General features: G+C 36.0%; 2 protein-coding genes, 1 long non-coding RNA gene and 2 pseudogenes across 19 annotated transcripts; 3 read left to right on the plus strand and 2 right to left on the minus strand.

Annotated features, from left to right (window-relative positions):
• The first annotated feature begins 22,840 nt into the window (after positions 1-22,840).
• On the plus strand, positions 22,841-25,404 carry LOC105061412 (bidirectional sugar transporter SWEET13). The gene is made up of 6 exons (XM_010945452.2): positions 22,841-23,030; positions 23,979-24,015; positions 24,121-24,331; positions 24,427-24,588; positions 24,692-24,811; positions 24,926-25,404. The coding sequence occupies exons 1-6, from the start codon at positions 22,982-22,984 to the stop codon at positions 25,190-25,192; spliced, it is 846 nt and encodes a 281-aa protein (XP_010943754.1). The 5' UTR covers positions 22,841-22,981; the 3' UTR covers positions 25,193-25,404.
• A 1,731-nt stretch (positions 25,405-27,135) lies between these two features.
• LOC140851223 (uncharacterized) lies at positions 27,136-41,611 on the plus strand (annotated as a pseudogene).
• A 14,074-nt stretch (positions 41,612-55,685) lies between these two features.
• Positions 55,686-57,407, minus strand: LOC140851224 (uncharacterized; annotated as a pseudogene).
• Positions 57,408-77,236: 19,829 nt separating this feature from the next.
• On the plus strand, positions 77,237-98,566 carry LOC105061413 (uncharacterized). 2 transcript variants are annotated; one of them, XM_010945455.4, is made up of 8 exons: positions 77,237-77,543; positions 79,172-79,291; positions 83,220-83,467; positions 91,024-91,143; positions 91,265-91,403; positions 94,705-94,814; positions 94,938-94,973; positions 97,450-98,566. In XM_010945455.4, exons 2-8 carry the CDS (start codon positions 79,216-79,218, stop codon positions 98,272-98,274), a joined length of 1,554 nt encoding a protein of 517 aa, XP_010943757.2. In that variant the 5' UTR covers positions 77,237-77,543; positions 79,172-79,215; the 3' UTR covers positions 98,275-98,566. The 2 variants fall into 2 exon arrangements, with proteins under 2 accessions (XP_010943757.2, XP_010943756.2); XM_010945454.4 differs by having other exon boundaries at positions 77,238-77,543; positions 94,675-94,814.
• A 6,612-nt stretch (positions 98,567-105,178) lies between these two features.
• Positions 105,179-113,341, minus strand: LOC105061415 (uncharacterized). 16 transcript variants are annotated; one of them, XR_012143430.1, is made up of 8 exons: positions 112,841-113,341; positions 108,660-108,724; positions 108,417-108,580; positions 108,256-108,343; positions 107,305-108,169; positions 106,995-107,157; positions 105,602-106,870; positions 105,179-105,325 (listed from the first exon to the last, which is right to left on the minus strand). It is a non-coding gene; the product is annotated as an uncharacterized lncRNA (long non-coding RNA). The 16 variants fall into 16 exon arrangements; XR_012143429.1 differs by having other exon boundaries at positions 108,417-108,589; XR_012143436.1 differs by lacking the exon at positions 112,841-113,341 and adding an exon at positions 108,821-112,292 and having other exon boundaries at positions 105,602-106,533; positions 106,646-106,870; positions 108,417-108,724.
• Positions 113,342-125,481: the final 12,140 nt, after the last annotated feature.

Raw genomic sequence — 125,481 nt, forward strand, 5'->3', positions numbered from 1 at the left:
TGAGCTTTTAATTTTGGGCTCTTTAATTTCTAAAGGTTGGAAGTTTTATTTTTGACCTTAATGGGCGTCTTCTAAGTTTTTTCCTTTTATACTTCTTCTCTATTCTCTAAGGATTTTTTTTTTCTATTGCAATATTTTTTTCATCTTCCTAGGTGTTGAAAGAGTCTTCATCAATCTTCTCCATAGTTATACTCGCAGGCGGAGGATACCGGTCATATTTTGAGGTGATATTTCTAGATATTTCCTGCATGAGGGATGGAAGTACACCTTAGGATAGTGCTACGCATACTTCTGATTTTTTCAATTTTAGTTTTGCTATCTTCTGTAAGTCAGTCTTTTTTTTAATTTCTTATAAAAAAGAAAATAGTTTTGTTAGCTTTTTTAGACTACATCTGGTGTATTTCATAAAATATGCTCTAACAATCTAAGGCATATTTTTTTGGATTGTGTTTAAGAAGCTAACAGAGTGCTAATCCAATAGTGCATAACTTATTGTGTTAATTTATTTGAATTAAATTTGGATTAGCATTCTTCAAGTCAAAGCTTAATTTATTGGAATACCCTTGTTCTTTTCTTAAAAAATTATTTACTAAATTTTAGATATAATAGTTATCAATTCAATTAATAGTTCATTTTGTTGGATTTAATCCAATAACTTTAAAGGCTCAAACAATTTTAAAGATTATTCAGAATCATGAAAATACTGAGTAGAATTTTTGAATTTTTTTTACAGCTCATTTATTTTAATCTTCTCTTCTCTAATATTCTTTCCTAAATCTCTTAGAATGGATAGTGATGATGCCTCTAGTCTCAAGTCTGAAAAATTTCATGGCTCGGGATTTGCTAGAAGCTTCTGATACTCAATATGTATTCGACAAATCGCTAGGAGAAATTGAGTTCCATTATAGGTTTAGAATTTTTAGCTATCTTTTAGATGAATTGTATAAAACCTACAGAAAATATAAGACTGCTAAAGATGTTTGATATATCTTAGAAGATGCTTACATTATAGATAATAAAAGTGCTCAAAGGTTTACCGTTATAGACTTTAACAATTATAAGATGATAGACAATGTTCCCATCAATGACCAAATCCATCAATCTCAAAACTATATTCATGAGATCCGTAGGGGTAGTTCCATGTTAGATGAAAATTATCAAATATCGTGCCTAATTGATAAATTACTACTTGTTTGGTCTAAGTTTGCCTAAGAACTTAGAAGAATTTAAGGAATACTTAATCTTAAATTAGTCATCCAATCTATTAGAATAGAAGACCAACATCGACTTAGGAAGGCTAAAGAGAATTAGCTGCAAACCAAGGTCAACTTAACTGAGATTGATTCTCAAGATAAGAATCATAATTTTAAGGGTCATCAACCTAGACAATATCAAAACCACAACTTTAAACCTAAAGGAAGGAATTTTAAGCCCAAAGGTAAAAGTCCTAAAGACAAACCTAAACTTAATTAGCCAAAAGAGAATTAGAAGAATAATGATACAAGGTTCTACCATGTTTGTGGTCTGAACAATCATCTGGCTACTGATTGCTATCATAGGAAGAAAGAAAAGGTCATCATTTTCAAGAAGGATCAATTGAACCAACCTAAGTCTCAAATCAACATGATAGAGGCTGGACGTTCAAACACTACCTTTAGGTTAGTAACTTTTGTATCTACTATTAATGTTATCTTTTCAAACTTAGATTGGTGGTTAGATTCTAGTGCCAATATTCATGTCTGTAATGATAGGGCTTGATTTTGTTCCTATTAGAACTCAAGTGGAGGAAGTGTAACCATAGGAGATGGGATGTATGTCTATCAATGTGATACAGATTGAAACTGTCAAGTTAAGGCTGACATCTAGAAAGACACTTATTCTACATGGTGTCTAATATGTTTTCGAGATTCGTAGGAACCTAATAAGTGGATCTTTATTGGTACAATTAGATTATAAAGTTGTGTTAGTGTTAAATAAAGTTGTAATCTCTAAAGAAGAAATATTTATTGAAAAAAGTTTCGTATCTGAGGATCTTTTCAAGATCAATATACTGCCTCTTTCAATTAATGAAAAGTCTTCCTTTGTCTCTACTCAATCTCATATGATGAGTACTAAATCTTATGATGTGTGGCATAGTAGGCTAGATCATATAAATCATAGGTCAATCATAAAGATATTCAATTTAAATTTAATCCCTAAGTTTAAAATCGATCATAGTATTAAACATGAAATCTGACACAATCCAAGCGACTTAGGAAACCTTTCAAATCAATCTTAATTAAGAATATCCAAAAGTTAGAACTTATTCATAGTAATGTATGTAACTCATATAGGGGACTAATCAGAGGAGGAAGTCGATATTTTGTGACTTTCATAGATGACTTGTTCAAATACTGTTACACTTATCTCTTAAAAACCAAAAATGAAGTTCTTAATAAATTTAAGATTTACAAAGCTGAAGCTGAAAACCAACAAGAGAAAAAGGCTAAGATAATAAGGTCTAATAGAGGAGGTGAGTATACTTCAAATGAATTTGCTTTATTCTGTAAAGAGCATGGAATAATTCATGAAGTCACAACTCTATACTCATCTCAATCTAATGGTGTGGTTGAGCAAAAAAATTAAATCCTAATAGAGATGGTCAATGCCATAATTATAAGTTTTGATGTACCTTAAAACTTGTGGGGGGGGAGGCTCGTTTATCAATCTATTATATTCTAAATAGAATTTTACCTAAGGATAATAAAAAAACTCCATATGAACTTTGGAAGGCATACATTCCTAGACTAAGCTACTTCTGAGTATGGGATTGTCTAGCAAAGGTCAGAATTCCTGAACCAAAAAAACAAAAGATTGGAGCTAAAACTGTAGATGTTGCCTTTGTAGGATATTTTCTTGATAGCAACACTTATAGATTTTTAGTAGTCAATTCTGAAATCAATGGAATCTCAAATGATACTATCAATGAATCTAGAAATGCAACTTTCTTTAAAAACCGTTGGAGAGTATCCAAAAAGAAAAACTCAAAATTTTTCTAAGATTTTCTCCAAGCATTTTTAATCTTATTTTTAATTTTATCATTTAAATATTTTAATCTTTTTATTATCATGATTTTAATTTCTGACCGTTGGGCTCCTAATTATCAACGGTCATGTGCATTTAGTTTAGTTTTTATTTTATGATTGTTAGACTCCGTATTAAATATTCTGACTATTGAACTCCTTATTAAAGGCCTTAATGGGTCAATGAAAGCCCCAATGGTCATAAACCATCATAAACAGTTATATTGGTTGGCTATAAAAAGGCTCTCTTGGGACCTAATTCAACAAGCTATCCAAGAGCCTTCTAATCTTCTTTCTCCAACGATTTTTCCTCTTTAGTTACAATATTTTTTCTTCTCTTCATTTTTTTGAGTGCTGAAAGAGTCATCATTAACCTCCTCTATGGTTGTGCTCGCAGAGGGAGGATACCGATCGTATATTTGGATGGTGTTCTCAAGTATTTCTTGCATGAGGGACAGAAATATGCCTTAAGATAGTATCTCGCATGCTTTCAATTTTATCATTTTTCATTTCTTATTATTCTGTAAGTCATATATAATTTTCTTTAACAAAGTTTTCATCTTGGGGCGGTATTTTTGGGTATTTCTTGCACGAGGGATGGAAATATGTTTTAGGACAGTCCCTTGCATGCTTCCAGTTTGATCAATTTTTATTCTTGAATTTTCAGTTTGATCAATTTTTATTCTTGAATTTCTGTAAGTTATTTACCATATTCTTTTACAATCAAATTCTTATTAATTTTCTTATCCATCTAACTCATTGGTATACTCAAATATTTGATTAATGTCTGTTATGTTTAAAGAAATATAGGTATTCCTTGTCTAATTTATAACTATACATGTTTTATCAAATATGGACATTAGTCTTATTCATTTTGTATCTTTATAGATGTATATTTTAGTAGGCTGATTGATACTTATTCACATCCCCTTGATACATGTATAACAATTTCTGACTAATAAATGATTTGCTGTCAGCCATAAACTAGAAGTATTTGCTTTCTAAATTACAAGTTAATGTTGGAGGATTCATCATAATACGTGGACAGTCAGCCTGGTGTGTTTGAAAAATTATACATATTGTACAAATAAGCAATATTAGATCAGTTTCTGTCGCCCTCCATTTTAAGCTGGTCTATAATGCATGTAGAGGAATGTCTTAGAAATAAGACCTCATTATTGCGTGAGTTGAATGCCCATTTGATCACTCACACAGAGTAATCTATGTCCATAGCCTTGTAAAATCTTATTCATCCATAAGGAAGATTGATGCACTCATGAACTGTAATTCTTGTGTAGACCAAGGCACCATGTATGAACACCTTTTAACATTACATGAATATTTTCTTATCAGCAATATTATTTTTTGGTCCAGACCCTCCAAGCTTGCTTGATACCATCCCTCTGGTACCTACATTCTGAGTTCTGATAGTTTTTTTGTTTGATTTCTTATTGATGTTCATATATGCTCTATAAAAAGCTAATCATATTGTTTCATTTTTTAAGTCCAACCATGACCTAGCTACCAATGAAAACAGACTTTCAGCAAAAGAGATGACAATTCTATGATTTGTTTAATTTTTGCATGTTAGATGCTTGACATTCTTGCTTCTAGGAACCCCTCTGCTCCTCATCTGCCTCGTGATTGGGGCATGATTGCAGTAGAACTAGATTCTGGCTGCTAGGTTTTTTGTGTGAATTATAGGACATTGATGAAGAGATAATAGTTTGGAGAAGTAAATTGATTTTGAATCATTTAAATACTTTTTGCTTTGAAAATCTAAAATCAAAGTGTTTTCAATTGTTTATGAAAATTTCATCGACCAGCTCAAAAAGAGGGTTCAGGAAAAAAATAAAAAGTTCAAACAACCATCAAACCTTGTCCCGACTGTTCAGTTTCTTTGAGTTTATCTATCCTTATTCATCAAGAAACCCACTAATTATGGTACCCTCTGCATAAATAGCTAATATAGGGAGAAGGCAAAATTATAAAACACAAAGGAACTACAGCTTTCCTAGAACTTCTACCACAATGTTGTTCGCATTTGTACCGCATTCCTCATCCTATTTTTGGTACTGTTAGAAGGTATTGGGATGGCTTGAAGTTGTTCATAGTAGTAAGCATAAGCCTGAAATAAATAAAATAGACAACTAAGTTAAAAATGTACTGAAAGTTTTTCCATATCTCTTGGTCTGAGTCAACTGTTGCTCATTGGTTAAATCATAGAATTGATCCCTACTTTTCAAAGACCATTCAACCTGACAAACATGCAAACTCATCTTTTCTGCATTACACTACATCTCTTTTGTTATTTTCTATATTTTCTGAACTTTTAATTCCCATATTGTTCTTTACATAATTTATGATTGTGAATGCCAATTCTGTGAGCTTTCAATTCTAAGGGGATTAATAAGATAACAAAAATATGGCAATGTATTCAATAAAACACAAATCTTTTCCATGAATGTATCTGGATAATTACTTGTTCAATTACATTTTTCATGGTTTGTGCATCATAATGCGCACTGAGTCAGAGACCTTAGGTGGAATTTCAGATTAGTTGTTGTTTATTGCATCTGCATGAGCGAATTGATGTTGTTGAGGGTCAGAGAGTCACAAGTTATTAAGTGTCATTAGATATGAAAGAGATATCTATCCAAAAAAAAAGCTCATTCCTGTAATTTACTGGTACCTTCAGTATTGTGTCTATCACACGTAAAATTCATGTGATTATGAATCAGGGACACGTGGATCTAGATAAGTAGGACTTGGCCACATGTAAATGATGTATACTTCGTATTTGATTTCCGTAACTGAACCTGCTTGTGTTCTGAGATTAATGGGAATGAATTATTGCCTCCCTGTTTTGCATCAATGCATCCATTTTTATTAGGCTGAATCAGGATTTCTGCAGCATGATATTTGTTTTGTTAGTGATGTCTGGTAACTGATGCATTACAGGAAGGTTTTTTTTCTTTGATGTCTTTGTATTCTTTTTTGTCTGGAGACTAAAATGAAGTTATTAATGGTCTTTGGCAATACCATAAGTTCTAGTATATTTCAAAAATTGTGGGGGAAGGCTTTTTTATCAGTGTACCTTGCTAAAAAATTAAATAAGATTAAAATTTTAGAGTCATTGAGAGGGATGGGGCTTTGTCTATAATGGATCTTTTAATAGTGGGAACCCAACATCTGTGATAGAAGATCTCTCGAAAAAGGTTCAATGTAATAATAACAAGCTAATTAGTTGGTTAGGAAGTACAAGTGATTTATCTAATATAAGAGTCATAGACTCCATCATATCCCTATAGTGATTAGTGCTCTTATGTAGTGGTTAGGAAGAGTTTATCTCTGAATGAGATTCGAGATGATATTTTTCATGAGATGTGACTCTATACACATCCTTAGAGGGACTTACCTATATGAGAATATCCGTACATGACTGCAAATATGAGATTTGGGCTATTTCTAGCAACTCATGAAAAATCAAGACATGTGCAGAGCCATTAATGTATAGACTAGCGATGAAGAAACTCTGTACTATATATATGGTAGTTGAAGTCTAGATTAAAGAAACATAGTTCAAGATCTGGTTCGCTTCGATTCTGTTAGATGGGAACTACTCAAACTAAGTAAGGTTAAATTACCTTACCCATTATATAGTATAAGTACCCAGAAATTTGTGTTATTTTATTTTATAATTTTTTAAAAAATTTTAAATTTTGTGGGAGATTGTTGAAGAAAATCCAAAAAAAATCTCAAGATTTTTCTAATATTTTTTTCCAAGCATTTTTTATGTTGTTTTTAATTTTATCATTTAAATATTTTAATCTTTTCATTATCATGATTTTAAATTCTGACCGTTAGGCTCCTAATTACCAACGATAATGTGCATTTAATCTAATTTTTATGTTATGACCATTGGATTTTGTATTAAAGATTCTGACTATTGGACTCCTTATTAAAGACCTTAATAGATCAATAAAAATCCCAACGATCATAAACAATCATATTGGTTAGCTATAAAAAGGTCCACTTGGGACCTAATCTAACAAGCTATCCAAAAGCCTTCTAATCTTCTTTCTCCAATGATTTTTTCTCTTTAATTACAATATTTTTTATTCTCTTCATCTTTCTAGATGCTGAAAGAGTTTTCATCAACCTTCTCCATAGTTGTGCTCGTAAGAAAAGAATACTAGTCATATCTTGAGGTGGTGTTTCCGTGTATTTTTTGCATGAGAAATAAAAATATGCCTTAGAACAGTGTCTCGCATGCTTTCGGTTTGATCATTTTTTATTCTTGAATTTCTGTAAGTTATTTATAATATTTTTTTATAATCAAAATTCTTATTAATTTTTTTAAGTTACATCTGAAATTTTAAGTATTGTTCCAACAAAAAACATCTTTCCTTTCAAAACTCAAATTTTTAGTCAAGCATTTGACTATCCATCAATATCTTCAACTTTTGGTTTTTCATCAAATCATCCTTACCTGATCATAACCTTATAAAACCTAACCTTCCACTTGAACTTAGGAGGAGCAAGAGAGCTAGAACTGCAAAGAGTTTCGGTGAAGAATTCATTACCTTCATGATTGAAGAAACATCGATAGTTTATCAAGATGCTATGAGCTCTTCTGAAGCTCTTTTTTAGAAGGCTATAAATAGTGAGATAGAATTAATCATTGAAAATAATATTTGGATTCTTACTGATTTATCTTATAGAAGTAAATCTCTTGGATGTAAGTGGATTTTTAAGAAAAAAATTAGAGTGGATGGATCTATGGAAAGATACAAGGCACAGTTTGTAGCTCAAGAATTTGAGCAAAATGCTGGCTTTGACTTTTTTGATACATATTCAGCTGTTGCTCATATGTTTATTATTTAAGTTTTTCTTGCTTTAGCTTATATCTATAAACTTCTTATTCATCAAATAGATATCAAAACTGCTTTCCTTCATGGTGATCTAAAAGAAGAGATCTATGTGAGGTAATTTGAAAGTTTTTCTGTGTCTAGATAAGAAAATAAAGTGTGTAAGCTAGTTAAGTCCTTATATGTGCTGAACAAGCACCTAAGCACTAGTATGAGAACTTTGATAGTATTATTCTTTCTTATTATTTTCAAATTAATGATTTTGACAATTGTCTATGTTATAAGGGACTTGATAATCGATATTTCTTTTTTTGTCTATATATAAATAATATTCTAATACTAGCACAAGATATTGATTTAATTAATAATATCAAAATTTTATTATCAAATCACTTTAACATGAAAGATTGTGGTCAAGCTGTTGTAATCTTAAGTATGAAGATTATTACATCATTTAATTCCTATTATCTAACTTAATCACACTGTACTCAAATGATCTTAAACAAATTTAGATACTCAGTCGTGTGTCTACACTATATGATCTTCGTGTTCAATTAGTAAACAATACTGGTAACTCTGTGAATCAAGAAAAATATGCTCAAATCATTGGATCACTCTTGCATTTAGCCAATAGAACTAGATGTGATATTACTTATATTGTTTTCAAATTGAGTAGGTATACCAGTAACCGTAGCATGTCTCACTGGATTGCTTTAGAAAGAGTATTCTGATATCTTAAAGGTACCACATCTTATGAGCTTAGACATGTTGGCTATCCTGCTATGCTTGAGGGATATAGTGATGCCAACTGGATGTCTGATCCTTTATATATTTAGTCTACTTCTGGATATATCTTTACTCTTGGTGGTGGTGCTATCTCTTGATAATTTATAAAGCAAACTATAATAGCTAGAAGCACTCTAGCACTATGGAGGTAGAATTAATAGCCTTTGATATCACATCTTTAGAAATTGAGTGGCTAAAAAATTTATGATCATCTATTCCTTTGATACAAACTCTTATTCCTCTTATATCTATTCACTATGATTATAGAGCTACAATTGATTTCTATATAAAGAAACTCGTAAATTCTAAAACTAATAGACATGTAAACTTAAACAAAAGTGTATTAGATGATAATTAAAATATGATATTATATTATTAAATTTTATAAGATCTAACCAAATTCTTGCTGACTATTTTACTAAAAGCTTGACAGGATGAAGAACCTTAAGACATCGAGCGGATGGAAGTTTGTCCGTAATGGATCTTTCAATAGTAGAAACCCAACCTCGGTGATAAGAGATTTCTTGAAGGAAGTTCAACATGATAATAACAACCTAATTGGTTGGTCAAAAAGCATATATTGAACTGATATTATATCCTATCCCTATGATATTTAGTGCTCTTGTGTAGTGATTAAAGAAGAGTTATAGTTCTGAATGAGACCTGAGATGATATTTTTCATGAAATGTGACTCTACACACATTCTTGGAGGGACTCACATATATAAGAGCTCCATACATGGCTGCAGATATGAGATTTGGACTATCTCGATTAATTCTCATGAAAAATTAAGATATATATACAGGGCTACTAATGCACGGATTCGTGATGAAGAACTCTGTACTATGTGTGTGGTAGTTAAAATCTAGGTCAAAGGAGCATAGATCAAGATTTGATTTACTTCGATTCTTTCAGATGGAAACTGTTCATATTAAATAAGGTTAAGTCTTATAAGGCACTTTACCCATTGCATAGTATAAGCATCCAAAAATTTATATTTTATTTTATTTTGTTATTATTTGAAAAATTCTAAGTTTTGTAAGGGATTGTTGGAGGAAAATTTAAATTTGAAAATCCAACATTCTTCAAATAAGTTTTCCTCCAAATGTGCTTTATCTTTTGACTATCTTGATTGAGATCTTTTAGTCCCACGTTGGAAATGAAAAGATTGTTTGAGCCTTTTTTATAAGAAGAAGATTTGCCCAAGCTCTTAGGAGTATTTGAAGAGGTTTGAAGAAAAATCTTTAATACATGCACATGCAAACAAAACAGAATGGAAGATAACCAAATTGGGTGGGGCATGGCTGCAGGCTTGGTTTCCTGCCAATGCGAAACATAATATTTTGAATGTTGGGCTTTTAATTTTGGGCTTTTTAATTTCTGAACGTTAGAAATTTTATTTCTGGCTTTAATGGGCCAGCCCAAATGGTCAGAATATGTTGGTATAAAAAGGTCTCCTTGGGATTTAATCCTATAAGCCATCCAAGAGCCTTTTAAACCTCTTCTCTATTCTTCAATAGTTCTCTTTTCTATTGTAATATTTCTTTTTTCATCTTCATAAATGGTAAAAGAGTCTTTATCAACCTCCTCCACAGTCATGCTCGTGGACGGAAGATACCGGTCATATCTTGGTATGGTATTTTTAGGATGAGAAATAGAAATACATCTTAGAACAATATTGCACATGCTTCCAATTTTTTCAATTTTGATTTTGCTATCTTCTATAAGTGAATCTTTTCTTTAATTTTTTTATAAAGAAGAAAATAATTTTGTCAACCTTCTTAGACTACATCCAATATATTTTATAAAATGTGCTATAACAAGTCATCCTATAAAACTCCATCTGACCATGTTTTCTGCCATCTCTTCCAACTACATTAAAAAAATATATTTTACAACATATATGGTCAATGATATATCACAAATGATACAAGATACTTATGATATATATTATATAATGTGTGATATGTTTCTATGATGCTACAAATCTGAAAAAAATAGAGTAAAGAAAGGAAGGGAGATGCTGAAAACATATACGAGACAAACAAATGACAGATGAAACATATATAGCACACAAATACAAATACAGGTTAAAAGAGATTAAACCACAAATTATTTGATACAAAACCGCAACAAGAGCTGACCTTTTCCAGTCTCATACAAATGCATGAGTGCACATAAGACCTTTTTCTTCTGTAAAGCGTTGCTTCTTTTTTTTTTTTTTTTTTTCTGTTTTTCATAAAGTATTGTAAACTTTGTCACAATGGCATCGCCATCAGCTACATTTTTTTAATATACCACTCAACCAGATCCGGTAACCCAAGTAATTGGGAACTTGAAGCAGTTATTTGTTCCATACTCTTTAATCCAAAATGGATGAAGTTGCGTAATTGAGTTGGTTAGCGTTTCCAAGACCAATCAGATTCTAGAGGGATCATGTTAGGCTTGGACCCTCAGACTCAACAAGTCACTGTAGGTCAAATCATTGAAACCTTGATCTTAGGCTCCTAGAACAATAGAAGCACTATGGTGGACCATTAGCTGGTTAACTCTTGGCTCAACTTATCAGCAAGCTTGTAGAGTCCATACTAGAAGATTGTAATATGCTCCAAGAATATGGAGCGATGGCAGGTTTGTAACTCATCTTGTTTTCTTCTGCACTTTATTTTCTTTTTATTCTCTCCCACTCTATACCATTATTTTGAGAATAAAAAATTTATCAAAAAATTTATATTTTTTTAAATACATATTTTTCAGATACTATTTAGACAAAAAAATAATTTATTCATATTCTTTTATATATTAAAAAATAACTTAAAAATCTGTTATCCATATGCATTTGCATTATTAATTTTTTAAATAAGTTAATAAAATCTATCCATATTTTCTATAATATCTTTTATTTATAATAACATAATATAATATATTATATATATTATAATATATAATCTAATAAAATATAATAAATTATATTATATATAATAAAATAAAATAAATATTATAATATAGTATATAATATTATAATATATTAAAATAATATACTATTATATTATATTTTATTTTATCTAAATAATATAAGATATTAATTAATATATTATAATAATAAAATAATATATTATATTATAATATTATAATAATATATTATATTAAAATAATAAAATATTATTGTTCGATAATAATATCATATTATTATATATAAGATAGTATTATATATTATTGCATTATTATTATAAGTTAAGAATATTAGCAATTAAATAAAAATATTATTTTTTTCGTTCACAAGAAAATGACTTACCTAGCTCCTAGATGGGTAAGACTTCCCCAATTTTATTGATAAGTATTTATTATAAAAAAATAATTTATCTATCTAAGAATATGGATAAGATGGTCAATAAAAAATTTGATCAATTTTTTTATTGATATTTATCCACCAAACAATGGGTCCTTATTTTGACATTTAAGCCTCTCTTGACTTCATTTTTGTTTGTTGCTTTTGAGTTCTCAGCTAACAAATGATGTTCAAATGGTGGTGGTTGGCTACAACCTTACCTTATTATAGGTTTATCTAAATAAATTGACCTGAGACCCATTGCCATTCTCAAATTGAAGACATTTCAAGGTTGCTATCCAAATGATAAAGAGCTGTAAGGGCATGACATTCTCAAGTACATGGCAGTTAGCTCATATAAACCCTTTATTTAAAAACAAGATAGAATAGTTTGAGGGGCTAAATGATCAACCCTTTCTTTATTTTTGTGTTTCTTGTGGGATAATTTATAAGGGGGCATATTGGTTTCAATGCCATCTGGATATTTCAAAATTTATATTTTTTAACGTGTCCGGACACTTGGACAACTAGAGAATTCGTGATGGTCCTCGACACATCAAATCAGTGAACTATAATATCATCATGGTTAAATAGATGTACCATGGAATAAAGACAGAAGAACATGAAAAATAATGCTTGAAATTGAAAAAGGATTACAGAACCCCTTCAACAACCTGAAATTAATTTATATATGGCATGCAAATTTAAAATCTGAGAACAGGAACAGCATCTAGGTTTTGGAAATTCCTATACAACACCCAGCCAAGATCAAAAGTAAGGTAGATTGCCAACCCAACCTGAACTTAACTCTCCTATGCATATTACAAATATGCATACCACATATGCTTAATGGCAAATGAAACCATCAAAATACTAAATTCAACATAACAAGCACCCCAATCAGCTAATACCACATCAGAGCAATAGAAGCCATGATAGTAGAAGTCTTTGATGATAGTGGACCAAGCAAAAAGAGACATTAGAGCAAATAATCATGTGATACTAAATTAACAAGATTATAACATACTTAACACAAAAAATAAAGTTTTTCTCTTTTTTTGCATATAACACCTCCCTTCATTGATTAGCTGCATAAGGGGACACTTCTTTTATATATTTGCATATCAAAATCTTCCTTATCCATGATGCAAGATATATGATACATGATGCACAGTTCAATAGGTATTAAAATTTTAATTTTAATTAAAAAAATTTAAGAGTTTCAATAAAATCTGTAAGTATTTTGATACATAGCACACAATATATGATACATAGTTTCATTAAGAAGCATAAGTGTATCTACATAATTCAAACTAGTCTAATAATGAGTTTGAAAGAAACATATGAATTCTTATCTATGTCGTATGTCGCGTATAACTCTTAGATCCCGATATATGAGGAACAAACTGAGTTGCTGGTGCAGCTCTACCAATATTAGAATATGTCTGCGAGATAAAATAAACAGTATGATATATCTTGTACATAAGAACAATCTGCGTCCGTAATCAAAAAAATATAAAATATGATGAGTGTACAAAATTTGTTCCCTCTTGGAGAACCAATGGTGAATAAGCTTCCTATATTGATGAGGGTCTATATCAAGAGAACAAGTACCAGCAACATCCTCATCTGTCACCCTCTCTCTTGTAGTCTCCCTTCAACTTTGCCTTATACTTTTTTTATTTTCAGTTGAGGGACTTCAGCATCCAATCATGGCTATCTGGAAGGAGCACAAATTTGCTCTGCAACAAAGTAAAGAAGGATAAAAATATAAAATCAAAATACTTAATAATGATGGTTAGCAAATTAATATACTATATAACTTCATTTCTTCACCTATTCTTATCTAGATTGATCTGTATCTTAAGCTGAACCATACAAACATCAACATTGCCTATTTATTTATGGGACTAGTGTTGATGACAATAAAGACTAGAGAAATACTTTGTGCACCATGGGCAGTACAGCACCACGCATACCACCCGCAGTGATTGGCCCACGCACGGGGTTGGAAGAAAAATTTTTTTTTTTTCGGGTGCTGCGCCTAGCCCTAGCCCACATGTGAGTCAATCACCGCGGGCAGTGTGCACTGCATGCACCGCCCGCGGTGCACAAAGCATTTCTCTAAAAACTATTTCCAATTGTCTAATTCATCGTGGATGGCCCACCTGCCAACCCTAGCTTCAATCAAAGGCTTTTTGTAGAGTTTACCGGTCAAGGCCCCAGTCTTGTCCCATTTCAAATATTTGGATAAGCCTTCACTGGGTCCATGGCACAATGCTGCTCTTTCAATCCACCCATCCGGCGCGCGCGCACGTGTCTGTGTGTGTGTGTCTATATATATATATATATATATATATATGTGTGTGTGTGTGTAGTTCCACATTGACAAATAAAAGATGCAGAATATGTGTTTATTAGTCTACGCCGGTCATTCTTCCAACGGTTTATACTTTTAGGCTATGAGTCTGTGACATTGGGCTGACTCAAAATTGGGTTGGTTTGAGAATCAAATGCCCAAACAATTTCAATTCTATGTCAATCAATCCATGAATTGGAATTCACATTAAGTAGAGATTTTTTCATAATGAGGTTGGATTAATTTTATTTATTTTTATTCAATTATAGTAGACCTCATTTGTGTAAAGTTTTGGTACTCAATCCAAATCTAACCACACCAACCATCATTCTGTTGCAATCCCTAACTAAAAATGAATCTCCAAATATGAATGAGCAAGGAAATTAGCTCGATAAGTGATGCAAAATAATATTTTGATTCTTGATTAATAATTAAAACATACAAACCATCCAAGTGCATGTGTGTTTTCATATTTCTTTTTTCCAAGAAGTCTCATCCTATGTATGTGGAGTTAGCATTATAGATGAAAACATATAGCTTAAAATATTCCACACATATAGCTTGAGAAATTTCACATTGCTACACTTAGGGTTCTCAATATAGTGTCGGGCCTGATAAATTAGTTTAACTCTTGCTGATAAACATAGGGGGTATGCAAGAACTTGTCATGAAAAGGAATAAGGAGATGTTGCTGTCACTATGTGAATCACAACTTATTATCCTTGTACCATCCTAGATTGTCAACACGTATTCCTTTTCAATCATGACAAAAATTAGCATTTGTCTCCAGAAATTTCAAAGAACACATTCTAGCAACTAAAAGCGATATACAAATTTGATTCGAGTCATGGAGTGTAGCAATATAATGTTGCTAATTCACAGATCAACATGTACAGTAACTTCTTTTGTTTGCGATGTGATGGTGGGGACGATCTTCTCCTGATGTATAGCGAGGACTCGAGCTTATGGCTATTATGACTTCTCAGTAGGCAGGCAAACCTAAAAGCAAATCTTTTTGTCCGAATTTTTTCTGCAAAGAATCCTCTAACGCTCAAATGGACCGGAATTCAAAGAATAGTAGGAGGAAGAAAGTATAGTAGAGCAATCAAATGACTTATTTGAAAATCTTTTGTTTATCCATATTTATAAAAGCATTCGATAGCTGTGATTGATATGGATGATACGTGTATTAATGATACAGTAACAGTTATAATAGTACTTAATTGTACAATTATAGCTACCCACGTAATCTTGTAGTTATAACTGCTTCAACCATGCAATAGCAAATGAATGAGCATAACTGCTGCCAATACTTTTGAGTTGATGTGATCGGCCTTTCAGTTCATTCGTGTCCAAGATGAATGGGATCGGATATCATCGAGGTGGCCAACTTTGATTGTTACCAAAGTTAGGCAAAATATCCATCACATCAATGATCATCACTTTTTTTTATCAAATAAAAAAAGTAACAAAAAGAAGAAAAAGTCTTGTCCCATCAAAGGAACTCAGGCAATCGCAGTTCTCAAATGCCATACACGAGGACTTACACTATACCTAAACCCTTTTATCCTGCTTATTTCTACCCAAAAATTTAAAGCGCCATTCCTACCTTCTTATTTAGGAAATTATAGTGTCCAACCCCTTAGACGGAGTTGTCTTATCTCGTTCAAGAACTCAATTAGTGGGTGCACGTACTCACAACTCTTAAAGTTGACTTTAGTTTCATGATTATTCATACAAGCAGCAATGGAGAGAGACCACCGTCCACCCGATCCATGCCGAATTTAGAAGGCCATCTCTAGCCTTTCTCCAAAGCATTCTTTCTCCTTTCTAGACTCGATAAAGCTCAATAACAACTGAGTGGCACCTCGATCAACAAGCTACTAAAAACTCTACATGCCACGTCAACAAGCATCCACTTTTGCCCTCATCTTCAAATTACGTATCTTTTTTGATGGGATTCTTCAAATGACCTATCTAACATGGCTTGAGAACTCTACTTTATGAACTAGTTGGGCATCCTCATGTCAACTTGTAAAGCTATGTCTTGTAGGTGAGACATATGAAAAGTAGCACGTTGTGAGACTTGAACTTTGCCACCCTTATTTGGGTCCAGTGAGGAAGCCATCCAAATTCTCATTGGGTGCTCTGCATCTTGACGCCTGAGAAGAAGGACCAAGTGGGTTCCTAAAAGGAGCAGAGAGCAAAACACTTGCCGGATATGCTTTCGTGCCACCCAAACCCCCTTCGCACGTCTCGTGATGCAATTGATAGCCATCACATCTTACCGTTCGGGGAACCGGCACTGTCATCCTGTCGTAGGCCCCACGGCGGCCGTTATCCGACTTCGTAGGATATTTTGCGTTGGGTCTGGCTGGCTCACTTGCGCGGTCATACCCAAAATCCACAGTGGACAAGGGTGAGTGAACGTTATCCGGATAAGGAGAAGCTACTTGGATAATGGAGATCCATATGATATCGTTGACGGTTTTGCTGGGTGCTTCTTTCTGCGATCCATATAAGATTATCCTTCAAAATCTAATGACCATATTGATATTGTACATGGCACCTCCGCAATTAGAAGTGGGATGGGAAAAAGAAATTGGAATGAATTGCAATCGGAATCGATACGGTCAAATCTTTTTCAAAGTATTTGATTTGTTAAAATTTGAATCGAAAATAATATAGATTGAGTTTTAGAAAATTGTAATCTGAATGAAACTCTTTCGAATCAAATAATTAGAATGGGAGTCATCTTTTATCATTCTAGTTTTAAACTTCAACTTCTCCTAATCAAACACTCCCTATATATCTCGCACCATTCAGAGATCATAATTTATCATCTTCAGATGGTTGGTTAATTGGTGACAACATCCAATGGTTAATTCGGCCAACTCTTATCTTGGTCTCACAATTTGCTTCGCCTATTGGTGGTTGATGGAAAAGGAGTCATTGTTCTCTCTCCCATTATGAGCGAGTGCTAAGGGCAAAAGCTGATGAGAGCTATCCCTTATCTCGAGGGAGCCTAGGATAAGAAGAGAGAGAGGAGGAAGCAGTAAATCATGGATATCCAGAGGAAGACGAGCATCAGAACCATCCAGATTTTGTAGAAAATAATAATAATAAAAAAAAACAACTACCTAAAGGTAAATTTTTCTGTACACCTATTAATAAGGAACATTTCGGACGAGTCTGCATCCTCTGACAAAAAAGTATAAAAAGGCACCATAGCAAAACTTTATTATTGATCAAAGTTATTTGAAAAAGAGAAATGTCATTGGCATCATGTGGAAAGATAACCAATGGCAAAAGTAGAATTAGTTGCCAAAGGAATCTTGTTAGGCCCCGGAGGACCACAGAGTAACAAATCCCCCCTTTTTCCACTGGAGATGGAAAAGGGAATGGAGCAAAAACATAAGCCTCCGGACACCGGTAACGCTCCCTTGAGGCATCCCTCCCTAATCCAATGATTGGAAAGATGAAATGAACAGACTTAATACTCTATTAAGAGCATCCAAACTCTAAGATAGATCTATATATATATATATATATATATATCCTTTAAGGTCTCTATCGTACTAATTTGAGATTATTGATGGAGATTTCATATGGAGGATGCACACCATTGATTATGATTTACATCACAAAAATTAAAAACCATGATTGTCTATTGAAAATCATTTGCCTATGCATCAAGTTGGACAAAAATAAAGCGTTTTGCTAGCTCAATATGTTGCTTTGCATGATTTATGGTTTGGGAACACACAAAATTATTTTTTTTTTAATTTTTTGATAATTTTCATAATATAAACGACAATGGTGTCAATTCTCAATTTAGAATGTCCATTATTGCTTTTGAGTTAGTAGAACTGAGATCTCAATCCTTCCGGAAGTGTATATACGCATACATGTATCCATACATACATATGTACTAGCATTTAACAATTATATGAAAAAACACAAAGTTTTAGCCTTATGCAATGGTGATAGTCACTTGTTAAGCTCATAGGTTCATACTTAGTTGTTTGCTAATCTGGTTATGATCTCTGGAAAAGCATCTGTAAAAAACCAGCCAGAAAATTAGTTATAGTTCAGTGAATTTGTTGCAATCCTATCTAGAAATCTATTAAAAGCATCTCCCTTTTTTTTTTTTTTTTTGTTACTGTTGAGTAATTAAATAAGGTTATCCTAGTCTTATTAGTAAACTTACTAAAAGTCCATTTCATCACCTATTGCAGCTAACATTCAAACTCCAAGCCATTCTGACGTGAAATAGTCTACTTTATCAAATATTCACAAACTATTATGCTCTAGGGACAATCTCAAAAACCAAAATGTGGCATCGATATAAAAGGTCAGTCCTAATTACTCGAAAAATTTAAAAGGTCAATTCTAACCAATATAAGCGACCATGAAACAAGAGATTATATTGCAAGTTGCAGTACTTGATGAAATCAAAAGACCTAAGAAATTTCCAGAGATCCCACTAGAATGTTAAGTCTGAGCTGGATGGTGGAAAAGGCCATAGGCACTAGGCATGGTTGGGAGCCAATGGACCAAGACCAAGAAGGACATTTATTCTTATGAGTGGGCGAAGTAAAACTGGCAAGGCCAGTGAGACTTGCACTCAGACCTTTCTATTAACCAATGCTCCATTGTTCTCCAGAGATAAGGGCCTTTTGTTCTTGTCAAAAAAGAAGAAGAAGAAGATGATGAAGAAGAAGAAGAAGGGCCTCGTGCCTTCCATCCATATTCCACTATGCCAAGTGGCTAGGATATTCTTGACTCATCCAGCTTCCACAGCCAAAAAATAGCAATAGATTAGAAGTACAACAACATATGGTTATGATATTCTTTAGCAGTAGAAAAGTCGAGTGGTAGATAGCAAGTTGTTTTTTTGCATGATATGTTTCTATTGAAATCTAGGATGGCTTCCATCAAAAAAAAAAAAAAGATATAATCTTGGATATATGATTGCTCCACAATACAATCCCTCACTAAGAGAAATGCCCAATCACCAGTCCTAACTTCTTACTTGTTTTTGCTTCAGTATCAAATTAATGAAACCATGGTATTGCAGTCTCCATGATATGATTTAATATGTCAAGGCATGTCCGTTGATGCTTGGTAAAACTTATGTCGTATGTCCATAATATATGTTAGCTATAGGAATCCTACTTAAATAGTGGTTGTATCCAAGGCAAAGTTTTCTGAAACAAAAATCATTGGCTCATCTATAATCATGAAATATGACCAAATGACTATGCAAGGCAAGTCCATTTAAACCTTATATCCTACTTCACCATTGCAACTCCTCAGTAGGTTCCAATGAAGGGGCATAAAAGCCAATCATAGTAATAACTTAAGTATAATTCGTACAATTATAATTTAGTCAATGTATATGAGATCATGGGCTGGTAGGATTCATATAGGGTTGGAGCTGATACATTCAAGTGTACATTATTTATGGATAAGAATGGAAAAATTAGTAATTTTCCTAAATGAGTTGGGAGTATTCCCACCAATGATTTCATGCTAGAAATAGTGTTAAAGTTGCATAAATGAATGTAGAACTTCATTGAGCCAGTGATGGTTGATTGCGTAATCTGTTCTCTTTATGCTTATTGGAAACCTTTACTTCAAAATTCAGGAGTGACAAAGCATGCATGAACTTTATGAGATTCCTCTTAACTGTTTGTCAAATCTAGATGGTCATCCAACATTAAAGTCAGATTTCCTCTTCAAGAACCCATGACCGGAGCCCGACACGCGCCGATTGGCTCACAGTGCCTTACTTCATCATTATCTTTGCGATGATGGAATTCTCTTTAGTTCGCATTCGCATGCTAGCTTTTTGTCTGTAAGCAATGGAAAAGCTGATCTTGATCCTCCTCATGCCAAGCAAGAGTATGGATTACGAGTTGACACAGTGTGGCACTTCCAACAGGGATCAGACATGGAATCTAAATGTCTCTCTTCAATAGGTAATGCTATATCTTCTAGAAAAATTATGAGAAGTGTGAAAGAGATGGGAGGAGCTTATGAGTATCCATATTTATGCTCTTAGTACTATAAGATTCCAGAACTAGTAGCCACATCTTTTATGGGGATATCACGAGGAATCGAAGGAAAGGGAAACAAGGGGGCAAATGTATCATGCATGTTGTTTCCACAATAAAATATAAGGGAAGGCCAGGAATTGGCTGTGAGCGTTAGTCATCAAACTGCAAACACATGAAAAAATATGGCCATTAATTATTATGAGAGGAATCATCATGGAATAGCATAGATGTCATTTCGTAGGACTAGTCACTTGGTTCTGCAATCTGATATAATTTTGATTACAAACTACTGTTAGGTTCAGAAAAAAATGGCTTCGATGAGCTAAGAACTTAGCTCTATCACCTAACACAAATAAGTACACAACTTGATGCATGGATGCAATAAAGACTTTAATCATCTAACATAAGCATGAGGATTTCTTTCTCTCTCCTTTAAAGTTGAGTATTTTAGCATCTTCAATTTCAAAAGAAAATTAATCATCAGTAATAGAATATTTCGCTTATGCTTTTTATTCTTGTAATTTTTCTCATAAAATTATGTATAAAGAGTTCTTGTCATATATGAAGATATGCCCAGAAGTTCTAAAATTGAAGACCCTGGATCAGTAAGTGGTTGACAAGGTTTTAGCTTGATGAGTGAGAACTCCATCTTCTTTCTGAAAACCACTTATGCAAAAATACAAAAACATACAAATAAAGCAATAGCAGATATCTTATCCGATCTCATTATATTCCTTTAATTGGCCTATTTGGAGCATTACCTCAGCAAGCATTCAGGACAACAGCCAAACAATGCAAGAAATAGAAAAGGAATATTATATACATAGCAAGGAAAGGAACAAAAAGAGCCCAAGCCCTTGCTTTTTCTTTATACATCCTTTTTATAATGGCAAGAGCAAGGCTTCAAGCACAAGAAATGCAGGCATAAGGCATAAGAGAATTCACTAAGCACCTGCACTTTTTATAAAAGAAAAAGTATGGTCATATACATAAAGTGTCTCTTTCCAAATAGGTTGTGTGTTTTCCATGTATATATATCTTATAGTCCTGAGAATTGAACTAGTTACCGAGTCGATATGCTGATCTAGCTTTCAATGTCCAGCTTTCCAAAAATTGATATTACAAGCATATGAATTAGTATAAAATTTCACATATGAACCAAGTTCTAAAATAAGAGAGAATCATCCAACTTGACTGATTTTACTTGTTTTTGACCATTTGTTTGGTGCTGAATTTGAGATTGGCACCAAGAAGGGTCTTAATTTGTGCCAAAAAAACCAATCAGTTTGACTCAATTTGTAAAACCACCACAAGTTAATATGTGCAGTTCTTGGAGGACCTTACATGATTAACAAGTTGTGAAGCCAATAAGAAGCATTAATATTGAAACAAACTCAACAAAAACTGCATGATTGCTTACGTTATTATATTCCTTTTCTCTGAAGTCAATATTATCCGTGCATATCATGCATAGGATCAATGAGAGAGGGAAGACTTGCAAGATTGTTTTGGACCTCCTATTGATGGACAATTATGAATTGGCAATGGTTAGTGGGGCTTTCTATGAACTGGTAGGGGTCAAAGCCAAACTCCTTATCCTCCCACATGCAATCCCTTCTCAAGTCATTAATTTTCTTAAATAAGTTCATTATGGATCGCTGCTGACAAACATCTCACTAATTGAAGGAATATTAGATGAATAACAATACATACATGTACCCTAAAGAAACAACATACACATCCTTTCTATATGCTTTAAAGATTTGTTTTTCGGGCAGAATCCGAAGACTGGCTACTTCATCAGTGCTCACATATAGTTTTTATGCACAAAATCTAGACTATTTATATTTATGTTAGAAGAAAATGGAAGCGAATTTTGGAGAAGTAAGGTGGCGGGATTTATGGGAGTGGTTAGAGTTTTTAAGCTATACAACCTAGATGGTCTAAGGTGGAGAAGAAACGGCTAGGAGGGAATGTGTGTATATGTTTGTGAAGCGGGTCACGTGAAAGATCCATTTTTTTATCTGGGCAAAGGAAGCCTTTTTCCATGGCTTGCTCTCCCACACAACGACAGTGTATAACGTATACATGTATTGCGTTACATGACCCGGAATAGTACTATATATATTTTTCTATTGAGCATTTTACTATGGAACGTTTAAAATTTTATAACTTATAATAAAACATAAACCATATTTTGTTTCGTCACTTCTACACCATCCCATGATTTCTATTTTAAGTTTGTTTGCGGATTAATCAGCTAAATCTTCCTCGCTCATCAGATCCTAAGAAGGAAGTGGTCATTCTCCATGCTCCCCTATATAATGGGATGCCCCCCAAGGCCTAAGAACCACAATGGCATCAGTAGAAAGGAGAGGGAAAGGAAGTGAAGTGGGGTTCTTTTTCTTTCTTTGAGAGGGGGAGAGAAGAAAAGCCCCTGCTCTTTCTCCTCTTGAGCTCATCTTCTGCCTTCTTGCTAGTTTTAAGGACTGTTCTTGTTTGGAGGTAGAGAGATGGCAGGCCATCATTCATTGGATTGGGCCTTCATCATTGGAGTCCTAGGTAGTCATTATGAAGAACTTCCTCTTTTTTCCTTTTTCCCTTTTTTTATCCAGGACCAAGCTTCCTCTTTTTGTTTCATTCACTTGTCTATTAGTATTACTTACATCATTGTCGAAGTCTTGTTCCCTTGAAAGAAAAGAAAAGAAAAAAAAAAAAAAACAGTCTCACCTGTTCCTTTCCCACGTTTGTTTCTCACTTTTCTTGAATTTTAATTTAGCTTTTCTTGTCACAAATTCATGTGTCCATTATCTCCAATATTTTTTTCTTCTTCTTTTTCTTTTTAATGCTCCTATATTTTAGGCCCAACAGTTGTTGGAATCTTGTTTTTAATTGTTCTTTTCCATCTTTTGGAAGAGGAATGGAATAAGTTGTCTGGCTTGATTCCTTGAATAAGTTATTCAAAGTTAGAACTCTGTACTAGAATAGGTAGCCACAATAGTGGTTCTAGGAGTGGAAGAAGGACCACTCTTCTAAAAGTAAATATTACAAGTTGTCACACATCAGTGGAGGGGAGAGTTCTTTTACTAAATTGAGAAATGAACTATAGCTAAATTCCACTACTAATTTTCAGAACAGCTTATCTTTGTATGCAATTTTGTCCCATTGAACTTGCAAATTTGTTCCATGGTTTTGTCTATGCTTTTCTTCTCCATTACCATTTGTTCTCAGTAAGTTCAAGTCATTGGACAAATGAATGCACATTAGTTTCTTATTTGAAGGTGGTAACAAGGATATTCAAAACTACAGCCTCAGTAAAAAATCTAAACTTACGTTAGTGTCATGAATTTTCTTAGACACTATTGAGCTATTAATTTCATGATTTCTTCCATTTCACGAAGTTCAACAAGTACATATGTTATATCTTGAAATGCCCTATGATCAGTTTATGTATGACCTTATCTTTCACAATATATTACTGTTACCTACTCATGTATAACTTGTTTGCAGGAAATGTCATCTCCTTCCTGGTCTATCTTGCTCCAGTGTAAGAACCATCTTAGTTTGTCTCTCTTCTATTTTCTTTAATATTCCTTTGCCATTTATATAACCTATTTTCTAGTGACTAAGCTTACTTTGACCGTAACCACAGGCCTACATTCTATAAGGTATATCGAAAGAGATCGACGGGAGGATTCCAATCAGTGCCTTATCTGGTTGCATTGTTCAGTGCCATGCTGTGGATCTTCTATGCATTTGTCAAGACTAATTCCGTCCTACTAGTTACCATTAATTTGATAGGCTGTGCCATTGAGACCATCTACATTGTGATGTACCTTGCCTACGCTCCAAGACCTGCTAGGGTACAACGAATTGTGACTTGAGATTTCTTAAATAATCTGCTGCAAATATTTTTATGAGATTATAATCTAAGTTAGCATGCTTTTGGTGCTTTCAGATCTTCACCGCAAAAATAATCTTGCTCTTGAATGTGGGACTTTTTTCTTTGATCCTTCTCTCCACTCTCCTGCTGCCGAAAGGCTCCAATCGCCTGAAAGTTCTTGGCTGGATCTGCATGTGCTTCTCTGCTTCCGTCTTCGCCGCTCCTTTGAGCATCATTGTGAGAAACTTGTTCTTCTCTTTCTAGCAAATAATTCGATGACATTGAGAACATAAGAATAGAGTTTTTTTTTTTTTTTTTTTTTGTTAAATTTAATCAACAGAGGCAAGTTATTCGCACAAGGAGTGTAGAATACATGCCATTCATGCTGTCATTCTTCCTCACCATAAGTGCAGTGGTATGGTTCTTCTATGGTCTACTTACTAAAGACCCATATGTCATGGTATAATTTCTCATCCATCAACCATTTTTAGCCCACCAAAGCAAGAGAACAAAAGCATCAGCTGTATACATCTTTCTCTAACCTTGACTTGTTGCTCTTTCTTGCAAAAAATAGTTTCCAAACGTTTTGGGATTCACCTTCGGGGTGGTACAGATGGTGCTCTACGTGATCTACAAGTACATGGTCAGGAAGGTGGTGGTAGAGCCCGCGGTGGCCAAGGACGTACTCGTCATCAACTTAGAAAAGGCTGGAGTGGAGCTGCAGGTGACCGCAGAGGAGATCGGTGACGGTGAGAGAGAGTTGAAGGCAAATGAAGGGACCAATGGTGGCAAAAAGGGGAAGATGGGAGAGGAGGAGGGGCTTGAGATAAGCCCGGCGTGATACTTGGTAGTGGCCGGAGCAATGATGGAGTGTGATGGAGTGTGACTCCCTTTGGCAGTGAGGCACTTCACACATGGTTTCACTTCATTGGAGACTTTATAACATCCTTCTATATAGTTTGCTGCGCAGAGAGGGGAAGTGGGGTGGGAGAAGTGGAAGCCAATCTTTCAGTTCTCTCATCACCCCTTGTACACCCCCTCCATCTCTAGTTTATTAGGTTCTAGTCAAGAGTGATGTGCTAAGGTGCATGCTCTTACATATGTGCTTGGGGAAAAAAGGTGTGCTCTTAAGCTATTGCCGTTAAAAGCCAAAAAAAGCTTGAAGCTTTTATATCCATCTCTTTTGGCATTAACCAAGTAATTTTACATCAAAGACTTGTTTTATGCAAAAGCTTCCGTTATGACACTTTTGCGCAGTCTCATAATTCACTTTGTGTGTGTGAGAAAGAGAGAGAGAGAGAGATAAGATACAAGTTTACGAGACTTGGAGAGCAAATATTTTAATATCAACTAATACATTTAATATTAGTGGAGTTGCTTTATAGTCATGGCTTTTCTAGGAAATCTACCCTATGGCTCCAAACAAAAAAAAAAAAAGGGTATTTAATTGCTTATCCTCGATTGATGTCACTCTAACAAAAACTTTTTGTTGATCAAAACTATAACTTTCAATCCCTATTTAGCGTAACCGATTTTTTGGTGGGATTTTATCCATTCCTTTTCTCTTTTTTTTTTTTTTTTTTTTTTTTTTAGAAGCAGAAGCCCATTCTTTGAGGGATTTTCTATCCATCCTCACCCTTCCAAATTCATCAAAACTCAAGCAAAAATATTCTGATGTAGACATTCACTTTTTGAGGAATTTTCTATCCATTCTAGGCTTCTCAAATTGCTTCAGACGCAGATCAGGTTTTGAGGGATTTCCTTCTCATTTTGGCCTTCCTAAATTCCATTGTACTTATGTCATAATATTCTGATACAAACATCAGGTTTTAAGAAATTTCGTTCAGATTTTTCTGAGATTTTTTTTTTATTATTGTCAAGGGATTTAAAGGAGCTCATCCAGTATTTTAAGCGACCTCATCTAGCTTTCTAATAATCATGGATTCTAAGAACATCGAAAATCAAGTTTTCATAGCTATGTGCTCTTATGGTAGCGAAGGCCACATTATTTTAATTTCATAAGACTCTACCCTCGATTATATTGTCAATAAAATAGTGGAGAGATAGAAGCATCTATTTCCTACAATGATAGAAATCAAATTCTATATTTCTAATAATTCAAGAATGCTTGTTAAGCTCATCGTGGATAAGGATGTTAGGAATATGTATGAAATATATTTGAAGTTAAAAGCTGCGATAATTGAGATGGTTGTATCTCATTGTGTATCCTCGACCGAATCTCTTAAAGTGGTAATCAATATGAGGTAATATAGTATTATTAAGGAGAAACTTCAAGATATGTCTTTATATAGACTGATTGATATTGTAAAAGATATTCATCATGAATATGGTATGGAATTGCCATATCATCAAGCATGGCATGAAAAAAAGATTGCTATCAAGGAGATTTATAGTGAGAGGTCAGTATCTTATGAAAGGATATGATGGTATTATAATGCTAGTCTTTAGACCAAACCCGACAGTGTAGCGATGTATGAAACCATTGAAGATCGATTTAGACATCTACACATTTCATTTAAAGCCTCAATCAATGGTTTCATAAAAGGTTGTAGACCTCTGATATTCATGGATGCAACATTTGTTAAGCATAAGGATGGAGGAGTTTTACTTGGTGCTACGGACAAAGATGCGAATGATGATATATTTCCTATTGTATATGCTATTGTTGATATAGAAAATGATGACAATTGAGATTGGTTTCATCGAATATTGCAAGAAGCATTAGAGTCTTGCATTGATTATCATGAGCATCATTTTACCATTATGATAGATAGACATCAAGGATTTATAAAATCAGTATTGAAATACTTTACTGATAACTACCACTTATATTGCATCCGCTGTTGCGGCTTGTCTCTTATGGGATAGTCAGATCATCGCATCTGAGATCAGATGGTAAAAAATTGATGGAGAAGGACCGCTCACCAAAGAGAGAGCATAATCGAGAGGGCCGAGAACGAGAGTGAGGGCTCACGGTGCGCTGAACAGAAGCAAGGTCAACTCGAATCGGATGGAAAGGTCGATTGATGGCATCCGATGGCAGCAGAGAGATCTACAAAAAAAGTTCACACTGGAGATGGCTTCAATGAAAATACTCTGACACTCAAGTTAGTTTTTAGCTCAAGAGATGGAGTGAGTGAGACAGAGTTTCGAGCTCTGAGTATTTGAGCATGCGTATCTCTTGGGGGTCTTCTCTTATCTTCATTTATAGAGAGAGCAGGGTGAAGGATGAAAGGATGTGGATGTATTTTGATAACGTTTTATCATACGGAGCTACATGGGGGCATCTTTAAAATGGCCTCATCAGCGGGCATGCCCTTTGTCCGACACGTCGGTGGTCATGGTAGTGGGCCTTATTATGAGCATATGGCATAATTAATGAGTTTGTGGTGTCCTATCATGGCACAAGCAAAGCTCTGAGGGTGTGACCTCAGGATGATGCAACTTGATGTGACTCGATATGACCACATGGCAGCCTCACTTGATCGCCCGTTGTTTGGCCGATGTCGATATCTATGTTCGTCATTAGTCGGAGCAAGATGAAATTAATTGAAAGCGATTTTGGGTGATTACACCATGTACCAGCAATCCTGGACTTGCTAAGTAGGGTTGGAAATTCAGGTTGGTAGATGATCAAAATAAAGTACCATACGCCGTAGACAGCTGAAAGACTCGATCTCCTGATCAGGGCTATTGCAATAAGCAAGTACATCGATTTCTCGTCGAAGCCACTAGAAAAATAGGTCGGTCATTGACTGATGTAGTCTTCAACTCGGACAATATCGCCATGCCCAGATGATATCGAGGTCGTACTTTTACCGACCTTAGTTTTTAGATGAGGTCGGCCTCCTGGTGAGACCAGCTTTCTGGGGACCACGATCTTCTGATGAAGCCGGCTTTTCTCACGGTAGGCCTCCGATTGAGGTTGGTTGGGTGAGGTCGGTTAAGTGACGAGGACCTACTCCAACACTTGTCTCCCAACTTCTGAGTCTGATTACGTAGTCTTCATCGGGCGAAAAGAGTTAATCAATGTATGGATTTGAGTTGCTTTTTCTGATGACCATCCTCGAAAGTCATGCACAGTGGACTTGTTGTTTCGATACGTGGCTCTTCATTTTGTGGAGCATCTCGTCAAGTTCGAAGTATGGTGGTTGAGATGGAGCATGCTCTATCTCCACTTTATTTTGGATCAACTGATCCTTGGTCAATCGGGGATAAGCTGACTAACCATGATCTTTTTCGTCTGGATCTGTGCTGAAAACTATAGATTATACTTTAGCGGCCCTTCGGCCAGAGCTGGCATGCTAACAGCTGTCGAACTTTACGGCTCCATTAAACGAGGATTAGCCGAAGAACATCAGATTTCGCTTTGGTTTGCACTGTGAACTGTAGCTTATACTCTAGCGGTCCTTCGACCAGAGCTGGCATGCTAACAGTCATCGGACTCTACGACTCCGTTAAATAGGTATTAGCCAAATAACATCAGGTTTCACTTGGGTCTGCACTGTGAACTATAGCTTATACTCCAGTGGTCTTTCGGTTAGAGCTGGCATGCTAACAGTTATCGGACTTCATGGCTCCATTAAATGGGCATTAGCCGAATAACATCTCGTTGGGTACTAAGTCACTGATGTCTGGAGGAGTTTTCGAGTTGGAGGAACATCCTGAGTTGTCTGCCCCCTGTAGTGTCGGTCTCGCCAAAGTCATGATCGATTTGTTTTGGAGGAGATTCTTGATTTCTTAGGAGTTCCTCCTCGGATATTATTGGGATGAACTCGTATCTCATCAGTACTGCTGTGCATCTCGGATTTTATCAAAGTGATCTTATGTCTCATCAACGATCTCGACCGCACTGCACTTCAAAAATCACCAAGGTGACTTGGGGCTTTGACGAGGGTTTTTGTTGTAGGCCATTCCATCGTAGAGGAGCGTCGTCATTTGTTGTGCCTCGAATCTCACTGAGGCAGCCTTGGTCCTTGACCAAGATTTGTCATTGTCGTACCTCAGACTTGGCCGAGGTGATCTCTAATTTAGTCAAGGGTTAAGCCTTTAAGAGTTGAGTTATTTAATATAGAATTGTAGGAAAGAAAAAAATTTATTTACAAGATGTTCCTATTGATAATACATTCGTAGATTCTTGGCATTCCAGGTCCGAGGAATCTCCATGCCATCTACGCTCTCAATCTTGTATGCTCCAGATCGTAGAACCGCTGAAATCTTGTAAGGACCTTCTCAATTGGGGGACAACTTTCCTTGCTCAATCGGTTTGAAGACTTTGACTCTCCTAAGGATAGGTCTCCAGCTTGAAAGATCTTGGGCTTAACTCAGGAGTTGTAGTACTGAGCTATCCTTTGCTGGTAGGAAGCCATCCTCAATTGGATTTATTTTTGGATCTCGTCAAGCAAGTCCAGGTTAGCTCATTGCTTGTTCGAATTAGTTTGTTCGTTGTAATGCTCCACCTTAGTCGAAGGCAGGCCAACTTCAACCCAGATCACAGCTTCTGCCTCGAACATCAATTTGAAGGTCTCTCTAATCGAGATCCGAGAAGTTGTTCAGTAAGACCATAGGATGCTGGAAAGTTTATCAGCCCAACATCCTTTGGCTTGATCGATTCTTGTCTTCAGGTCTTGTAGAATAGTTTTGTTGGTCACCTCGGCTTCTCTGTTAGATTGAAGGTGCCTGATCGAGATGAATCTGTGGATGATGTGGGACTTTACATAGAACTCCTCAAATTTGATATTGTCGAATTATCGATCATTGTCGGTAATGATCACTCTGGATAGACCAAAGCGGTAGATGATGGATTTCCACAGGCAGTCGATAGTCTTTCTCTTCGTTATCTGTGCCAACGGTTCGGCCTCCACCCACTTGGTGAGTCAATGGTCACGATGATGTACTTTCTTTGTCCACTGACAAGTAGGAAAGGATTGAGTATATCGACTCTCCACTGATCAAATGGTTATAGTGCCGAAATAGTTGTGAGTTGACTTGACAGAAGTTTTTGGATATTGGCAAACCTCTGACATTGATCACACTTCTACACCAGATCGGCAGCATCCTCTGCATGGTTGGCCAATAATATCCTTGCTACAGTATCTTGTAGGATAGTGACTTGTCGTCTAAGTGGTTGCTGCAATTATCCTCATGCATCTTTCGAAAAGCGTAGTCGGCTTCGAAGGGCCGAAGGCATTTGAGCAGGGGTAGAGACACCGATCTCTGATAGAGTTGGTCGTTGATGATCACGTACCTGACAGCTAGTCTCCTCATTCGATGCACCTCGATAGGATCAGCCAGCAAAGTTTTGTTGATTAGAAACTCAACGAACAAATCGATCCAGCTCAGTTCATGATCAATCTGAATTTGGTGAACTTTCTCCTCAGATTCGATACTTGGATTTTTGAGATGCTCGATGAAGATCCTCTCCAACTCATCGTAGCTAGATGTGGTGAGTTGGGATAGAAAATTAGCTTGAATATTTTTTGAGCGGGGAATATGGTAGACCTCGAAGTAATCAAAATTTGTTTGCAGAGATCTAAGTTTCTATAGATACCTAGAGAGAATTGGATCTCGGGCCTTATATTTTCTTCGAGATTGTCTGGCTACCAGTTGCGAGTCGGTGAACACCCTTAGATATTTTACACCGAGATCTTTGACGATCTTCAGTCTAGCTATCAGAGCTTCGTATTCAGCCTGATTATTAGAAGTTTTAAAGTCAAATCGAAGGACGTACTCGATCACTATCCCATCAATGTTGGTCAAAATGAAACCCACACCATAGTCTTAGGTGTTTGAGGCTCCATCCACATGTAGAATCGACGTAGGCTCTGAAGTTTCTCCTTGGGGGTAGTCCTCGACTAGGCCGTCATCGGTTAGAGTGTACTCAATAATAAAGTCGGTAAGTATTTGAGCCTTCATCGAGGATCGCAGAATATAAGAGAGATTGAACTCACTGAGTTCGACCACCCATTTGGTCATTCTCCCTGAAGTATCTGGTCATTGAAGTAGAGTCCTCAAGAGGAGGTCGATTAGAATTTTCACTGAGTGGGTCTGAAAATAAGGTCACAGTCATCGAGTCATCGCGATGATTGTGAAGACCACCTTTTCAATCTGAGGATCCCTGACTTCTATCCCATGTAGCATCTGACTTATGTAGTAGATCGGTGTTTGCACCTTGCTTTCTTCTCAGACAAGTACCGAGCTGATGGCTTCAAGAGTCACAGCCAAATACATGAGTAATTCATCATCGGTATTTGGCTTTATCAGAAGTAGAGGAGAACTCAGGTATCACTTCAGGTCATCGAAAGTCTTCTGACATTCTTCCATCCAAGTGAATTTCATTTGCTTGAGGGTTTTGAAAAAAAGGAGACATCATTCTACAGACTTAGAGATGAACCAGCTTAAAGACGCAACGCATCCCACCAGCTTCTGGATATTCCATCGAGAAGTCGGGGGCTTCATATCGAGAACTACCTTGATCTTCTCAAAGTTGGTCTTGATGCCTCACTTCGTCACCATGAAACTAAGAAACTTTTCTGACGTGACGTCGAAGGTGTACTTGGTCAGGTTCAGCTTCATCCAATGTCTCCTTAGAACATTGAAAGCTTCTACCACATCGTTGATATAGAGAGCAGCTTCCTTACTTTTCATGAGCATGTCATCGACGTAGATCTCCATGTTCGATCGATCTGGTTCTTAAAGACTTTGTTGATCAGCCTCTGATATGTTACCCTGACATTTTTAAGATCAAAAGGTATGACTTTGTAGCAGTACAAGCCTTTGTTAGTGACAAATGCCATCTTCTCCTTATCTTTCAACGCCATCCAGATCTGATTGTAGCTGGAGAAGGTATCCATGAAGCTGAGCAGTTGATGGTCCGATGTAGCATCGATCAGTTGATCAATCAAAGATAGTGAAAAGCTGTCCTTCGGACAAGCCTTATTCAGATCGGTGTAGTCAATGAATATTCATCACTTGCCATTAGCTTTCTTGACCATTACAATATTTACATGCTAATCTGGATAGGTCACCTCACGGATGAAGTTGGCTGCTAGCAATCTATCGACCTCCTCGTCGATGATTTTCTGTTGCTTGGGAGTGAAACTTTTTTTTTGTCTCACTGACTTGTGCTTGGCGTCGACCTCCTCATGGCAGTGGGCCTTATTGCGAGCATATGGCATAATTAATGACTTTGCGGTGTCCTATCATGGCACAGAGCAAAGCTCTGAGGGTGTGACCTCAGGATGATGCAACTTGATGTGACTCAACATGACCACATGGCAGCCTCACTTGATCGCCCGTTGTTTGGCCGATGTCGATATCTAGGTTCGTCACTAGTCGGAGCAAGATGAAATTAATTGAAAGCGGTTCTGGATGATTACACCATGTACCAGCAATCTTGGACTTGCTAAGTAGGGTTGGAAATTCAGGTTGGTAGATGATCGAAATAAAGTACCAGACGCCGTAGACAGCTGAAGGACTCGATCTCCTGATCAGGGCTATTGCAATAGGCAAGTACGTCGATTTTTCGTCGAAGCCACTAGAAAAATAGGCCGATCATCGACTGATGTAGTCTTCAACTCGGACAATACCGTCATGCCCAGATGATATCGAGATCATACTTTTACCGATCTTAGTTTTTAGACGAGGTCGGCCTCCTGGTGAGACCAGCTTTCTGGGGATCACGATCTTCTGATGAAGTCGATTTTTCTCACGGTGGGCCTCCGATTAAGGTTGGTTGGGTGAGGTCGGTTAAGTGACGAGGACCTACTCCAACACTTGTCTCCCAACTTCTGAGTCCGATTACGTAGTCTTCATCAAGCGTAAAGAGTTAATCAATGTACGGATTTGAGTTGCTTTTTCTGATGACCATCCTCGAAAGTCATGCACAGTGGACTTGTTGTTTCGATACGTGGCTCTTCATTTTGTGGAGCATCTTGTCAAGTTCGAAGTATGGTGGTTGAGACAGAGCATGGTCTATCTCCACTTTATTTTGGATCAACTGATCCTTGGTCAATCGGGGATAAGCCTACTAACCATGATTTTTTTCGTCTGGATCTGTGCTGAAAACTATAGCTTATACTCTAGCGGTCCTTCGACCAGAGCTGGCATGCTAACAGCTATCGAACTTCACGGCTCCATTAAACGAGGATTAGCCAAAGAACGTCGGATTTTGCTTTGGTCTGTACTGTGAACTGTAGCTTATACTCTAGTGGTCCTTCGATCAGAGCTGGCATGCTAACAGTCATCGGACTCTATGACTCTGTTAAATAGGTATTAGCCAAATAACATCAGGTTTCACTTGGGTCTGCACTGTGAACTATAGCTTATACTCCAGCGATCTTTCGGTTAGAGCTGGCATGCTAACAGTTATCAGACTCCATGGCTCCATTAAACGGGCATTAGCTGAATAACGTCTCATCGGGTACCAAGTCGCTGATGTCTGGAGGAGTTTTCGAGTTGGAGGAACATCCCGAGTTGTCTGCCCCCTGTAGTGTCGGTCTCGCCAAAGTCATGATCGATTTGTTTTGGAAGGGATTCTTGATTTCTTAGGAGTTCCTCCTCGAATATTATTGGGGTGACCTCTATCTCATCAGTACTGCTATGCATCTCGGATTTTATCAAGGTGATCTTATGTCTCATCAACGATCTTGACCGCACTGCACTTCGAAAATCACCAAGGTGACTTGGGGCTTTGATGAGGGTTTTTGTTGTAGGCCATTCTATCGTAGAGGAGCGTCGTCATTTGTTGTGCCTCGAATCTCACTAAGGCAGCCTTGGTCCTTGACCAAGATTTGTCATTATCGTACCTCAGACTTGGCCGAGGTGATCTCTAATTTAGTCAAGGATTAAGCCTCTAAGAGTTGAGTTGTTTAATATAGAATTGTAGGAAAGAAAAAATTTCATTTACAAGATGTTCTTATTGATAATACATCTGTATATTCTTGGCATTCCAGGTCTGAGAAATCTTCATGCCATCTACGCTCTCAATCTTGTATGCTCCAGATCGTAGAACCGCTGAAATCTTGTAAGGACCTTCTCAATTGGGGGACAACTTTTCTTGCTCAGTCGGTTTGAAGACTTCGACTCTCCTAAGGACAGGTCTTCAGCTTGAAAGATCTTGGGCTTAACTCAGGAGTTGTAGTACTGAGCTATCCTTTGCTGGTAGGAAGCTATCCTCAATTGAATTTATTTTTGGATCTCGTTGAGCAAGTCCAGGTCAGCTCATTGCTTGTTCAAATTAGTTTGTTCGTTGTAATGCTCCACCTTAGTCGAAGGCAGGCCAACTTCAACCAAGATCACAGCTTCTGCCTCGAACATCAGTTTGAAGGTCTCTCTAATCGAGATCCGAGAAGTTGTTCAGTAAGACCATAGGATGCTGGAAAGTTTATCAGTCCAACATCCTTTGGCTTGATCGATTCTTGTCTTCAGGTCTTATAGAATAGTTTTGTTGGTCACCTTGGCTTCTCTGTTAGATTGAAGGTGCTTGATCGAGATAAATCTGTGGATGATGTGGTACTTTACATAGAACTCCTCAAATTTGGCATTATCGAATTATCGATTGTTGTCAGTGATGATCACTCTGGATAGACCAAAGCGGCAGATGATGGATTTCCACAGGTAGTCGATAGTCTTCCTCTCCGTTATCTATGCCAACGGTTCGGCCTCCACCCACTTGGTGAGTCGATGGCCACAATGATGTACTTTCTCATAGTGCCGAAATAATTGTGAGTTGACTTGACAGAAGTTTTTGGATATTGGCAAACCTCTGACATTGATCACACTTCTGCACCAGATCGACAGCATCCTCTGCATGGTCGGCCAATAATATCTTTGCTGCAGTACCTTGTAGGACAATGACTTGCCGTCTAAGTGGTTGCTGCAATTGCCCTCGTGCATCTTTCAAAGAGCGTAGTCGGCTTCGGAGGGCCGAAGGCATTTGAGCAGGGGCAGAGACATCGATCTCTGATAGAGTTGGTCGTTGATGATCACATACCTGGCAGCTAGTCTCCTCATTCGGTGCGCCTCGATAGGATCAGCCAGCAAAGTTTTGTTGATCAGAAACTCAACGAACAGATCGATCCAGCTCAGTTCATGATCAATCTGAATTTGGTGAACTTTCTCCTCGGATTCGATACTTGAATTTTTGAGATGCTCGATGAAGATCCTCTCCAACTCGCCGTAGCTAGATGTGGTGAGTTGGGATAGAAAATTAGCTTGGATATTTTTGAGTGGGGAATATGGTAGACCTCGAAGTAATCAAAATTTATTTGCAGAGATCTAAGTTTCTATAGATACCTAGAGAGAATTGGATCTCGGGCCTCATATTTTCTTCGAGATTGTCTGGCTACCAGTTGCGAGTCGGTGAACACCCTTAGACATTTTATATCGAGATCTTTGACGATCTTCAGTCTGACTATTAGAGCTTCGTATTCAGTCTGCTTATTAAAAGTTTTGAAGCCAAACTGAAGGGCGTACTCGATCACTATCCCATCAATGTTGGTCAAAATGAGATCCGCACCACAGTCTTAGGCATTTGAGGCTCCATCCACATGTAGAATCGATGTAGGCTCTGAAGTTTCTCTTTGGGGGTAGTCCTCGACTAGGCCGTCATCGGTCAGAGTGCACTCAATAATAAAGTCGGTAAGTATTTGAGCCTTCATCGAGGATTGCAGAATATAAGAGAGATCGAACTTACTAAGTTCGACCACCCATTTGGTCATTCTCCCTGAAGTGTCTTGTCATTGAAGTAGAGTCCTCAGGAGGAGGTCGATCAGAATCCTCACTGAGTGGGTCTGAAAATAAGGTCACAGTCATCGAGTCATCGCGATGATTGTGAAGACCACTTTTTCAATTTGAGGATCCCTGACTTCTATCCCATGTAGCATCCAACTTATGTAGTAGATCGGTGTTTTGCTTTCTTCTCGGACAAGTATCGAGCTGATGGCTTCGGGAGTCACAGCCAAATACATGAGTAATTCATCATCGGTATTTGGCTTTATCAGAAGTAGAGGAGAACTCAGGTATCACTTCAGATCATCGAAAGTCTTCTGACATTCTTCCATCCAAGTGAATTTCATTTGCTTGAGAGTTTTGAAAAAGAGGAGGCATCATTCTACAGACTTAGAGATGAACCAGCTCAAAGACGCAATGCATCCCACCAGCTTCTGGATATCCTATCGAGAAGTCGGGGGCTTCATATCGAGAACCACCTTGATCTTCTCGAAGTTGGCCTTGATGCCTCACTTCGTCACCATGAAACTAAGAAACTTTTCCGACGTGACGTCGAAGGCACACTTGGTCAGGTTCAGCTTCATCCAATGTCTCCTTACAACATCTAAAGCTTCTGCCAGATCGTTGATATAGAGAGCAGCTTCCTTACTTTTCACGAGCATGTCATCGATGTAGACCTCCATGTTCGATCGATCTGGTTCTTAAAGACTTTGTTGATCAGCCTCTGATATGTTACCCTGACATTTTTAAGACCAAAAGGTATAACTTTGTAGCAGTACAAGCCTTTGTTAGTGACAAATGCCATCTTCTCCTTATCCTTCGATGCCATCCAGATCTGATTGTAGCTGGAGAAGGTATCCATGAAGCTGAGCAGTTGATGGTCCGATGTAGCATCGATCAGTTGATCAATCAAAGATAGTGAAAAGCTATCCTTCGGATAAGCCTTATTAGATCGGTGTAGTCAATGAATATTCATCACTTGCCATTAGCTTTCTTGACCGTTATAATATTCACGTGCTAATCTGGATAGGTCACCTCACGGATGAAGTTGGCTGCTAGCAATCTATCGACCTCCTCGTCGATGATTTTCTGTCGCTCTGGAGCGAAACTTTTTTTTTGTCTCATCAGCTTGTGCTTGGCATCGATATTTAGTCGGTGGACAATCACATCAGGTAGGATGCCTGGTATGTCTAAGGTAGACTAGATGAAGATATCTGATTCTTCCTCAGAAAGTCAATCAGCTCCTCCTTCAGTTCGTCGCTTAAGGAAGATGCAACCTGAATAGTTCTGATCGGATCCTCCTTATTAAGGGGTACCGAGGTGAGTCGCTCTGCGGGTTCTCCTTGACTTTTTTCCTTCCTTTAGTCTAGTCCATCGTCGATAGAAAGAGCTTCAGCCATTTTCTTTTTTTTGACTATGGTCAAGTAGCATTATCGGGTCAGCTACTGATCTCCCTTCATTTCATTGGTTCTTTTTTTCATCGGGAAGTACATGAGCAAGTGATACGTTGAAATGATTGCTCAGAACGTGTTCAGCCTGGGTCGTCCTAGAATAACATTGTAGGTGGAAGGAATCTAGACTACAAAGAAATTGAGCTGCACGATCGATTGTCGAGGTGGTCGTCCGGCAGTAAGAGAAAGTTTTATCTCTCCTTCTATCTTGATCGAGTCGCCAATGAATCTGGTCAAAGGAGCATTGACTGGCTTAAGTCGATCAATAAAAAATTGCATTCGAAAAAAATAATCATAGAAAATTATGTCGGTTGAGTTTCATTATCAATAAGACATCATTTTATATCATAATTAGCTATCGTCATTGATACAGCAATAGCATTATTATGAAGAGTTCGGACTCTTTGCAGATCTTTCTTGGAGAAAATGATGTCATCCATTAATTGCCGATGTTTGGGGGAGCTTTTTGAGTCATCGGATCTCCGAAGTCTTGGTCCTACAAAGAGATTACATTGATCACACCCATCGTAGGTTGAGTGTGAGCTTCCTCTCGGGGTGTGGCAGAGGCTGAGAGTCACCCGACAGCTGTGTAGATCGATCCTGCATGTACTTTCTGAGATATCCCCATCGTATTAGGTTTTTGATCTTGTTCTTCAGCTCAATGCACCTCTCAGTGTCATGGCCATAGTCACGGTGGAACCAATAGTAGCACCTTTGGTTATGGAATGCTACTCTTGTCTTCATTAACTGGGGTCATCGAAGGTAGTCCTCCCTCTCTATCTCCATAAGGATTTGTGCATGAGGAGTAGTTAGAGGGGTATAGGAGTCATACCTGGGGCCAAAATTTTTTGGCCTCGGGCTTTACCGATAAGATGGGGCCTCCCTCTTAGTGTGGGCTTGGTTGGATCCCATGGAGGTCCCTTCTTTCTTGATCTTCTTCTTGGATCCTTGTCCTCAGATCGACGTTGGTCCCTCTCGCCCTCCTTGGCTCAGATGTACTTTTGTGTGTGCTTGAGGAGTTCGATAAACATCTGGAGAAGCATCTTGTCCAGAGAATAAGTAAACTTGGAGCTGCGTAGTCTCCACTTTATGGCCGCAATGGCCGTCGACTTGTCAAGGTCCTGGACCTCTAGGGTGGTAACGTTGAAGCACACCACAAAATCTTGTAAAGACTCTCCGTCTTGCTGTCTGATAGAGAAAAGATTGTCAGATATCTGCGGTGCCTTCCGATTGGTATTGAAGTATGCCAAGAAGAGTTATCTGAGCTGGTCGAACGAATGGATACTCTTCGATTGAAGTCCAAAGTACTATATTCGAGCAATTTTTCTGAGGATGATCAGGAAGCTGATGCAGAGGAGGGCATCAGATACCTCCTGAAGAAGTATGAGAGATTTATAGCTCTCAAGGTGGTCGAGCAGATCGATGGTGCTGTCGTACGATTTCACCCATGGCATTTTGAACCGATCTGAAATCATTTATCGAGAATTCATCGAGAGAAGGACGAACGGGAGCTGACATCGAGCTCACCAGTAGGATCTCGGTTATTCACCTAGAGCCGATTCAAGTGGCGATCAAAGTCCTTCAGCTTGAGGTCGTAATCATCCAACTGCCATTAAGATTCATCAAGATGTTTGGAATATTCGAAGGTAGAACCTTCCCCAGAAGAAGATCTTGATGGAGACCGTGACCTCTTCCTCTTGTGTGAAGCTCATCGAAGGGTCGGAAGGGGACCGGCGATCACTAGAAGTGGCATGCAGAGTGCACTGTGAGTCAGGTTGTGGCGATCGCTGGACGGGCTGAGAAGCCGTCAGATGGGAGCAGCGAGATGGAGAATGGGGCTGGGGAGCCTAGAGGGCATGTCCCACAATGTCGAATCCTTTGTCCGCCATGGCTACTATTGCTGCTGCTCCGTAGTTTGCTGAAGATTGTGGACAACCTCCATCAATGCTCTGATTTGCTGTACCAAGACAGCAAGCTGTTGCTGATCTGCTGTTTCCTCCGATCGTCAGGCACTCGGCTCCTCGAAGGTCATCGAAAGTGTGTCACACCGTGATGAGTGTCTAGCAGAACTAAGAGAAGTATTTTGCACTCTCGTCTTGGCCATTGTAGCTCCTGAAAGGATGTTTCTCCCTCCTACCTGATGTGTCAAGCTGTTACGGCTCATCTCTGATGGGATAGTCAGATCATCATGTCTGAGTGTCGGATGGCAAGGAATTGGTGGAGAAGGACCACTCATCAGAGAGAGGGCACAATTGAGAGAATCGAGAATAAGAGCGAGGGCTCACGGTGTGCTGAATAGAAGCAAGGTCAACTCAAGTCGAACGAAAAGGTCGGTCGACGGCGTCTGGTGGCAATGGAGAGACCGGCAAGAAAAGCCTACATCGAAGATGGCTCCGACAAAGATACTCTGATGCTTAAGTCAGTTTTTAGCTCAAGAGGTGGAGGAGCGAGTGAGGCAAAGTTTCGACATGCTAATGGTCGCGGCGATGGGCCTTATCGCGAGCATGTGACATAATTAATGACTTTATAGTGTCTTATCATGATGCAGAGCAGAGTGCTTAGGGTGTGACCTCAAGATGATGCGACTTGATGTTACTCAACATGACCGTATGGCAGCCTCACTTGACCGTCCGCTGTTTGACTGATGTCGATATCCAGATCAATCACTAGCCGAAGCAAAATGAAATTGATTGGAAGCAGTCTAGGGTGAGTGCACCGCTTGCCAGCAGTCCCGAGCTCGTTAAGTAGGGTTGGAAAGTCAGGTCAGTAGATAACTGATCTGAAGTATCAGACACCGTAGACAGCTGAAAGATCCGATCTTCGGATCAAAATTGTCGCAACAGGCAAGTACATTGATTTCTCACTGAAGCCACTGGAGAAACAAGCTAGTTGTTGGCTGATGTAGTGTTCAACTTAGATAATGTTGCCACATCCAGGTGATGTCGAGGTCATATTTTTATCGACCTCAAATTTTAGATGCGGTCGGCCTCCTAGTGAGATCGACTTCCTAGGGACCACTGTCTTCTGATAAGGTCAGCTTTTTCCATGGTGGCCTCCGATTGAGGTTGGTTGGGTGAGGTCGGTTAAGTGACGAGAACCTATCCCAACATCGGCCATGTCAAAGATAATTATAAAAATTAGGTATGCATCATATTCTTCTAAATTTCTAAGTATATCTTCAAAATATCTAGGTTTATTAAGTCATTGTCATCCTTTTATTGTTGTGCATATAGATGCTTGTCCATTATCATGCAGTTGAAAGGAAGAGATTGATTGATTTATTAATGTTGTTTTATATACTCTAAATTTGAACATTTTTCAAAAACTAATCAGCAAACTTATAGTAGCCGCTCTAAGAACAAGTAACTTTATGATGCATGCAAAGTCGGAGAATTGGGCAAATGTAGTCTTTCCAAATCCATGTTGGGGTATCATGATATCTAATATGATAGAATGTTTCAACAGTTGGATTCTGAAGGCTTGGCATCTTCCTATTCTCCAGATGGTTGATCATATAAGACTCCAAATTATGGAATTCATGCGTGATCAACGAATTTAAGGTTACAGTATGCAAACCCATTTTTGCCCCAATTCGAAAAAGGTGTTGCACAAAAATGTAGAAGAAGGTCGAAAGTTATCTATCTTTACATCGAGCATCATGATTTATAATGTACAAGACATAAAGTACTCATGTAAGGCTGACCTACGAGAATGCACTTGTTCTTATGGAGAATGGCAAATCTTTTGGATGCTATGTAAGCATGCATGTGCATGCATTGGGAAGGCTGGTAGATCTTTGTATTACTTCACTAATAATTATTTCGGGGCTAACATATATAGAGCAGTATATGCAGAATCTATCAATCAATTTCTGATATTGAGTTGAGTCAGAGTATATCAAATGAGATATATATTTACCTTTTATTATGAAGACTCATCTTGGCAGACCTAGAAAGAAGAGAAGAGCTTCACAGATGGATTCATCAAGAAATATAAAATGTGGGTGATGCGGGGAAGAAGGATAGAATAGAAGGACTTATAATGAGGTTATTAGATAACATATCGGATTAGAGTTGTTTTCTAAGGAGTAGAATGGTTGAATATTATGAAAGTGTTATTTATTATGAACTTGTAAAACCTAACAATATGTATCTTTTTTCAGTTATTCAATTGCTTTGGGGTTGAACTCATATGCTTTTTTTTTCTTATTGTAAATTTTATGTTTTTTCTTACTAAATTATGAATCAAACAATGACAGCAGAGAATGCATGCTATTAATAATAGTGCTGTGTACTAGGTCACTCTAATATCTCATGGTAGGGTTTGAGTCTGAACTCTTTTTGGCACACACTAATATACACTCCACAATCTACGATATCATGGTATGTAGTTAACTAAATATGGTATATAGTTAAATTAACATCATACACAGTTAAACTAACATGGTACATAGTTAAATGAACTCTTTACATAGTTAAATTAATATTGTACATAGTTAATTGAATACTGCACATAATTAAATAAACTCTGCATACAGTTAAAGAAATATTGCATACAGTTAAATTTACATGGTATATAATTAACTAAACTTAGCATACACTTAAATTAACATCGTATATAGTTAAATTAATATCATACATGATTAAATAAATCCTGCATATAGTTAAATTAACATCGTACATAGTTAATTCAATACTTAAAATCATGGTGCATAGTATGTTACATAGTTAAGTATGTAGTTAAACTAACATGGTATATAGTTAAATTAATATCATACATAGTTAAACTAACATAGTATATATTTAAATGAATCTTTTACACAGTTAAATTAATATTGTACATAATTAATTGAATACTGCACACAGTTAAATAAACTCTATATACAGTTAAATGAATCCTACACATAGTTAATTGAATATTACATATAGTTAATTGAATCCTGTATAAAGTTAAATTAAGACTGTACATAGTTAAATAAATCTTGTATATAATTAAATTAAGATTGCATACAGTTAAATAAATCCTGTATACAGTTAAATTAATATCATATATAGTTAAGCTAATATGGTACATAATTAAATGAACCCTTTACACAGTTAAATTAACATTATACATAGTTAATTGAATACTACACATAATTAAATGAATCCTATACATAATTAATTAAACATTGTATACAGTTAATTGAACACTGCACACAGTTAAATGAATCCTGCATGCAGTTAAATTGAGACTGTACATAGTTAAATAAATCATGCATATAGTTAAATTAATATCATATATAGTTAATTCAACACTGTACACAATTAAATTCAATACTGGATCATTCTCTTTAAAAAAAGAATGTTGGCATGCTATTTTTGACCCGACATGCCATAAGGGGCAAACCCATGGGATGATGCCTACGCCAGGGGTGACTTATGGATCGACCCCTAGTATGCCATAGGTCCAGCACAGAGGGCCAATTTTTGATGTGTCCATAAGGGGTAGCATAGCTCCAAAAATATCAGTATATATATTTCACAATCTACGGTATCATGGTACATGTTAACTAAACATGATACATAGTTAAATTAGTATGGTACACAATTAAGCTAACATGGTACACAGTTAATTGAACACTATACATAGTTAAATAAATCCTACACACTATTAAATTAAAATTGCATATAGTTAATTGAACATTACACATAATTAAATGAAGCCTATATATAGTTAAATTTATAGGGTACATAGTTAATTTTATATGGTATATAGTTAATTAAACATGATACATGATTAAATTAATATGGTACATAGTTAAATTTATATCATACACAGTTAAATAAATGCATACTTCAAGTATCATAGCACGTAGTTGACATATCACGATACATAGTTGAAGTATCGTGGCATGCAGTTGACGTATCGTGGCACGTAGATGAAGCATCATGGCACACACTTGAAGAATCAAGACATTTGAAGTGTCACGGCACATATATACACACTCACACATGCATACATACATCTGAACTAGAACACATCTATTTGAAACTGATACACATCTGAAACTATATCTGAACCAGCTTATACTACATCTGAAATTGATACACATCCATTTGGCAATGAGCTTGAAACTACCAAACCAGAACATGATACCAATTGCTTATATGAAGATACTAAAATTTCATCTTTAAAAAGATGGAAGCTAAACTCAAATAGTTAGCATGAACTTTAATAGGTAGGACATGATATCAATTGTATACATACACATACACGGAACTTAAATATGTAGAAGCTGAAGTTTCATCTTTAAAGGATGATGCCTCCAGCATTATTGGCACCAGCACACATGGGTAGAGCAGCTTAGCCGGTACATTCTTTTCTTAACCTAGTATACATTGAATGTTACATGGTTAGCAATTATATTGCCACACATACACATTGAAAACAAAATAAACCTGACGCATATTTGAACATGCCATATTGCAGTTAAATTTTTTAGATGATATTAAATAAAAAATATGTATCAAAATAGTATAAAGATGGAATTTACAATTAACATAAATATAATAGAATGTTTACATAACCATCATGTCCTAATCTTTAGTCCTTGGCATCTTCTTCTCATGCCATGATCAAATTTTTTTATATGTAATACAATACCCATAGAACAAAATATATCCTGCAACCCAACTCCTATATAAAGATCTATCCTTAAAATCATCGTGCAGCAGTCTTGAGCTACTTCTTGTAAGGATCTCTACAAATATTGATGCGTGTCATAGTACATCAAAATTAATTCTACTCACTACTATGTAAATAGAATGAGTCAGGATCGTATCCGCAGGGATCTTTGTTGATTGTTTTGAAAATACAAAAAAAAATAATAGATTATAAAAAACTAAAAAAGAAGTATGAAAATTATAATAAAATTATTTTTTATTAATCAAATAAAGAAGCATATATAAAGAAAAAGAAATAAAATTATGATACAGGATAACTAAATCAAGCTAATCTTCTTGCTGCGTCCGATGGTAGATGTGTCTCCTTGAATCCTTCATCTTCCTCCGTGCAGACAGTGGTAAGATGGCTGGAAGGCTTGGTCTAAAAATTTCAAGAAAGAAAGGTAGATGAAAATGGATATGTAGAAGAGAAAGGATAGCGGTACTAAGATTGAGATCTTTCTTAAATTTGATGAGATGTGGAAAAGAGATCTGTAGAGGAATATAGTATCGTGCTAGGGTTAGTACCTCCCCTAAACTTATGGAGAAGAGAAAGAGAGAGAGAAAAAGAGAGAAGCTTGAAAAGAATTTAAGGTTGGCTTGATTGAAGAAGATGGAGGCTTTAGGGTTCTATTTATAGAGTGAGGAGGCTAGAATTTCATGAAAAGAGAGGTGGGAGCATGAATAAGGACCCTTGGATCTTCATGAAGAGTGATCTTTTAATCTGAGCCTTTGAGATTTAAGTCATATTCACACTTGGTTCTATTTATTTTTTAATCTGGATCTTTGATTGGAGAAGCTGCATCTTGAGCCTTGATTTTTAAGTCGTGTTCACACTGGAATGAAAACTAATTGCCTGGTTCACTCAAATCTGATCCGATTTAAGTTCAATTTGAATCGTATGAATGCAAACTCTCTATCACCTACAAAATAGACTAGAGAGCATCAAATTTTAATAAAATAATATCAATTATTATAATATTTAGTACCTCTAACGATTTAAATTAAGTATTCATCATATCTCCCAACTTGAACTTTTACTCGTCCTCGAGTAAAATAGTTATATTACTATTGTACACCAAATTATCTTTGAATTGAAAGTTATCCTAGATATTTCTAACTATAGTGGATATCCGGCTAGATCATTAAAGAGATACTTCATTAGATTATCAATTCGACCCAATTAGTGGTTGAGTATTAGCCATAAATATTTTTAGAGATCTTCTTTCATCAACTCTCTACTCTTCTCTTTAAATCCTCTAACTTAATGTGAGTTTGGTGTAGTATCTTTTTGCAGTTTATTCTCTTTATTCTTTCTCTTTTTTTTTAAAAAAAAATATTTACATGACAGTCGATGCAATATCTTAATCTTTTAAGCTTTCTAATTGACTCTTATAGCGAGCTTTAGACCAATAACTCCCAAACCAGTTGGTTTTAGGGTATTAGGTATAAAACATCTCTCAGATTTATTGATTCGAGTCAAAAAGGCTACGAGTTAAAACTGATTATACAAGAGATTTCTTCACATTGTTATCTTTTGATACGAACAACAATGCTTACTTAGACGAAGGGACCCGATTACTTAGTGAGAAATGCTAAAAACTCTTTTTTTTTCAATCAATGATTAAGATAAACTTTTTGCAAACTTTGACATTTTCACCGATACCTGCATGAAATAGATTCTTCATTGAGGTAGGTGGAAAGAGGGTTCTAGAATCACTCCAAAATTTACACTGATCTAAATTCTATCATTAATTGAGTGTTCTTAATAATTTTTTTCTTGATATTTCTAAAATTATCTAAATCATTAATCACTCATTGATTAGAATGTTTAGTTAACTTCAAATCGAGATAAAATCTAGATACACAAAATTAATTATTTCTAACCATACTCAAGAACTTAATTAAATTAGTTATTCTTTTCTCCAACTTAATTTTTATTATCCCTAATGGAGGAAAAGAAAAAAAAATGTAAAAGGAGGGATACCACCTGATTTGCTGTTGTTTGCAGGTTCTTTCATATTTTTCAAGAGCCCTCGTCAGATGTTGATGATGTTCTCTCCTCAACTTAGCTAGTCATGCTTATTAGATTCTTACAAAATAAAAAAAATCTAAATAACTAAAAAAAATAAATTATTGAGTTGCCTCCTAACAAGCACTAAGTTTAAGATCTTCAGCCAGACCAAGCCAAAGTTCAATTGTAGACTGGATCCTGCAATTCAATTGAGTCAACTTGTTCGCCATTTTTGATTTCATCCACATAATGTTTCAATCGTTGGCCATTTACTTTGAAGGTATTTCTTTATTTAGGATCTTTGATTTCAATTGCTCCATGAGGAAACACCTAAGTTACGACATATGGTCCATCCCAACGTGAACAAAGTTTTTCAGGAAATAGTTGCAACTTTGAATTATAAAGCCACACTTTTTGATTAAGTTCAAACATTTTTCATGAAATATATGTATCATGATAAGCCTTAGTTCGAGCTTTATAAATTCGTGAATTCTCGTATGCTTCATTGCATAGCTCTTCTAATTCGTTCAATTGTAGTCTCCTATTACTACCTATATTTTTCATGTCGAAATTGAATTGCTTTATGGCCCAAAATGTGCGATGTTTTAGTTCTATCGGTAGATGACAGGCTTTTTCAAAAATGAGCTGGTAAGGAGACATTCCTATCGGGGTTCTGTATGCAGTGCGGTAGGCCCATAATGTATCGTCTAATCATCCAGATCAATCTTTTCGATCAGGCCTAACCATCTTCTCGAGAATTCGTTTGATCTCTCTATTGGAGACTTTCATGGTCACTAGTTTGGGGGTGGTATGGTGTGGCAACTTTATGAGTGATTCCGTATTTCTTCATTAAACTTTCAAAGTATCTATTCGTGAAGTGTGCACCTCCGTCACTAATAATGGCTCTTGAGCAACCAAATCGACTTAAGATATTCTATTGGATGAATTTGATTACCACCTTGTGATCATTCGTTCTGGTTGTCATAGCCTCAACCCATTTAGATACGTAATCTACCGCAACCAAAATATATTCGTATCCATAGGATGGAGGAAAGGGGCCCATAAAATCGATTCTTCGGTATCAAAAACTTCCACAACCAAGATGGGAGATAGAGGCATCATATTTTTTTCAGAAATATTCTCCGTCTGCTAACAGCGCAAGCACTCAAGACAAAATTTATATGCATCCTTAAACAATGTCGGCTAGTAAAATCTACTTTGTAACACTTTCGCATTTGTTCTCTTCTCACTGAAATGTCCTCCATATGCATGAGAGTAACAAAAGGTAAGTATAATTTGATACTCACTCTCAGGTATACAGCGTCGAATCATTTGATTAGGACAATATTTGAACATTTCGAGTTTCTTTCAATAATAATGTTTGACCTGTGAGAAGAATCGATCTTTCTCCTATTTTATCCAATAGAGAGGAACTTGCCCTGTGTCAAATAGTTAATGATGTGGGCAAACCATGGGATTTGGTCAGAGAAAGTTGCAAAAAATTATTCGTCAGAGAATTTCTTCTTAACCTCATTTGTACCCATCGTATGATCAACTAAAATTCTAGAAATATGATCAGTGACTACATTTTTGAAACCTTTTTTGTCTCAAATTCTTGAAGCAGAAGGATCTATCTGATCAATCGTGGTTTAGTATCTTTCTTTGAGAGTAGATATTTCAAAGCCGCATGATCAGAATACACTAGAACTTTAGATCTAATAGATATGAATAAAATTTATCAAGAGTGAATACCACCGCTAGTAGCTCTTTTTCTATCATGGTATAGTTCAATTGGGCATCGGATAGATTTGACTAGCGTAATCGATCATATGTAGCTCCTTGTTGATTTTTTGACCTAAGATGGTCTCTATTACGAAATCAGAAGCGTCACACATGATTTCAAATAGGAAGGACCAATCAGGAGGTTTTATTATGGATGCTGCTGTCAGGACTGTTCGTAATGTATGCAAGGCTTGTAGATATTCTTCATTAAAGATAAATGATGTGTTCTTGACTAGCAGATTGCACAAAGATTTTGATATCTTACTAAAATCTTTGATGAAGCATCTGTAAAATCCAGCGTGACCTAAAAAGAATTGTATTTATCGAATCAAAGTGGGGGGTGGTAGTTTTAAAATGATCTCGATTTTAGCTTTGTCTATCTCAATCTCTCTTTCAGAAATAATATGTCCCAATATGATTCCTTTTCGAACCATAAAATAGCTATTTTCCCAACTTAAAACCAAATTTATCTCCGTACAGCATTTGAGGACTTTGGAGAGGTTATGGAGATAATGTTCAAAGGTGGTTTCAAATACGAAAAAATTATCTATGAAAATTTTGAAATATTTATCCATCATATTCGAGAAAATGGCCAAGATACACCGTTGAAATGTAGCGGATGCATTGCAGAGCCTGAACGGCATACATCGAGAAGCGAAAGTGCCATAAGAGCAAGTGAAGATGGTTTTCTCTTGATCATCCGAGAATACAGGTATCTGATTACACCTTGAATAACCATCTAAGAAACAGAAAAAATGTTGACCCACTAGCCATTCTAGAAATTGGTGGATGAAGGGTAATGAAAAATGATCCTTCGTAGTAACAGTATTTAGTTTTCTATGCATACTCGCCAGCTAGATGGTGTGTGAGTAGGGAACAATTCACCTTCTTCATTCTCCGCCACAGTAATATCTAATTTCTTAGGTACTACTTGGGTAGGGCTGATCCATTTACTATCGAATATGGGGTAAATGATTCCAAAATCTAACCATTTTACCACCTCTTTCTTCACTACTTCTCCCACGTTCGGGTTCAGTCTCCTCTACATGTCTCGATGGAATTTGGCATCTGCCTCGCAATGAATGTGGTGCATACAGATGGAGGAGTCAATTTCTTTTAGATCGACAATGGATCAGTCGATAGCCTCTTTATTTTTCTTTAGAACACCAACCAATTGTGCTTCCTGATCCGGGGTCAAGTCTGATGCAATGATCACTGGGAGAGTGTCATTATGTTTTAGGAATGCATACTTGAGTACGGCTAGAAGTGGCTTTAATTCTGGTACAGGTGGTGATTCTAATGACAGGGCTGTGGGTGTATTGGCTAATGGGGGTAATGGCTCATACTTGATTGCCCAAGGAGGAGTAGTTTCAGTATTTGATATATCAATTAGAATATTTATTTCTTCACTATCTCCTTCCATATCATAGTCATCCACTCTAAAGTGCGTCAAGTGGGTGTCTCAAAAATCATGTGCAAAAATTATTGATGTTGCTTCCTATATGATGTCCTTGAATGTATCTATCTCGAAGTAACTATCAGTTGATGGTCCCTGGGATGCACTGAACACATTTAGTCTCAATTTCTTATTCTCAAACGATACGTCTATGACTCCTGTCCTACAATTGATGCACTCATTTGCCATAGCAAGGAAGGGTCTGCCTAAGATAATAAAAATTTATTTTGAATTGTCACTCAGTTCCATGTCAAGGACTAAAAAATCAACTAAAAAATAAAACTCATCTACCTTGACTAAAACATCTTCGATCATCCCACGTGATGTCTTAATTGATCTATCAGCTAACTATAAAGTGATCGACGTGGGTTTCAGTTCTTCGAACCCAAAAAATTCATAAATTAAACTAGGTAAAAGGTTCACACTGGCTACTAGGTCTAGGAGAGTTTGTTCGATGTGAAAGTCTCCTATAATGCAAGAAATAGTAGGGGTACCTGGATCTTTAAGCTTTGGAGGGGTAGCGTGCTGGGATACAGAGCTAGCTTGTTCAGTGAGGCATACTTTTTTCGAGAGTTATGATCGGGATTTATGTTTTTGGGTACGTAATTCTTTCAAAAATTTTACATAAACTGGGACTTGTTTGATTGCATCCAGAAGGGAGAGATTAATTTGGACTTGCTTAAATAATTTTAACATCTCATCGAATCTTCCTCCCTTCTTATTCGCAGGAGTAGGGGCTTTTAGGGCACTCGAAAATGGGGCTTTAGGCACCTTAAGGTGATTCTGGTGCAGTTGGTCCATTCTCTACTTTTGGATCCTCCTTGTTCTTGGGTGATTCGGACTTGGTCAGAGGTCTAAAGTCGGTCTTATTGATTTTACTCGTGTGTTCAATGACCTTGCCACTTTTGAGAGTCATGATTGATTTGGCGTATTCAGAAAAGATTTCTGGAGTATTGAAGCTCTCGATCATGAATTGTCCTCTCGAATTGCTCTCAGATTGGCTAGATAATTTTTCTTCTTCTCTCTTACTGACTGCTGTTGCTAGTTGACCTATTTGGGTCTCTAGCTTAGCAATGGATTGCGTGTGGGAGTTAATGATATGGGTGTTGACTTCTAATCATTCTAGCACTTTCAAAACTTTCTCCTCAAAAGCTGAGCTGTGACCAGTGATAGATGGTTGAGGAGCATTTTGAAACTAGTCGTATGGTCCATGCCTATATATTGGATCCTGATAGTTGGGTTTATCTACAGCAGGGAACCACTAGTTGTGGTCTCTAGAAAAAATTTGGATGGAATTTCTCCAATCGGGGTTACAAGTGTTCGAGTATGGATCATTTTCTGATCTATGAGTTTGTTGGGTTTGAACTTGCTGGACCTGCTCATATACAAATTTAAAAAATTGAGGTGTGGTTGGGCATTTACTAACAAAATAGGTCGGGCTTGCACACAATGCACAAATATCTTGGACTGAGTTAGGTAGAATCGAAGAGTGTCCAGTATTCAGAAGATGATCTAATTTGTGGGATAACTTATCTACCTTATTATGGATATCCATAACGTTTCCAATCTGATAGATTCTACCTTTTTTTTGTTGAGACATGGGTTGTTCTCTAGAGGTGGCAGACATGTGATGCAGGGAGTTCTCACTAAGTGTTTCAAAGAGCTACCAAGCCTCATCCTCACTCTTTACATGAATGTCCCACCACACGATGCATCGATCATTTATCGGTATTTCTCTGATAGATCATTGTAGAAACACTGAACAAGTTGCTACTTAGGAATAGCGTGGTGGGGGCATTTACGAATAACGTCCCTTAGCCTTTTCATATCTCATGAAAAAGTTCACCATCTAATTAGAAAAAACTAGTGATGGCTTTTCTAATTTGATTTATTTTTCTAATTGAGAAGTATTTCTTGAGGAACTCTCTCTGAAGATGGTCTCAAGTTGAAATAGTTATGGAATCTAGGGAGTTTAACCAATGCTTGACTTTGTCCTTAGGTGAAAAAAGAAACAGTTTCAACCTGAGGGCATCATCAGAGAAGTTTTGAATTTTTATTGTGGAGCATATCTCAAAAATTCATCCAAGTATTTGTATGGATCTTTATTCGTCAGTCTATAGAATGATGATAGCATTTGAATAATGTTAGACTTGATTTCATATTGTGCCGCCTCCATAGGAGGAGGCTGAATACATGGCGAGTAAGTGTAAGATGAGGGAGTAAAATACTTCCTCAATTATCATGGTGGGTCAGTCTCTTATTTTGGATCCATGATTTTGATTTGGTTTGTTCAAATTATTCTTTCTAGCTCTAGGTCTAATAGGTATAAATTAGGTTGTAATGATCTGCGTCCTAGTATGCACCCAAAAGATCTCACTGAGTTTTAATTTCAGTAAATTTTTTTAAAAAAAAGAAGATGAGAAAAGGAGGGGGAAAGAAAAGAGTTTTAATGAAGAGAACCTAAGGAGTTCTAAGGCTAAGAAGAGAGAGAAAAATTAATTAGGTTTGATATCTTTAGTTAACAAACACGTGGTTCAATCAATCCGGACTATGAGTTATCCTAGATCTAGACAGCTCCTAACTACCAAGATCACCTTTAAGCACTCCAAGTAGCAGATTAGCTGCTCAACTAGTCAGGTAAGTGTAAGGTTGGTGGGGGTCCCCGCGTTGCTTTTCTTAGACATTAACTATGTTGGTCAGGTAAGAGAATGAAACCAATTAATGAACCATCTTTCTTCGGGACGTAATCTCTGAACCACTTTTCTAGACACCAGTTAAACTGACTAACCTGAATTCGGTCTAATTTTTAGGGTTCTTTGTCCTACTGAGCTTGAGGATCCTTAGGGGTCAACACCTAATCGATTTTAAATTAGAAGTTTAGGTCAATGTAATTGCAAGATGATGGTTTGTAGACCAAGAAAGGGTGATAAAATTTTCACCTTATGTTGATTAAGATTTTGCCCTTAAGATTTTTTATGAAAATATGCAGTACAAAAAAAAAAGGTGTCCAAACATATTAAGTAGCTTTTAAGATTTAATTAGTTTATTTATATTAGTCAAGTGTTATGTAGTGTCTTTGTATTCTTTTTATATTATGTTATCTTTAAGCAAAAAGGAATAAGAGGTAAGTTTTAAATTAGGTTAATTAGGTATGAGAAGATCTAGTGAATCTAACTAAATGAAAAGTAAATAATGTTAAGATTAACAGGTAAGTAGGTAACCTACAAATAAAGTAACAAATTAAATCTACTTTTAGAGTAATAAATTATTCTAAACTATGGAAAGCAGTAAATCACTAGGTTATAGAAAGTAAAAAAATTTTTTATGCTTGCAAATAAAGTAATCTAGCTAGAGAGCAGTAAATCTACTATATATAAAAAGTAATATAAGATAAAAATTTTAAAAAAATAAATAGAAGGTAATTAAGTAATTAAAGTAAATTAATTAATAATAAAAAGTAAATTATCAATTAGCAAAATAAAGTACGAAAAGCAAGAGTGCAAGGGAAGAAAATAATCAACTAAAAATAAAAAGCAGTAAAGTATGTAAGGCAGTCAAACAATCTAAAGTAAGAAATAAAAATCTAAAAAATAATAAAATATTTTTTTATTATTTTATAAATTTTTTTTTGATTTTTTTTAAAACAATCGTGCTAAGATCTCCGACAATGGTACCAAAATTTGATACATATCGTAGTACATCAAAATTAATTTTACTCACTACTATATAGATAGGGTGAGTTGGGATCATATCTGCAGGGATCTTAGTTGATTGTTTTAAAAATATTAAAGAAAAAAATAATAGATTGTAAGAAACTAAGAAAGAAGCATGAAAATTACCATAAAATTACTTTTCATTAATCAAATAAAGAAGCATATATAAAGAAAAAAATAAAATTATGATATAAGATAACTAAACTAAGTTGATCTTCTTGCTGCACCCGATGATGGATGTGTCTCCTTGAATCCTTCATCTTCCTCCGTCCAGACAGCGGCAGGATGGCTGGAAGACTTGGTCTAGGAACTCTAAGAAAAAAAGATAGATGAAAGCGAATATATAGAAGAGAAATGGTAGTGGCACTAGGATTAGGACCTCTCCTAGATTTGATTGGATATGAAAAAGAGATTTATGGAGGAATATGGTGTTATGCTAGGGTTAGTACCTCTCCTAGACTTATGGAGAAGAGGAAGAGGGAGAGAAAAAGAGAAAAGCTTGAAGAGAACTTAGGGTTGGATTGATTGGAGAAGATGGAGGCTTTGAGGTTCTATTTATAGAGTAGGGAGGCTAGGATTTTATAAAAAAAGAGGTGGGAGCGTGAATAAGGACCCTTGGATCTTCATGAAGAGTAATCTTTTAATCTGAGCCTTTGAGATTTAAGTCGTATTCACCCTTGGTTTCATTTATCTTTTAATTGGGCCTTTGATTGGAGAGGCTGCTTCTTGACCCTTGATCTTTAAGTCGCATTTACACTGGAATGAGAACTGATTGTCTGGTTCACTCAAATCTGATCCGATTTAAGTCTAATTTGAATCGTATGAATCCAAACTCTCCATCACCTATAAAATAGACTAGAGAGCATCAAATTTCAATAAAATAACATCAATTATTATAATATTTAGTACCTCTAGTAGCTTAAATTAAATATTTATCAAATATTAGCATATGTACTTTGTAATCTACGGTATCATAGCTCTGCTACGAACAGTCGTGAACATATCGAATTTGAGCTCCAAAATGTTGGAGCCTACTCATTCTGACAATAAAAAATGCACGAATGTTGCCTACACACATAGGGTAAAAAATATACTAAATTACTTATAGATGTTATCACAAATAAAAGTAACAAATAAATATCGAATAATATCACACACATATTTATTAGTATCATCTGATACATTAAAGCTCCATATCGAGTTATAGCAGTCAAAGCATCGCTCCTTCAAATCCAATACTAGGAGGAACCAATGCCAAAATGTGTTCATCAGGATGAACAAATATCTACAGTGCTCAAGATCTGATAATTGGATATCAGCCATCCATTTCTATATATTTGGCTATGCTGAATTTATGATTTGATTAGTAACTTCAGGAGTCACTAAGGTGTCCTTTGAAAGGCATTGAAGCACAACAATCTACACCAAAAAAGAGAAGAAGAAGAAGAATAAGTCATAACATCCTTTAGTTGAAAATAAAATGCATGCTTTTAATAAATTTCATACCTGTATCTTGCAGTGCAAAAATAAAACTGCATTCTCCATGGGCTTCCTATACTCTATGTGGAATAGCTCCATTATATGGAAGTATACATTAACAAGATATACATAATACAAATAAAATCGTTAAGATCAACAAAGAAAACATTAAAGTAAGAAAAATATATGAGTAGTTAATTTTTATACATCACTCTGCAGTGGCCCATCATTAAGGAGCTGATCTAATGCATAACATGTACAAGAAGGTTTAGAAGTATCTTGATCATCTCAGATAGTCTTCCTACATAAAATATGTAGGTATTAACAAAAGAACTCATTATGAACAATGAGATACGGGCAAATATATTTTAATAACTTACTCTGAGTGATCACCATCAACATAGAAATCAATTGATGCTTCAAAAAATGATGGGAGTATACCTCTCCCCTTCCTGTGACAAGTGCGCCTGTGTGCCAATTGTATTGGCTCATCCAGCAGCATCAATGACTCAACATCTATAACTGTAGTAGAATCTCAAATATGCTAAAAGTGACAAAATATAAGAAAGATTTTTAGTAAATATATTGAATGTTTAATATATGTCATACAAGCACACAATACAAAAACAAAAACCATCATAATAATTTAATAATTGATACATAAAAAAATTTCTAAACCTCTCTCGGAGGGGAAGGATCTCCTTGGTCCTTAACTGATTGTCTTAGCTCCATCAGTGCAGTAGTCATAGGCTCCAAAATCGAACACTGATGAGCATCTGCATCACTCTTGCTAGTGGGTAAGGCCATGCTTCCTTCACCTATATTCTCCTCCTGGTGTTTCTTCCTTGCATGTTTGTAGGTCTTAGGAAGGTATTATGTGGCCTTTCCATTTTTTCATAGGCTCTCTCGCAAGCTTCTATTTTTACCCATCTGCATAATAAGGACACATGTTGTGCGACAGCATCTTCTTTTTCACACTCCACTTCAGCCAGCATCTTCTTTCTCACACTCCACTTCAGCCACGAAACTGACCTGAAAAGAAAAAAAATGTTGGTACGTAGTCGGTAAGCATTCATATTAATAGATCTTTAACTACAAATTAATAAAAATTACCTCCATCGTTTCACTATTATTAGGTATAGTAGGGTCCACTTTAGTCGGGTGGGCTTCTTCACGTATAAAAGAATGATTTGCCCTCACCTAATAATAAAGATTAATTAGGTCAGGAATAACTATAGTATCATACTCACCTCAAAAGGATCTGCATTCATGCCTGCAATGTCATCTGCCAACATTAAGCTCTTGTTGTGGAGCATCTTCTCAATACACGAAAGCCTCCTATAGAAGGCAACAATCCGTGCATCCTTCGCTACGGCATCCTCAATGGGTTGAGAGTCTTTTAAGTGAAAATCGTGACTCATCAAGGACCTCTCAACTACTGCGATACATGTCTCTAAACCATTAATTAGATATTGTCTGGGCTGGCTAGACGATAGAATCTAAAAAATCACAAAAATCCTTAAAGATTGTATGCAATAAGTAATGTACAGTGAGGAGCTATATATTTTTCTATATAGTGAAATTTTATGTATGCCATTTAAATATAGTGTGACAAATAATATGCTGGTACATAATAGCTATGTGTCAAACAGAAATAAGTATATGCCACCAACAATGACATACAGTACCAAATTAAAAAGAATATAGCAAAATCTCAATTGTCTACAAATGCATTATAAGTGTGTGCAAGATGGACTTTACTGTGTGCTGGCACATAGCATGTGTGTGCCAAATAAAAAATAATATATAAATCATGTAATTAATATGAAGTACAAAAAATAAAAAAAAATCACATTTTACACAAGCCTGCTCTTGTATCAAAACTGCCCCTTGTAGCTTTCTTTTTTGACAAGAGGTGTAGCTCATTCTCCTTAGGCTCTATCCATATTAACTATATACCATACTAGACTAATTAGGTACCATGTTAAAGTAAGTGATATCATATATATTAGATTGACTATCAAATAATTGAATTGAAAATAAACACAGATAAGCTTACCACTAGCGCCACCATACATCCATCTATATAGCCAGCAGAGCTTCTTTCAGTTGTGTTCCTTATGCACACACTCTCTGCTAGGCTAGGGATATGCTATCGAAGGAAAGAAAAAATCATAAGACGCCAACTATATGATCCTAGATGATCCAAATTGTCAAGATATGGACATAATGCCTTAGAAATATGGTAGCATACAATTGGAAAAAAATAGTTACAGAAAGATAAAGAACCCAACACTTAGTAAAGTCCTCTACATCCTGCAACCCAGACTTTCCAACAAGAGATATCAATTTATTTTTAACTAAATCCATAGTAGTCTTTTTATGGTCACCATTAAAAAATTGGATGATGAGGTCTGACTGAATCTTTCTCTCGCTATACAATTCAACCTCATCATCCGTAGCCCTCAAACCAAGAATGAGAGCAATATCAGTCCCCACAAAAAGAATCATAGTCCTACCTAACTTAAAGTCCTCCTTCTCATCATCCTAGAAGGAAAGCAATGCATCCAATAATGGCCTGCTTTGCTTGATATATGGAGGCCGGAGCAAATAGCTAAATGGAGTCGCAGCCACCTTTGTCTCTGCTCTTCGAACATAGACTCCATAAATATGTCCATAACCTCGATATAGTGACTGAACTAGCATCTTCCATTCAGCATATTCATTAGACCAATACAAAGTTCTTTAGCTCTCCTTAAACTAGCTATCGTAATACTGCATTATAAATCAAATTCAAACAATAGAACCAATTTATAAGGAATAGAATCCCTACTCTAAGTAAAAGAACCATTCATAAGTAAGAGCATTCATGCTGTCATATTGATAAAGAAGAGAACCTTTGCTCTAATAACGCATCGATTGAAATTGCTAAAATCGATGGAGAGAGAATAGATGGGGAAAGAGAGAAGAGAGGGAGAGATAGAACATTATCAGTTATATTTACAGAATCAATTCATAAGTAACAAAAATCCTACTCTAAGTAAGAGAAATATTTATAAGTAAGAGTATTCATACAGTCCCATTCATAAAGAAGAGAACCCCTACTCTAATAACGAGCCGATTGAAATTGCTAGAATCCATGGAGAGGGAAGAGAGAGGGAAAAGAGAGAAGATAGAAGAGAGAAGAGAGGAAAAAGAATATTATAGGCAGGCTTTGCCTCCACCCATGTCCGCCGTCTCAGTTATCATTCCTGTCGAAGAGAAGGCACGAAATAGTATCGCAGCCTTCGCCATCGATAGCGTGAGTAAATCATACAGTAATAGGTCACTCAAGGTAACTGTCGGAAAGAAAAAAAAATGGAGAGATTGAAATTTGGAGAGATTATTGTATTCAATTTGAGGGCATTTTCATCTCATGAGGAACTTCAAGTTAAAATGCTATTTTTAGTGGATCAGGAATTATAAGTTGGGTCAACAGGATTTAAAAATTGAACTCTAATCAACAAATGAATCGGATGTTAATTTTTCTAAAAAAAATCAAAAATTAGAAGAATTGAAGGTTTGGGACAAGTATCAAGAATTATATTTCCATGCACCTACAAATCCATTTTATACACCACTTACCCTCAATTGCCTACGAACCAAGCAATTATCATGACAACATTCTACTTTGTCAAAAATTAAAATTTATTATACTTATTAAAAGTTGTTCACATCAAAAAATATTTTCATTTAAAATATATCATATTTTATATTTTAATAATTATATTTTAAAAATTATCATTTTCCACTTTGTAAAAAAATAAAAATGAATAATTTCATTTAGTTCCTTATGGTATTTTCATAATTATTTTTATTTAAAATATTTAAAATATTAATAATTTCAACAGAATTCTATATTTATATATGATTTTTTCTTATAAGTTTTTTAAATATAGATAATTTTATTTATGTGTAATTGAAATTACTAATGAAATTAGATTTTGGAGAAATGGAGATACCAGTAGGAAGCAGGTTGCATGTTTCACATGCTTGATCGTTGAATTGTGTATGTCTGCTTTAAGATCTGGACATGCTGAGAAATAAAGAGAAGATGAAGGTTATCCATTGGTTTGAACTCGACATCTCCTTTACAATAGAGCCAATCTCTTTTTGCATCCGAGATTTCCGCTCTCCTTTCTCTTCCTCCCTTTCCTCTCCTCCGGCCTTGTGCACTTGACCCCCAAGCCATTCTCTCCTTACATCAACCTTGACCTCGAGCTTTGGCTACTAGAACTTGGCAAGTAGACCCTTTCCTTCCCTCCCAACTTCCCTCATGGTTTCCTTATCTCTTTCCTATATTTTTTTTCCTTTGTTTTCTTAGGCAGATTGCACACCCTTGCATGCTTGCAACAACAAGTTCAAGTTATATCTTTCATGCAAAAGCATGATTGATCTTCTTTTGTGACATTGCCCATTGGATTGTGCTATGCATAAATCTTAAAGCACTCCAAACCTTTCCATTCATCCACTTGTATAACTTGAAGCAACTATTACATGATGCTAGGATAGATTTGCATGAAAGAAGGTGATTCCTACTTTCGTGCAAAAGATACAACCCTGTCCCTGCAACAACTCCATCGAAAGCCCAATTCCATTAGATATAAATTGAATAGCAGTAGGTTTTATCATTTTTTTCACTTTTTTTTTGTATTTTAAACATGCAAGAAAAATCTAGATCAGTTATTCTATTGTTGTCCAAAATCTATAGTATTGCTGGTTTAATTTATAGGCTATTACTTGATACCACATACAACATTATATTCATTATGTTCTAATTATTGTAATCTACTCTCTAATTTGCATTAATTATTTATTTTTCTTTTAGAATTTGTATAATATACACTGAACACACACACACACATATATATATATATGTGTGTGTATGTATGTATGTATGTATGCATGTATGTATAGAGAGAGAGAGAGCCAAATTAGAATCAAATCGACTAGATTTAGACTCAGATCTGGTTAGATCAAAACTCTATAATAAGAATTCTACATTAATGATCTAAGTCATTGAATATAATCTACTATCTCAAAACTGCTTACACATAAAAAATCATATGATTTGGAGACCTCTAGCCTATGCATCAAATAGTCAAAAATTGGATAATCTAAATAAAATTGAATTAAATATATTTTTTTGATCACTTAAGGCATAGATTAAGGATCTTCAAATTATATAATTTTTAGTATATAAATAATTTTCAGATAATAAATCACATCCAACAGTTTGAATTATCGATATAGGACCCCATTATCAGATTTTGACTTGACCGAATTTGAGCTCAAGTTTGATTGATCTTATCTAAGTCTGCCCCTATATATATATGTGTGTGTGTGTAGCAATAGTGGGTCTTTTGAAAATAGCAAAGATATATGGCTAGGATGAGAAGTGGTACTCATGTTACCCATCTTACCAGTTACAAGGAGCCACTTCTAAATATTAGATTATAATGTTGAGTAGAAATTCTTGGAAACATTAATCGATCTAATTTATCTTTAATTATCTATTTCTTTACTTTAATTTTCTTGTGCTTTATTTACCACTAGGATATCACTTTAAAAGTAGTGTTAACTTAAATCTCTCCGATCATAGCTCAGGCTACACTCTATTTCTATCCAAATCTATCTTCTTTGATCAATAGTATAATCATGGAAAAAGTCTTTAAAGATCAAGGCAACTAGAATCATATTACTTTTATTTTTGTATCCTCTCTTTGATCACTTTCTTCTTGATTGCTCAAACATTACTGTGATGCCCGCATATCTATGTTTTGCTTATCAGTAGACTTATCCTGTAACTTTTATAGCAAGCTAGCTAGAAAATAAATTATTTGACACATTCAGAAGGATAGGAAGGATAAATAATACAAAAGCATTAATAAATTTCTTTTAATAATTTTTTTTTTATCCTTGGATCTAATTAAATAGTTTATTTAGCATTTGAATTTTGAGTTCCTTGTCAATAGTTTCAAATTTTATGCTTAAATAGAAGCTATGAAAAGGAACTTTGATGATTTGTTTTTGATTTAGTTTCAGCAATTATAATGCTATCCAATCTTTGAAGGTGTTATTGATTTTCTTTAATATTTAGTTCTCCAACTAAATTGTTATTTCATCTGTCAACTTGTTGTTTTTTTTTTGCAGGATTTAATTATCGACCCCTCCCTTATCATGCTATAATGATAGCTCCCCATTGACCCAGAATAAAACTCTTGATCTCTCCATCTCATAATACCATGACATGTAGTCCCTAGGGTGTGATATATTTTTGAAAAATATCAAAGATATCCTTAAATGTGGCCCCCCTAACCACTTGTTCCCAATTTCACAGTAAACAATACAATTTCGATTCCTATCCTAGTAGACATAGCATAGCATGATTTCTCCCTACGATCAAAAATCATGCATGGTGGAATCTATTTTTTTTATTCCTCCCTTAGGGCTTGGTACATCCTAAACTTCTTCCTATTTAGGTTATCTTCTTGATGTTCAAAATTCTATTCAGTTTAGTTATCTCCTTCACATCCTAAATTTTTTCTTGTTAGGTTATCTTTTTGAATTAGGTTATCTCCTTCATGCCTTAAGCTTCCCGTTATCTCCTCATGCTTGAAATCTCTCTTCCTATTTGGTTATCTTTTTCATGCTCTAAATATTCTCAATTATTTGTATCCTTCGTACCATAATTTTTTCTTACCATTTGGTTACATTCTCTTTTTTTTTTTTTTTAAAAAATCTATAGAATATCTTTTCAGCTTTTTGTTCTTATGGAAGAGAAATGTCTAGAAAAAAATTATTCTTAATTTTTAAACAATCTCATCTAGCATTATAACAATCATGGCTTCAAAGAATATTGGCAATCTGATTTTCATGGCTTTATACTCTTACAGTAGAAAAGTCTATATTATTTTAATTTCACAAGATACAAGTCTCAATCATATTTACAATGAAATAGTGGAGAGGTGGAAGTATCTATCTTCTACAATAATAGATGTAAAATTTCATGATGGTAACAATTCAAGAATGCTTGTTATGCTCATAATCGATAAGATATTAGGTATATACATGAAATATATATCAAAATAAATATTATGATAATTGAAATGGTTGTTAATCATCCTGCATTCTTGATTGAAGCCCCTAATGTGGTATCGCTATGAGATAATACATGAATTCTTTGCAATCTTTTTTTTCAGTATTCTTTATTTCCATAGTCCTTTTGCACATATATATATATAATGATTGCATATATGCATTAGTTATGATCTACATATATGAAATTTATGTTAAGCATAAAATTGGTTATTAATATATTAAAAGAATACTCTTTTTATATTATAGGGATAGCAACACATCCCAAAATATTAACCATATATGCCATTGTAAAAATGCATCAAAGAGTAACTCATCTCATCTTTTCTTGTTTGGCAGCTTAAGTAATTTTAGTTGAGTTATTGAAGAAACACTTTGGATGCTTGGAAGAACTCCATAGAGCATTTAGGTCAAGAGTTTGAGGATGTGGAATGCTTTGTGATACAATCTACAACTTCTGCATCATCAATTGCAGAAATTTTATATTTATAAAGAATGATTGTTGGCATGTGATTAGAGAATATGTATAAAAAGGATATAGATGGCATATTCATCTTCTCAACTTAGAAAACAAAAAAAGTTAGCAATTAAAATAATAAACAACGAACATATATGCAGAAGAGGGTTGCAAGTTTGGTCTCATCTTAAAGTTCGCAGCACTGAATTTCTAATATTATGAATGATAAGCTTCAAGATATGCTATAGTATCGGTCTAGTAATATGATGAGGAATATTCATAAAAAATATGATACAAAATTGATATATCATCAGCTTGACATGGGAAGGAGATTGATATAAAAGAGCTCTATGGTCAACAATCACTATCTTATGAACATATACAATGTTATTGTGATGTCATTCTTCAAATCAACCCTGACAGCATAGTGGAGTATGAAACCTAAGGTCAATTCACATACCTATTTATTTCATTTCATGCTTTAATCAAAGGTTTCATAAAAGATGTAGATCTCTGATATTCATGGTAGAATATTTATTAAGCATAAGAATGGAGGAATACTACTTGGTGCCATTAGCAAAGATGCGAATGATGATATGTTCTCTATAGAATTTGGTATTGTTCATACAGAATTGATAACAATTAGGATTAGTTTTGTCAGATAGTTTTGTCAGATTTTAAAAAGAGTGATAGATACTTGCACCAACTATCATGGACAATAATTTATGATTATGATGGATAGACATTAAAGACTTATCAAAGTAATGCCGAAATAATTTCATGAATGTTAACACTCACATTGCGTCCAATATATAGTGCCAAAATAATTTCATGAAAGTTAACACTGCGTCCAACATATAAAAGACAACTTCAAAGATTAGATATGCAACATCATTTTTCTAAATTTTAAGTTACAATTTTAAAATATCTATGCACATTATGATACTATTGGTCCGATATGTGATTCTTTGATTATTGTGTATGCAGATGCTTGTCCATTATCGCACAACTAAGAGAAAGAGGGTGGTTGATTTATTAAAAAATATTGTTGCATATACTTCACAGTTGAAGGTTTTCTAGAAATTAATTAGCAAACTTACGTACGGTGGATGCCAAAGAACAAGAAACTTTATCATGCTTGTGAAGTTGAAACATTGGGCAAATATAATCTTTTCAAATCCGTATTAGGATATCATGACATCTAATATGATATAGTTTTTCAATAGTTGGATCTTGGAGGCTCGATATCTTTTTGTTCCTCAGATAGTTGATCATATCAGACTTTAAATTATGCAAGTGATGCGTTGTTTACTTGAGGTTACAGTATCGAAAGCCCTCTTAATTTGCTTGGATCCTGAGTAAGTCTTGTAGAGAAACACAAATGAAGATCGGAGATTATCCACATTTATATCAAACATCATGATATATGACGTAAAGGATACAATTTATTCATGCAAGGTTGACCTCCAGAAATGCACCTACTCTTGTGGTGAATGACGAATCTTCCACATGCCATATAAATATGAATGTGCATATATCGAAAAGGCCGACAGATCATTTTATCATGCTACCGATAATTATTTTCAAGCTGAAATATATAGAGTAGCATATATCAAAGCTATTAATCCAATTTTTAATATTGACGAGTCCCAGAGTACCACAAACAAGATACATATTTTATCTCTTAATATGAAGACTCGCCTAGGCAGGCCTAAAAAGAAAAGAAGACCTTCACAGTAGAGTTATCAAGAACTATAGAATATGGACGATTCAAGAAGGATGGGCACAATAAAAGATTTTTCTACAAGACACTTCAATTATTTTTCACTACATGCCTAGTAGCCCTTTTGTGGTTACCATCAAAAAAGCAAGTGATGAGGTTGGATTGAACCCTTCTCTCCTTATGTAGCTCGATCTTATCACCCATCATCCACAAATCAAAGATGAGGGCAAAATCAGTCTCAATAAAAGGCACTGACATTTTACAAAACTAAAAGCCTTCCTCCTTATCATCCTAGAAGGAGAGCAATATATTTAGTATTGGTTTGCTTTGCTTGGGATATGGAAGCGAGAGTATATGGTCAAATGGAGTGCCAATCGCCCTTTTCTTCTACTTCTTAGATGTGAACTCCATAAGGATAACTGCAATATTTACATAATGGGTGAAGTAGCACCTTTCATTGACCATATTCTTGGGACCAAGGGAAGGTGCTTTGCCTCTCATTGAACTTGAAGCATGCTTCACGTTTTCAAATTATAGCTCCTTCTTTTTAGACTTTCCATCATAGTTCTTTGCATTACAAGTCACATTTAAACAATAATTATTAATAACATCATTGTAAGACTAGAAACCGACTAGAAACGTATATTTATCTAAAATATCATGCTTTAATTATTGGTCTTGCTAACTTTGACAAACGATATTAACTAGTATTGTATAGTAATATCATAGTAAGCATGTCTTTTTTTTATTTTGAAAATTCAGGAGGAATGGGTGTTTTCCTCGAGGTTCATTCATTGATATGTTAAAATGTACATAGTTTCATGTGAGATCAGAGATAGTTGACGTTTGAAGCGACTACATAATGAATTAAAATAGGATCCTAGGTAATGTACAGGTGAGTTAATTGGAGGATGTGATGGATATCTGTGGGTTAAAAAAAGGTGTTTGAATAGTGAAGCAAACAACGTAGTTTTTCAGCTTAGTTGAGAAGAGCTCGTAAGTACTATTCTTCTCTTCCGTCGGGATCTTCAAGTTATTTTATGTTTTGCACTGTCATCGACTTTCTGCAATATTTAGATGGAATAGGTAGTTAGAAAGTTTGATGGATAATCGAAGGCCGAAGTGCCCATCTTTTTCTTAGCTCTGTAATCTGGGTGTGCAATCTCTTTAGCACATCTCTCAGATATAATTTCTTTGGTCCTTCTGTTTGCATGGCCAATGACATCCAATCCACAAATACATGAGCTGATTTCTTTGCTATCTCTTGCACTGAGAAGGCCTCGAAGCGAAATATTCTATTTTTGTGTTCTTTCCAAATCATCCAGTGTACTGTTAAGAGGAGAGAAGCGATTGCGATGCCTTATTCTTTATGCTGAAATTTATAGATCCAATCCTTCCAAAGTTGGGTGATGCTCATTAGCAACTATGGGTGGCATATCCCTTGCATTACAGATGACTATAAGGTTGTAAAGAATATGCAGTTCAGCAAGAGGTGGTCCACAGTCTCATCAGCATCATAGCATAGTCTGCATAACTAATTGATCTGTAGTCTCTTTTTGTTTAGGATTTTTTTTGTTAGGATTTTGTTATGGTAGGTTAGCCAACCAAAAACCTTGACTTTTTCAGAAAGTGGTAGAATCCATAATGATTTTTCAATGACTTGGTATGCTCCTCCATCCATAATGAAGAGGTAACAGGTTTTAACACTAAATTTTGCTGTTTTACACTACTTTCATATTCTGATATCTTCATCTGCCGTTAATCTTACATCTGAGAGGTAGTTGATGAGCTTTAGGTAGTCTTCTATGGCTACATAGCTTAGTGGGACATTGAAGATTGATTGCCAATCATTATGGGTAAAGAACCCAGCAACGCTGACTGAAGGATTATTGGCAAAGTATCAATTGAAGGTCGCGTAGAATCTTGCCTAAAGGTATTTTTGTTGCCCAAACATCGTATCAGAAAGACGTGTTTCTTTCATTACCAACTTTTGAAGATGTGAAGTCTTGGAAGAGTTGGGAGAGTTTTAGAGCTCCCCTCCAGAAGGGTGAAGCAGCTCTTATAGTTGATTTGATAGTGGACAGCGGTAAATGAAATCTATAGTATATACTTTGTATTGTCTTTATCCAGGATCTTTTCGGTTGTGTATAAAGATTCCGTCACCATTTTAGAAGTAGGAAACGATTCAGAGTTTTAATGTTCTTGATTTCCAACCCTTTTATATATTTAGGGTGGCAAACCATTGCCCAATTTATAAGGTGCTTAACTATTCCACAGTGCTCTCCTTCTCTCCACAAAAAATTTTTGCAAATAGTATTGATTTTTTGAATAACTGAATCAGATAATAGGAAAACATACATCCAGTAAATCAGGATAGCACTAAGGATGTAGTTTGTGAGTGTTAGACGTTCAGCTAATGATAGAACTCTATGCTTCCAGCCAGTGAGTTTTTTTTTTAATTTTTTTCATAATAAAATTTCATTCATGTACTTTCAGAGGTGCATTGTGTAAAGGTATGCCTAAGAAGTTAATCGGCAAGTGGACAACTGAACATCCCATCATCTTGGTGAAAGTTTCTATTGTCTCCATTGTCAGGCCAAAATCGATGATATTGGATTTGCTGAAATTTATTTTCAACCCACCAAGAAGTTCGAATGTGTACAGAATGATTTTAAGAGTGTTGATATCTCTCTTGTCAGCTCTACAGAATAGGATTGTATCATCAGCGTATGGTAAACAATTAATTTTCTCGTCTGACGAAGAAGGCCCAAGATCATTTATTAGGTTGTTGTCAGCTATCTTGGTTCACATCCGACTTAAAATATTAGCAATAAGGATAAATAATTGTGACGAAAGAGGGTTGCCTTGTTTCAAACCTCTTCTGTTGCTGAATGGTTTTCTCTTTTCACCATTAATGATGATTAAGGATATATCAGTTTGAAGCACTGAGAGTATCCATCTTCACCATTTGTGTCCAAAGCCTCATTTTTTCAGTAGTTGATTGAGGAAGTGCTAGGAAATCCGATCGAATGCTTTTTTGAAATCTACTTTACAGAGAATTTCTTGTTCTTTATTTCTCTTGCAATATGGGATGATCTTGGTAGTTGAAATATAGCTTTTGTTTATCATTCTGTTGTTGATGAATATCAATTGTGTTTCTGATATCAGTGAATCTATGACATATCCAAGCCTTCTGGATAAGACTTTTGAGAGTATCTTAATGATACTATTTTTTAAACTGATTGGGCAGTAGTCTCTAACATTAGTACACTCTTTTTTTTTGAAAATTAGAATGACATTTGTGTGGTTTAATCTTGATAAATCTGATGGGGATCTATATAGAGCTTCAAAAAAAGTTATGATATTTGGTTTAAGCAGTTGTTAGTATTTTTGAAAGAATGAAATTGAAAATCTATCAGGTCTCGAAGCTTTATCTCTTGACAGATTAAATACTGCATCTTTAATTTTTTTTTTTATGAATGAATTCTCGAGTTGACTGAGATCTAACTTATTTTCAGAGTATAATACCTTCCAATTAGCTTTCAGTGTAGGGTCCTCTGTTGAATCCAAGAGCTCAGAATAATAGTCATGAAAAGCCTTGTGGATCTCTAGCTGGTTACGGTATATGTTGCCATCTTTGTGGACTTCGGTGATAAAATTCTTCTTATGCCTATTAGATGCACAAATGTGATAATATTTGGTGTTCATGTCTCCCTTGGCTAGCCACAGTTGTCTAGATCTTTGTTTCTAGTAGATTTTTTCTTGTTGGATTAACATTTCAAGTTGAGATTTATGATGATTCTTTCCCTTCTCTCTTCAATAGTCAGACTTCTGTTCTCTTCTAGGTTATCTAAGGCTTCGATTTTTGATTCTAAATCTAATTTTCAATGATGCAAATTCCCTATGTTTGTCTTACTCTATGTTCTCAAGCAAGAGTGCATGAATCACAATTTCTACATTAGGTTAGAAATTGCTTTTGATGAAGATGGAGCACTTTGCCACCACTATTTAATTAAACTCTCAAAATCTTGCTGGAGATACCAAGCATTTTCAAATCGAAAAGGCTTGAAGCTCTTTGTTTTGCTTGTAATATGAGATGATCTCGACAGCTAAAATATAGCTTTCGTATATCATTCTATTGCTAATGAATGTTGATTGTGTTTCTGATATCAGTGAATCTATGACATGCCCAAGCTTTGTGGATAAGACTTTTGAGAGTATCTTAATGATATTGTTTTCTAAACTAATTGGGTGGTAGTCTCTAACATCGGTGCACTCTTTTTTCTTGAAAATTAGAACGATGTTTGTGTGGTTTAATCTCCATAAATCTGATGGCGATCTATATAGAGCTTCAAAAAAAGCTATGATATCTGGTTTAAGCAACTGTCAGTGCTTTTGAAAGAATAAAATTAAAAATCCATCAGGTCTTGGAGCTTTGTCTCCTAGGAGATTAAATACTGCATCTTTAATTTCTTTTTCTGTGAATGGGTTCTTGAGTTGACTGAGATCTAAGTTATTTTTAGAGTATAATACCTCCTAATTAGCTTCCAGTGTGGGATTCTCTGCCTAACCTAAGAGCTCAGAATAACAATCATGAAAAGCCTTGCGGATCTCTAGCTGGTTATGGTATATGTTGCCATGCTTGTGAACTTCAGTGATAAAATTCTTTCGATACTCATTAGATACACAAATGTAAAAATATTTGGTATTTCTGTCTCCCTCGGCCAGCCACAGTTGTCTAGATCTTTGTCTCCAATCAATTTCTTCTTATTGGATTAACATCTCAAGTTGGGATTGATGATTGATTCTTTCCCTTTTCTCTTCAGTAGTCAGACTTCTATTCTCTTCTAGGTTATCTAAGGCTTCGATTTTTTATTCTAAATCTATTTTTTGATGATGCAAATTTTCTACATTTGTTTTACTCCATGCTCTCAGCAAGAGCATATGAAACACAATTTCTGCACTAGGTTAGAAACTGCTTCTAGTGAAGATGGAGTACTTTGCCACCACTGTTTAATTAGACTCTCAAAATCTTGCTGGAGATACCAAGCATTTTCAAATCAAAAAAGCTTGAAGCTCTTTGTTTCTATCTTATGGTTAGCAGTGAAGGAAAGCAAATAGAGAGTGTGGTCTGAAGCAGATCTTACTAGGGGAGAGAGGGATGTTAGAGGGTACTGGCTGCGCCATTCAAACAAGATGAAGCTTTTGTCAAGCTTTGCCAGACTAGCCTCTTCTCTAAAATTTGTCCAAGTGAACTTCCTATTTGGAGCATTGATTTCAATCAGTCCAAGCTGGTTGATGAGAGCATCAAATTCTTTGGAAGCTGCTCTATTGCTTTGGGCTCCTCTTCTTGCAGAGGTATAGCAGGTTACATTGAAGTCTCCCACTATCACCAGGGGCCATGATGTGTCATCTTGATGTGAAGAAGCTCATCGAAGAAGTGAGAGTGGTGATGATGATGGTGCCATACGTATACATTTGTTAGGGCCCAATGAAAGTCATTTTCATATGATGAAAAGTGGGTCATGATTGAATAATCACTAGTGTGGACTGGAACTCCAAATACTAAGGATGGATCTCACTAGATTAGAAGGCCACTCGATGATCCTAGAGCTTCTTCGCAATGCCAAACTGAGAAGGCTTGTCCGTAGGATGATTTGATATGGTTTATGGACATGTTTTCTAGTTTTGTTTCTTATAGGCATATGATTCTATATTTAGAGCACCAAACGACATTCTTGATGTCTCCTCTCTTTTTTGCCCTATCCATTCCCCTTACATTCCAAAAAAGAATAGTCATTGGTATTGGTTGGGCAACAGATGCTGTCAAAGGCAAGAAGAGACTATATCAGATAAATGAAAATTCATCAGATAGTAGAGGTCTCTATTATTAGATGATTCAAATAGCCGAAGGCAAAATGGATGACAAAAGAGTGGCCTTAAGCATAGATTGCAGGGTTCTTGTGATACCAAGTACATGATAGCCAACATAAGCAAAATGGGATCAGCTATTTTTTTGGGTGTTCTTGGAGGGTAGAGACCTTTGCATCTTTTTCAGAGTCTAGACAACATTTGAGGAGATCTAACGGACATTAAGATCCCTGCATCTGAGAAGTTCTATTTGTTGGAGCTTGAGAATGGTGCCCTCCGATGATACACTAATATTGTTGAGAAAAATACCTCGAATTCGATCCATAAGGAGCCCACAGCGAGTTCCACAGCAATGAAAAGTCCAAGAAGGAAGCCCATATGAAGAATAGCCTATTGGAGGGGTTTGGCCCACAACTGGGTGCGGCCCAACGAACCCGTGCAGATGGGCAAGCCTAGTTGCCCGCGTAGGCCCAGTGCACGTGCGCCAGGGTGCTCAGCCCACAGCATGCGGGAGGCCCAGGCAGGGAGCCGCATACCATAGTCTACCATGCCAGAGAGGTTGGGGCAGTCCATTGGGAGCTACGTGGACCTCGTTTATGGCCATTTCTCTCGCATTTCATGTGGTCCATGTATGAGGCATGGATCGCTTAGAGGTCTACAACATTTTCACGTGGTGCATGATGGAAATTCAGTAGGACGAATGATGTGGCACGTTGAGACTCAGTGTGGTTCACCATAGACACGATCTACAAATGGTACACATGCACAGAGAGCTGGATTTGCATGATCTAATGGCTAAGGATGCGAGCGGCTTGATCTGGGACTTGATTAGATAGTCAGAGAATTCTTTGAGTTTGGACAGAAGTTCGAAGACATGTTGGATGTGGATTGGACTCCATTTGAGGCCTTTAAGAAGGACTGTGGGCAGTAGAGAATGGTGTGGTCGTGAGGTGGTTCGACAGCAACAGCAGACCTTGAAAGGTGCCAGCAAAGAGCAGAAGCAGGAGGCTTCAGGCAGACTGTCAGATAGCGGACAGCGATCATTTCAGGGGATCTCCTAGAGAGAGCTTTGTGAGGGAGTGCTTCTTATTGAGAAAGAGAGATTGGTGTATGAGGGTTGAGGATGAATCTCCTCTTGTAATTTTTTTTTTCTCATAGTGAAGCTTGTATGTCCCATGGAGGCAAGTCTTTGGCTAATCTACGTATTTGATTGTGTCTCTTATTTCTTCTTTCTTTTTGCCGTAATAAGTGTACTAGATCCTCCACAAGTGGTATTAGAGCAATATGGTACCAAGGTATAGGTTGCAGCAGTGTTGATCAAGATTGAAGAAGATAGAGAAGTTAAGCAAAATCAAGATGGAGATCAGTAGGTTTAATGAAAAGTGCAATTTCTTCTTATGACAAATGAGAGTGAAGGATGTACTTATCCAACAGAGGTTGAACGATGCTCTCTTGTGCGAAGAGAAGCCAGCTACTATGGAGGTGAAGGATTGAAGGTGGCTTTAGATATAGACGGTGAGTATGATCTGCTTGTACCTAGCGGATGATGTGGAGATCCATATGTTTGGTGAGATTTTTTTGACAGTAATATGATCAAAGCTCAAGAAGATGTACATGATGAAGTCGCTCACCAATGTTCTCTTCCTCTGAAAGCAATTTTATCAGCTACGGATGATCGAGGGACAGAGCATGCAGGAGCATTTCAGAAACTTTCAGAAGATCTTCACCGACCTCCTCAGCATTAGTGAGAAACTTAAGGTGAAGACTAGGGCATTGATCTTGCTTTCATCACTTCTTCTTTCTTTTGAGTCTTTAGTAACTACTTTTCTAATGGGGAAGAGCACCATCAAGATGGAGGAGGTAACTTCTGTTTTACTCCAGAATGAGATTTTCAGATGGGAGAATCGAGCCTTAAGTTCAGGTGGCGACTCAGCTATGATGGTGTCTAAAGGTAGTGATAGCAGAGGATGAAGTGGTAGAGGATCGCAACATAGGCGGTCCAAGTCCAGAATGAGGGACTCGAGCAAGATTAAGTACTACTAGTGTGACGAGTTGGAAGATCATGTCAGAGATTGCCTACAGCTCAGAGATCGGATGAAGACTATCATAACGATGGCAGATAGTGAGGGCAGGAAGAAAGATTTGAACTTGGATGCAGAAGACAGCGATGATGTTCTTCTAGTCTCAGATGAGGTATCTACTTTCCATAAGTGGATTATAGATTCTGTATGTTCGTATCATGTGTATTGTAGAGAGGAGCTGTTTGATATTTTAAAGAGCAGTGAGAGTACTGTTCACTTATTGGATGGATCGATCTGTGCGATCGAGGACAGTAGGACCATCAGCATGAAGGTACATGATGGAACAGTCAGAAAATTGGATGAGATCCGATATATACCCATTTTCAAAAGGAATCTATTCTCACTGAGGAGATTGGATTCGACCGACTACAAGTGGAGAGCTGATGGAGGAATCCTAAATGTCTTGTATGGTAGTAGGATTGTGATGAGTGCAAGAAAGTATGGAGGACATTATCTCTTGACAGAGAGCTCAGTGTGAGGTGGAGTTTCAGAAGTCAGTGAGAGCCTAGTGCGAGATGAAGCTCCAGAAGTAGGTGGATCGAACATAAGATCCAAGATTCAAGAGGATGATAGGCAACATCATAGGGTGAAGTTTCTATTACTGCAGGAGGCTACCTCGAGTAGATCTCAAGTCAAGAGGAGTACAACATACGATAGAGATGGGATCGAGCAGTCTAGCTCGACTTTCATATTTGTCCATCCATGATTAGCAAATGCATGCCCCAGGATATGGAGATGATATCATTCAGAAACTCTTAGAGTTAGGAGGAGGTCGATTGTCTAATCGAGATGGAGATTATTGAGAAAAATATCTCAAATTTGATCCATAAGGAGCCCACAGCAAGGTCCACAGCAAGAAGGAGCCCAGGAAGGAAGCACATGTGAAGAATAGCCCGATGGAGGGGGCTGGCCCATAGCTGGGCATGGTCCAACGAACCCACACAGACATGCAGGCCCAGCGTATGTGCACGAGCATGCGCAGGGGGCCCAAGCGGGGCACAGTGTATCGTGATCTATCACACTAGAGAGGTTGGCGCGGTTCATGGGGGGCCGTGTGGATTGGGAGTGGTCCACATGCGGTCCATGGCCATTTCTTCTGTATTTCATGCGGTCTACACATGAGAAATGGACTAGTTAAAGGTCTACTACGTTTTCATGCGGTGCATGGTGGGAATTCGGCAGGACGGGCGATGTGGTACCCTGGGACTCGGTGTGGTTCATCATAGATGCGATCTATGGATGGTGCACAGGTGCGAAGAGGTTGATTTGCATGATCTAACAGCCAGGGATGCGAGCGGCTTGATTTGAGACTTGATCTGATGGTCAGGGATTTCTTTGAGTTTGGGCAGAAGTCTGGAGATCTGTTTGGATGCAGATTGAACTCCATTTGAGGCCTTTAAGAAGGCCTGTGGGTAGCAGAGAATAGTGTGGTAGCAAGGTGGTTTGACAGCAGTAGCCAACCTTAAAAGGCACCAGCAGAGACCAAAAATAGGAGGTTTTAGGCAGATTGTCAGGTAGCGGACAACGATCATTTCAAAGAATCTTCTAGAGAGAGCTTTGTGAGGGAGTGCTTCTTGTTGAGAGTGAGAGGGATTGGTGTATAAGAGTTGAGGGTGTGATCTCCTCTTATAAATTTTTTTTCTTATAATGAAGTTTGCATGTCCCGTATAGACGAACCTTTGACTGATCCACATATTTAACTTTGTCTATTGTTTGTTCTTTCTTTCCACCGTAATGAGTAGTACCAAATCCTCCAACAAATACCATACTTCTTAGTGAGTCAAATGATGTTGCTTGATGTGAGTGAGTTGATAAAGAGGACGTCCTAGTTGTTCAGGTTGGAGTCAGCCAAACCTAGAGCTTTGAGTTTTTTGACCCTCAGTCTCGGACTTCTCTTACTATTTGAGGTGTAGGAACTAGGACTAGGGGCACTTTCTGGGCTAGGCTTGTTGAGCACTAACAGCAATGATGAAAAATTTTTGGTTGTGGGGATAGGGTTCAGATGGTTAATGGTGACTGCTGATTTAGGAGCAATGAGATTGGTATTTCCCTCGTTCATGTTGAGTGTGAGGTCAGGTAGGCAAGATTCACTCATAATGAGGTAGGATGTGGTGTAGGCAAGATTGTTCAGGTTTGCCACTTTTGAATTTGAAAACAAGGGCTTCTCAAGACCATTAAGATATCCATTAGAAAAATAAAGCGGGTTAAAAAGCCAGTCTAAGTTTAGCTTAAGGTTCAGGGTGAATAGGGTACAAACCTATAGGACACGATTTAGGATCATCAAGATGTCTAGAGAAGTAGGTGGTACTAGGTTTGCACCAAGGATAGGAGAGAGAGAGAGTTAGGATTATGGTGTCGCTGATGGTCGCCGATGCTAGGAGCTCCTTTCTTAGATGATGCAAAATCAGGTTGTTGGAGGTGGTGCTTCCAGGCGTCCAATGATTGGTTTTTGGCAGGAGACCCAAACCAAAAATTGCATTCACTTTCATCCAAGTCATCAGGATCTTCATCGTTGGAGGCAGAGTCTTTGAATGGAGGGATTTCTAGCTAGGAGAACTTGATGATCAGTCTAACTGTATGAGTGCGAGGACCTATCATGACTTGAATGATCTCTAGAATATCTGCAAGATCTTCATAGTAGAATTGGATGTCGAAACTTGTGATGTCATCCCACCTTATATTGGATCGACTGGCCTAAAACGGCATACCAAAGCTAGAAATAATGGTAGCAATAGCATCTACATTCCAGCACATCAGAGGCAGATCTAAGAGGCTGATCCCAGTAGTTGACAATGAGAGTGAAACCCTTCCCGTGGATGTCTCCTATAGCCATGAGATTTTGGATAACTTCTCTGGAAGAACAAGAGATGAAGAAGTGGTTTGCATCAGCTAGGTGTTTAGTTGATTGAGAATCTTACTTTGGTAATATATGTTTTCATGAAGTATCGTAGGAAAGGGGTAGAATACTTATGATGTTAAAGATCTAAATATTTCATTTAAGTTATTGTAACTTTTTTCTGATTCATGATTTTTAAGTCTATCTAGTGATGGACTGTACATATATTTTTAAATTTTTATTTAGTGCTAACTAGTTAGCAACATATTGAGAAATAATGGTATACTATGTAGAATACTCTTAGTAAAAGAACTTTTAAAACTAGAAATATAGAACAAAAAAAATGATAGATGCACCTTGTTCTTTGTTCCATTTTACGTGTGATAGGTATTTAAATCAAGACCCTCATTGTTCGACAAATTCAATATTCTCAAATAAATCTTGGTACATAGTAGATGATAACAATAATGCAAGTAAAAATTGGGTCTAAAAAAATATAATTAATATAGAATCGATAGATGAGGATAAACCAATCGATTCATTTGGCTAGAGAGATGATGATCGGTCCCACACATGTTGGAGAAAATATCCATGCATGCCAGAGAAAATGTGAGAGAATGAGTGCAGAGGAGAGATGGGTGAGTCATTGCAGGCTAGAAATGAGCAAGTCGAGACCGATGAGATTGAATATGTAGAATGGATAAGAGAATTAGAAGTCAGGAGAGAGGAGAGAAGGATTAGGGTGCACCCACTCATGTTAAAGAGATGGTGAGATAACAAAGAGGAGAGGTAGAGTCGTCACAGGTCAGAAATGAGTGCATCGAGACTGATAAGAATAGATATTTTCAATGGATGAAAAAGTGGGAAAGTCGGAAGTGATGGAGAAAAAGGGATCGGGAATGATAGAAAGCATCTGCATCCTCCGATGATTGAAAATTAAATTTTATTTTATATGTGGATTAGATGTTTTAGAAATAGTCTACAAAGGTTAAAGATTAAGGCTTGATCTATTAATGGACCGACCATTAAATTTTTCTTCTTTTTTTTTGGCCTTTTATAGTCAATTTCAAAATCTTCTAAACCTACATCAATCCAAATTCCAACCAAAATTTTTTAAGAAATATATATGAATCCATGTGATCTCTCTTTATTACATGTTAGGCTCCCTTTGTGAGAAAAAAAATAATTTTTTATAACGGCCATCTTATACCATCCATCAAAGCAATCAGATATTAAAATAAAATTTGCATTTTCATTTATATCGTGAGTTATTCATAATTCTCCAATTATATTGAAATACTATTCCTACTAGAATACTTCTCCTAATCTTAAAATAACTTGACAAAGCCTTTGATTTCCTCTCTTCATGGCATCCACACCTTTTAAAATATCAGATATATTATTTGTTTGAGGACAGATCTTAGTGCAATAGTAAGGTTGTTCCAGTATGATTTTGGTGTGATGGATTTGAACATGCAAAAAAAACTTTTTGTCCATGATGAAGGCTGTGGTTCTTCTCAAATTATACAATGGTAGGAGTCTCATGCACTTAAACGCTCTTAGATGTAATATTCACTCAAGTCACTTTAATCTTTTCCAATCAATGCGAACAATATTTTGTTATAATTTTATCTATTAGATTGAATTTAATCGAGAAAAGAAGACTAGATATGCGAGTTTAGAGAAATCTTAATTGGTATAAGATTCGATAATGTTACGACAATGTAAGAGAATTTTTGGTATTGCCTTATAAACTCAAAAATGTATGACAATAAAAATCAAATTTAAAATCTAAAAATAAGCTCTTGAAAAATCAACAAAAATCAAGTACTAAATGATTATAATTTACAATACATTTAATTATATTCTTAAAAAGCAAATGTATTTTCAGTAGTATTTCAAAAAATCTCATTGCTCTTATAGCAATGGATAAAGATCATCTGTGGTCCGTAAATGATATGATGCTGTATAAACCTTAGATCGAATAACATTACCACTGCTATTATTTAGATCTAGTCAGACATCAATAGAATCTACATTCAAGCATCACCCACTTTTAATGAATGTGTCTAGTAAATAAGCTCTTCCTTATTTGTTTAGAAGTGGAATAACCAAAGAGTGGAATACCTATCCCATACCATATTTCTATTGCAAATTTGCAATATACACTTCATGGGCTGGTGGGCAGAAGGGTATCATCCTCCATATCCACTTCGGGCTTTAAGATATGCAGCCCAGCCCACTAACCCGGGGAATTTTCTTTTCTTTTCTTTTTCCAAATAAACAGAAAAAGTTTTCCCAGCCGAAATTGTGAGTCTTACGTTTTTTTCCCAAGTTCACGAGAGAATCACAGCCTTTCATTCCCCTCTCACACACATCACATGAGTCCAAAATCTAGTTAGAGAACGAAGCAGGGTGTTTGGGGGACAAAGGGGTCATATTTTACCCGTTCATTCGAAACCGTAGGAGCCTCATTAGCTCCGCTCATAGCTTCTCTCAGCCCCACGCGCTCCTCTTCCTTCTTCCAGTGGGTTTGAGATCGAGAGTTAGCGAAGAACACAAATCGCTCTCATCTCATTTCACCGGTTAAGAACTTACGCAAACGCTAAATTTCTCCTCTCCCGCTCCTCGAGCCAACATGAGAAGCCGCCCCCGAGAAGAATGAACGATTCCGTGGGCTTTGGCGATGCTCGCTTTACCGTTCACGGTTCTTTTCGTGTGGCATTCGGACTGGCAGGTTAATTCCCTTAATTTTTTTTTCTTGCCCGAGCATTTTCTTTTCTTCGCTTTTTCTTCCCCGAAGAAATTTTGTTGGTACTCTAAAAACCCTATCTCCGAATTCAGTGGCTTTGTTGTTGATTTTTTTTTTTAATTTTTAATTTTTAATTTTGGGTGGTGGGGGGAGGGTTCGTACATTAGGGAAGAGAAACGGCATATGAAGTCTTTTCGTATGAGATAAAAAATTGATCTTTTCTCTTGGAATTGTTTCTTGAGAATTGTTGTCATCCTTGTCCTATGTTATTGTGCGACAAATCAAGACTGGTTCTTTTTTCTGTTCTTTTCTTTTCTTTTTTTTTTTTCCGAGTTAAAAGGTAGCACAAATTGCTTTATTTGAGATGATGAATTTGATGGTACTGTCGAGAAGTTCAGAGCTATTCTGGTGATGAATGTGTGCCATTTAGGTTCCTTATATTATTCAGATGGCTTCGGGCACTATCTTAGATAAACCTTCTGCTGGCTACTGTGATCATTAATGGTGAAAATTAGCCTGTAAGTCGTGTTTTTTCTTTTTTTTTTTAATAAATATAATTTTTACTTTTTTATTTTGAAAAGCGTATAGGCCAAGTGACTAATAGTTGATTTGAGGGAACTAATTGCCAAAGTTCATGCTTGTGAAGCTTGGTTGATGATAGGTGACATTGCTACCCTAATGTCATCCTTTGATGTAAAACATGCCTCAAGGCTGACTTGGTAGCAAGGTTTACCATACCAGTTGGTACCATATTGTACCAGACATATCGTATTGTACAGATACTGAATTGGTATACAGTCTCGTACCATATTGACCCTCGGTACATTTTGCCGTCTTATACTGTTCCGTGTACTTACACTGTAATAGAATGGTACCGGTATGTGATCCGGTACTGAGATGATGAATCTTGCTTGGAAGACGATATGAAGTAAGGCATATGCATCAGATTTATAAGTTCTTTTACAGGCGTGTCTTTTGCCTTATTTTACATCCTAACAGGCATACACCATATTATATATTTAGTTGAGATAACAAATAGGGATAAATTTCAAAATTTATTCTTGTATGTTGCTGTGGTGGGTGGATTGAACATGCAAACTTCGCTGTGCTAGAATATGTTATGGTACACTTTTAGCCTTGTATAATCATTACACCAAGATGATAAATAACCAAAGAAGGCTACTTTTTAGTAGATCAGCTGAATGATGTATACAAATTTGGAACATGTAATGTCAGAATTTTACTTACTAAAGTCTCGGAAGTCACAAGTTCAAACACCATGCTCATTTTTTTACAAGTAATTATATTCTATGAAGGACACTCTTGAAGCTTTCTCTTGGTATTTTAGGCTCTTATCTTTCCTTCTCATCAGTCCTAACACTTCCCTGCTTGCTGCCTTTTCTAGATACTGTTCTGAAGTGCTACCAGTTAGTTTACGTTCATCTCTAGACTTGTCTTGAAAAGAATATAAATGATAGCCAGGGGATTGGCAGATTTCATATTTTGATATGCCAACAATTTATTGTTTCTTCAATATATCATCTCTTTTTCTTTTACATTCTTCAAGGGCATAACTAATATAAGCTGACCTTTCTTATTTTTCTTCTTTGTAGGGTTTCTATCAGATTAAGTTTGTAGATCTTTAGACTGCAAAAAAATGAGTGGTTCATTTAATGGACAAATTTTGGTGGAGAAGCTTGCCAAGCTTAATAATTCGCAGCAGAGCATAGAAAGTATCCTTTTGTACTATGTCATTATGTAGGGAGCGAATGGATGGTTCTTTTTCTAATAAAATGCATGACAGAGAATGTTAATGGTTTACATTTAATTAGGGCTACTTAATTGGCCACATAATGCTTGCTTATGAAGGATGGAACATGGATGGATGATCAATTACTTTTTTTATCTTTTTTTTTTTTTGAAAATTTTCAAATTAATTGATAGTTTGGTACAGCCAAAATCTTAAAATATGGTAGCTGTTGTTTTACTTGAGTCATCTTTTGATGAACCAATGCAGTACCTTCTTCCTTATGACTAAGTTCTATATCGTTTATTTATTCTCTATCATCTCTGCCCTTGATTTCACTAAGAATCTTCCTTTCCATTAACCCTGCCCCCAAACCCCGGGAGTCCAATGAAAAAAAAAAAAGGGAAAAAGAAAAAAGAGACTATAGACAAGATCTCCTCCACTTGCAATATTTTGCAAGGTCAAATTCACTTCTTGTTACTGTTTATACATTTGAAGACTTTCATATCTATTTTTCATTATAATTCATAGGCCCTAGTAATGAATAGCTTTCAATTATAATTATTCCAACTAAAGTCTGTAAACATTCTTGTATGTTAGTGTTGTTGTTCCAGGCACATATAAAATTATTAATCTCTTCACAAAATTCTTAAAAATTTTGGAGACTCAAAGCTTAAATGCTTTTTATCCTTATGGATTAGAAAAGTTAGTTTATCTTTAAAATTTGTCTTCATTGTTGGATTTTTTTCTAATTTAATTGTTGTATTTAGTGTACTGTCCTGAGTAAATTTACTGGTACATATCCTACTTTGGTAAATATAGTTTTAAAATTGTCATGAAGATTCTTTGAATTATAATAGTCATTCTATGTGTGGTTCTGTTGGTCCAATTTTGTTATTAGGAAAGTGTTGGACATCCACATTGAAGTTCTGTTATCTAGATATCAAGAGCTGTAATGAGACCCAAATTAGGATATGTTTTTTCTTCTTTTTCGCTGCTGCCATTTCTTTTCCTTAGGATTAATCAAAATATATATGTACCATGGTTTATTTGGAATCATCATTTATGTCCTATTTAAATCTCATCTTGACTCTAAGAGCCATCTAACTTGGGTTCTAGCCCTAGACTGAATACTATAGTTCTCTAGAATTTTCTAAAACTTGATTTAGTGTCATTACCAGTAAGCCAATCAAACCCTGATTCGTTTTTTCATGACCCACACCTCTCATACAAACCAAAAATAATTTGTGTGTCTTATTACTTGGTAAAAACGAAAAGGTATTGGCCCTTTTTGTGGACTGAGATTATAAGGTGCATTTTCCCCTTAATTTCTCTTGAGCTTGGGGTCCTCCAATGTGCATGTTAGCTACCAAGTGTTGTTTTTATGACTACACCGTGGACACTTCACATCTTAAGTGCAGTCCAAGTTATCACATCTGTGTATTGACCAACAATTCTATAAGCATACTCTTTTCATTTTAGAAAACAAACTTTAATTTCAGGTCCCTTTGAAATTATTATATCCTTCTTTGGATTTTAATCCCTTATTCTTTGCCAACACAACATTCTTTTGTCTGAAAACTTTTAGCTGATTTTGAAGTGGCCATCTCACTCAGATGATCAGAATGATTCTTTCCTTATCATCATCTTAAGCAAGAGGATTCGAACAATGTCTTCTATTTGGATTTGGCAAAATAAGTAAGCAAGTGATTCAGTTCTAACTCTTCATTATTTATCAAAATTTGCACCAAAAAATTCTCTTCCATAAGAACCTGGCCTAAAAAATTTAATGGTTTATTATGTGCTTACGTGTCCTTTAAACAATAATTTTGCCAACTAATGCTACTTACTAGGGTTCTGGAAACATCCTGTGTTATGTGAGCAAATGGGATACTACATAATGCATGAGGTATGTATGTGCATATGAGGGCACAAATGTGGTTTGCATTTCAGAAGTATTTTTTAAAGCAAAATGCAGAAAGGGGATAAGTGGGTGACACTAAGTTTTGGAACTTGAAAAAAAAAAAATTATAAAAAAAATAAGATGAAAAAGATGAGATGCAAAGGGATAGGTGGGACTGAGAGGAGGAAGTGGGCTAGGGAGTGCAGAGGAAGTGCACTAGGGAGTGCACAGGAGGAAGAGGAGAAAGAGAAGGTGAAGCAGATGAAGAAGATAGAAGGAGAACTAGAACAAGAGGGGTTGTGGGAATAAAGTAGTGGACTAGTGGCTGTTTGGTCTGCGTATAGAATGCTGCCACCTACCATTTTGAACATTTGAGCTACTCCTTGCTAGTCTTGCACAAATTTCTCTAGAATGTTTTGCAAACCTTTCTTGGCTTATTGGCTGGAAGCTTGCAACCATACTTTTCTTTGACAATCTATGACCTTTCAATAACTTCCCTGCATACTCCATTGGTAATGCCTCCTGTATTCTAGTGAGATACTGTTAGCCCAAACCACCATTCGTTTCTTGGGAGCTGTCTACCCTGTTCTCCAACTTCCAGTTTACTGTTTTAGGGAGTTGTCCGGCTTCTGTTTTAGCTCTAACATTTTGCTGTCTTTTGGGCATACTTGTTAGTATTCTTCATTGAAAGTTTTCTATATGGTTATTCAAATGAGTGGTGGGCCTTAACATAGTAAATAAGAGAGTTGCATAATAAACTTGAAAAAGCAGCAAATTGGAATTCCATTGCTAAATTGGAATTCCACTGCTAAGGGATACACTATTGGAGGGATCCATCATCAATACCTCCTGTATTCTTCTGAGATACTGTTAACCCAAACCACCATTCTTTTCTTGGAGCTGTCTACCCTGTTCTCCAACTTCCATTTTACTGTTTTAGGGAGTTGTCCTGCTACTGTTTTAGCTCTAGCATTTTGCTGTCTTCTGGGCATACTAGTTAGTATTCTTCATTGAAAGTTTTCTATATGGTTATTCAAAGTTATGGAAATCAGTGGTGGGCCTTAACATAGTAAATAGGAGAGTTGCATGGTAAACTTGAAAAAGCAGCAAATTGGAATTCCACTACCAAGGGATCCACTACCAAAATACTATTTACTATGTGCTATCATTTATGGTGTGTTAACAAGAAATTATTAGAAATTAAATTTAGCCTCTTATGGCAAGAGGAAAGGTAATCACAACATAAAATTTGAAAAGTAAAAAAAATCTGAAAAATAGGAATTCAGGATTCTCAAACAGACTCCCCATTTCAACCATGCTCACATCTTGATAACTCCCTCTCTTCCTTCATCCCTCTTGGATGTTTGTTTCTTGTTCTCCTTATGTGTATTGCACATTCCTTTTGCTAGTACAGAAATTACTTATTGAACTTGGCTAGGTACTACCTAGTGGGTCTTCAGGTGATGCCAGATACCTAATAAATCCAATCTCCTGAGAATTACTTTTCTATAGCAAGTTCAAGGGGTCACAAGGTACCACCACATATGATGCTTTTATAGTCCCATGTATATTTAGTGTATTGTTAAAAAAACTTGGTACTATCTATCATTTGAGGTGTTTTTCCTTCAATCCTGTTAAATGCTCTGCATGTATGGAATTACTAAAATTATGTAATAGAACTTCATCTTACATTCCTTTCGTAAAAATTTTTAAGATTTTGATGAAATTCCTCATTATTATGATCCTTCTTCTCTTTCAGGGATGGTCATTATTTAAAAGTTAACATAAACAAAACCATTTCTAATCTAAAAGCAAGCATATAAGCACTCTTTGCCTTTCTTTCTGTTTATTTTTGATTTCCACATGGTTTTGGTGAGATTACATTTTTGTATGCCATAAATATTTTGAGTTCCATCAATTAGGAAAGAATGAAAACTTTGGCTATGTGTCATACATTACTAGCATGGTATACATTTACTGATCTTGAAGTGACATACTTAACACAAATAAGCTTTGTCACATTGGTGTATCTTCCATAGAAATAATGCGAGGCAAGTTGTGGAAACATGGGATCGGCAATTTCGTTGTTCTCCAAGGGATCAGCGAGTATCTTTTCTATATCTTGCCAATGATATTTTGCAGAACAGTAGGCGAAGGGGTTTGGAGTTTATTAACGAATTCTGGAGGGTTCTTCCTGGTGCGCTTAATGATGTACTTGAGAATGGGGGAGAGTTTGGAAGAAACACTGTTCTGAGACTGGTATGTGGGTCATGTTGTTGCTCCTGATTATGGCATGGTTAATTCTTCTATCCATACTTGGTTGTAATATGCATTCCTACTTATTGACAAAACTATCAGTCAAGATTATAATAAAATTCACAAAGTAATTGCTTGGTATGACTTTCTTATGTATGCATGTGCATGCTACCTTTCTTAAATGTCTTTTAACCGTGCACGTGTATCAAATGCATATATATGAAATCTAGATGCCTAAACTCATGCACATAGATGTGTAGGATATGCACTACCACGCCGAACACATTTGATAAGACTATGCTGTGCTGGTTTTCTTGAATTTCTTTTAACTGTGCATGTGTGTCAAATGCATATACATGAAATTTAGATGCCTAAACTCATGCACATAGATGTGTAGGATATGCACTACCACCCCGAACACATTTGATAAGACTATGCTGCATTTCTCTTAGTTTTTGACAAAATTTGCCTTAGAAATTTATTTTTATGTGCATATGAATGTGCATGCCAATTTTATTGCTTGTATTTTATTTCATTATGCTTGTGTAGTTTTAGCAAGATTAGCAATAAACCAAACTGTGGAAGAGGAATTTTACACTTCACAACCTTAGGTAGAGGAACCTTACTACTTGAGAGGAATCTCCCTTTTGTTTAGGATTTCTTTCAAGTGAAGGATTTTCAGAGTAACTTGTATTTCACGATCCCTATTCTCCACTCTGAGGATGCATTTGTCAAAATATCAAACTTGTACCCTGACTTCTGAAAATTCGAAGCACAAATATTGTGCTCCTCTGGACAGAATGTTTATCTTGTATGGCATTTCTTTAGTGCTATTGTATTGCTTGAATGTATTTAAGTATGATGGTTATAGCTAGAGGCTGCTATTTGCAGACAAAAGGTTAAGACAGGATATCAGGTGGGTGCTGCATGGAAGTTGGGGTGGAAGAAAAGAGAATTGAGGCTTACTAATGATGTGATGAGGTTAATGAGTGATAAGGTTTATGGAGGATGTGTTGTTTAGTGATACTATTTGACGAGCCATGAAAGAGATAAGAAAAGAAAGCTTATGGCTTTGGTATGGGGGATGTGTTGTTTAATAAATGATGAGGTTTATGGGAGATCTGTTGTTTAATGGTGAGGTTTATGGGGGTGTGTTGTTTAATGGGTGCTCTTTGACGAGCCATAAAAAGATAAGAAAAGAAAACTTTTGGCTTTGGTGTCAAAACTGAAGGGATGAGTTTTCAAAGTTTCCTTGAAAAAGCAATACAAGAAGCTTAATAAGACGAGAACAAAATCACAAGGGAAGGTAACATCTACAAGGAATATCTGCATTCTGCTTTCGTGGAGCTAATCTTGAAAGGTACACTTTATGCAGCTTTCCTGTTATGTTATTAGATGCCTTTATAAGCTTAAAATTGCCATACCAGTATTTTGCACGTGCAATGTAGCATCAATGGTTGATATTCCCTAGGAGAGCAGTGGATGCAGCAATGTTGTCTGTGCCCACCAGGGTTTTACTTATTAAATGCAATAAGAAAAGAGGGTCCAACATGCAAGCATTTCGCATTATAACGCAAAATAATAAGGCACCTAGAACTAAACATCAGCACAGATAGTAGATACTACAAGTAATAACAATCCTGTGGTATTTTTCCTTCTATAGGCTGTATTTTTCATGTAGCTCTATTACAGTTGGCCATAATAACTTTAAGATCATTAATGAATGCAAAGTATTGGATAACTGTATGTGCCAATTTTTTAACTATTTGGTGTGCTTAAGATGTTGCACATAGTTGCATGAAAAATTGTTGGTTAGCTTCTTAGCTTTGTATAAATTTATGAAAGAGTGATGTGGTGAAGGTTATGAAAAATGATGGCAAGTCTGTGGCGCCAGTTTAGCTCTAACCCAGAAAGGTCATCAATGGATTTTATTTTCTTGCTTAGGCTATTGACTGGAAAGATTTCTATTAACATGGAGAAAGCATATGACAAATTACGAGACATAATTTGGTGTGTTTTGAAGATGAAAGATGTACTTAAGGTGTAGGTGTACCATCCCATTTGTTCATCATCTCTTATTTTATTAAGGTAAATTGCTTATTGTTTTATTTTTAGCAGAAATATGGTTATATCTTATTGGTAATGCATCTAACAACTTGCTGATTGCTATCTGAAATTTTGCAAAGTTCTGCATCCCATTCATATGAGTATTTGGGTGGCATAACCATGTTAGTTAAATACAGCTTATTTTATTGCCTTTTTTTGGAACAGTGATATACTACTTGGAATCTTAATCCACTAAATACTAATGAGACTCGTCACAAAATAGCTTTACTCATAGATGTTATAAATTTGTTAATTTGCTGAGTTTTTAAATGATAGTCTTTCTAGATAAACTATGAATATTAAATGTACTATCATAAATAACTAGAAATGTTTGACAATGAGGTCCATACATAAAGTCATAACTAAAGTATGGCTATGTTGGCCATTATAGGTAGCCTTTAGGCCCTCTTCAGTTCAGTGCAGAAGAACGTTAAGTAACATGGTTGGTTCCAGCTTCTTCTGCCAAGCAGCTTTTCAGAACCCACATTTTTCCTGGGGAACAGGAGCATTTTAAAGCGTTGAAACCCCACTTTCCCACCTAACTTGGATAGATCATAGTAGAACTACTCAGCCAGAAAGGATGAACAACTACTCTGGCTTAAAGAAGGTTATGGTAGTTTGTCCTAGGCTAGCTCAGTTAATTTGGGACTATTTTTTTTTTTTGTGCAACCAAACATTGCCTTGAAATGCAGCAATTGGTCCTTTATGTAGGGTGGACAATGCCCCATAGAGAGGACCATTGGTTATTAACGTATTGCTCATGCATGTTATGTAATGTAAGTCTGAGATAACAAACCCGCTCTTTGCCTCTCTTTACTCTAGATGCTTAAAATAGTTTTAGCATTACCATCCCTGTGATCGGCAGGAGAAAGAATATGCCATGAAAATTGTGAAATTTGAGCAAACTAATTTTTGGTTTTATGTGTATATTAGAGGAGATTCTTATTTTATTTGTGACATGAATAGAAGTCGCTGGTGAGAAAGGTGGGTTGTTCTTTTAAGTATAGTGCAAGTGTTATTGAGTTCCTTGAGGGGCAAGTTTTAATCTTTGCAGATTAATGCATTCAGCAACTTAAGTGTTTGTTGGGTGGTTGTAAATTTATGATAGCTGTCCAATGGGATCCCTAGCGATTGCTGAAATGTAAATAAATGCATTCATGCAAGTTGTAATCTTGTATATAATTTTTTTATTGGAGTTGTTCTTATGTTGAGATGTATAATGAAAAATTTTGTGGGCAAATTTAGTTATTTCAACAAATTATTTACTCCACATTGCCAATGAAAATGTAGAATATCATCCATTATGTTTTAAATTCTTATTTGAGCAATATTGAATGATGATTTGAATTTTGAAGATAATTAAGGATGGGAAAATTCTAAAGAAGTAGTTGCCTGTAACAATAAATAATACATGCAGGAAAAGTCAACTTCTGCTAAGTCCCAAAAATCTAGTTACAAAAATAATAAAGAAAACTCTAATTTCTTTGCTTCATTTATTAAAAAATAAAAATAATATATTGCGTTGAAAAATAAAAAGGTAAAGCTAAGAAATTAATAACCTTCTATTCATTCTCTTTCTCTTACTCCTTTGTTTCTCTTCCTTCATTTATCCTATCTATATGCTTAGGTCTTTCAAGAAGAATTATATGTTAACAAGCAACTTGCTTTTCCTAGAGGGGGAAACTTTATTGTAAAGAAAGTTTTTTTTTTTGGGTAGTATTCAGCTAATGTTACTTAGAGGAATTTGTTTTGTCAAGATTTTGAAAAAATAAAAGGACATGGTCAAGAGGAAGTTAGAATTAAAATAAAAGACAGGGTTTTTTTAATATTTTGGTCGAGAATAAGAAAGTTTTAAGTGGAGAGAGATGCATGGGATTGGAGGAAGAGGGAAAATTTTGAGGATGTATGAGAGAGAGAGAGAGATGTGGGAGAGGTGGAAATGCAATATGAGAGAGATTGAAAGAGATGGAAATTGGAGGTTATTGGAATTTTCTTCTATTTTTGGCAATTTTTAGGGTCTATTTACTCCATAAAAGATTGGATAGTACCATTAGGGGGGCCTTGTGTAACACTTTTTTTTTTTTTTTTTTAGGGGGGTTGGGTGGTGGTGGTTTCTTTTAGAAACAATTTTAGGGGCCCAAATTTTAGAAATTTTAGTGGTTTCCTAAAAGGTTTAATTACGTTAAAAATTGCGAACTTTTTAGGGGTTTTCATTTGTATCTTGAACTTCAATTCGTTGCAATTAGGTTATTGAACTTTAAAAATCTTGCAATTTCTTCCTTGACTACTTCCGTCTAAAGATTGTGACGGAAATGGTCATGTGCCATCACAGACACTTAGTGGAAGCTTATGTGGAATCTTGAGCTCTTTTTTCTCTCTCTTCTTCTTCTTTTAGATAGGGTTTAAACTCCTTTCCCCTTTTCCTCCTCTTCTAGTTAGGGTTTACTCTTTCTTCCCTCTTTTCCTCCTCTTCTAACTAGGGTCTCTACTTTCCGTTTTTCTCTATTTTCATCCACCACTACCTTCTCCAAAATCCGCACCATTGGTACCTTCTCTTCTAGATGTTTAGGAAGGAGACAAGCACGTGGGCCTAGCATGGTTGAAGGAGTTTCATAACTTTGATGGGTGATTGTGTAAGAGAAATTTACCTTTTGTAGCATATAGTCCATGAAAATGGCTTGCTTCTCAAGAGTCATGCGGGGTGCAACGGTGGACTTGGTGGTAGTAGTGGAGGTGGTGGTCATGGTGGAGGCTTTGGAGTTGATAATGGTAGAGATAGGGTTACTGATAGTAGTGTAGGAGGTGGTGGGGTTTTAGAGGAGGTAGTGATAAAAAGAAAAGGATGGAGTGGGAAGTAGAAACCTAGCTAGAAGAGAAAAAGGAGGAAGAAAGAGTTTATAAAGGTTCTACATTAGTTATTTTATGTCATATCGGCTTCTACTACATCTCATGTGACAGCACGTGACTATTTCTATAATGGCCATTAGATGGAAGTAGCAGCTAGGGAGAAATTGCAATGTTCTAAAAGTTTGATGACCTAATTGCAATGAATCGAAGTTCAGGATAAAAATGAAAACCCCCCAAAAGTTCAAGATTTTTAAAGTAATTAAGCCTTCCTAAAATTAGGGGGGTTCCATTGCATGCGCTATGCTCCATTTGGCTTCGCCTCCAATAGCTGTGCCCTATAAACACGAAAACTTACACATTTGCTTGTATGTGTATCATGCTAGCAAAAGGGCATATGCACAATGCAGACCAGAAAAATTAATTAAAGCATAAGTTTTAAGAAATAAACATTAGATATACAGTTTTATATAAAAGAAAGAAGGTAAATGAAAAATGAAATAAATATAATCAAAATAAAGTAAAAATTTAGTTGATAGCATTTGGGATTTGTCCACACTAAAATCATCAATAAATTTAGTAAAAAAAATTGATAGATGGAAAGCTTGAGAAAGGGAGAGAAATTGCATTGCAAGGATTTTTTTTTTTTTTTTTTAAGAAAAAAGAGTGGACAAATGCGTGGGGGAGAGAGAGATCTTGAAATCAAGGCAGGTGGATGTGTATGCATGGACACGGGGAGGGGTGAACCACCCAAAGTTTGGGAAGATTGGTGCATGCAAGAGAGAGATCACTAGTATTGCAACTTGGGTTGAGTTCAAGTGCACACCACAAACCTGCCTGCGTGGTTTTACCAAATTTGGATTAGGCTTGGGCTCAAAAAATTCAAATCTGACCTTAAGTTGCTTTAGACTAGGGCTGAGCGTAAACCTGCTTGAACCCTGCTTGAGTCTGACCTGCCCTAGTGTATGGATAGATAAAAGGATTATATTTGTGCTTTCAGTTCATATTTATGTTTCATACATAGGCTACTTGTATGTGTTATATAATTACTGTTAAACTATGTTTTAGGATACCATTGAAACCGATTCATGGTTGAGGCTGCAACACAATGGATATTAATCCAACAAAAATGTCCCAAACCTTTTTTTTGTTGGTCTTATAATTTTTATCCAACCTGATCTAACCTGATTGATGTGGCCCAACCCAAACTAACCCCACTAACCTGGCCCAACTTGAATCTGGCTTATGATGGGGTGGGGTTGGGTCGGGTTAAAGAAATCCTAATATGAGACTGGTTTGGATTTGGTTGTGATTAGGGGATATAGGGGCTGGATTTGTTAGGGTCTACCCTCAATCTGACCCAACTAGCTGGAGTTGCAGTCCTAGAGACTGGGGTAGGAAGTTCTTCCCACAAATCTAGCCACTAAATGGGAGAAAGGAGGGTATTTTGGTCCAAAAAGTTGATGGTCAAAATCTGCGGTGAATATTCTGAAATTTGAAAGTGCCATTTTTTTTTAATGTAGTGCATGAATGCATGTAGAAATCTCCCTCACTCTTTAAATTGTCAATTCAATTATGAACTGCCAGTGCTCCACATCATAACACCAGTGAAAAATAATCCTCTAATGAGTTTGGACAGGAACTGATGTCTGTCAATGGCATTTTCTAAATCAATTTAAATTTGTAAGGAATGACATAAATGAGTCATTTTACAATTGATTCATACAATAAATTCTGAATTTAGAAAGATTATTTCTTCTTTTACTGTAATTTCGTATTTGGAATTTGCAGTGTGATGCCATGTTTCTTGCTATTTCAATCAATTTAATATGTATGCTATCCATGGTTCGTTGAAGGGTTTACCGGCTGGCAATCTGTTTTAGCACCATACGGGTTTGTACCATGCCGTTTAGGGTGGTAGGGAAGCAAGAAGAGCTGGAAAGGGAGGGGGAGAGGGAGGAGAGAGAGGAAAAGAGAGAGAGAGGGAGGGGGAGACAGAGGGAGAGGGAGGGAGAGAGAGAGAAACTGGAAGGGAGGGCTCGAATAGCCCCCCTTGTCATCGTTGAAGAGGCCAGAGGGGGGGAGAGAGAGAGGGCTAGAGGGAGAGGGAGGAAGGGAAGGGGGAGAGAGAGAGGCCAAAAGAAAGAAAGGGCTTGAATAGCCCTTCTCATTGTCGTCAAGGAGGGAAGAGTAGGGGAGGGAGAGGGAGACTTGGCCAGCCGATGATGATGATAGAGGAGATTAGGGTTTCGAAGGGGGAGGGGTGAATGAAGTGGGCGGCAATAGAGAGGGATGGTCGATCGGGCGAGTGGGACAAATGATCGGGCGAGTGGGACAAATGATCAAGCGAGTGATGCGAGTGATGGGGCTTCAAAGTTCCGATTAATGGCAGAATTGGGGGGCAGAGGGAGAGGTCCTTGAAGGGCATCGAGGGGGTTTTCGTGGGCGGGGGCCGGGGGGTTGTTGTTGGGGTAAATGCACTGGACTGATCTAACTCTCTAGACCGTTTCAGTTCGGTACAATGCAATGTTCCAAACCACCCAATTCAGGTCGGTTCAGCCAACCTTGATGTTATCTTTTAATTTTCTCTACCATTTTTCTCTGTCCAGGTTGACATTTGGGAAGAACGAAAGGTTTTTGGTTCTCGTGGACAAATTCTTAAGGAAGAGCTCTTGGGAAGGAATTTGGAGAATAGAAACAGAAATGAAAAGGGCATTAGTTACAAGTTGGTAAGAAACTTCAACCACATCTTGACCAGTGTGAGCATGCCTTAGTATGCTGAAGTGTATATGCATAAACATATAAATTCATATGCCTTTTTCATTTAATTTGCATGTTTGACATTTTCAGAAGCAGCCTAGTGGAGAACTGCTGGAGAAGCTCATTTCAAGTTATGGGCATGTTGGTAATGTGGATGAAGATGCTTTATTTGGAAAATGCCAGAATGCAATTAGCTTTGTTGACAAAGTGGAAAAGGACTTTGACTCAGGTGAATGCTACCTTCTTATAACGAATGTGGATTTATTTTTCTTTAAAATTCAATAAGGAGGACCTCCCCTTCTTTCTTTCTTTCTTTCTTTCTTTTTTCTGCAGTTGCATGACATCTGAACATTTTATACTTGGATTTGCTATTTTTCATATTTCTTGCAAGTTTTGTTGGAATCATGATATAGTTGCTCAGGGAAGCTGATGTGTTAGATTATTCATACCATTTGTATGAACTGATATATATGATCGATATCTTTGTTAGTTTGGAGTTATATATGTTGCTCCATTGTGTGCTATATCCTTCTAAGTTCAAATGTATGCTCATTGCTTTTGATTGCTTCATCATGACAAAATTATGTGTGTTGGACTTCCTAACAAGATCTTTGATCCTGCTAAAAAAAATGTAGCATCCTGAAGGCATGCTATAAACAAGCGTGTGGTATATGTGTTATACTATTTGAAGAAAATCTAATTCATAAACTAATAACATGAATCTATGTTACATGTCATGTCAGAAGTATGTATGCTTCCTACATATAAAGAGAAAATCATCTTTATATATCCTATATCACACCTTCTATTTGTTTGGTGCCCCTTTCGAATCTGGATTCTTCTTGGATATCTGAAGCATATTAAAATTTCTTCCACTTTCATGTCATAATTTCTGATTGAGTTGTGTTATAAATATTAATTTGTTTAACTTTTTTTAATATTTATAATTATGACATTGTTTAAGCTTACAAATAATTGTTATCATTGTGAACTGATTTCTTATATCTGATTATGATTAATAGTTTAGGTTGGACGTCACTTGTATTTAAACTTACTAACTTATAAAAATAGGTGGCCCGGTGCACAAGGATCCCACCATTGTGGGGCCTAGGGATGGTCAGATGTGCAAGGTCTAAACCCTGCGTGCAAAGACTATTTCTTTCAAACCTATGACCATCAAGTCATAATGAAGCAACCTTGCCGTTGTGCTGAGGCCCACCCTCAAGCTTAATAACCTTATAGGTAAAGAAAATCTTTTGAAACTTTTGAGTTATTTTATAAAGAAAATGAAAGAGTTGTGGCCTGCCTTAATGGAAGAGGCACAACATGGAGAGTTACGGGAATGATAAAGTACATGTGACCATGTCACCTTGTTGTCTTTCAAGGATCCAAATTGTCATGGCTGCCTGGTATTTGCTTCTTCTATATTGATAAATGAGATTTTAAAATATGTATATTTCCTGATCTTGTGTAATAAATAAGGATGCACTGATTGTCTGCACCTTCATAGGTTTTCCTTCTTTTTTTCTTTTTGATGAAAATAGGTTTTTCTTCTTTAAAGGTAAATGTTGACTTGAGAATATCCTTTAGACTTTCTCTCTCTGTAGAAACTCTTCAATGCAAAGCTTGATTGTATTTAGCTTCTCGACATGTAAGTATTCTAATGCCAATTCTTGAACATGATTATGAGACATCGATCTTTGTTTCATTATGAAAAATATCTAGGTCTTACCATCTTGCCATGGATTATATTGATGTGCCAGTCCATGCTGTATGGTTGTACCATGCAGGCAAGGTACAGCCATGGCATAGTGGCGCCTACCCTTGTATCATGTAAGAATGGGAACTAACTCATGAATTGCCACAATTCTAGGCATGTGAGTAGCAAGGCATGGTATTGTGCCAGTTCATGACTGGCATGGGTACATCATTCAGTACTTCAAAAGATGGATCCACACTCTTTGCTTGTGTGATTACAATTATTCAGTTGTTTTGTTTTTTCCTAATTTGCAGAACCAATTTATTAAGCATATGTTTATACCAATTCTCTTTGACTATTTTAAGTGACTGTGCTTGTCTTCTAACCCCAGGGAAGAATATGTCCATTGTCCTTGAATTGCATGAAAGTTGTTTGTGCTGTACATCTGGAGAAATTTAACATAGAAGAATATTGCATTGTTTTTCGTTAAACATTTAGCTTGCATTTTCCCACTCAAGCTAGCTTGGGTACTTAGGTTGTGTTATTATTCCACACATGGAAGATGGGTAATGCTGTCCCACATGAAACCAGTTAGTTTGTTATGTATGGTACCCACCAAGATTAAGTAGATGAGTGGCTTTGATTTCCTTGGCAATAGTTGATTGTATCAAATTTTGTGAATCCATGCTAAAGATGTATCTACCTAATGAGACTCACCTGAAGAGCAAGTGGATGAACTGTTGTGATCTGTCAAAGTACAACCTGATATAGATTTTTCCCCTAGAGTGCAAGTGTACTGTTTTTGTTCTCATTTACTCTTCACTAGATATAAACAGAGTCTCCATTGGTCCTGAGTCGGATATATCTCCTTATGCACACCTCTCTTAAAATTCAGGTACATGAACAAATTCAGACATCTGCCTAGCGTTACTATTTATCCTCCAGTTTTTGGGCTCCATGTGAAACAAATAAATCCACTAGATGAGATCCATTTAGAAATGACTTTGAATTGCATTTATTGGGAGAAAGAGGGAGAGATGGCTTGCATCATAACTTCCTGGATCTGTTTATTACTGCAGCTATATCTTTATATAGGTGCCACCATTATTTCCAAGATCCACCTAGTTAGGAGTAGTCCATGTTCTATTTTAAACGGTTAACATATTGTTTGAGTTGACCTGTTCTGAAGAATCATGAAAGCAGAGGCCTTTCCTTTGGTGTTGGAAATGTTTTTCTGGCTATTCATGTGGACTAGTAGAACTTGAAGAAAGCAGAATAGTATCTTTCAACAGATGGATTAGTATTTGTCAAGAGATGCTATTCTATATAGGTTGCAAAAGGAGTCGATGGGTGACTTAATAATGTTTTTGCAGTTCGAAGATTAGTGGTTTATGATAGATTATCAATACATTCCATTTTACTGTGATATCTATCTTCTGGAATAAGATCGTTCTATATTTATTCAATTTATCTCTCTTCTTCCCAATTTTTATTTCATTAAAGTATAAACTCAAACAGTTTGTTTTAGTAAGGATGTTATCCTTCAAGTGCTCTTTATTCTTTTGTTAGTTTAGAATGGCAGTTATTGTGTGCCTGACTGTGTGGTATTTGTTGATATTCTGACTTCTTCAGAGTGAAGTTTGTTGTGTAATATATTGAGCTATAACTCAACCAACATGACATTTCCTATCTTGGTTCTTGTGAACATGTTTTGCATTCATTTTTCATGGTATGACTGCTTTTGCAACTTTACATATTCCTAAATGGAATGTTTGAATTACTTGCTTTTATGAATGGATAGGTAACACCAGCGAATCTGCAACTGTGGCAGACTTGCAGGTGCAGCATGGCATACTAAAAGAATGTATAGAACAACTGAAAGCAGATGAAACATCTAGAACAACTCTTTTGTCCCATTTAAGAGAGGCACTCCATGAGCAGGTGGGAAAGCTGATGGATCTTCATCTAATGATGACATGAAGTAGAGTAAAACTGCATGGAGTACTATTTTATTAGATATATTTCTATTTTGGTTATCTGAATTGGCATAAATTGGTTTTTCAGGATTTGATGATTGAAAGGGTCCGTAATGAACTTCAGGTATTCTTCTTTAGCAATCCTGTTTGTTGAAATTGTGACTTATTTACTCTAATGTGATTTGGCGGAGACGTTAATTTTCTCCAACAGTTTCAACAGGACTAGGTATATTCTAGTGAGTACCCTTGAGTTGGTTATCTGTTGATTCAAATGCATGTAGGCTCTGTTATTTATAAAAGTATTTGACAATATCATAATCCTAGCTGAATGAATTCTATGCATATCTATATGTGAAACCTTTTAACCTGATGTAGATATAACTTTTATGGATTGTAATCTTGATTCATTTTTGTCCGGATGAACTCAGAAAAGCCTTTCATAGGAGTCTATGATTTAGGAGCTAGATGAACCATTGGAGAAGAAGAAATTGTTTTCATGTACCACAATTATTACTTTAACCAATAGGCCTTAATAATATTTGGAATCATTCCACTGAATAAATTATAATTTAATCGTACGTACTTGTGTGACTTATTCTTTGTGAGTTTCCTTTTCTAACTGGGATTACACAAACTAGGCCATTAGGATAAGGGACCGGGTAGCTGTTCTAAAAACTACATATTAATGCTAAGCAAATGTCTGGTTGAGCTAGGTTTGAGCCAAGCCTGGATTGATATCAATGAAATTTTTCCAGGCCTGAGCTTGGCCAGGCCCAACTTCATGTTTGAAATCTAAAACCCAAGCCTAGCCTAGCATAAAACTTTAAGGGACCATGCTTGATCCACCTGACTCGGGTAAAAGTTTAGGCTAGGCGAGCCTAAGCTCAACTGGACCTGAGTGGGCCTGACTTGACCCAACTCAACTAGTTGGAAGAAGCAGGGAGGCCACAGTAAAGTTGGCCGGTTAAGGGGAGGTGCACAGAGAGAGAGAGAGAGAGAGAGAGCAGGAGGAGGAGGAGGAGGAGGAGGCAGTAGTTGCAGGCTTGGCTGAGAGGTACATAGGGTGAGACAGAGGGGTGGTGGCCAACTTTAGAAGGAGGTGGCTAAGAGTGAGGGAGAGGAATGATGACTACTGGCCGGTTGGCAGCACCAAGACAGAGAGAAGAGCATCGGTGGCCGACCGAGGCAGAGACAGAGAGAGAGACGTGGTAGCGACCGGCAAGGGGGGAGTGCTAAGAGATAGAGGGAGAGGATAAGAAAATGGCTGTCAGTGTGGGTTTGTGGTGCGCTTGGTGGCATGTGTGCATAGAGGAGAGGAGATTGAGACCTTTCCCTTGAGTGATTTAGGGCTTTGATTCCTCTTAAATTTCAAATTTCAAAAAATAGATAAAAATATATAATAAGGAATTATATATATAATATATTATTGCGCTGGGCTGGTGAAAAAAATTCAAGCAAGTCCAAGCCAAATTTTGTTGGGCCCAAAATTGAGGCCTAGCCTGGCAGATGGGCCCAAAAACCCAGCCCAAGACCAATAAAAATTGGGGGCCAGGCTAGGAGGGCCAGGTTGACTTTGCACAAATCTTGTTCATGTTCATGATGCTACCATGCCATATCTGTACCATAATCCACTCCACTGCCCTAGACAATTACTTCAGTCTTATGCCACTTCTCTTGCATCAGTTTGTAAACATTTGTTGGGAAAGATTCCTTTAGATTAATATTGTGGACACAGGAGCTTAGGGTGCCTTTACTCCCAGCCCTGGTTATGTTTTCTTTTTGAAGATCGTTCTACCTCCGATGTCCATGGTAGATGACTAGGTCTCTACTCATTCAGATACTCCTCATTTCATATTCCTAATACTACTATATTATCGTTTTTCAAGAGACCCTAACTTCTCAAATTTTCCCTGAGCCACTTCTTGAAATATTCTGTTGCATCCATCATCTTCTCGTTGAATAATGATTTACCAGCTATCCATCATCATACCAGTCTTTTGTAGCCAAAAGCAATTCATGCTCTATAGTTAAATTTTCATCATTATAAATTAATTGTGTGGATCTTACTACTAAGATACTACATATGTTATATGTTAATATATCATATTAGTGGTGTGAGAAGGAATGGAAAGGTCGTCAGACAGAAGCATATATTGCATTTTCTGGCTTGAAACTGAACATGCCCTTAGATAGCAACCATTAACAGGAAATTATTCATGGTACTTTCAAAGTGTTGGTTGTGTTATTTACTGTTCATATAAACAGAATGTTTCAGCGCTCATTGCAGTTTGTCTGTCTTTTGCTAAAATCTGATTATAAAGCTCCATCTTTCCTAAATTCTTGAATGAAGCATGCAAGGTATTTGAACAAGAATCTGTAGATAAAAAATCATTATTCATTCTTGAGACTGCAAGAATCTGTAGATAAAAAATCAGAGGAGAATTGTTATATGTCATAAGACAAATAGTTTGGCCAAGTATAGATGGTCATTCTTGTGGTGAACCACTTCATTGCTGCATGCATGTACTGCTTTTAGTAAATGCTCTCTCAAATTCCTTTTTCGATGTTATCCATATTATTTAAGGTTTATCATTTCCTAGGCTGTGCAATCACGATATGAAAAAGCTGGCAACATCTGCCAGCAGCTACTCAACTGCAAAATTAGACAGTCACCCCCTGAGCAGATACCAAAGGAATCATTATCAGCCTTATCTGATGCCCCCCCTGGTTTCATCCCACCCAGTATTGGCAGAGGAGATGAAGCAATGTCAAGTCCACTCAGGTACACCCAGGGGGCACCTCTTTCTAATAACCATTCTTCTCACACAGAAGAACAGTACCGGAAAACAGCTGCTGCTGCAGTGGCAGCAAAGCTTGCAGCATCCACCTCCTCTGCCCAGATGCTCAGCTATGTCCTCTCCTCCCTGGCTTCAGAGGGTGTCATTGGTCAGACTCTGAAAGAGCAGTACCCCTCGGACAACAAGAAGCCTAAACTAGATATTGATGTGCCTTCTTTCATGCCACCACTTCAGTCTCAGCCTGAGTCTCAGACTCAGCCACCCCCTCCACCGTACCCACATCCTGATATGCTGCATCAGCCGCCACCACCACCATCACCGCCTATGAGTCAACCAAGCACCACCGTCCAGCCACCACCACCACCACCACCAACTTTATTGCCACCTGTGCCTCCACCACCTCCACCAACCACTGCACAGCTTATGCAGACTGCTGCTGGACCTATGACAGGAGTACCCTTTGGTTACGGCTCAGCACCACCTCTGCCGAGCTACCCAATGGTTGGCATGCCTCCTTACCTGAGTGCGCCAAATCCCCACCATGTTTATCAGGCATCAGATGGTGTTAGCGGTCTCTTTACCCAACCACCACTGCCAACTGCACCACCACCAGTGACTCAGCAATAATAAGCTGGTGTGATCTGCAGAAGCACTAGGAACAATATGATGATTAAATGATGCAAAGCTCTTACAGATGACTAATGTGAACTTTGTTTCAGCTAGAAATGCTACTAGTCTTGTATACATTGTATGTTTCAGTCTGATTAACCCAAATATATTTTGTACATTAAACCATTATATTTATAGGGTTAGAAGTGTTGAAGAGAGTTATTTGACTAAAGATGGATTGGAAATTTAGACCTTAGAAACAAGTGAAGCACAATTTTATTCTAGATAAAGTTGTTGAATCTTGAAAATATATTTGAGGGCCATGGTGATTCTTTTGTTTTCAAAAGCATCCATGTTTAGCTTGGTTTCCTAACCTGAATTAGATCCCTTTTTTGGGTTTTTAAAGAATTGGTAATTAGTTACAACCTTTGTTCATATTGAAGTTTATCCATTGTTAGTGAGATGCCAAATGCTGCTGTGTGATGAAATAAACTGTCAGAATTTGATGTAGCAGGCCAGCTTGCAACTTCCACCTCACGACTCTATTGTGGAATGGACTAAGATATATAGGTCTTTGTACGGTGGATGCCCGGCTGGGGTGGTAGGGGTGCTGCTGCCGTGGTGGGGCTGCTGCGCTGCTGCAGCACGCCTGTGGGCCATATGGGAAGACAACTTTTCCAGGATCTCCCATATATTTCGAACAAGATTGACTATTGTTTTATGCGTCGAATTTAATATTTACTGCTTCAAACTTGAGAAGAGGCCACTCTAGAATAAAGAGCTGTGAATTTATATTTATATCGGCCAGTATGGTGAGTGTCCTATTAGTCCATGTCATTATTGTTAATGTCACATCAGCAATTTTTTGCTTTCAAGTAATTTCGCATGACCAAGTCTCAATGCCAAAGGGTATTTAAGCGGGGGAAACGGAGGTCTGAAATAAAAATTAGAATGAGTGGCCCTCGTTCTAGCCACTTGGTTGGAGAAAATTTCATGCTGACTCTCAGGTGGAATGAGAATGATCTAATTTATTTAAAATTTATTTTTTATTTTTTTTATAGATTCAAATTTTCATTCTAATTTTAATTTCGGTCATAAATCAAATGCTTTAGAGGATTTGATCATTTCGATTTTTAGTCCAATCTATTTCAATTCCAGTTACGAAGCAAACACCCTCTAAATGTAACGAAGCAAATTTTTGCATGGCCCTGTTTGGATGCCGGAAGATATTATTAGTTTGAGAATACTACAACAAGGGGGTGTTTGGTTCGCAATTGCAATTAGAATGAGAATCGAAATGGTTTGGAATCGGAATCGAAATGGTCAAATCTTCTGAAATGTTTGGTTCGTGATTGGAATCGAAATCGAAATTGGAATGAAAATTTGAATCCATAAAAGAGAATAGGGATTGAGTTCTATATAGATTGTGCATTCCCATTCTATCCCGGAATCAAAATGGAACTCCTCCCAACCAAGCGGTTGGAATAAGAGTCATTCATTCTGATTCCAATTTCAGACCTCCACTCCTTCCAACCAAATACCCTCCAAAAGGTGTTATCAGTGGCATTCGTAAATCTAATAACACTAGTGTTGTACATGTTGTATGCTTCAATCTGGTTAACTCATGCATATGTTGTACATTAAGCCATAATATGTAAAGCATTGGAAGTATTGAAGAGAGTTATTTAACTAGAGATAGATTAAGTATCAGATCTGAGAAATAAGTGAAGTACAATTTTAATCCAGATAAAGCAGTTGAATCCTGAAAATATATTTGAAGATCATGATGAGTGTTTTGTTTTCAAAAGCATCCATGTTTAGCTTGGCTTCCTAACATGAATTACATCCCTTTTCCGGGTTTTAAAGAATCGGTAATTAGTCACAACCTTTGTTCATGTTGAAGTTTATCCATTTATGCTGAGATGCCAAATGCTGTTGTCTGGTGAAATATGGATCGACAGAAATTGATATCTTTCAATTTTTTAGCTCGAGCAAAAAGATCTCGACCTAGCCCTTTGTACCTTCAAGCCTAGCTCAAGTAAAGCCCGGATGGGCTTTACTCATGTCTGGTTCATTTTTACCCTTGGAGAATTCCAATTTGAATCCAACTTGAGTTATTTTTTAGGCCAAGATTTAGACCTGCCTCACTCATTCTCATTCTGCAAAGATGCAAATGCACTAACTTGGATCAAGCTTATCCAAAATTTCGATTCGCCAACTCAGTGCTCTTGGCCCTTCTGAGAACGGGCACCATTTGGCATTGCCTTTGGGGGTCAGTAATACTTTTGGATGATTTTGATATGTTTGATAAAAAATTTGAAACAGCTTTCTAGTTTCTTAAAAAGCCAAAAAAGATCTATTAGGAGAAAGCTTCAATTTGGAGCTTCTGGGTAAAAATTCTATTTGAGACATATCCTCATAAGCTATTTTGGGCAAAAACTCTATTTGAATACGGACAATTGAACTTAAAAAAAAAAAAATTATGTTAACAATACTTTATAATAGCAATTTTGATAATACAATATAATAGAAAATAATATAATAATATTATTATCTTATCTTATGATAATATTATGTTTTATCATCATCATCATAATCCTCATATTATACTATAACATTATAATAATATAATAATATTATAATCATCATATTATAGTGCAATAATATAATAATATTATTATAATATAGTAATATATTAATATCATATTATTATATTACAACAATATTATTGTTATAATAGTAATAAAATTTAAAAGTTTAATATATTTTTATAATAAATTTAAATTCTAATATTTATTATATTATTTAGGTTAAATCTCAATATAAATAGTTTACAAATTAAGAGTACTATATAAAAATATTTTTTGATAATACAAATAGTTAGCTAATCGAAAGCACTATATAATATTCTTTATTAATATTTTTGATATTAATTTTTTTTTTCAGTTTGATTACCAAACAAAAGTTAAGTGTCCCATGGTACTTCAAAAATCTAGTTACCAAACAGCAAATAATTTTTCTTAAAATCCCTATTAGCGAAAGCTCGATTATCTAAAGTTCTATAGACAAAAGTTTTATTACTTACAGCAATGCCAAGCAATACGCAGTCAAATTTCTGTGATCGATTTCATTCAGCTCTATGACTATATTTTTGTCCATTAACGGAGGATAGAAACACTGTCACATATTGAAAGGATCACAAAACCAAACTAGGCAGACACACCCTTCTAACATGTTACCTATAGAACAGAAATATTGGACCAGTGTAGCTCATCTCTTAGTGATTGTCTTCCACATATTTAGTAGGTGCTTTGTTATGCCCCCCGACCCCAAATTTTGAAAAAAAATAAAAATAAAAACATGAACAGCTGCCGTATACCTATAGAGAACTATCCTATGAGCATACTAGGTATCCAACCTGACAAATACTTCAATGTAATATAAAAGATAATTTATTCTTTGCATTGGTGGTGGTATTATCAGAATAACTAACTATTGCATATGATATTTTCAACTTTAACCTTTACAATTTTTCACATCTATATTTTTATTGATCCAGAGAACTATCCACCTTCTACAGATCAGCATCCACTTTAAGTACAAATCCTAAATATCGATGTCTGATCTCAAAATTAGATCCCTGAATTTGAAAATAATAGATGAAGATTTATGAGCTTCACGACTCAATAAGTAACAAATATATTTATAAAATTAATTTAAATCATACTAACATGCAACTCAAATACATCATACAATATGTGACATCAATATGCTTTGTATCAAAATTATGTAATTAATGATATTCACCCACAATCATATGTCAATATGGAATCAATAGATAATATGAAGTCTATTACATTCAATTTTATAATACTATAACTAAACATGGGTACCTAATTCTTTTAGCTCTATAGCCTCTACTGCAATGCATTTACACCTTTGTAGCTTAGGTATCTCCGTGATTATCTCCATGGCGGAGATCTCAAGTCCACGATTACTCTCGTGATGGAGATCTTAAGACCAAAATTATCCCTATGATAGGGATCTCAAATATTCAAATGGGACACACACACATATATATATACACACACACACACATAATGAGATAGATTGGGCTCTGATCGGTTGAATCTCATATCAAATTCGGTCACATGTTCAATTATTGGATCGGTGCAGATCTCAATGCAGCACTAAATAAGGTAACAGAGGGAGTTTGGGAGCTGTTTGGCTAAGTTGGTATTGTTTAAAAAAATGAAAAGCCTTAAATGAGGGATGGGACTCACGGGCAGACCCATCGTTTCACATAGCTCTTCTCTTCAAATACCTCCTCTCTTCTTGTCTCTCTCCAAAGAAGCTGATCAGCCATCCTCTTCTCCCAACCATCCTCCTCCTCTCTCTCTCTAAGGAAGCTCACCACCCTCCTATCCTCCCAACACCCCCCATTCGATCGCCATCCTCTCCTCTCAGCCCCTCCTTCAGCTATCGTCCTACTCTCTTCCCAAACCACCCACTCATCGATCGCCATCTTTCTCTCCCCCTAAACCCCCACCCATCGGCCGTCCTCTCCCCCTAAATCCCCACCCGTCAGCCCTCCTCCTCTCCTCCCAAACCCTCCACCTATCAATTGCTCTCCTCCTCTCCTCCCAAACCACCCACCCATTGGCTGCCATCCTCCTCTCCTCTCAAACCACCCATCTATCGGCTGCCATCTTCTTCTCCTCCAAAACCCCCAACCCATTCGCCCTCCTCTCCCTCCAAACCCCCCACCCGCTGGCCCTGTTCTTCTCGTCCCAAACCCCCATCCATCAACCCTCTTCTCCTCCCAAACCCCCCACCCGTCTGGCGTCATCCTCTACTCCCAAACCCTCCACCCATCTGTTGTCCTCTCTCGTTCTCTCCTAACCCCACCGCTAATGGCTCTTCCCGAGACCCGACGTTCACCACCCGCTCGTTGCTAGCCTTCTTAAAACATTTCCAAGCCCAACCCCATCACCGTCGTACATCTTCTCATGACTTTTGCTGCTACCCCATTGCCTTCGGGCTATTTTCTCAGATCTTCCGCCACCACACACTGCTGTCAACTCGATTCCAATAGTTCAAAAAATTCTCTAACCACACTGATGTCCTATTTCATCTAAAGATATTAGTTATATAAATTTTCTCTTATATTGGTATACTTTGATATTTTAGTTAAACCAGCAGTATATATCGAGGCCATGCATATACCATCCGTGATACCATTCTTTGTTATTTACATACTCTTTTCATCCATTTATTTACTGCTACATGAAAGTGCTAGTTGGTATACTGCCAAAGATCATGGTTGTGCACCAAATAAAATACAAACACAGCTACATACATGCACAAAAGACATACACACCGAGTAAAACTGACATAATCATCAAACAGATGGAATTAGGCATATGTGTCACCATTTAACATAAAATTAATGCTAAAAAATTAAAAGAATATAGCAATAGCTCCTCAAAGTTGTCCATCCTTACACACTTGGTATTTAATATGTCCTTTACTCTCTTACATCAGTGTTTTGCTCATAAGTATTATTATAATATTGTATCACAGTCCATCTCTTTTGGCATTATCATAAAATAGGAAGATGATGTAATATTTAACTTATAAACTTTTTCTGATCTCTGGCAATATTTGGTTGACAACCTTACCATATATGGAACAGGATCCTCTGTGGTACTCAAAAAGTACTGTATGGTGAGTGCATATATTGGGACGTCCATAAAAAAAAAACGGTTACATGATGTTTATCTAAACTATTCAAATACCTCTGGAGTTTATCCATTTCTCTTTTCTTAATATTTTAATGCGCGTGCATAAGCACGTATGGCCACTCATCTTTTGATGGATGTCTCCGAAGCACGCACAACACTCTAAGGTACTTTTTGAGTACTGTAGAGGATCCGTTCCCTATCATATATTCCAATTGGATCTTATCAAATAAATTAAAAATATATTATAAATTTTAATATCTTATTCTTTATTTGCAAGAATATGCTAGTGAAATTTATAATCAAATGGGATTCTTAGAAATTCTTAAAATACATTTTTTTATATTATAAAAAAATTAATTTTTAATGATAAAAATAATTATCGTAAAAAATAAAAATTTCATAATAAAATATTTGTAGCGGCAAAAAATATATCGTCGGAAAGTCGCTACTAAAGAGTCACCGGGAGATGTTTTTTACGGTGAAAGAAAAATTTACCGTAAAAGAATAAATACTTTGTGATGAAAATACTATTGTCGGGAAATATCGGATCTTTTGCGATGACAAAAAGTACCGCTAAAGAGCATAACATTCACCACATTATCAGCATATTCACCGAAAAATGAAAACTGGATAAGTATTTAGCGATGAACAATTTTATCGATAAAGATATAATTTTTAGTGATGAAAAATTTTTCATCACAAAATACGAACCTTTCGCAGCTCATATCTTGCCGTCGAAAAAAGACTGCTTTTAGTTATAATTATTGTCACCACAAAATAATTCTTCATTAATAATGATAGTTTTCAACACGACATTTTGTTCGCCGCTAAATATTATTTGTGGTAAATTTTATTACCTGAAAAGACTACATTTTTGGCAGCGGGCTCATTCACTGTTAAAAGTCATAATAGACATTCCAACCTTTTTTTGCAGCGAGAAGTTGACATTGTTAAATGTTTTTTATGACAAAATTTATTGCCAAAAAAAATATATTTATATTTTTTGCAACAAAATAATGTCACCACTGAAATGCTTTTAAAGGCAGATTTCAAATTTTCCTGTAATCAAATCTAATATTACAACAAACAAATATCATTTAATATACCATCATATAAAATCTAAAATCATATTATACTAATATAAATCCTCAATGTATCACATTTGTCAACATAGTATATAAAAAGAAAGTCCTTGATATTATCATTAGTCTTACGTAGCCAAAAGGCACTACATGTCTCATAAAATAAAAAAAAAAAAATCTAAAACAGAAACTAGTCTTGGAGCCGGTTCTTGACATCTTCTTCAATGGCCAACATCTTCTAATCTGCAACATAAACAGATATAATACAAATTAGTCTAAAATGAAGAGCTATGACTAAAATTTGATAGTATTTCGCTAATATCTGAACTCAACCAAGAATCAAGACAATAAAAGCATGTTATCAGGCATTTTCACTAGTTGAATGGAATATGGCCTAGTATATAACAGACAATGACTAATACATCACTAGATGCTATATATATTTTAAATAATTTCTAATGTCCTTTCAAATTAAAGCATTGTCATATTAAAGATTGTCAATTAGCATGTATTATTTACCATGAAGCAGATGGAGCTGATGGTGACAACAATCTCCTCACCAACTCCCAACTTTTCTTGTCGAGCTTTCATTGTCTGAATCAGTTCACATTGTGTTGCTAGCTCTTCACATAACTCTGTTGGAAGACTCTAAAGCTCTAGTTTTGGAAGATGAGCCAACAGGTTTCGGCCCATGCCCGAGTCCACATATATATCCTGATCGTGCCCCAAGAACTGTATCACATATTTGGTTTTGAGTCAGCGCCTAAGACCCTTCTTCAATAGACTGGGCTTGCAACTCCATCATCCGATTCTGTAATTAAAAGCAAAAATGTCTTGAATCATGAATAATAGCAGAAAAAAATATAATTAGTTATTTTTTTATATATCTTGATTCAGCCTCATTTGAAATCCATCCCTTTTCTCATTGTATCTTGTGCGCTTGAAAAACTGAATTCTGTCCGGCTCCTTCCCAGTCTCTAAATCTCTCTATAAAAATGTGAACACAGAGATACAATATATCCACATATTATGATAAATAATATGTATGTTTCTTTTATAACATAATTTGATAATTACAACATATTTGGGCCTAACGTGCAGAAACAAATGATCTTGAGCCATACGATGATTATATAACATCTTATGTCAATTGGCCGAATTTACAACAGAATGTTTCATCGAAATATATAACAAATATTAGCTCACATATATGGTTTATTTAGAAAATTACAATAACCAAACTTAATATACCTGAAATTTTTCTTCCTCAAACAAGTTACAAAGAAAATCCCAATCATCTTGGGTACATTGGTCAAGGTGTATGCTGTGCCACATCAGGAGTATCAAATTGCTTATAATGTTTATGTAGAGTAAGTCGAAAATCCCTATAGGCTTTTTACATCATTCTCACAACATAACTTCACATGTGGCTCATTGAGATCAATATCAAACTTGTTTAAAAAACAGAACAAGTGTTATGCAAATATCAATATAAAAAAAATAATTCAATGTAAGTACTTATCAATGAAAATATAAATATAAAGAGTCATATCAATTCGTTACCAACATACGATCATAAAGAGGATTCTTATCCCCTTCGCAATCTCGGTCTGACCACGCACTTGGAGTGGGGCAAAATTCCTAACAATAAACCCCAATTCTGAAACAAACTTCTCTGCATTTTCTCCAACCGGCCTTCCTTCATCTGAAGGAATGCTAACATGTAACCTCCCTACCCTACGCACAATCCTCTCTAATCCAACCCCTTGAGTAAGTCCACGACCACATCTAGAGAAACTCGAAGTTGCAACACAAAATAAATCATCATCAATAACATTTCATATCTCCTTTTTTTTAAAAATATTAATTAATATTCAGAATATACTAATAACTAATTAATGATAATTCTTACCAATGCTAGCATTATTGGAGGGCATAGATGGTGAACTCCGTCACCGCAGGTGTAGGTGTAGGTGTAGGTGTAGCTGTAAATGAGATGAAGGTGTAGATGCAGATGGAGTGTAGGAGTTATTACCTGCTTTCGCCCACACCTTGGTGCCATCGTACGAGAATACCTGTTATAATAGCAACAACATATAATTATAAATAAGTCCATAATAGAAAATAATAAACGTCAACATATAAGAAAATAATGGAGATATCAAAGCATAAAGAATAAAAAATTTGAGGAATCCTTTAAACAAATTATTCACATAAAATACCTATGTATCAACATCCGTGTCATTGTCAGTTTCATTGGATTCTAATTGCTCATCACTATCACAATAATCCATCAAGGTGTCATCTTCTTTATCACTTTTCTCAGAAATTATGTCACTCAAATCCTCTTGTTATTCATGAGTGACAAGTCCTTCATCGATAGGATCCGGATCAACATCATCCCTATGCAATTGCTGCACTCTAGGCTCAACTTCAACATTCCATCTAAGACCGAAAGGTTCATCTTGCTGGTATGCATTCTGAATATCAAGCATTGGCATTTCATCATTATTTGTGTCAACATCTTCATTGTGGATTACTTCTGGAACATTCCATACATGCCTATGGTTCACCCTTTGCATGACTTGCCAGTTCTTACCTAAGTTCGTGTCATTGACATAAAATACTTACTTCGCCTGAATTGCTAACACAAAGGGGTCATTCTCATACCATTTATTACTGATATTAATCAATGTCCTGAATTGCTAAGACAAAAGGGTTATTCTCATACCATTTATTATTGATATTAATCAATGTGAAATGCAAATCAATCTGAATTTTTTTTTTCTTTTTATTGGTATCAAACCATTCACACTTAAATACAAGAACCCGATGGCCAAATAAGTACTCTAACTCAATTATATTTGTCAAAATTCCAAAAAAATCAATGATTTCACTATCACGTTCTCCTTCCACAACTAAACCACTATTTTGTGTTTGACGACGAGCCTCTCAATCTTTTGTGTGAAACCTAACTCCATTAATAATGCAACCTGAATAGGTTTGCGCACGAAAATCAGGACCACAAGCTAATGCATATAATTCATCCGTAGCTTCTGAGGACTTCATGTTTCGCAGTCGCTTCATCTAGAAGAAAAATCAACTTGTATAAGAAATATGACAAAGTTTTAATATGAAATGCTTGCAAAATTTTTCATATATAAATAACATACATGTTTTTCAAGCCATTGAGGAAATTGTTCTCGTTGTCTCTGATCTATATTCTCATCACATTCTTTCATCAGTTCGTCCCTATGAATACTATAAAAAAATATAAGTAACATTATTATAATTATGACATAAATAAAAAAATATATTATTGATAACAACTTACTCAAAAGAATGCCGTAATTCTTCGCAATTATTCAGGACATACCATGCAATAACATCACGATCACTGTGTGTATTAAAAACTGAGTCTCTAAATATCCAAATGGACGAACTTTATGTGAGAAAAGAGATAACTTTCCTTGCTTCTCCTCAACCCCTTCATAATTTCTGTCATCTCTGTTAAATTTTATTTCAATCCCACAAAGATACATTGAAATAAATGTTAAACATTCAATCATAATGTAACCTTCAGCAATTGATTCCTCTGGACGAGCTTTGTTACCCACATAATCTTGCAAGTCACCCAGATTTCTGTATAAACTCACATAATGAGTACTTAATATTATCAAAGTGCATAAATGCTAACAAATAATTCAATGTAAATTATTAAATTATATGAAACATTACCATTCAATTGGAAACATCCATCTATTTTGCACCAGCCCACCGAGTTTGGCTTCTTCTAGTAAGTGAACTATCAAGTGGATCATGACATCAAAAAACGCAGGTGGAAAAAGTTTTTCCAACCACCTTTTCTTATAATGTGTCCAATTCTTTGATGTTCAATGTCTTAGCACATAACTCGTGGAAAAAATTTACTAACTCAACCAATGCAGACACCACATCTTTATGCAAGTATCCACGTATTCCAACAGGAAGCAGACGTTGCAACAATACATGATAGTCATGACTTTTTAACCCTGAAATCTTACCATCTTCCACACTTACATTCCTTGATATGTTTGAAGCATAGCCATCAGGAAACTTAACAGATTTCAAAAATTCCAATAAGCTTTGCTTTTCCCTTTGACTCAATACATAACATGCAGGGGCTTCACAAATCCATTTCCTGAAGGTTGCAAGTGTAGCTCTTTCATTATTTTCATATTAGCCAAATCCATTCGTGTTTTAACAGTATCCTTTGTTTTTCTCTCAATATTAAGGATTGTTCCAAAACATTATCACAAACATTTTTCTCTATGTGCATGATATCAAGATTGTGACATAATTTTAATTTATACCAATACGGTAACTCAAAGAATATATTCTTTTTAGTCTAATTTAATTCTTCAGGAGTACATTTTCTTTTCCTCATATTTGGATGCTTCCCATACTTCAAATCTTAAGGTCGATCTAATTGTTGTAACACATCTTCCCCAGACAACTCTTTGTGGTTTGGATCGAGCCTCCAGCTGACCATCAAATAGTTTACTCCTCCAACAATGATCTAAAGAAGATATTGACGATCGCCCATGTAACAAATTTTACTCCTCAATCTCTTAGATGATGTTTGCTCATTGCAACATGGACATGCCATATATCCTTTTGTACTCCAACCTGAAAAACTACCATATGCATGAAAATCATTTATGGCCCACAAAATAGCCGCCTTCAAGAAAAACATTTATTTAGTTGAGGCATCATATGTATCCACACCATTTTTCCATAACTCCTTCAATTCATCTATCAAAGGCCGCAAATAAACATCAATGTCTTTTTTCGGAGCCTGTGGTCCAGGAATTAGCAATGATAACATAAGAAATAGCTCTTTCATAGTTTTCCAAGGTGGTAAATTATATGACATAAGTATCACCGACCACATACTATAAGAATTGCTCATGTTACCAAATGGATTAAAATCATCAGATGCAAGACCGAGTCTGACATTGCGGGGATCATTTGCAAACACAGGATACTATCTATCAAAATATTCCAAGCTTCAGCATCAACTGGGTGCCTTCAAATCCCTTCTGTATCGACATGTTTTTCAACATGACATCTCATATCTAAAGCTGTATCTTGACATAAATAATCTCTGCAACCTTGACTTTAATAGAAAATAGCATAAGATCTTATGAGGGATCTTCTTATGTTTGCCATCATTTATTTTTCATCTACATATTTTGCACACTGGACATTCATCTTTATCTTTATGCTCCTTCCAAAATAATGCACAATCATATTTACAAACATGAATGCACTTATACCCCAATCCCAAGTCTTGTAAGATCTTTTTAGCCTCATAATGTGACTTTGGGAGCATTGTTCCTTCAGAAAAAGCATCATTCAATAACTCAAGTAATATATCAAATGATTTGTTACTCCAATGATTATGCATTTTCATATGGAGCAATTTTACAATAAAGGATAATATCAAAAAATTCTTGCAACCTGGATACAACTCATGTTGTGCTTCCCTCAACAATCTATCAAATTGTTGTGCATCTTTTTTGAAAGCCTGATGGCTACCAGTTGTGTCTATATCTCTAATATTTGTGAAAGTTCCCCCTTGAAAGTCATTCAACATATCCAATATTTCATTTTCTTCCTCTTCTTCATTATCCTTCATTCCATCATTACCCCCTGCATCATTATTGGTGCTATTATCAATCGGATAAGTACCATGGGAAGATGAATTTTCCCCATGAAATATCCACCGTGTATAAGTACCTTGAATTCCATTTATATACAAATCATCTTTCACTTCATCCAAATGCCTGTAATATGCATTCATGCACTTAAGACAAGGACACCGGACCATATTATCTTGACCCATATGATCCTTCACAAACTCAATAAACACTTTAACTCCATTAACATACTCTTTACACCATCTATGTCTTAATTTCATCCAACTCCTATCTATTTTTAATGCCTGTCAAATAAAGTCAATTCATAAATAGTGATAGAATGAAATGAATGAAATTGAATGAATGAGGATTCTTATATTGGCATATATCAGCTCAACAATTAAAACTATAAATGTATTATGAGTGCATGATCAAAATGTCCTAAAACTTAAACTATAAATGTACGAGATCATTACGAAATAAGACTCTAAATGATTTCTTGGAGCTTAAGCAACCTTCTACAACTAAACATATAGATCAGGAATCTAGAATAAAAATTAATCTAGTTGGGTTCTCATTTCTCAACCTTATCTTATTAAGTTGTAAATAAAGAAGCAAATTTTATTCAATTGCGATGGCAGAATAGGATAATACCTTATCCTACCAATTATTATAAAGTAGTAAAATGGTTATTCACTTAGTGAAGTAAGAGCAGACGACTCCTCATTGCTGGTTTGCAGAGAGGACTGCAAAGATTAAAACTTCTAACATAATGTGGACTGAGAGTCCATGGTAGTTAGTTTATTGTTATTTAAGTTGAATTCTGGAATGTCTAGTGTCTTTTTGGAGCATTCAGGATCTAGAGATTATTGTGTTTCGTGGGCATGTTGTTGGTTGTGCCAATCATTCTCATGCCTTTTATTCCATTTTTTTTCTGCCAAAAAAAATATGCAACTTGATGTATGACCATTATTCCCTGACATTCCTTTTTTTTTTTTTTGAAAAGCATAATACTGTATTAATACTAGGAGTAGGAGTACAGTAGCATCCTGCAAACAGGCTACATAAGAACCAAAAAAGCCCATTACACGTACCTGTGATAATATTACAACAACAGCAAAAGATAATTTGTACAGAATAAACAGCAACACAGAGAAATATATATACATAGATATTAAACATAAGAGTAAAAAACTTGAAGTCACAGAATCTGTTAACAATCAGGATGACAACACAAGGCTCCATAAAACAAAAACTGGGAGGCAACAATCCTAGTGAAGAAACATGCATAGGACTCCAAATGGCATAGCATTGATAAACTGGTACATCCTGGCAGTTTGAGACAATAAAGAACAAGATGATTCTCTTGCCTCCATTCGCATCATTCAATGGAGAATCCATCAGCATATAAAGTGGTTCACATATATATCCTCCATGAAACCAAGAATGGTGAATATTAACTATGCTACCATGCAACCTGTTGATGTGAATGACCCATACCACAAGGAAGAAATATGAAACAAAGATATATGTCTTACAGAAGAAGCCAGAGTGAACACTCTGTGACTTTGTATATGCATATATAACCGATATTCTCCACTTGACAAGATAGACACTCCCTTTGACGTGTAGAATCTGGGTAATAAAACTTGAAACGAGGATCAATATGTAGATTAGTAAGTGGAGTATAAAGATTTTGGTAGATAAGAAGGATCAATGGGCTTCAATACCACATCAAAATCCTATCTAAAAACCTTGGTATTTAGATGGGTGAGTCCAAGTATATATAAGCATCACAAGAGCCTTAATCTATCAAATGTGGAACTTTTATTCATCAACGGCCTTAACACAGTTGTCTTTTAAATCCTGCATATTAGAGAGCAACGTCCACATATCACTCCTTTGGTTCACCTTCACTCAAGTTAATGTGAGCTTTGAGCCAATGTGGTGTTCTCACATGCAATTCTCATATAGGCATAAAATCAAACATGTGGCGGGCACAAACAGACATGAGGATAGGAAATAAAAAAGAATGATGCAGAGGAGAGAGAGAGAGAGAGGTGTAGAAGAAGCATACTCTTCACGGTCCGACCTTGAAGAGAGGAAGAGAGGTTGTCGTTCTTGATTCCGTAGGCTTACGTATCACCGGCCGACCTTGTCGCCGATGAGCTTTCTGCGGAGGACGTCTTGTGAGGAGAGGCTGGCCTGACCGTGGAGGAAGGAGGCCGACGGTGCGGCAGAGTCTTTGGAACGATTGGTTCAGGGGAAAAGGAAAGCAAAAAAGGCGGAAGGGAGGAAAAACACTTCAAATGTGAAGTTGGATTCGCGGGGGGGGGGGCCTGTTTTTACCGGCGAAAAATAATCGCTGGCAAATGTGTCCACTGAGATTTTGCAGCGAAAACTTGGTCGCCGGAAAAAGTGTCAAACAGAGATTTTGCGGGACTCTAGTCGCCGGAAAAAATATTATATTTTCCATTGAAATTCACCGGCAGAGCGGAACTCTTACGAAATATATTTTGCGGCGGCATAAACACCGCCGCTAAAACTTATAAATCTTTTTGCCGTGAATTTTTTCGATAAAAAAAATTGACGTCAAAATAAAAAAATCGTGCAAATATTAGCGGCAACATTTTACGGCAAAATAATAGAAACGTTGCAAAAGGTGTCACTCATGTATTTTTTACGACGATATTTTTATATCACCAATAAATATTATCTTTTTGTGACAATTTTTTTGTTATCATAAAAAATTTTATCACTAAATACTATTTTTCATATAATGCTAGCTGCATTATTTGTAAATGTATACATGCATGCATATATGTAGCAATGATGGTGCCATATTTAGATATAAATTTTACCTAGTAAGTCTATGTGAAGATATAATACTATCATCATAGATTATTATTAGGAACCATAGCAAGTGTAAGATGAAGTATCCTCTCTTTTATAGTAAGATGCTTAATTTATTAATATATTATTTATATTTTTTGTAGTAAGATGTAAATAACTTATAACTGATCTTTATTATTTCTTGTAAATGATTTGTGCAAAGTCCTCTGGAAGCTGAGAGAAGAGTTCTAGAGTTTCGAAAAAGCAAAAGAGAGCTCTCTCCTGATTGATCCATTGTCACTGCTATCTGAGAAGATATGTAGACTTCATTAGGGGCATTCAAGAGCGGTTGATGAATGCCTGCAGGATATTGATATTGAAAGAAAGAAAGCCTGTTTCTATCAAAAACACAGCAAATAGCCATCTATAAATTTTTTTTATAACAACTTAATAAAGATCAGATCTTTACCTGATACATAGTGAAATAGGGAATCCCAAAGATTCTAAATCCAAAGCCTCACGTAGGTCTGAATCTACAAACCTTCTACTTCACGTGCACACCAAACTTCGTGGGAAAGCAGGATGAAGCCTTTGATTGAAGCACCTTAACAAGACACCAAGGGAGGGGAGAGAGAGTCTCAGGTATGATGCCTCACACCAGCAAGAGGGACGCCCAAGAGGCTTTGATGCCATGGAGAGGTGTGACGCCCAAAGGAGCACGCCAAGGATGGGTGATGCCCACTCTAGCTTCATGCCTCCTTTTTCTCTCTTTCTCACCTTAGCACACAATCTAATTGTTATGCTTTGATAGTTAGAGGTCCTTCCTACTTATAGATGATTTTTTATGACCCATAAGAGTAGGATTCCTAATTCAAACATGTTTTAAATTAATCCATTACTTATCAAAGGAGTCCTACAGGAAAAAAGATTGGTGCCTAACTAGGTGCCCTCATGTACCTATGCCTACACCCAAAGGTGGGGCAGCAACAATCAGCACCCCATCACCTTTTGGTCGGCCATGAGGAGAGAGAGTCTCAATAAAAGTAGATTCTAAGAATCTAATCCAAAAATAGGTCAATTCAAATATAATTCGAACCTGATTCGAATCAATTTCAAATAGACTGTTAATCCCAAACTATTTAGGATTTAGGACCAAATTAACTTGGATTTATGAATCCAATTAAGTCTAATTAAATCAGATCTAATCTGAAATTAATTAGTATTTAAATTCAATCTCTCATAGACTCCTCGGATCAAAGATCAAATCTCGTTCATCCCTAGATTGAATTTGAACCTCATATCTAGTGCTAGCTAGACGTAGTCAACTGTTTAATCCCGTAGGATCTATAACTTAATTCTCAATCAAGTTAATCTATTTGTTCAATCAAGTCATGTATTTCAAATTGAACATATAGACTTAGATCAATTCTTTCCTACATCATCTGACTTTTGTGCGTGACTCTATAGGTACGAACACTAAACTGATAGCACAGAAATAGTTTTCTGTACTAATCGAAGTTATCATCTAGCAATAGTTTCCAACATCCAGATAGGTTGAATTATCACAAGGCAATATTCAAAAATCTATGCATATGGTTATCTCATAATTCATCCCTTTGACTCTGAATGCTTTAGGACGGTTTAGGGTCAAACTATCAACCCTGAAGGATCATCCACATTGTATTTAATTTTTCAAATCTATCATATGGATTATCCTGACCAAAATTTACTAAATTGAAATACAATGATGCATCAGCTCCTATAATCCGGAGGAATCAATTTCATTTTGATCCATATACAGACTTCGTAAGTACTTGACTGTACCCAGTGGCCTTTCGTCACTATATTAGAAATACAGATAGTCCGACACCAAAGCACAGTGAATTGCTTACAAGTCACTATGATGATTTCAGGTCTGAGGGATACTTATGCCCATATGCTTCGCGAACTGCTTTTGACAGCAGAATACTCAGCAGTGAGTCACTTGTTCAATGATGATGTACTCCTACATCTTACCTATATGCCATATCAGTGTCACCACACTCCTTGGTTAAGAGGACAATCAACCCATATGGCACACAACGACTTCCACTCGATAAATATCATCATCCTTTAATGACGTATCATTTGGTCACAAATATATTTAAGAATTAAATCCTCCTTTATCGATTCTTCATAGTTCTAAGGATTTCATCACAATACGAGTTCTAGCAAGGAAGATATAATTTTGTGATGAAAGATACCAAAATAATTTTTATTCAATGATTAATAATTTATATACATATTACAAAATGGATATAATCGTTCAAACAACTGGCTTTAGGACATATTTTTCAACAACTCCACTTGACCTAAAGTCAATCGGGGCAGTATCTTATACTCTTCTTCCACTTATGATCATCGAACTCTTTGATCTCGAGAGCTTTAGTAAAGAGGTCAGCCGTGTTCTCCTTTCCATCAATTTTTTGAAGGTCGACATCATCTCAATCTATGATCTCTTGTATAAGGTGATAACGGTGCAGGATGTGCTTGGTACACTAGTGTGATTTAATTTTTTTGCTTAAGCTATGGCTCCATACTGTCACAATACAGTAGAATAGGGCCATCAACAGAGGGTATAACTTCAAGCTCAGTGATGAACTTTCACAACTACACCGCCTCCTTTGCAGTATCGGATGCAGCAATATATTCTGCTTTTCGCATACAGAATAGGCCATAGTATGTTGCTTGAAACTCTTTCAATAAATTACTCCTCCATTTAATATAAATACGTAGCCCAACATGCTTTTGCTATCATCATGGTTTGACTGAAACTGAAATCAGTGTATCCATAAGTTTTCAAGTCAGTATTTTCATAGATAAGCTATTGATCTTTAGTATTTCTCAAATACTTAAGGATTGTCCTTACAACTTTTCAATAGTTTTCACCCAGATCAGACTGATATCTACTCACTACTCTTAGTGAATAGGCCACATCCGATCTCGTACACGTCATGATGTATATGAGAGACCCCACTGCCAAAGCATATGAGATCCTACTCATATGCTCTCTCTCCTGAGGGATTGTCAGATAATCCTTCTTGGAGAGAGTAATTCCATGACTTATCGAGAGATAGTGTTTTTTGAAATTCTTCATATTAAATTGTTTCAATATGGTATCGATGTACGTGAATTGGGACAATCCAAGTAACCTTCTAGATCTATCTCTATAGATCTTCATCCTAGGATGTAGAATGCTTCTCCCAAATCTTTCATGTAGAATTATGATGAGAGCCACAGCGTTACACTCTGCAAAGCTAGGATGTCATTTTTTATTAACAGTATATCATCTACATACAGTGCAAGAAAGATGACTACAGAATTATTAGTTCATTTATAGATGTAAGACTCTTCTCCATTTCTAATGAAGCTATATTTTTGATCACCTTATCAAAATGCATGTTCCAACTCCTAGATGCTTGCTTCAATTCATAAATAGATCTATTTAGTTTGCATACATTAGATTCGTCTGTGGATATGAACCCTTCAGATTGTACCATATACACATTTTCTTCCAGCTCTCCATTTAGGAAAGCATTTTGATATCCATTTGCTAGATCTCATAATCTAAGTATGTCGCTATCGCAAGCATAATCCGGATGGACTTGAGCATTGCCACAGGTGAGAACGTCTCATCATAGTCAATACCATAATGCTGATGGTAATCTTGGCAACTAGATGGGCTTTACCTTTCTGTCTGCTCCTCTTTTTCTTTTGAAATTTAATTGCACCTTATGAATTTTATCCTTTCGGACGAATCAACTAGTGTCCATACACTATTGATTTTCATAGACTCTATCTCAGATTTTATGGCCTCAAGCCACTTCTAGGAGTCAGACCTTTGCGTGGCTTTCATATAGATGATCGGATCCTCATCGTTCTTATCTAGTTCGATAGGATCATGATTCGGATTAAGAAACTATAGTATCTATTTGATTGATGTGGTACTCTATCAGATCTCCTTAATGGTGCCTCTACAGGCTTTGGACTCAATTTTTCAATCCAATCCGATTCTTGTGTGTGTCGATTCTTCTACCTCATGAACTTCATCAAGTTCAATTTTACTAACATTAATTCCTTCTTCAAAAACTCTTTTTCCAAAAAAATTATCCTGTTGCTTACGAACATCTTTTGTTCTTTAGTGAGGTAGAAGTAGTACCTTTTAATTTTTTTGAGTACCCTACGAACAAGCATTTATCAAATTTTGGTCCAAGCTTATCTATCTTTAAATACTTGATATAAGCTGGATACCCCCAAATCCGAAGGTGTGAAAGCACCGACCTATACTCTATCCATATCTCATATGGAGTTTTATCAACAGACTTGCTCGAAACCTTATTCAAAATATAACAAGTAGTTTCAAGAGCATATCTCCATAAGGAGATTGGCAGATTAGCAAACTCCATCATGGATCGAACCATGTCTAACAAGATTCGATTCTTCCTTTCAGACATCTCATTATATTATGGTGTTTCAGGAGGGGTCTACTGAGAGAAAATTACATTATCCTCTAGATATATCAGAAAATCACTGATAAGGTATTCACCTTCTCGATCTGATCGAAGAGTTTTAATACTCTTCTCAGTCTATTTTTCTATTTCATTACAGAATCATTTAAACATTTCAAATGATTCGAATTTATGCTTTATAAGGTAGACGTACCTATACCTCGATAGATCATCTGTAAATATAATAAAGTAATAGTATCCTCCTTTGATGGCTATGTTCATAAATCCACATATATCGCTATGTATTAGACCTAGAACATCACTGGTTCGTTCATCTTTTTTCTTAAAAGGTGACTTGATCATCTTATCAAGTAGACAGGATTCACAGATCGATAATGATTTGCAATCATTAATTTCAAAGATAACCTCTTTGATTAACTTGTTTATCCCATTCTTGTTCACATGACCTAGCCTACAATGCTAAAAGTAGGAATCACTGACATTATCTATCTTAAGATATTTGTTCGATATATACATTACACCAATAGGCTATGATAATATATATATATATCATTTTTAATTGTCCACACATAATTATAGTATCATTCATAATAATATCACAAAAATCATCCTTTATTAAAAACTTGAAATCAAGTTTGGCCAAAAAACCTACAGAGATGACATTCATCAAAAAGAAAGGACAATAATAATACTCATCTAACATGACACTATTAGACTTGAAAACAAGCTGCATAGTTCCTAATGCTAGAATAAAACAAGGCTTTCATCTCCAATATTTAGGAACCGTTCGTCTTTTTTAAATTTTCTAGTGACCTAGAGTTCCTATAATGAATTGTAAATATTAATTAGACTTTCGATATCAATACCCAGATAGTAGTATCACAAACAGAAAAATTATAAGGAGTTACCATATAAATACCTTGTGAAGCAATCGATTGCTTGTTTCTCTTGTTCTTAGGCCTGTTCGGATCAAGGGAAGCTATATAAGCCAGATAATTTTTTTTCTAATGATCCAGCTTCTTACAAGAGAAGCATTCTACTTCGCTCTTATCGACTTTTGACTTTTTGTTCTGCTTTGGCTTGGAATCATCGACATATTTTTTTTGTACCTTCTTCTTCTTTCCTCTTTTAGAGGATCGACGATCTGTAGACGAACCTCCCACTACATGCATTGGCTCTTTTTGAAGCTGATGGTCCTTCTCAAATATCTGCAGCAATCCTAGTAAACCATGATAGTTTATTACAGGCTTGATCATTCTATAATAACTCAACAAGGATAGATAGAATTTCTGTAACGAATTGAGGATAGCATCCTTGCCTAACTGTTCATTTAATAGAAAGTTAAGTTTGCTCAAGCATTCAATCTACTTGATCATGTATAATACATGATCAATGACTGATGCCTCCTCTCGCATATGGGCATTGAACTCTGTGCAGGAGATTTTGTGTCTCTTCGTATTCTCTGAGGTATCGAAAGATTCATTCAATATTTGAATCATATTCTCTGGTTGCACATCCTTGAACTTACGGCTAAGTTCATCGTTCATGGCTACCCTCATGATGCAATGCACCATCGTGCGATCACTGAGCCACTTCAAATAAGTGTCTCTTACAGCATGGGGTGCATTGGCAATAGGTTCTTCAGGTGGCAGATCCGTAATCGCATACAGGATCCTCTGGTGCTTCAAGATAATCTTCAACTTTCAATACCAGCTATTGAAGTTGGATCCGATAAGCTTGTCGCTGTCCAACAGTGATCGGAGCAATAATGTGTTGGCCATAGCTGAAAAAAAGAAACATAAATCTATTAATATATGAATTATTTTATCCTAAAGACATGGACTTTTATCTAAAAATTTTCTCATTATTTTATATGAATTAGTAGCCTCTACCTTCAATTTGAAAAATTACATTAATTTTTTAGCAGGTACTAGAATCCACACAGACTGTATTTGGGCCCGAGTGTGGCTCGACCAACCCTAATGCATCCATTGATAGGTTTATCACCAATTATTTCTCTAAATAACCTCTAGCAATTAGGTTTTGCCCCAGACATCTCTTCAGCAAGCATATGGCACCTCCACTGAAAATCTTGATTAGATCCAACCATTAACATGACTACACCAAGCGCATCCAACAAATGAATATCCAGGCCCGAGTGTAGCTCAGTCAACCTGAGCATTGATTTGAAGGCACAATAAGATGGTCATATAATGAATGACAATTTCAATACCTAATAGACACCAGACATGTGGCACCTCCAATGCCTATTTAGAATATTGGACTCATTATTATACATCTTAATGGGAGGCTATAAACAAGTTATCTTCATAGCTATATCATTTTAAGGACCTAATAATTTAGAAGATTTAATTTTATTGATTTGAGAATAAAAAAAATTGACTTACAAGTCATAAATCTTTTCACTGACTTCATCAAGTCATGTAGAGGATTAGACATAAGCTGATCTAAAGACACCTGAATCAGTCATACTGATTTACTTTAATGGCATGGATCAGCTCAAATTTATTAGTGACCTAATTAAAACACAATTCACCATATTGGCCAGATAAATGAGATCAGTGGGAGGGATATACCATTAACTCACCATAGATGCCATCTAGGTGAGTAGCTCCTAATTAATAACCACTTGATCAAAACTGCCAAACTTACTTTAGATACCAATTGGTTAATTAGTTTCGATTTGATCCATCAGAAGATCAGGGCTCAATCACTAAGCCATGATCATGGTCTATTTATTAAGATAAAAAATATGGACTTGATCAAGCTTCAACAGTTGAAGTTGATCTAGAAAAATTTTGATCTAATCTAATTCAACTCTTAATTAGATTTAATCAATTTTTTAATTTAGTCCATATTTATTTCTAACCTTAGATCTAATCCAATAAAAAGATCTGATTCATACTAACCCATTGCCTATCAATTTATGTGGTGTCGTAGTAATCTTCAATTCTTAAATCTAAATCGTTAAACTTAATTTCAAATTAAGTGTGTGAAATATGTATTTTAATTTGTAGAACTATTCTATCAGGATTTCAAATGAAACATATACCAGTTGAAAGAAAAAAAGCCTATTTCTATCAAAAACATAGTGGATAGCTAGGGTTGCATCTAAAAAATTTTTATAACAACTTAATAAAGATTAGATCTTTATCTAATATGTAGTGAAATAGAGATCAAATCTCAAAGATTCTGAATCCAAAGCCTCGCATAGGTCTGAATTCACAAATTCTCTATTTCGCACGTACGCCAAACTTTATAGAAAAGTAGGATAAAACCTCGGATTAATCACCTTCGTAAGGCACCAAGAGAGGAGAGAGAGAGTCTCAGGTGTGACTCCTCACACCAGCAAGAGGGACACCTAAGAGGCCTTGATGCCGTGGAGCAGTGGGATGCCCAAGAGAGCATGCCAAGGATGGGTGATGCCTACTCTATCTTCATACCTCCTCTTTCTCTCTTTCTCATCTTAGCACACAATCTAATTGCTATGCTTTGATAGTTAGAGGTTCTTCCTATTTATAGATGATTTTTTATGACCCATAAGAGTAAAATTTTTAATTCAAATATACTTTGAATTAATCTATTACTTATCAAAGAAGGAGTCCTAAAGGAGAAAGCATTGACACCTAACTAGGCACCCTCATGCACCCACGCCTACACCCAAGGGTAGGGCGGCAACAACCAGCACCCCATCACCCCTTAGTCAGCAATGAGGAGAGAGAGTCTTGATAAAAATAGACTCTAAAGATCTAATCCAAAAATAGATCAATTCGAATCTAATTCAAACTTGATTTGAATCAATTTCGAATAGGCTGTTAATTCTAAATTATTTAAGATTTAGAATCAAATTTAACTTAGATTTATGAATCTAATTAAGTCTAATTAAATTAAATTTAATCTAAAATTAATTAGTACTTAAATTTAATCTTTCATAGACTCTTTGGATCAAAGATCAAATCTCGTTCATCTTCAGAATTGAACCTAAATCTCATATCTAGTGCTAGCTAGACATATTCAACTATTTAATCCCGTATGACCTATAACTTAATTTTCAATCAAGTTAATTTATTTATTTAATCAAGTTATGTACTTTCAAATTGATCATATAAATTTAGATCAATTCTTTCCTACATCGTCTGACTTTTATGCATGACTCTATAGGTTCGAACACTAAGCCAGCAGCACAGGAATAATTTTCTATACTAATCGAAGTTACCATCTAGTAATATTTTTCGACGTCTAGATAGGTTGAATTATCGTAAGATAATATTCAAGAATCTATGCATATGGTTACGACATAATTCATCTTTTTGACCTTGAATGCTCTAAGACGGTCTAGGGTTAAACTGTCAATCCTGAAGGATCATCCATATTGTATTTCAATCTTTCAAATCTATCACATAGATTATCCTAATTAAGATTTTACTAAATTAAAATACAGTGATGCATCAGCTCCTATAATCTGAAGGAGTCAATTCCATCTTGATCCACATACAGACTTTGTAAGTACTTGACTGTATTCATTAGCTTTCTATCATTACATTAGAAATATAGATAGTCTGGCATCAAAGTACATTGAATTACTTATAAGTCACAATGGTGATCTCAAGTCCGAGGGATACTTATACTCATATGCTTTGCGAGCTGCTCTTGACAGCAGAGTGCTCAGCAGGTGAGTCACTTGTTCAGTGATGATATACTCCTATATATCATCTGTATGTCATATCAGTGTCACCATGCTCCTTAGTTAAGAGGATAATCAATCTATATGATATATAACGATCTTCAATCGATAACCATCATCATCCTTTAATGACGTATCATTTGATCGCAAACATATTAAAGAACTATACGATAAATCTTTCTTTATCGATTACTTTATAGTTCTAAAGACTTCATTACAATATAAGAATTTTAGTAAGAAAGATGTAACTTTGTGATGAAAGATGTCAAAATAATTTTTATTCAATGATTAATAATTTATATATATATTATAAAATAGACACAATTATCCAAATGATTGGCTTTAAGATATATTTTTTAATAGATATAAAGGACGCCCTTCCACTATGTGCTTGACATCCCAGTCATCACACAGGAGTAGGCAGTTGTAAACCAACTCCTCCGTTGCTGAGATGAGAGCAGGAGGGGTTTTCATTTGTGAGGGTAGACAATGATCTTCCATGCTGAGGGCATCATCCTCATTTTTGGGCTATCCCTAAATGGGATATCTATTGATATGAAGAAGGCTCTCCAAAGTATGATTAGAACCACATATTTTGCAAAGAAGATAGTTAGGAGGGATGCATTGGAAGATATGATCAAGATATTATTGTCTAATTCATCTGACCCATGGTACAATTGCTTATTGCATACCTTCTAAGTATAGTTTTATTTTCTTTATTGAATTAGCATTCACCATGGATCTTCTCCACTATCGATCTTATAGGGGAGATTGGCTGCTATGCATGGGCTAGAGTAGTCCATAAGCACCTGATGCAATTCATTTTGGATGCTGTGGAGAAGGTAAAGAGAAAGGAGAGAGGTACGAAAGAGAGTACTGATTATATTTTGTGTTATAGTTTTGATGGTAAGAAAGATATTAACTTATTTTTTTATCTACTTATTTCATGAGTATTATCATTTTAAATTTGTATACATAATTATTGATTATGTCACTTAATAATTGATTGCTTTTCTTTCAAATTTGATTTTTTGAGAGAACAGGCATAGTCAAACCATCTATTTACGATCAGCTTCCTCGAATCCTGAACTAGAAGAAACTTCAGTTCAAAAAATAGGTCTATTTTGGAGAGATTTTGAAGGGTCTAAAAGAGGAAGATGTATTATTTCTTTTAATATTTAGTATTATTTATTTCTTTTATAAAATAAGGAGGCTAACCGTTTTGTCTTCATTTTCAGATCTGAGATTCACTATGAGTAACACAGGATGAGGTATTGCTCCTTGAGGTAGGATCTTCGAACTATCAGAGAGGGATGAAGATGGAATGAGTAGGGCGGCTATGAAAAGAAGTAGATCTGATGGAACACATAGCATTGCCATGGTATTTACTTCTCGTGTTATTGATTTTTTTTTTAATTTATCACTAACCCATCTGTTTGTTGTTTGTTTATTCTCAGTTGCAGCTTGTGTGTAAATACTGGCATATCTCTATGGAGGCTAAGAGGAGGAGGGCTTGAGAGGATGACGAGATGATGGAGCTCTAGAGGATTATTGTTGAGCATGAGAAATTGATTTCCAAGTTATAGGTGGCATTAAAGAGCAAGGAGGGGGGAAGGATGCAGAGGAGAGCACTCATGAGGCAAAGACAGATGTACCATCTATTGAGTTTGTAAGTACCGATAGCCCGACAGTACTATAGGACCATGCGGACCTACAGTCTATAGTGAGATCGATGGGTTATGCAGTGGATAGTTAGGGGCTCTCATCTTCTATGCAGTCCCTTCATATTACTACCTTTAAGTATTCTGGCTCCCACAAGAAAGCCCAAAAAGAAGTTAGTCCGCTGTAAGGATGACACCATGGTAAGTAAAGTTGTAATTTAGTAGAACATTACTTCATTCATATCCAGTATACTCATATGATATGCAGAGATTTTTTGAGACCAGCCATGACTTCCCCAGCTTGGAGCTTCTAGATGATGGGGAATATAGGCATATCCTAGATTTTCTAGGATAAAAAGTTGATTGGTGTGTAGTCCTTATTTATAAAATTTTGATATCTTTGAACTGATTCTCTTTGACTTTGATACTAATTTCACCATCTAGATTATTGGTTTGGAGTGATGGCATCATGTCATCAACTGGGTATAGGTTCATAACATCCTGTTCGGTAATTTAATCAACGACAATGTAAGTATTATGTGCTAAGTTGAATAAATCAAAGATATATGTAAGTTAATTTCTATTTTTTGTAATGGACTATGCATGTTATAGATGTTTTTTGATCCCTCCTGCAGTAGCATGTATTGATCGATCCATCAATGCATTTGGAGTCTAGCTTTATGTTGCAACCCTTCTTTATAGTAATTATTTTGCATTCTTCATGTAATATCATGTTTCGGTCTAGCTTTGTATACTATAACATATGTTTTATTTTTTTTTTCTCTTTTAGAGATATTGATGGGCACATAGAAGGTTTCCAATAAAGCTATATGAGACTTATGCCTCATTTATTGGTTGAAGTCAAGCAAATGTTCATGCCCAAATGCTCATCAACACACAAGCATCTGCTTTTCATAGATATAGAGGGCATTTATTTTAGATACTATACATATGTGAGTGGTACAGAGTATAGAATAGGCTTCAACAGATTTGTGAGCAATGACCATATTCA

This window comes from Elaeis guineensis, chromosome 8 (genome assembly GCF_000442705.2).
Source record: "Elaeis guineensis isolate ETL-2024a chromosome 8, EG11, whole genome shotgun sequence".
Lineage (NCBI taxonomy): Eukaryota > Viridiplantae > Streptophyta > Magnoliopsida > Arecales > Arecaceae > Elaeis > Elaeis guineensis.

Bases quoted from the DNA above. Each gene is read 5' to 3' on its own strand.
- LOC105061412 (XM_010945452.2), top strand. From the start codon at position 22,982: ATGGCAGGCCATCATTCATTGGATTGGGCCTTCATCATTGGAGTCCTA. The intron at 24,016-24,120 runs GTAAGAACCATC...CCGTAACCACAG, and splicing joins CTGGTCTATCTTGCTCCAGT to GCCTACATTCTATAAGGTAT. The intron at 24,589-24,691 runs GTGAGAAACTTG...TTTAATCAACAG, and splicing joins CCGCTCCTTTGAGCATCATT to AGGCAAGTTATTCGCACAAG.
- LOC105061413 (XM_010945454.4), top strand. From the start codon at position 79,216: ATGAGTGGTTCATTTAATGGACAAATTTTGGTGGAGAAGCTTGCCAAG. The intron at 79,292-83,219 runs GTATCCTTTTGT...AACACAAATAAG, and splicing joins TTCGCAGCAGAGCATAGAAA to CTTTGTCACATTGGTGTATC. The intron at 94,974-97,449 runs GTATTCTTCTTT...ATCATTTCCTAG, and splicing joins GGGTCCGTAATGAACTTCAG to GCTGTGCAATCACGATATGA.